General features: G+C 41.3%; 2 protein-coding genes across 5 annotated transcripts; both read right to left on the reverse strand.

The window, feature by feature from the left end:
* Positions 1 to 1,726: 1,726 nt before the first annotated feature.
* LOC110546075 (murinoglobulin-1-like) lies at positions 1,727 to 43,586 on the reverse strand. Of its 3 annotated transcripts, none has more exons than XM_060384146.1 (37): positions 43,429 to 43,586; positions 42,100 to 42,283; positions 41,222 to 41,381; positions 41,058 to 41,110; positions 33,837 to 33,857; positions 33,402 to 33,570; positions 32,936 to 33,020; positions 32,094 to 32,202; positions 27,856 to 27,973; positions 27,589 to 27,698; positions 26,734 to 26,895; positions 23,752 to 23,979; positions 23,510 to 23,573; positions 22,957 to 23,004; positions 22,721 to 22,878; positions 21,443 to 21,592; positions 20,211 to 20,354; positions 19,488 to 19,569; positions 16,969 to 17,113; positions 16,165 to 16,393; positions 14,636 to 14,762; positions 14,257 to 14,378; positions 13,698 to 13,749; positions 11,704 to 11,787; positions 11,266 to 11,442; positions 10,977 to 11,064; positions 10,010 to 10,166; positions 9,693 to 9,767; positions 9,077 to 9,257; positions 8,150 to 8,373; positions 6,560 to 6,778; positions 6,273 to 6,400; positions 5,306 to 5,396; positions 4,486 to 4,554; positions 3,567 to 3,669; positions 2,193 to 2,234; positions 1,727 to 1,880 (listed from the first exon to the last, which is right to left on the reverse strand). In XM_060384146.1, the coding sequence occupies exons 1-37, from the start codon at positions 43,512 to 43,514 to the stop codon at positions 1,864 to 1,866; spliced, it is 4,461 nt and encodes a 1,486-aa protein (XP_060240129.1). In that variant the 5' UTR covers positions 43,515 to 43,586; the 3' UTR covers positions 1,727 to 1,863. The 3 variants fall into 3 exon arrangements, with proteins under 3 accessions (XP_060240129.1, XP_060240128.1, XP_060240130.1); XM_060384145.1 differs by having other exon boundaries at positions 22,957 to 23,058; XM_060384147.1 differs by lacking the exon at positions 22,957 to 23,004.
* A 13,415-nt stretch (positions 43,587 to 57,001) lies between these two features.
* LOC132654284 (murinoglobulin-1-like) lies at positions 57,002 to 98,839 on the reverse strand. Of its 2 annotated transcripts, XM_060384143.1 has the most exons (37): positions 98,683 to 98,839; positions 97,355 to 97,538; positions 96,477 to 96,636; positions 96,313 to 96,365; positions 89,090 to 89,110; positions 88,655 to 88,823; positions 88,189 to 88,273; positions 87,361 to 87,469; positions 83,123 to 83,240; positions 82,856 to 82,965; positions 82,001 to 82,162; positions 79,021 to 79,248; positions 78,779 to 78,842; positions 78,226 to 78,273; positions 77,990 to 78,147; positions 76,713 to 76,862; positions 75,482 to 75,625; positions 74,759 to 74,840; positions 72,242 to 72,386; positions 71,438 to 71,666; positions 69,909 to 70,035; positions 69,530 to 69,651; positions 68,974 to 69,025; positions 66,980 to 67,063; positions 66,542 to 66,718; positions 66,253 to 66,340; positions 65,286 to 65,442; positions 64,969 to 65,043; positions 64,353 to 64,533; positions 63,426 to 63,649; positions 61,836 to 62,054; positions 61,549 to 61,676; positions 60,582 to 60,672; positions 59,762 to 59,830; positions 58,843 to 58,945; positions 57,468 to 57,509; positions 57,002 to 57,155 (listed from the first exon to the last, which is right to left on the reverse strand). In XM_060384143.1, exons 1-37 carry the CDS (start codon positions 98,766 to 98,768, stop codon positions 57,139 to 57,141), a joined length of 4,461 nt encoding a protein of 1,486 aa, XP_060240126.1. In that variant the 5' UTR covers positions 98,769 to 98,839; the 3' UTR covers positions 57,002 to 57,138. The 2 variants fall into 2 exon arrangements, with proteins under 2 accessions (XP_060240126.1, XP_060240127.1); XM_060384144.1 differs by lacking the exon at positions 78,226 to 78,273.
* Between the last annotated feature and the right edge of the window lie 6,083 nt (positions 98,840 to 104,922).

Below are 104,922 nucleotides of genomic sequence, written 5' to 3' on the forward strand. Positions count from 1 at the left end.
GAGTCTTAGCATCTGCTTTGATACCCTACTGGGTGGAGTCTTTCAGAGGCCCTCTATGGTTTGCTCCTGTCCTGTTCCTTGTTTTCTTTCTCTTCTGATGTCTGTCCCATTTACCTTTCTGTGTGACTATTGATCATCTTATCCAGGGTGTCCTTCTTCCTTAGCTTCTTTAGGCGAACAGATTTTAGTATGAATATCCTATATTACATGTCTAATGTCCACTTATGAGTATATACCATGTGTGCCTTTCTGCTTCTGGAATACCTCACTCAGGATGATCTTTTCTAGTTCCCACCATTTGACCTCCACAAGGAGAGCAACAGAGACAAAAAATCTGGGCCCAGGGGTCTTTTCTGAGACTGGTACTCCAACCAAGGGCCATGCATGGAGATAACCTAGAATCTCTGCATAGATGTAGCCCATGGCAGCTCAGTATCAAAGTGGATTTCCTAGCAATGGGAACAGGGACTGTCTCTGACATGAACTCAGTGGCTGGCTCTTTGATCATCTCCCCACAAGGGGGTGGGCCAGAGAGGAAGACAATGCAGCCAGTCCTGATGAGACCTGATAGGCTTGAGTCAGAGGGAAGGGGAGGAGGACCTCCCTTATCAGTGGACTTGGGAAGGGACATGGCAGAAGGTGAGGGAGGAAGGGTAGGATTGGGATGGGACAAAGGAGGGGGCTACAGCTGGGATACAAAGCGAATAAACAGTAACTAATAATAAATAAATAAATTTTATAAAGAAAAGTAATTTTTAATCTGATAATAAACAGTATTTATTACCAAAAACCACGATCCCTCAGATATATAAAAGGGACCATTTGTGGTCAGCTGCAGCAAGGTGGGGACTTCAGATCTACATGTCAAGGGGATGCAGTGGTGAGTAAAGCATTGTGGTTAGGGATGTTTACATCCAAGTATGCAAAATCTTGTGAAAGGAATTCCTCATCCTCCATGGCTCAAGAGGTTCTCTCTGGGCTAGAATTCTCAAACTTCATCCCTACTGCCAGCTAGGGCCCATATTCCAAAGATTTCAATACCTCACAGAACAACACCAGCTTTGGACAGACCAATTGCTCTAACAGCCTGATGGGACATTTTGCATTCAGACCACAGTGGAACTCCAGTCCATCAGATAGCCATTTTCCTGGCACTAAGGGCCTCTCTTTTCCTTTGAAAAAGCTGTTTCTACCTGAATGCTTTATATCCCCCCTTTCCTGCTGTGTTAGAAACTGAAACCACAGACTTGAAAATGGTCAAATATTTTACCATCAAGCTGCGATCCCTGCCTCTTGTTATTATTATTATTATTATTATTATTATTATTATTATTATTATTATTTTGACAGGGTTTTGCTGTGAAGCTCAGGTTCACATGGTACTTGCAGAGTAGCCTAGGTTGGTCTTGACTTTGCAACTCTCCTGCCTCATCCTCCAGAAATGCTCTGCCTGCAGGCCTGAATCACCATTTCTTGCTTGCACTATGGTCCTGTTTCACTGAGGCACCCATCGTGTTTCTCTTATGGAGGTAAGTTTGCCTTTGTGTCACCTTCATGCTCTGAGGTGTGTATTATTAAAGCAGCTGGAAAGTGCTCACATTTTTACAGTACGTGTTCTTCTGCTGGAAGGTCATTTCTGTTCATTGCAAATGTGGGGAATAGTGCAAGGCACTGAAGGAGCATGGAGGAAATTTGGATCAAGTGAAGAAAGAATCAAAGACAGAGACATTTTGAACTACATGTTTATTTACCAAGCTTGTTCAGTATTTATATCGCAGAGACAAAGGAAAATCACCATCTTGAAGGTTCCTGGGTTTGGAGATTCCAGCAATGCCTTGTCCAAGTTTCAATGAGTGACAAGTTTCAAAAATTTGGTTTCTCTGTGTATGCGGAGAGAGGAAAGAAACACATAGGATGAATATACTGTAAGTGGGTGTAGACAGCACGATTTTCAGCAGGAAGGCAAACTGTCCATGGGGGACATGGGATCCATCAGATTTTTTCCCATAAGCTACGATATACTTGGTAAGGGAGTTACAAGGATCTTCCAGGGTCAGCTTGCTGATCCAAAGGTGTACATCTCTGTGTTTTCACACAGTGGTGGGGTCTGAGCACACCTAACCAAAGTTCTGGGTAGTTGTGAAGGGAAGGAGGTCAGAGGCGGGCTGTGGCAAGGAGTGCCAGGTGCTCACCTGTGCCGCAGGGCATGCTGTATTCAGCGAAGGCTGCTTCATCTGGAAGACAGGGGAGAAAAACGAGAGAAAGAGAGTTAGAAGAGAGAGGATTCTGTGGAGGGCAGCTGATAGGCTAGGACTGAGGACTTTTCTCATTCAGGACATGGATGATTGCTGAAAAGTCATCTCTCTGTGGACATCAGACAAACCAAGCAAAGGAGGTTTTCCTCTCAAAACTACCATTTTATCCTGGGACAAACATGGCTCAGTGCGGAAAGGTGCTTGAGCCATATCTGCTGACTGTATTGAGTTCACTCTTCAGGATCCAGATTGCAGAAGGAGAGAACCCTTTCCCCAAATTGTCCTCTAACCTCCACAGGTGCTGTGCCTGCCTCCCTTGAAATAAGTGAACAATAGTGCAACACAAGAATCATTTACCCTGTGGAGAAAATCAAAGTGTGCTTATCTATAGGGTTTGAGCAGAGGAGTAGCAGTGATCCTTGTAGAGCTGTACCCGTCCAAATCCCTTTCTCTCTCTCTCTCTCTCTCTCTCTCTCTCTCTCTCTCTCTCCCTTTCTTGAGACCTGGTTTCTCTGTGTAACCCTGGCTGACCTAGGACTCGCTCTGTATACCAGGCTGTTCTTGAACTCACAGAGATTCATGTGCCTCTGCCCCCAATTGCTGGGATTGAAGGTGTGTGCTACTATCACCCGGCTCTTCAATATTTCTTGAATTCTGCTAGTCTGAATCATTTGGCATATACCTCTTACCTCAACAGAAAAAACAAAACAAAACAAAACAAAAAACCCACAACACTTAATTTTCTATCTCTGTCTTCTCACTTTCTTTGAGCATCATCAACCCCTCAGGCTACAACTCTCTCTCATCTTTTTATTCCTACCATAATTATTTGTGTAATTGTTCATCTTTGCATTGCTATACTCATGAGAATATTTGTGTGTCTTTCAGCCCACAGACACTTTTGGGTAAAACATTTGGTCCTTGGTTTATTTGGACATGTTTGGTCCCACATGACTGTTTGGACAAACAGGTAGGAATCAGTGGCTGAATAATTTGAAGTTTTGTAAACATTTATTATACTCATATTCTTTTATCAAGAACTGACTTAGCTAGTCTGGTCTACATGTATGTCACTGTCTGAGAAACACTTGTTTTTAATATTGGGTGTGATGGTATGTGCCCCTAATATCAACATTTGAGGGGGCTGAGTCAGGACATTTAAGAGTTTGGGGCCACACTTGGCTGCATAGTGAGAAACCATGAAAACAAACAAACAAACAAACAAACACCCCCAATGAAAAACCAACCAACTAAACAAACAAGAAAACAAAGGAATAAAAAGGAAAAAGAAAAACCAATCAAATTGCTCACCTGTCTCATAGTAGTCATAGACTTTCACAACGGCAGGCTGTAGGTTTTTCACTGGGATGTCTTGTTGAATGATGAAGGAGAAGGCCAGGGTCTGATTGGTGACCTGGGAAAGAGAGACTAATGATCCAGACTCACGGAGGTGGACACTGTTTTTCCACAGCAGGACTCAGTCCTTGGTGTTTAAAACACAGTTATGGGTTGGATCCATTTAACCTCACAGTCACCGTGTTCCCTGATGCCACATACATGGATGGTGATACAGATTTTAGAGCAGGGACCGGAGGAACTGAAGTGCAAGGCTCCAGGGAGAATATGAAACTTTCCTAGTCTATTAAACTTTTCCAAAAGTCCATATTCCTCCTTAATATGTGATAGTTCAGTTTCTCCATTGTGAGAGTTAAGCACTTTGACTTGATGACTTGGGACATTATGGCAAGTTCCAGGAAAGCCAGCAATCAGGAATGAGAATTTAAACGTTTGTATTACTATTATTATTAATTATAATGACGATGATGATGATGATGTGAGGGGTGTATAGGGTGTCCATACTGGTGGAGACCAGAAGAGGGCATCAGATTCCCTGGATCTAGAGTCCCAAGCAGTTGTGAGTTGACTGGGTCCTGGGAACTAAACTCTGGCCTTCTGCAAGAGCAGTAAGTGCTCCTAACTGCTGAGTCATGTCTCCAAGCCAAAGAAAAAGAATTCCAAACATCATCCAGTATGAACAGAGGGAGGTTGGCTTTCCAGAAGACTTCCTTTAGAATTGCTTTGTTCCTGCCATATGTTACCCATACATAGATGCACCAAGAAAGACTGTCCACTCAGGCATGTCTAGGGAGGCAGGAAGGACCCTCCTCTGACCTACACAGACCAAGGACTTAAACCCAGATGTGTCTAGGGAGGCAGGAAGGATCCTCACCTGATCCAGATATAACAGGACATCGGTGTTGCTCACTTCTGTTCTGCTAACGTGCTGGGACCGTTCAAGCTGAAGATGAGAGAAAACATCAGTGTTATCAAAGGCCTTGGGGCAAAGAGGTGCATGAACGGTGGGATTGAGGGTGATAAAAAGGAGATGTCACAAATTCATTTAAATGAATTGCAAAAATTTCTTTTCCAGTAAGAATGAAAATATACTTAGAAAATTGTGAGTGCCCTCTACTGAAGGCCTGACTCAATATTGTCTGAATCATTAGTAGGTAAAAATGCTCCTATACTTTTAGTACCTATCCCACATTCTCTGTGAAAGCATTTTTTGTCTATTTGAGAAAGGGTTTCTATGTGCAGCCTTGGCTGTCCTGAACTCACTTTGTAGACCAGGATGGCCTAAAACTCACTGTGGTCCTCTTCCTCTGCCTCCCTGAGTGCTAGCATTAAAGGCATGTGCCACCATGCCCGGCTGCCTGCAAACATCTTTCTCTGTACTCTCCTATCGATCTTCGGTTGTTGTTAATTTTCATACTTCTTAGAACCTCTGAAACTACATCTACAATTTTGGCATGTACTAATGTTTCCCCTGAATAATTATTGACCAGATCATTATTACACTTTAAAGGTTGTTGTTAGCCAGATTGTGGACTCAGTGAACTCAGCACCTTTTGTTTCTACTGCTGGCTGCTGTCACACCCATACCTGTATTAGTACTTACAGTGCTGTGACACAGGTTGACATTATTGTGATGACGTGGTAAGCTCCTAGTCTGAGGACACAGAGTATCCAAACATGTGGTGTCTGCTCACCTTCTTCACTGTGGGCTTCAATGGAATGAAACCAGATATCATCTTCACATCAGCAATCACCATGTTGGAGGCTGGACGGCTCCCGGTGTAACTGCAGACCAAAGAGTTACAGAAGGAGCAATTTTAATAGGTTGAATCTTGCCCTTTTTTGAGGTCTAGCAGTAATCCTGAACCAGCCTGCATGGCTTTTCCATACCTTAAAACACGTGGCCTTTACTGTCATAGAAATAGTTGTGAAAATAGACTGCATGACAGTATCATCTGGAGAGTGCATTAAAAAGAGGTGGACCCTAAGGCTTGCTGGCCAGCCAGCAGAGTCTGGGTAGCAGGCCCCAGGCCAATAAGAGAGCTAATCTCAAAACAAGTAGTTATGGAACCTGAGGACTCTCCTGTGTCATATACATATGTGTGTGCACACGCACAGACCACATGCACAGGGACACATGCACACATGTATACACACATGCACAGGGACACACGCACACACTGAGGTGAAACGAGGTGATAGGGTACACTCAGGATGTCTTCTTTGCATCCAAGATCCCTTTGGTTTTTGCAGTTGGACCCTATTGCTTGTTATATTTGAAACAAAGATTGTGATGAATGCCAGAAGAACTGAATATCTTTTTTAAAAACTTATTCTTGTAGAAAAATAAAATTTTAGAAGACCAGAAAGGCTTTTACTTTGTTTGAAGAAGAATAACCTGTGTGAAGGCTTCATGAAAAATAATAACGTATATTTTATTATGAGAGGGGCAAGAAAGGAATCCTAAAGCAGGCTAACTAGAAATTATAATTCTACAATTCTTCATTGATCACTTTGCTGAAGTCAAGTATTTTTGTTTGTTTTACAGACAAAGCAAACTCTTGATGAAGAGACTCATTTCAGGTACCTCTGAACCCACTCTGTGAAGTGTTCTAGGAAGACAGCGCTGAAGGAGACATAAACAGAGACAGAGGCTCATACCTGATTTCCAGTGAGATCTGGAAGCTGTTGTGGCCTTCGGGGTTATCACAAGTTAGAGGTACTGTCTGCACCCGGAGAGCAAATGCAGACTGCTGCTTCTCCCAGTGCACGTTGTATTTCAGCGTCGTCTGGGAGGTAGTGAGCAGAAATCCTTTACCTCCATGGCACTGGGCCCTTGGATACATTTCTCCCGATTTGAGCCTCACATGTGCAGGTAGACTATGCGAGACTTCCCCTTCTGGGGAGGAGGCTCACACCGCACACCCACAACTTGCCCAGAACCTTACCTGAGCATACACACATCCTTCTCCTGTCACACTGATTTCATAGTCCCCAGGAAGGTCAGGTAAAGGGACCTGCTGCAGTAACAGGCGGTTACTGTCCTCTACTTGGAACTTTTGGGAAAACGTCCCTGAAGATTGGATGGTCACCAAAGGAGTTTTCTGACTTCTGGAGAAAGTAATTGCTCCATACTTGGACAAAGCATGGAGGGCCACCACAGTGTCCTGAGAGGGATGAAGACAACATTCAGTTTAGCATCAGTTGGGAAGGGCTTGAGCTCTTCCCAATGTTCATTTCAGCTGTGAAAAAGTGTCATGATGTTTTGACTCTAATTATTTGATCTCTAGTCTTTATTTCAGGCTTTAATCCAGGATATATTGGAAAATCAAAACATTCACATGAATTGTCTCCCACACAGAGTGCCCTGGCTTATGCAAACTCCCCCCAGCCAGTGGAAAATAGAAACACAAATTAGATTTTCCTCCCAGCATTTACTGTTTCTTTCCCTTTGTCCCTGATTCCCATGGTGGTGCCACCATCTTCTCACAAAATCACATTCCTGCTCTCATCCCCAAACTTTCCTCTGCACTTGGGGAGGAATCAAGAGACACCAAGACCATGGCTGAGTGCTGGTCATGACTCTCTTATCAAATAGAAAACGCTGTGAGCTAGTGTTGTCCTTGGCTGCCTTGCTCCTTGGTGGCATACTCCAGAGAGGCTCTTTCCCCCAGGATCCTTCCTCATTCAAAACAGCTCCAGATGCTGCCTGACTACAGACCCCAAAGAGGGAGCAGAAACAGGCAGTGAGGGCTTTAGGATCACAATGTGGACAGTAAAGGAAATTAGACTGAAAGGATTGGATTGCAATTTCAGGGATCCTAGTGTCATGGATGGTTTCCCTTTGAACATTTTATGTCTCCTTTAGAGAGAAATAAACATGTCTCTAAACTTCTCTGGAGATCAGTTCTGCATTATATGCCAGAATTTCCAGAGCATTAATTACTGATATTGTGGTAACATTTTTTTGTAGAGAGGGAATATTGACCAGTTATATTGACCAGATGATAAAACAAATGGTTTACAGTCTTGATTGTTTCTAGTATCAAGAAGAAATCAGGGGAGCTTGGACTTGGAGTAAACCTGAGGGCAATGTATCCATACATAAGATTAGGAGAGTCTGCCAGGAGAAGGAAACAACTGTACGTAAGGGCACCAGGGCAATAAATTTGTGATTTTGGACAAAGAACATCTCCTAGGTACTCCACGTGCTATTCTAGGGGGAGAGAATTGTGTCTAGGATTCTGGAACCTCCAGGACTTTCGCTGTTGCTTTATATTGAGTCTTGAGTCTGCGTTGGAAGTTCAGAGGAACCTAGGCCTATTTCACTATGGCATGAAGAGAACTCCTGTGGCTGGGCACCAGACCTAGGACCATTTATTATAGAATGTATGATCCTTCACTTCCTACAGAGTCAGCATACCCAAGAGTAACACTTCCTTGTTTTCTTCTCCTCTTCCTGTTTCATTTTTTCACTGTTCCAGCATCTCTTGTCAAATCCTCTAACTGCAAGGGAACTCTGAAGGAAAGTTACTGACCTGAGTGGAGGAGAAGCCGCCATAGGCATTCTGCTGCTTTGTGAGCCACTTCACGATTCTCACTGCCACAGCCAGGTCCTGAGGGGTTGGTGCTGGCTGAGCAGAGAGGAGAGCGAGGAGGACATAGGCGTTCATCTCCACTTCAGCAGAGGGAGCCTGGGGTTCGTACAGAGACATCCCTGCTTTCCTGGGTTTCTTGGGTCTTTCCCAGTGGACAGAGTTACCTTGGGGTGAAAATAGAGAAATAATTAAAAGTATGAGTAGTCAGTACATGAATATGTCTACATTAGAGAGAAGGAAATGAAAAAGGTTGTAGTAGGTTTTAAATATTTTCATTACAAAATCCCCAGAATTTGTACTTCTCAGTAAAAGTCTGCAGTTGGTCAGATGGGTTGTGACTGAGAAAGACCATGAACAGAAATTTAAAGGATCTTAACTAAATTACATCCTCAAAGGTGTGGTCTCAGAGTTGGTGAGGAGACAATAGCAGACATTAACTCCTTCACACCCAACAAAACATGGCTTGTTCAGTGTTCAGTCCAAAAGGCTTAGAAAAGTTTCCTGTTGGTTTCAAAGTTGCAAATGAAGTAGCAAAATCCTGAAGCCTATTTTCTTTTTGTGTTCTTCCTAGCCTTTGCTCTCCTCTTCCTGGTATATGTGCATCAGAGAGAAAAAGTTAAGTCTCCACTATGTTTACCTTTGCTGCAGCTGTGTCCATTGTTGATTTTGGTCCCACTCTTAGAAAACACTAAAGAGAAGGCTTTTGTACAGAAGAAAGGCTGATTTCTTAATGGGTCAGTCCAAGGAGAGCTGTCAGTGTGCCATTGGGATGGGACTAACCTGTAATACTATTTCCACACTCTGTATATTCCCCCCTTCCTTTCACTAGAACAGGATGGAGACAAACATGACAACACACATTCTTACCTTCCTTTATAGCTTCCTTATCAAGTGATCCCAGGATTTCATTTCTCTTCTGCTGGTTCCCTGCCAGAGTGAAAGCATAGGCCAGCAGGGCCTTGGTGTACACAGAGTTATTCCTTCCATTTTGTTCTGTTGTCTTCCAGGATGACTCTAAGCAGCTCAGGGCTTTGGAGACAACAGGATGCTGTTGGCAGAACAATGAAACCCAAACTACGTGAAAAGGGTTCTAGCAGGTCCTGGGACATACACAGAGCTTATAGGCATTTGTGTTTTTCAAATCAATCCTTCCTCTTCCCTCCCTTGTCCTCTCTTCCTCCCTCTCTTCTATATTCTACTTGTCATTGATTATCAATCAATCTATTCTGTCTTTGGGGAGCCATTCCTTTCATAAACTACGTTCCATTTAAAATACAGACTAATAGAGACAGTATCAGAGCCTGTGTTTTCGAGTTGAATTTTGAAAAATATCCAGGTTTCATTGAGTACCAGGACGCTCACTAATGGAATATGACAAATACAAAGCATTGTGAAAACAGAGAACTGCCATGTGGTCCAGAGAGGGTAGCAAGCCACAGCTTTGCAGCAGTTTGGGAAGCTGGGGAAGCAGCTTGGCACCTACTGTAGCTGGGAATGTGCCCTCCAGAAGGGCAATGGTTATGTAGGCAGCGAGGGTCACTTCATCGTCTACTCCCCCCTGCAAACAAAATGGAGGGAAAAAGGCCAAATATTCAGCCAGCAGTCCACCAAATGCCCCCCACCCCCCACTCATGGCCAGTCCACTTTATTCAAAGGAAGTTCTCATTCATTATTTCTCATTCATATCCCCTTATTAAAAAGTACTTTCCAAATCTAGAGACACATTCCTGTGGTAATTATTACGAGCTGACTCTCAGGTGCTAGTAGGTCAACATGTTTATCATGTTCAGAATGGATCACCTTCATGGCATTGTTGAACAGTGATCCGGAGCTCCTGAAACAGCCATTGTCCTGCTGCTGCTGGGAGAGCCAGGTGAAGGTGTGGGTTAAGTGTGCTGCATCGATGTAGATGAAGGCTCGAGCTTGGGCAAAAGACTTGAGCACAAAGGCTGTGAGCCTGGTGGGGGAGGGAGAGTGGGGAGATGAAGCTTTTGCTGGGAGGCAGTACTCTCAAATGTGGGTTTGCAGGTGTCCACACATGTGCTAATCGGTCTAAGGGTCTCTGAGTGCATGACCCTGGGCAATGTCTCAGGTACGGCAAAGCAGTCTTCCATTGCTGGTTCCCTTGAATGTGCACACAGCACAGTGTGGTTCCTGGGGCTTCCTGGTTTCTTCCCATTTTTCTGTCTTGCTCCCTCTCGTGTTTTCCTAATATGCCTGGACCCTCATCTCAAGTGGGTTTTTCCACTTGCCAATGATTTTCTTTTCTTGAGAAGAAAGTTCTCCTCTCCTACAACCGCAGCTACACATTATCTGCCTCAAAAATGATGTCCATCTCCTTGGCTTACTTCCTGTTTCCACCAGTCTGTATTCCCTTTGTCACCGGTTTGCTTTCTGTCTGTGTGTCCCTTCTCAATAATGCATTACTTTGTAATGCAAGGTCACATAAAGAATGTCAACAGCTTTTCAAGGCTCAGTTATGAGCATCTTTTGAAGCTCAGCAATATGTAGCCAGGCATTTACTGATGAAAGATCTTTGTGAGAAATGAAAACACCAGTGGATTGAATTCACTAAAACACAAGATTCAGAGTCAAAGCAGATGAGGCTTGAGACAGTCTCAGTTCTGCAATACATGATTTGTGTTACGTCAAACATTTCCCTCTCAGGCCAAGGTATCAGTTATGCTTCCATGAAATAAGTTGCATGTATAGCTGCCATGAGGGCCAAGGATTGAACAAGGCCTGGCACACAGTGGACTCTTCTTACCAAGTGTTCCCTTGACTCCGGCCATTTTGATCCCCGAAGGCACTGTAGGAGCCATCCTTGTGTTTGTAGTTCAGCTCCCTCTGATAACCTGGAATAGAAGGATTTGGGTGTGTTTTAAAGAAATAAATGCATCAGAGAACAGCAGGATTGAAGTCTAAAGCCAGAGACCCTCATACCTGTGGCTTAAAGGATTTCCCGGAAACCCTGCTCAGCTTCCCCCTCCAATGCTAAGCCCAATTCTAGAGAGAACATTTACAAGAAAGAACTGTTGTTTGTTAGCCTTACTGACCAGCATTGAGGTAGTCAATGGCTTTTTCCTTGATTTTCTGAGTCAGCTGCTGAGTTTCAATCAGATATTTCAGTACGTAGATATTAGGAGCAAAAAGGACCATGTTCTGCTCCCCACAGCCATAGGGCATGTGGAGAAGATTCTGGGTGTTTTTAATGGCTGAACTCAGGATATCACCTGGAGGTGAGAGAAGTGACATCAGAATAGCCATTATCTTCAGGAAAAAAATAACACCTTCAATAGAATTGCTTCTATGATGTGAAAGAGTTTCAAGGGTGAGGGGTCCTGGGGGAAAGCAGTGGATATTGAGGGGATAGAGACCAAAGAAGCATGGTAGAGGTCAAGGGTAATAGTTCAGAAGCTGCATTTGGAATCACGGTGGGGCAGGACAGTGGTAGTGACTGCTGTCCCAAGTCCTCCAGGGACGGACTGACTCACCCAGCACAGAGAAATGGGCTCTGGCTGAATCGTTCACTACTGTTGGTGGGAGCACCAGGGACAATTTTTCAGATAGCCCAGCATCTGAATAAGCAAGAAAAAAGGGGAGATAATCATTTCTGTTCTCTGCATTTCCAGAGTCCCCTATGGCCATTTGAATTAGAACCTTGCCTTAAGCTTTCAATACTCGCCTCCCTAGACAAATGATCTTGATGTAAATATCACATATCCACATTTCCTGGAACTGCCAGCTTGTCAGGGTCAATTTTCTCCCCTTTATCACCCATTGTTTTGAAGCAAAGCATCTGTCCAAAATAAAAGTCTGAGTCTCTGTGATCTGTGTGCCTCTGCTTCTATCAACGTCTATTCAGTTAATTTAACAAACACACGAAAATGTGCTTATTCATTGAATTTTGGTTTAGGTAAATTCTGCTTGTGTGTGTATGTGTGTGTGTGAACTTTGACAAATATTAGTGTTTTCAGGGAATCAGGGACCCCCAGCTGCGAAAATGCCCCCATAACCTTGGCCTGCAGGTAAGTCTTGGGGCATTTTCCTTTAGTAATGATTGATGTGGCAGGGCCTGGCCCAGGGTGGGTGGTGCCTCATCTGAGCTGGTGGTCCTGTGGTATATAAGAAAGCAAACTGAGCAAGTCAGGGAGAGCAAGCCAGAAAGCTGCTTTCCTCCACGGCGTCTGCTTCAGTTCCTACCCTGAGATTCCTGTCATGTCTTCCCTTCGTGATGGATTGTGATCAGGAGAGCTGAAATAAACCTCTCCTCACCAAGCTGCTTTGGTGTTTTATCACACCCATGGAGACCTGAAATGACGCACTCGGTGCATGAACTCCAGTATGTCAGATTGAGGGGTGGATAAATCCCAAGCCAGCTTTTGTTCTTCCTGAGTACCCTGAGTGGCTTTGGAGGTTTCACTGATCATGGCTACACTGCTGTCATGGATGGCTTTTCTGTGGCAGGGTGATGGATGGAGTACTTTGTGGAAGTGTAAGTATCAGGAGAACCAGAACTGACCCGTGGGAAGAACAGTGCATTTTTATCTTATCCTGGCCACTTTTCCCCAAGAATCTCCAGTGACCCCCTTCTTGCTCTCTCTTTCGTGGAAAACGTTTAATGAATTTTAGTAGTGTATGATAATTTTCTCCTACCCAGTGTGTTATATTAATTTATACCTTTTACAGAGAAATATCCTCATTTCATCTTTTGTTAACTTTCATATCATAATGGATTTTATTTTAACTTATCTATTATTCCATTTAAAAAGTCCTTTTGACCAATATGTTTTGAGCAGGCACTATGTCCACACACTAATAGAGGTCCTGGCAACACAGCCATTATTTTGAGTGGACAGCCTCTGCTCTTATGCATGTCCTTCACAGGGGACAGTGAGCTTTCCCTTGTATGACATGTTGCTGTATTTCCTTTGCGATAGTCAGCTTCCAGTGAGGAGCAGGGATACAAGAGCTGGTCATAAAAACAACCATTACAGAAAAGTGTATGCTAAGTGTACATCACAATGAACTAGGTTTATATATGGAATTTAATTCAGCCATAAAAATCTTTGTTTTCATTTATGATCTAAAACAAAATAAAGATGGGCCTTCCAAAGATATCCTTTATATTTCCACCCTGACTCCCTCTGCCATTTTTTTTTTTTTTTTTAGAAATTTTAGATTGTGACTTCTTCTTAGCTATTCCCTGCCTATAAGTTTCTAAGTACTGAGATGGGATAGATGAAAAGATTTCTGTGTTCTAAAGAAAAAGGCTACAATGAACTCTGAAGTCCCAGGTGGAACTATGACTATACTCTTGATAGCTACATCAAGCAGGTGTCAATCTTGATAATTTCTAAGACTCAGTTTTGTTAATTTTATTGTGGTTACAAGGTAGATAGGATCTTGGTTTTCTCACAAGAATATTGCAGGAGACCTAAGTAGACGACTCAGTTACTCTCTCACTGCCGTCTTGAGGGCTCCTCACCTGATGCACAGAGCAGGGAACTGAAGGTGTGCTCCTCCTGAATTCCTTCAGGCTTGGATGGAAAGACACAAAGTTCAGACATGGGAAATTACTGAGTGTGAAAACACAAAAATTCTGAAGACTTTTTTTTTTTTTTTTTTTGAGTGACAGTTTCTTTACCTGTGTGGTCATGGGCTGGAATTAGATGATTAATTTTCCACCTTTCAGGAATGGCGTAAATATTAAATTTGGACACGCCAGGTGAAAAAGAAAGTAATAAGGAAAGATAGCAATGAAAAGAGAGGGTGCACAATAAGATTGAAAGAAGGAGGTATAGCTCTAAGAAGATAACCTGGCATAGACCATCCCCCAAGCTTCAGCTCAGAGACTAGGAAGTGAATAAAAAACCAACCAACCAAACAAACAAACAGAACACGTGCTGATGGCAAAGCATGGGCTTGCCAGGTGCCATGAAATATCTCTAGGTCACATGTTATCATCTTTTATTTTTCACCTAGATATCGTCAACATTGCTTCATTTTCTGGACTCAGCACACTGCCAGTCGAGGAGGTTACTCACCTCAACAAGCAGGACTTTGACAACTGTGTCCTTTCTCCCAGTATCAGGGACTGTGGCCACCTCAGAACCACAGGGCTCTGGGGACTGCAGTGCCTCTGCAGTCACAGAGAAATTCACATTTCCTGAAACAATGGTCCATAGAGCTGAGCTCAGATGTGCCAGGAACTTGGCATTTGCCAAATCCCCAAGATCTGCAAGGAATCCTCAGTCCTGAGCAGCTCAAGGGCTTGTCCTGTGTTGATGAAGGGGGTAAGCACGGGCCAGAAGCAGCAGTGACTGACAGCTTCCCCTTGGGGACCCAATGAGAAGGATGCAATCTAGGAGACCTGCCTACACCCACCCTTTCTGGGTAGAGTCCCCTTGCAAACTTTTCACTCACCTAGAGACTTGGGAGTCACCAACCAGGACGTGGTGTGCCTTCCGTTGGCACAGAGGCAGTAAGAATCTTGGGCTTTCTCCACCGGGACAGCTGTGAAATCTGGAGAGGCTGCCAGCTGCACACCCAGCTGTGGTCCCACAGGGGAAAAGAAATAGCAAAGATGTTACTATGCAAGGGCAGCATGCATGGAGGAGGTAGGCGAAAGAGTGTGAGGGGGATTTATGTTAGAAAGAGAGCAGGAGGGGCTGGTGGAAAACATGTGCCTAAAGTGTCATATAAGCTGACACAGAAGGCTTGCATGGATTTCATATGCACATGCATGCCTAGAATGTTATTTAGCTGTCATCTGTGTATTATCTACCCAAACAATTATGGAGACAATTATATATTTCTGTATTGATCTTGGTTTTCTTTTGATGGCAGAAAGATAGTCACTGTACTAGATTTTTAACTACTGAAGTCTACACCTACTTCTTCTTTTTCTTCTGTTTTTAAATTATTTTATTTTATTTTTAATTACACTTTATTTACTTTGTATCTCTCCCTCCATTTCCCTCCCTCCTCCCCTCTCAATCGCTCCCTTCTTCCCCATTCTTCACACATGCCCCTCCCCAAGTCCACTGGTAGGGGAGGGTTTCTTTTTCTTCCTTCTGATCCTAGTCTATCAGGTCTCATCAGGAGTGGCTGCATTGTCTTCCTCTGTGTCTTGGTTATGCTGCTCCCCCCTCAGGGGAGGTGATCAAAGAGCAGGCCAATCAGTTCATGTCAGAGACAGTCCCTGTTCCCATTTGTATGGAACCCACTTGGACACTGAACTGCCATGGGCTACATCTGTACAGGGGTTCCAGGGAGGTCTCTGGCTAAAATGCTCAATCCCCATTGCAAAAGGCAAAGAGGTTGGACATCAGAAGAGAAGAAAACAGGAAACAAGTTAGGAGCCTCCCACATAGGGCCTCTGAAAGACTATGCCCTGCAGTCTATCAAAGCAGATGTTGGGACATATGGCCAAATTTTGGGCAGAATGCAGAGAATCTTATGAAAGAAGTGGGAAATAGTAATATGGAGAAGACAGGAGCTCTACAAGGAGAGAAACAAAACCAAAAAATTTGAACACAGGGGTCTTTCCTGAGACTCATAATCCCACCAAGTACCATGCATGGAGATTACCTACACCTACTTCTAATAAAAACAAAATCTATTGTAAAAGAGCCTTGTTGATCTATGTGTGGACTGTGTCTTATGACTGTATACAGAGGCCACATGGAATGTCCTGTCTCTGTCAGTACAGTATGTACTGTGTAAACATTGGAAAAATCACCTAATACATCTTATGTAGAGTCCATATTAGTAAACTCTGCTGTGTGTGTTTAGCTAGAGTCTGGAGATTAAGTGTTTGGAACCAGGGCTGCTGGCTCCAGTACAGTCCCTTTCTCCCTTTCTTCCTTCTTTTCATGTAATTCCTTGTTACAGTTTACATACACCAATTGCCTCTTCCCCTCTAGACATGCTTAATTCAGAAAGGTGTTCACCCGGATGCAGGTAGGAAGGTAGTTCAGCACATTGGCCTTGAGCGTGAAGGCTTCTCCTCGGATCACAGAGTAGGGCATCGTGAGCTCCACGAAGAAGGGCTGGAAGGCTTGGAGAGAAACCACAGGAGAGAGCCCAAGTCCAGTGGCATTGGACAGGCAGAAGGCCCCGGCCTTCCACTCAGTGATGGTGTCAGGGACTGTCACTTCCATTTCAGCCAGTCCTGAGGAGCTGGAGAGTGAGAATGTGGAGCACAGAAAGGGAGCCCGTGTATTAGTTATTTCTCAGATGGTATCAGATGGTCGTGACGAAATGCCATCCCTTGAGTCCTTCAAAGTAGTGATAGGAAGTGAACAGTGCAAACAGGACTCCAGATGGAAAATAAAAGGTCTTGCTGTAGTCTTGTTTTTTCAATTCAGATCTTAGCCTCACATCACCTTAAAATCTGTGTGGTAGTGGAAATCTGAACTTAGAGTTGAAGTTGCCTCTGAACTCGCATCTCTGAAATACCATACAACAACTTCATGGCTTCCATGGTCTACTCTATGTTTGAGTCTAGTAGCCTACTCCATGAAGGACTGCCTCACTTCCTACTCAACACGGTGTTCCTGAACGGTTTTAAGCATCAAAAAGGTACATGATAATTTTCATGTGCATTTTCTAGGCGTGATGTAAATACGTAAATCTCATCTGTGTTTTTTAAGTTAGTTATTTCCTTTGTTTATGATAGAAATTAATTAGAGAAATACTAGAAAACAAAGAAAAGTTTCATTCCCAGCCCAATAATACAAAAGGAAATTACTTACTTTACTGTGACTAAATCCCAGACCCAAGTTTCAGGAAAATATTTTCGAAAGGTCTCAATAGTTGGATCTCCATGGTAAAGGTTTTTATTTGCCACCGTGACTTCAGGTTCAAGTCTGGCATCGGCAAGATCATATTTTGTAGACCCTATGAAGGTGTAATGGACAAAATGAACATTGTACTTTAATACAATGGGATCCAATGTGCAGTGTGAATGTAGGTTAATTTTCAGTTTCTTCTCGGCTGCTAAGTACTATTACAATTATACTGGAAATAATGTATTGAACTGCTCATTTTGGGAAGAGTAGGTAACATCTTTGTCAAAAGCAGAAATTATGAAATCCTGAAGGGAAAAAAAAATCAGCAAGTGTAGTTGGAGTTGGAAGGAAGGATGATGCATCTTATCTTGGGTTGCATAGTCAGGGAATGTTTACAAATATGATGTTCCCCCTAGGAGTAATGAAGAGCCATACTACTATCTCCCAGGAAACAGGTCCTGTGGCTATAATGAGAATCACTCTGGGCAAGAGCTGAATGGTGTCTACATTATCAGCAGAGATATTCTTGCAGTGGTTTTTCTTTCTCTGGATCTGCAGGATTAACCCACTATTTTAATAGGTTTTCAATTCATATAAAAACTTAAAGAGATACAAGTACAAAGTCTTGGATCAGAACGAGGAAGTTTATTACTCAAAGCATTGGTTTGTGTCTATTGACAAGAAATCTAAGATTCAAAGCTTGCAACAGAGGGTCTGTCGTCTGCTTTTTCTAAGATCAAATATGCATGTAGATCAGGTTAGAGCTTTACCTAACTATTTCCCAACTGACTTCTCAGCACTGAAGCTCTCTCCCAAAATTTTAGTATGTATACACATGGAGAGCTTAATTTCTGCCTGTCCTTCTCTGTGATGGCCACAGCCTCTAGCCTGGCCTCTGTCTTTCTCTTTGTCGTTACTTCCTAGGTGTTTCCTAGGGTCTAGATTCTTCACTCATTACTGTAAGCATCTATGGGGCAGTTGCCCAGTTTATTCACTGTCTAGAGAAGTCACAGTGTCTCAGGTCCTATCGCTTTTAGAAACTTGTGAAGATATTTCAGTTTCTTTTCAAATCACTATGAGGTAAATTCATAAAGTCCAGTCAGAATCATGTTTTATGTTAACACATTTATGTTAAAGTACATTTTAGTATGTAGAGTATAAATAATAATGAAGACAGGGATCCATGATTTTAAGTTATATTACAGAGGTAGAGTGATAAAACCAGCCTGTTACTGGCACAACTATAGATACATAGATCACTGGAACAAAATACAAGCCCCAAACATACATGCATGTAGTTATAGCCATCTGATAGTTGGCTTAGATGCCAAAGCACAGACTTACAGCATCTTCAGCAAATGGTGCTGGGAAAACTGGATGCTCACACATAGAAGAAAGAAAGCAGACCTATATCTGTGACTCTGCACAAAAATCCACTCCAAATGGATCAAGTATCTCAACATGAAACCTTAAACTGCAGGAACCCTACAAAATACACGTGCAGGAAAGCACTTTCTGAATGAGACCTTTTCCTTAGAAATTAAGGACAAGTAACCAGTGGGACCTCAGAAAACTAAAATGCTTTTGCACAACTAAGGAAACAATCAAGGGGTTGAAGCTGAAGCCACAGAGCAGGAGAAAATCTTTGCTAGCCAAACACCTAAGTGAGGATAAATATCCAGAGTATATAAAGAACTAAAAAACAAAGAGTCAGGAAAACAAACAGCCCAATCTAAAGATGGGATGTGGATCTAAATGGTTTTTTCAAAAAAAAAAAAAATGAAAAAGGTTAAGAAATGAATACTTTTTTTCATCATGCTAGCAACCAGGGAAATGCATATTAAAACAAGTTTGAGATTTCATTTCATCCCGGTTGGAACAGCAAAGGGCAGCCAAAAAACTGTCAGCTAGTGCTGGGTAGGAAGCAGAGAGGAGGGAGGAGGGTAGGGGAAGGTAAGGAGGTTCAGACAGGTGTGTGGGGGGGACCCACATTTGCTGGTGTGGGAATGCAAATGGTGTGGCCACCCTGGAAGTGATTCCTATGAGGGAAGAGGGAAAGACTTGAAATGGTTAGTTGGTTGAAGATTGGAGCGAAAATGTGCCTTTGACTCAGGTGCTTTTTAAATTTTTTTTTTTTTTTACTATCCTCCTCACCTTTATTTGCAATGCCTGCTTTTTCCCTCTCTTCTTCATCCCTAACACTTAGGGAATTCTCCTCACCTCTCATGACAGTCCTACGAAAGTTCTTTGGACACAAGGATTCTCTGTTACAGCAACTACTGCACTTTGTCTTTTTTTCACACTGGAGGAACTTTAACTTCTTTATAGTACCAGCAAACAAATGGGCACATTTTTCTGAAGTAAGTTTGTGTTCTTTCTCTCTTATTTGGATGCTATACATGCTCAACAATTTTATTTTACCATCTTTGATATATAATTCACATTTACTTTTTCTTAAGATACAAGCTGATTCATTATTTTACCTGTTCTTAGGCCAGAGCTGAAGTAAGTAGTAAATTTAAGATGTTTGATCTTCAAGTTGGTGAAGGCCTGTAAACCCATGTCCTAAAAGGAAATTGTTAATCAAGCAAAATATCTCAAAATTCTGAACAAAAAAGTCATTATAAAACTACAGTAACTAAACCAGATATAGTTTTACGTGTTCACGTAGAATTTCTATTCCAATTGTGCTTTTCTTGCTCTTTAGAGAGCGCATCGAGGAACACAGAATTCACAGTGCCGCCTGAATGTGGACCTTCTTTCTGATACAATGGTGTTACTTTAAAAAGTCACTCAGTCAAGCATGGTGGTGCATGTCTTCAATTCCACCATTTGGGAGGCAGAAGCAGAGGCATAGGAAAGCGGATCTCTGTCATTTGAGGTCAGCCTGGTCAACAAAGTCAATTCTAGGACAGCTAGAGCCACAAGTGAGAGCTTGTCTCAAAAAACCAGAGTAACAAAAAGAAAAACTCACTCACCCACTCTGTGCCACTTTTGTCAATAGAGAGAAAGAGTTAGCCTCGAACGGGCACTTTCCAAATGCAGTTTTTGGAATGCTTGGGATTGAACCCGTGGCCCACAGGTAAGGTGGGTGGCCTGACAGTGACTTAGATCCCAACCTGACTCTAAATTTTTTTTTACCAATAAAGCGTTTCATTAAACCTGAATAATTCACAGACAGCATGTTAATGGATCACATGGCTTACCTCTATGTATTCATAGACATCCTTGTCATATTCGTCTGGTCCTAAGTATGTGACTGTATCTCCCATATTATAATGATCTTCTTCAGAGAGCTGGTGGGATCTTGGAGTAAGGTCCTTGTGCTGCATCTCTGGCAGATTGTAGATCTGAAAGACACAGGAGACAAGGGGGCCGCTTTCTTGAAAGATGCAAAAAGAACGCGATTAGTGTGCTCACTGTAAATCACTTGACTGCTCAAGAAATGGCTGTAATCATCGAAAGGACAGGCGCCCAAAGTATGGATAGGGCAGAGTGCAGAGAGGAAGGGACCGCCATCTTGTTTTTTTGTCATAACCCTTCAGGCAGTATACACATTTTTTAACTAACTGCTCATGTTTGTCAGCTGAAACAATTTGCTCCAGCATCCTCTTATTTAATAGATTTGGGGAGAGTCAGAATCAAAAAGAAAAACATTTAAGCAGTATTCTTTCTAAAGTATTTTCTGCATGTGAGTCATAAAATCGCAAAGTAAATAATATTAGATTCCAGTTTAACTTACACATTAGTTCCCAGAACTATTTGGACTAAAGATTTCTCTTTTTAAATTCACATGTCCCTTAGTTTTGAAAACATGCTATTAGGTAGAGTCAATCAAAATTTAAAGCTATTACAGTGATCATGTAACTATTCCTAATAAATCCTATTCTTAGTTCAATATAAAGAAAAGCTTTACTAGCATTAACTTGGCAAGACTCCTGGACATAGTTTACGGTTTCAGTTGTGCTTCTGAGAATTTTCAAAGCAAGTTGAGAACCTTGTATTACAAAATTTAAAACTTAAGTCATTATATTTTTTTTTATTGGTAAACTCTTGAGATGTACAAGATTCCATGTGTATACACTTTCATTCAGCTCCCACCGGCAGCGTCACATCATCATGATCTTGTGAATGGCACAAGCCACTCCTAGGGTAGGAGGATACAATCATGACACAGAGGGCCTGGGTCACACACAAGCTTTGCAACTCACTCTGACAGCATTACTTTCTGGTTTGTCTGGAGTTTACTGGCTCATGTTTTCTGAGGTGTTCCTCTGGTTGTACAATGAAGGGCTCCCTAGAGACTCCCTTAGAATCAAACACAGTGTATTTACATAAAGAGCCCTGGTGGCTGATGGCTGCTTTATCAGCACCAGGACCTCCTCCTGCTCAGAGCCTCTTGTTGGCCTCCTTTGGGCAGAGGCTGATGGGGACTCACCCAGGAAGGGGAGAGCTCAGCTTCAGGCCTCAGGAGCAACACGCTTTGGTCCACGGCTCTCAGGCCACAGAGGGACTGAGGAGAAGCTGTGACACGCAGATGGGCCTGTGAGGCAGGGAGACTTCGGGCTGGGTTGAAGCTCAGGTCCACCTGTGGGAAGGGAAATCAAGCTTAGCTTATCTTCCAGCTCTTGCAGCCCTGAAGCGTGCCTTGTGGAACCGCTGTGTAACTCTGCACACACATCTGTGTTTCCAGGTTGTGAGAACTATGGGAAGCTGAACTGAGGCTCTCTGCTTCCCCTTTCTCCCCTGGAATTGATGTAGGAAAACAGGAGATGTGTCAGTCAAAGTCTGAGGCAAACAAGTGACCATTTCAGGTTAAAAAAATGTTGTGCAAATTGCTCATATTTGGTATGTGTGCACATGTACATGAGTGTGGTATACACACGTGTGTGCAGGTGCTTGCACCCATGCACCCAGCCTAGGCCAGTGAGGGTGTGCTCATTCTCCTTATTCTCTTGAGACCTCCTGAGGTAATCTGGCAACCCCAAATCCCAGCAGTCTTCTGCCTCTGACCTCCACACACTGGGGTTGTAGGAGCCTCCAGTCATTCCTCACTGTCACATGAGTGCTGGGAGCTGAAGTCAGCACAGCAGGTGCCCTCACCCACTGAGCCATCTCTGCAGCCTGGAAGTTGCCCAAATTTAAGGGCCTTTCCATGTTAGGTCTAACGCCTGGGGTGGAAAAATCAGTATTCTAATTGGAGGTATGTCTATATTTCTCTCTCCATCTCATCTCTCTCCGTCTGGCTATCATCTATCATTCATCTCTCCACACCTCCAGGGGAGTGAAGCAAATAGCTGTGGGCTGGGCTGTATTGAAAGGGGATGGGTTACTGTTCTTGCACTGGGACATTAAGATGGCTCAGTGGGTAAAGGCAGCTGCTGTCAAGCCTGGTGACCTGAGCTTGATCTTCTGGACTCATGTGCAAAGAGAAAACAGACTTCTCAAAATTGCTGTTTATGTTCATACGCACATGTGCACATGTAGATAAATACAATAAATATTTTAAGTCCAACGACTTTGAATTAGTAAGTTATTAAGGATTAGGTTCCCTTTCTTGCTCCCCACTTCCTTGTTTCTTTTCAGGATTTGTGAATTGAAATCTGGTCCTCTGGTGCTGTTCACATCTTTGCCACTGGGGCACAAATATGAAATCTGTGTCCTCAAAACGATTTGCACCCTTTTGAATAGAAATTTCAGAAAATAAACTCCTCACTTTGTTGAGAAGACACTTTTCAATTTCAAATTTTGCAGAATCTGCAATCACTTCTCCATCAGGCAAGATGGCATAGATGAGCATTTTAGCGACGGGGGCCATGCTGAACTCCACGGGGATCTCCAAGGTGAAGTGGCCTTTCACAGGAGCTGCAGGGACTGGGAAGAAAGAGATGGTGATGGGTCAGAATCCTGACAGGAAAAGACAAATGAGTACACACAGTTCCAGAGGACTACCTGCATTTGGAAGACATTCCTGCTGCTCTGTGGTCAATTGTTGGCATGCTAATGATCTCAGGAGGGCACCACACATGCACATATGTACCCACAAGCACCACACATGTAATTAAAAAAAAATAAAAAAGAGTCAGTTACTTGAAAATTGGGTGTAGCTAGGATGATTTAAGGACCAGGCTGACATTCTCCATATATTTTTGGACAGACACCAAGATAACACGTTTTGCCTTGTTGTGGTTAATCTGCATGTGAATGCATAGGTTCCTCTCTTGGGGTGTATCTTGGAGTACTGTGTGTTTTCACGTGTTACATCTTGAGAATAGATATTTTACCATGTAGAATGACACTCAGTTTGCGAATCTGAAACTTTTTCCTGAAGGTCATGGTATGAGTGATAACCTTCATTAGATGGCAGAACCTTGAGTTCCTATTGAGGAGAGAGTTATGGAGACATACAAACACCATGGCAGCCTTAGCTACTCAGTGGTGAGATCCCACTGGTGAGGATGTGGGAACTCAGTTGGAGACATGGTTCTGGATGAGAAACACTTACATTCACTGGGTTCCATGTGGTGAGTGTGGCTTCCTGTATGGACGATTTTGCCCTGCGCCATGACCTAAAACAAAAAGGATTTTCCAAGCTTACATCTATATTTACCAGGATCTCTTGTAACTGATGAATCTACTGTTTGAGACCCAGGCAGAAACACCCAGCCCAGAACCCAGAGTGTCAGGGGGACATGGTCAGGAGATAAGAGAATTCTTTGCGTTTCTCAGCTTGGAGTGAAAACTCACCAGGTAGTAAAAATTGAGCTCTCTCAGCAGCAACAAAACTGGCCCATTCAGAATAAAATGTGCCTGAACTGTGTGAATCTGGCTGCAGGGCAAGATGCCAGGCTCTATCTCAAGGTAGACATAGCTCCTGCTCTCAGTATAAACTCTGTAGGCCTCATGCTGTGCTTCTGCGTATTGTTCTTCCATGCAAGGAAAAAAAAGACACAAATTTTCTTTCTTGTGGTAGACCTGGAGAAACAACAAATACTGTGCTATAGATCGCCTGCTAGGCAGAGTCTCTCTTCTGAGAATCAGCATACTTTCAGTGATAGAATATTTTGCACATCTTAGTAAAACTGGAAGGGAGGTTCATAAAATGAATTGTCTCACATCCCAAATTTTCAAACCTGAGGCAAATATTTATACCAATGAAAAGAGAAAAGACAAGAATATTATATTTTGAGACAAAGAAAGCATTTATTGAGCACCTAATACATATGAAAGAATGTTTACAGATGGGAATTTTAGTGCATGATAAATTTGCAAAGTGATGGGCTGACTGAAACATTTTCACATATTAATAAAATGTACCCTGCTCACATTCATCCACCTTACTACCCAGTCCTGTTTCCTCCCGACTCTCTTCCTTCTTGCTAGATCCTCTCTGTTTTCATTTCTGTCCTTTCCCTAGATGCCACAAATGAGGGACAACATGAAAAGCTTTTTTCTCCCAGTGTTCTCATTTCCTCTTGGCTGACACTTTCTAAATCCACCCATTTCTCCATAGACAAGACGAGTCTCTTCTAAATATCTGAGTAAAAGTCCGTGTGCACATATTTCCACTCTTCTTTTCTCACTCCTCCACTGCTGGGCATGATGCCGGCTCCACAGATGGCTGTGTTGAGTACTGCTGAGGTCAGCATGGTGATGTAGGCGAGTCTATCATATGTCAGAATTGATGTCATGGGCACGTACAGGGACGTGGTACCCCTGGCCTGTGTACTGGTTTCATTTCAGATTTTTATAGAAGCTCTGAACATAATAGTCATACTCATTTTCCCTCACAGCAGCTGTGTATATAAGTCCCTTAGCCTTGCAAACATCTGTTTTCCTGATGATTGTCATTTTGATTGATGAGATGGAATTTCAACACAGTGTTAAACTACATTTTCTCAATAGTCAATTGTCTTGAGCATCTTCGCATGCGTTCCTTGACCAATTGTAGCTGGTGTCTTGTAAATGGAGTATTTGTTGCATCTACTGAGATTATCATGTGATTTTTAACTCTTGATTCTATTTATAGACGTTTTACAGTTATCAGCTTTCAATTGTGAAGCCATCCCTGTATTCTTAGTGTGAAATCAGTTTGATCATGGTACATGATTTGTTTAATATGTTACTGATTCTGACATGGAAGTATTTCAGTACGGACTTTCTTTTTATGCCAGTTGGGTGAATTACTCTGAGGTTTCTAGATACCTTATCCTCATCTAGTTTTGGTATTAGAGTAATTCCAAACTCAGAGAAGGACCTAAAAAAGCATTCCGTCTTCTGAAGTTTTACACAATAATATTTCTTTTTGAAGTTTTGTTCAATTCAGTAATGGGTTCTTCCCAGTCTCAGTTCTTTATTGTTGAGGGCCCCTTTAAAATTATTTCTTCAGTTCTATATTTCATTGCTGATCTGTTTAATTGTTTTTTTTAAATACCCTTGTAGCTCACCTTTGGTAGAATATAAATGTTCAGAAATTCATTTGTTTCTTCTAGATTTTCTAATTTATTGGAATGAGAGTTTTCAAAGTATTCTCTAAGCATCCCGTGGGTTTCATAGTATGTGCTGTTATATCTGCCTCTACTTTGCTAATTTGGGTTTAGATAAGAACTAATCAATTTATCTTTGAAAAGAATCAACTTTGGTTTCATTGTACTTTTTACTGTTCTTTCTGTCTTCATCATCACTTTCAGCTATAGTTATTATTTCTTCCCTTCATTAATTTTTGTATTTGTCTTGTCTTATTATGTCAATAATTTGGGGTATGGCATAAGGTCTTTTATTTGATTGATACCTGTGTAGGTAGAATAGGGATTCATAGCTTTTAGAATTGCATGCATGATAGTCCATAGAAATTCTGATGTGTTTTTATTGAACTCAGAAATTAAAAAATTACCTTTCTGATATTGCTGTTTGCAAAGGGACATGCTTTCAACTTCTTCTAGAAAGTAGGTTACAATTTCCACCATTTAAATTTTTAGCCATAAATGTGTGTAAGACACCATTGGAATTCTTATACCCACAGTGGTTCTCAGAGAGGGGAATGCTGAGTCAGGGAAAAGACTGAAGGGCCTCAGATACCTCTGGTAGGAAGTCATGTAGTTGGGTTCTCTTCAAATGGTTCCCCCTGCTCACATATCTGACTAAGCTGTGATACACAGAGGGAATCATTGTCTAGTCCCTGTTGACTTCAGATTGCAGTCTCCTATGTTTTTGTATTTCCTCATTGCATTTCTAGTATTTGGTGAATCATGTCTCTCTGTCCCTCTGTCTCCCTCTCTCTCCCTCTTTGTGTGTGTGTGTATGTGTGTGTGTGTGTGTGTGTGTGTGTGTGTGTAAAGCAAGAACTAGTGTAATGTCAATTATATTCAGTTACACAATAAATAAATGTCTCATGTTTTAGAAAATGGGCACAATATATTTAGATAATGAATCTGAGGAAACACAACACCAGTCCTTGCTTGAATTGATAAAAACAGAGTTTTAATCATTTTGGCTTAAAGGTCCTGATTTGTAATATATAAAAATGAAATAAAGTAAAAAAGACTATGGAAAATATTGTGTTAAGAAGTATGTGTGCTCATAAATTCATTAATGATCAGAAACCTATTCTATTTTGCTCTAAAATAAGAAAGTTTGGCCTGGAATTGTTTTTTCATTAAAGGACAGATTACTGAGTCCAAGCTGTTACACAACCTCTCCTTGTGTCTTATGCCCTCACCTGTGACTTACTTTGATAGTGAGGTAAGAACCTGCAATGCTTGTGGTGTTGATGGAGAATTCTGCCAGGCCGTCTTGATCAGTGATAGCAGCAATGGTGTTCCCAGCTTCATGTAGTTTGATGAAGACTTGCTCATTTGGGAGAGGAATGTCGTTGACATCCACTAGGCGAACCTAAATTGAACAAGGAAGAAAAGTATAGCCCAGGAATGGTAATACTATACAGATTATAAGAGAAAAACCCGTTTCAGTATTCTATAAATATCCCAAAAGCTGCACCAACTGATTCAGGATGCAAGACATTGCTTTACACAAATCTAACACTTTGAGATCTACACCAGTAGAACTGGCTGTGCTGTGAAAGCACAGGGGCCGAAGGTATCATATTCTTAGCTCCATAATAAATGCTTTGTAGGTGCTTTGTAGATACCTGTTAGTCATAAGAAACCATTGACAGATCCAGAATGGACTAAGGGAAGTAGATGCTTTGACACAGTCACAAGATACAGTTGTTGGGGCCCCATGGCAAATGGAGACCATGGATTTATCACAAATATGTAGCACATGTGGCTTCGTTGAAACACAGTGACATCTTGGGGTTTACAGTTGTCAAGTCCATAGTTTTTATAAATAAAATTATGCTACCTATATTTTAGATTCTGGGCTTCTAGGTAGCCTTTCTAAGTCTTCAGCTTAGTTCTGGGAATTGAAGTCATGCACTTAAGTGTGTGAAGTACAAGCTCTCCCACTAAGTTACACATCTTGCTTTGCAACCAGTGATGTCAGACAAGTTTAACATTGAGCAGAATGCCCTTGGTTGAGGAACCCCCATACAGCTCAAGCATCTGTGAACCAAAAGCACTCTACTTTCATACGGAATGGAATCCCAGGTCTAAAGTCTGAGTCCGCTTTCACAAATACTAGTTTGGTTGTGGTTCTTTCAATTTTAGTTGTTCCAGATCCACTGAACTCGAATCCTGAAAAAGAAATCAGCAAGAACATTGGAAGTTCAATGCAGTTAGGTTATTGCTTGCTTTCTACATCTTTTTTCTACATCCTTTAAATCACATCTTGGTGTGAACAGACATCAATTTTCACAGCTTCCTTTTTTATATTCTGAGTTTACTTATATACCTGTCCCTTCTTCTTTGACATTTGCATTCACACGAAGATACTTGTAGTCATCATAACTTTTCTTTACTTGGAACATAGTGATGTTTTCTTCTTGTGTGATACAGCCATTTTTTTCTAGCTGATATGCAAGATAAAAAAAGGTAATGTGATGGTCAACTCAAACCCACATGTGAGGACTTCTTTCAGAAAAACGAGTCCTTACTGCTGTACAGAATGGCATTCTGACTATAAGCATGGGACTAAGCTTATATTATTAGCGTCTTTAGTTAGTACTAGTATTAATCTATTCCTACTACAAAGATAGTAAGATAAATAGCATCTGAACATGCAATAAAATCATAGGAATAAGAAAATAATTAACAATAACCCTAAATATAAATGACTTTAACTCTTTAAGAAGCATGTCTAGCTAATAAGAATAAACAATGTCAACAAACACACACACACACACACACAAATGAAAGGATAGAAAGGGATTGATTAGAAATATTCAAGCTGAGAAGAGGAAGGAGTATCAATACTAATATTTGATAAAATAGACCAGTGCAAAATTATGACAAGAAATAAAAACCTCACTACCAATGAGTGAAAGGAATAAAAAACAAACAAACAAACAAAAAAGAATGTGGAGTAAACATGTTAGTACATCCAATTTCATAAAAAACAAAAAACAAAACAAAACAAAAACCTAAAAACTACAAAATAAAAGACAGACAGATCCAGACGCAATAATAATGGGTGACTTTAGTACTACAAACTCATTAATTGATCATCTGGGCAAAAATAATAACTTTCAGAGTGTTGTATAGAAATTTCATCTGAATTAAATATTCAATTTATGAGGAGGTTCACTAAGACTCAGGAAATATAAAAACTCCTAAAGCTCAAGATGTAAACAACTCACAAGGCTCAAGAAGTTCCTAAAACTGACAAAATTATAAGGCTATAAGCAGAGTAAAAGAATTCATATCCAACAAACCAGCCCTATAGAGAATACTAGAAACAATACTTTGAATTGAAGACAGGAATAAGCATAGCTAAGAGGCTCTAGAAAAAAATCAAATGAAGCTACAATTACTGAAATATAAAATAGGATTAAATATAAACAGCAACAACAACAACAAAATGACAGCAATCAACATACACGTTTCAATGATAATCTGCAATATTAACGGCCTCAATTCAAAGCACATAGCATAATTGAGTGGCTCAGAAACAAAATCAGTCTTTTTGCTTACAAGAAACTCATTTTGTCTTCAAAAATAGGCACCACCTTAGAGGGAAAGGATAGAAAAAGTATTCAAAGAAAATGACCAGAAAGCAAGCAGACATTCCTGTTCTAACATCTGACAAAACTGATTTCAATCAAAAGTCAATCAGATGAGTTAAAGAACACTTTATTCTGATCAGGGGAACAATTTACTGAGAAGACACCACAATTATAAACATATACGAACAAAACTTTAGCACCCACACTTTCATAAAAAGCATACCACTGGACTTCAAGATGCAAATGAAACCCAAGTCAGTAACTCTAGTTGATTTCTATACCCTAATTTCTCCAATAAAGCATCTGACCAAAAAAATAAAAATAATCACAGAATGTCATCAGAATTCAATATCATACACCAAATGGACCTAACCAGTATCTATAAAATAACACCTAAGCACCAAAAATATTAGTCTTTGAAGTAGTGAGTGGAAGTTTCTCTAAAGTAGACCACATAATGGGAAATAAAACAAATCTGAACAAATACAGAAAAACTTAAACAACCTAATGTGTCCTATATGACCACAAAGCAATCAAGCTTAAAATCAACAGCAAAAGAATTTCCAAAATTACATAAATTCATAGAAATTCAACAACACACGGTCGAGTAGGAAAACAAATCAAAGAAGAACTCAATAAAGAAAAATTTTAAAAATCTTGAAGTAAACAAAAATGAAAACCCAATACAACAAAAGTGCTGGAATACATTCAAAGCTGTCCCAAGTAGGACTTTTACATTCGGGGTGCTGGTAATGAAAGAAATGAAAAGAAAAGAAATGTCTTAATATCACAAGTCAAGGAGTTAGAAAAAAGAAAGGTCAAACCAAACTCAAAACTCAATTACTGAAACAGAAATAAAGAATACAAAGAATCAATGAGTCTAAGAGATGGTTATTTGAGAAGATAAGCTCAAGAGGCCTTTCGTACAAAAAACCAAGAGAAAGAAAAAAAGAAAGAGAAGGAAATAAAGAAAAAGAAAGAAGGAAGGAAGGAAGACCCTAAAATTAACAGACTCAAAAATTACAGGGAAACATTACACAGACATTAAAGAAATTTGGAATCCTGTAGGGGAATACTTCAAAAACCTGTACTGAATTAATTTAGAAAACCTAGAAGAAAATGGACGGATTTCTACATCCACCCAAACCACAAATGTTAAACCAAGAAGAAATGGACAATGTTGACTGTCACGGAGACCTTAGAGGACAACCAACAGCTCCCACCATTCTCCTGAAACAATATATCTTCTTACTACATTGCAGAGACATGTCGTTACCCTTACAGGTATGTGTAGGTCTCACCTCATCAAAGACTCATTTTTCAATAGATAGAAACTGTTATAGAGATCCACACTCATCAGAATGCAGAGCATTGCCTATGATATGTGCAGTCCCAACGGATACACCTCCACCATAACCCCCACCTCGAAGGATCAGGGAAAAATCATGAAACAAGGATCAGAACGATTGTAAAAGACCAAAAAGCCTTTTGAAAAAATAGTGTCTTTCAGACACAACAGGAAAAACACCCATAAAATTCTCAACAATGTGGTTGCCTGAACAAGACTTACACAATGGTAGAACAAGTTAACCTGCCAATGTGGTGAAATGGGGAAATTGCTCAGAGCCCCACTCCTAGAACAAGAGCTACAGCTACAGGTGATCATTGGCTGCTGAGAATGACTGAGATGGATATAAAGGTCTGTGGGAGTCAGGAGTAGCCTGGTCCTGCAGGTAGCACAGAAGTCTCCCAGGCTGTTGCAAAGTACAAGTGCCATCTCCCATAAGGAAGGGTTGTACTGACTGAGAAACAGTGCTTAGGATGAAGGTCTAGAGGGTGAGTCTGGGTAGATTCGGGTGTGGTCTGAACCTACAGATGCAGATGACCAGGGTGTTACCTACATCCATCCCCAGCCTTTTGGGTGGTAAACAGGTCTACATCTCCTCTGTTGAGGAGAACTCCCGGAGTGTTTGACATTCCTGGTTTCTCTAATGCTTATCTGTGAGCTCAGCACCAATGCTCTGCACACCTCACGTGCTGTGGGTAAGACTACAACCTAGTATAGAAGCTCCTCAGAAAAGGAGAGGTCAAAGTACCACAAGGTCAGCGGTGGGGAATACGGAAACGAAACCTGGGTCAGCATCCCCACACCTGTTCACAGGCAAACCTGTCATCTCTGTGATTCACAAACAAGCGAGCCCATCAGCTGATGGATGGGTAATCAGAACTGAAGAGGAGAATTTATGGGCACAGAGATGATCACCTTTCACCAGATTTACCAGACTCAGACACTCGATGGCACATGTTTTCTGTCATATGTAAGGGAAAAACAAAACAATATGACAGCAACATGGAAGTTGTTCCCTTTGAGAAGAGGAAGAGTCTGGCAGGAGGAGGGATGGAGAGCATACGGTAGGTAATGAATGAGGTGATCAAGTGTATGATACACATGATTGAATATATTGCAAGGAAGCCCATTGTTTTTCACAATTTACTTACATTTCATACATGCTAATTAAAAATATACTTTCAAAGAACAGTCTATAAGGCATGAAAGTAGAGGGTGCTATATAGGAAGAGGAGAAGTACATATGGGAGTGAGGACACAGAGAGCAGAGGTGGCAAGGGGACAGGGGAATGTGGTTAAAATACATGATTCTCATGTATGAAAATGCCAAACCTCCCATTTTGTACAATGATTTACACAAAAATAAAGTTGGTGGTCAGCTCAAGTTGTTGAAACATCCCTTTAATTATAGTGGGTCCTAAGACTATCACTCTTGTCAGTTAGGGGCTCCTGGGAACTGCACATATGCCTGGCTGGTGCTCCATCACTGAGCTACACCCCAAGGTCCAGAATATCCTCTTTCAATGCCTGGTTATGCATTTCCTCTCAGCTGTGCTGTATGCATTGCTGTGTCAGTTAACCTGGATATTAAAAATAGGCCTGTGAACAGTTTTCACTCACCTGGTAACTGACTTCTTTGCATTCAGGCTTTAACCCAAGGCTGAAGTACAGATATTTAAGGCATATACTTATCTTTGCTTGTCCTGGGACAGGCTTCCCGTAGGTGTATCTGTCACAAGATAAATGCACACACACCAAGAGTGTTTCTGAAGCAGAGACTCACTGTTTTCCCACCCATAGTCCACACTGCCAACTTGAAGCTGCCAACTTGAAACTGATTCTATCCAGTTTTGTGATGACAGCAAATACGGCCCATTATTACCACTTGACACTTTATTTTAATGACAAGCAATGTGAACTAAGGTATGCCTTTTCTGTCAGATTTGGGCATATCTGCAAATTTCTCCAGTGGGCTTTGAATACCTGTGATTAACATTGAAATAGCAGTTTTACTTGCTGTAGAATAATATCTTTATTTTTGAGGTACAGAAATGCAAGTAAAAACCCCTCATGCTTTACAGTTAAACTTGGGCGGGAGTGGCTAGAGCTGGAGCCAGACTGGGAGCCATAATTTAGTGTCTGTATTCTCTTTACATGGGTCACTGTTTCTTCTTAGGTACCTTTCTGTCTCCAAAAACCAGGACTCTTTACTGCCTCATACAATTGATTTTATTATTGGTGTCATGAGAATTACCATCAGCAACACAGGCAGTGAGTGACTGAGCAGGAAGTGATGCAGAGTAGAAAGGAACACAATGGAGAAAGGAACACCACAGGGGCCATTCCAGGTGGGAAGGACACGGCCTTCACATTTCTACATATTCTACAATGAGACATTGTCCCAGGTGATTCCGTGCCCAAGTACATCCTTCAAGTTAGAAGAATTGAAAGATATAACTCACACTGCACATGCCGTCACATTTATTTTTTCTTCTTGCATATAGATGGCCTTTGGGACCTTTACTTGAACTTCAAATCTAGGAAGCACTGTTGGGAAAGAGAGGATAAATTCCAGGTGAAAAATGACTTTTCTAGTTGCCTAAATGATCAGTCTCTGTCTCAAAATGGTGATTTCACATTGTGAAGGTGAGTCCACCCTCTAAATAAAGTTAGAACATTGAGTGGTTATAGATTATATCATTTCTTGAAAATCACTGAGGTATCTACTTAAATGAGAAAAACCTAGTAATTTGCTCCTAAAATCCCAGAATTTGTTGGAAGTTCCATGTTGCTAGGTGGATAGCCTAGCTTCAGTCAGATGAACCCCAGCCTTGCACATTTGGACCTCAGTTTGTTCAAAAGAATTCATCCTGTGATCAGTAGAAACTTATAACATCCGATATCCCTATCCAGTCTTCCCAAGCATACCGAATTCCTCTACGGTGAAGGAGTGCTCTTTCTTCTCTCCCGATTGTTTTTGTATCACTATCTTGTAGGATCCCAGAATGGGCTCCAGAGACAGGCTGAAGGACAGTTGCTTAAGCCCGTTCTCTGTGCTGATATTCTGCCACTGCATAATTCGGTTCGTTTTTGGATCCTGTGAAACAGGTTGCAAGTTTTCTAATTCAGTAAAGTATGAAGAACAACAAAACATCTTAGACCACTGTGCTCATGGTGGAAGCATTTGGGAGCCTGCTAATATTCTTCTGGGGGAGAGGGAAATAAAGGAAAGGTGGGACTTAACCAACCAGTTATCTCGAATGGCAGAAGGCTGCTGACCCACAGTAGTTCTATAATACCCCAGCATCAAGGTACTTTCAGTGGATTGAGTTCTCTCTGAATATGAACACTGAAGCTTCTTACCTCAATGTAAACCACAGGAAACTGAAACAAAAGGGAAAGCACTGTTAGTTCAGAACAGAGGGCGGTAACCCCTTTGGCAAACCTGTCTCCAAAACATTATGCTTAAATCAGTAACTAAATTACAGTTATGAAGTAGCAATGAAAATAATTTTATGGTTGTGGGTCACCACAACATGAGGAAGTGTATTAAAGAATCGCAGCATTAAGAAGTTTGGGAACCAATGGTCTAGAAATTTCACACAGACAGCAGATTCCATACATTTATAGACTGGTTCTTAGGACAGTAGTTTCAGTTAGAATTGGATGGACTTAATCTCCATTACAAATCACTTGCAAGCCAACTAACCACCACAGAGAAAATTTAAGTATATATTATAGAACTACCTGAGTTGTTCCACTCACTCAATTGATAGGGACTCAGAAATGGAACTGTGGGACATTATCTGTAAGATTTCTCTGATGTGCTGTGAGTCACACCCTGAGCCTTTACAGTCTGGAGATTATAGAGTTTAGTGTTTAAATCAGGTATATTTGCAGTGTGAAATGGAGTTATTAGTTTTACGTATATCTGTTGGCATATTTTTCATGTGTCCAGTTTACCCTTGTTCACTCAAATGCTGTTTTCTCTACCCCACTATCTGCTTTAAATCCAGACATAGCATTGTGACATTAACTCTATGCACCTCCTGTCTCAAGTTGCGTAAACATGTCACTGTTTGTTTTCTGTATTGCCAATAAAAGTCAACTTGCCAATGCTGAGCAGTTCAGAGAATAGGGTGGGACATCCTGGTCTGATGAGGGGAAGAGAAAAGACAGGAAGAGAGGATGGATCCAAGGGGAGAGGACCAAGAAACATCAGGAGAAATGAACTAGACCTAGAATGTGATCAAAAAGCAAGTAAAATTTGGAAATCTGAATGGGAGAAAGCTCTACTAGCTTGGAGTTTTAGGATGGGGTAATATTGCAGAGCATATCACATTAGGCTAATAAAATATTTAAATAAATCCTGGTCTCTCTGTGTGGTTATTAGGGTATATACCTCGTTAGGGAGTAACTGCTGCTTTACTAAATTATAAACCAATATTAAATATTAGTAATTTGTACTGTATATACAGTCAAATTGTATAACTTGAGGGTGTCCTGGGCAAGGCACTGGATTCCCATTCTTCATCTAATGGGCTACAAAGGGATTAACATGTGTCCTCAACATGCATCACTTGAAGAACTTTAACAGATGCCTGACTGTTGCCAGAGTAATATAAAGGAAGAAAGGCCTCAATAGCTTCTCTTGCTTCAAAGGAGAATTGCTGCTGACCAAGCCAAGAGGGGCAGTTTCAGAGGTTTTGCAGGAGACATGGTTCTGATTGATTAGATGAAGTCTACAGAGTAAAGACAGACACTGACAAGGTCGTTTAAGATTCTATTGTAACTGAGCTGTCTGCAGAGGCAAACTTATTTGAGGTGACCTCAAACTTAGAGAACACAGCCATTTCTAGCAGCTGATAAGGGAGCAAGCAATGGCAGTAGTAAGGGAGATTTAGTGATATAGGACTCGTTTCTGAAAGTACAGAAAGATAGGTCATGACAAGGGATGATGAAAGTGTGGCACATGTGTACACAATGAAGGTCTATTCAGTTATAAAAAAATGACATCACAAGATTTTCAGGCAAATGGATGAAACTTGAAAAAATTATAATTATAAACAAGGCTCAGAAAGACAACTGCTGTGTGTTCTTTCCTATCTGTGGTTCATCACTGCAGACATGTAGAGTTATGTGTTAGACCTTCAGTATCCGTGGAAACCAGGAAAGAAGAGGGTCACTGAGGTGGGAAATTCCTCAGGGTAGGAGAGATGCTTGATGGAGGTGACGTCAAAGCACAGGTGGACTTAAGCAGGGCTGATGTGTGGGATGGGAGAGAAGAGAGGGGAGGGTCGGGGGGTTAGCAATGAAAAATAAGGAAATCATGAAATTTGCAGGCAAATGGTGGGATCTGGAAAGGATCATCCTGAGTGAGTTGTCCCAGAAGCAAAAAGACACACACGGTATATACTCACTCATATGGACATACAACATAAGACAAACCCACTAAAACCTGTGCATCTAAAGAAACCAAGCAAGAGAGAAGACCCTAACAAAAATGTCCAATCCCCATCTGGAAAGGCAAAGAGGATGGACATCAGAAGAAGAAGAAAACAGGAAACAACCTAGGAACCTGCCACAGAGGGCCTCTGAAAGCCTCTGCCATGCAGACTGTGAAAGCAGATGCTGAGCCTGATGGCCAACTTTTGGGCAGAGTGAATGGAATTTTATATAAAAAGTGGGAAATAGGAAGAGATGGAGAGGACAGGAACTCCACAAGGAGAGCAACAGAACAAGAAAATTTGAACATAGGGAACTTCCCAGAGACTCATACTCCAACCAAGGACTATTCATGGAGATAGCCTAGAACCCTGACAATACAGCCATTTCTGACGAGAACTGATAGACTAAGATCAGAAAGGAGAGGAGGACCTCCACTATCAGTGGACTTGGGGAGGGGCATGCAAGCAGAAAGGGGGTGGTGGGACTGGGACGGGAGGAGAGAGGGGCTTATGGGGGGATACAAAATGAATAAAGTTTAATTAATAAAAGTTAAATAAAAAATTAATTAATTAAAAAAAGTCACTCTACATTTCAAAGTAAGCAAATCTGTGAAGTAAGAAATTTTCACTTGGCTACTGAGCTGCCATGGGCTACATCTGAGCAGGAGTTCTAGGCTATATCAATGAACCGTCTTTGGTTGGTGTATCAGTCTCAGAAAAGTCCCCTGTGCTCAGATATTTTGGTTCTGTTGTTCTCCTTCTGGAGTTCCTGTCCTCTCCAGGTCTTAATATCTCCCTCCACAGTGTCATAAGATTCCCTGCACTCTACCCTAAGTTTGGTTTTGAGTCTCAGCATCTGCTTTGATACACTGCTGAGTAGAGTCTTTCAGAGGCCTTCGGTGGTAGGTTCCTGTCCTGTTTTCTGATTTTTCCTGTCCATCTGAGCTGAATGGCTGGCTCTTTGACCAATCCCTGTTCTTCTGAGTGGGAAGCAGCCTTACCAGGCCACAAAGGAGGACAATGCAGCCAGTGATGATGAGACCTGATAAGCTAGGGAAAGGTGGAAGGGGAGGAGGACCTCCCCTATCCGTGGAATTGGAGAGGGGTATGGGAGGAGATGAGGGAGGAAGGGCAGATGAGGGAGAAGGAATGAGGGAGGGGTCTACAGCTGGGATACAAAGTGAATAAACTGTAATTAATATAAAAAAATTAAGTTCATACATGGAACACAAAAAACAATAAAAATTTAATTAAAAAATAAACAAATAAAATGTACATTCAAAGTTTTCTCATAAGCAGAGTGCTGGTTATATATGAGATCTGATGATTACAAGTAACATTTTCATATGTCTATTTTATAGTATGTGTTAATGACTGCATAAGAGATATATTAATAAAAATATGACATACATAAAAAAGCAATTTTCACAAATCTCCTACATATGATATCTTTTAATATTATCCTGGATGCCCTGGCCTATCTGGAAAACAAAGAAAACTATTATGAAAACTGTGAGTGAAGAAGTAAAATTGTTACTATTAGACTAAAGAATGAAAATGTTCTACCAGTTCCTAGTAGGTAGATAGAAAGAGGCAGCACAAACAGATAATAAAAATGGTGGAATTCTCCCTTCCTCCACACACTCCTGGTATGAGACAAAAATCTAAAGGCCCAGCACAGGGCTCTACCTCCTAATGCTAAGGCACCTCTGCAGCGACCAGTCTGACACACATGGTTCTAAGCCAAGACCAGGATAGACTAACCCTAAAGTCTCTGTCTTTGTTCAAATGGATCACTCCTAAATGAGGGAAGGAAGACATCTCAAAGATGCTTCAGAACCCAGCCTTCAGAGAAAGAGAGGCAGGGCTTCCCAGGCCCCTCTGCAGAGGGCCCTCCCACCCATGTGCCTGCTGTGTGCTTGTTTCTTCACCTCTGAAAAAATCCTTTCTCCACTGACTGCTTCTGCCTGCTGTGTTAAAGGTCTTTCCTCTCTTTAATTCTTTAACTGGAAGAGAAATGAACCCTACACATTATTAGCAAGATCACTTTATAACCGGCACACAAAACCTTTTGGAATCCAAGATAAGTCAGTTTGACTAAAGAATTCAGCAAGATCAACATGGAAAATGAGTAATCATATACATAGAAAAATCTTAATTGCATTAAAAATGAAGGCAACAAATTATAAATTCTATAAACTCCATTCATCAATGAAAACTCTGACTTGGGAAATAAGTCAATTAAGAAGTTGAATAGGACTAAGAAGAACATTGCAAACTACTAAGGAATCTGTAAAAGGAATCTAAAATAATGGTTAGATATATGTGTACTAGCAGACACATGTGCTATTAAATGATTCCTACTGTTCCAAGGCAATATATATACTATTAAAATACACATCAAATTTCTAGTCTGATTGTACAACTGCAATCTGATAGTAAAATCTATATCAACATCTCAGAGTAGTTGATGAAATTCTGAAGAAAGGATTAATTCCTGGAAGTGAATTTACCCATCATAAAAATGAAAGTGCTGTAACTATGATGAATCCGGGAGGTGAAAGACGGGAGAGAGAGGCAGTTGGTCACATGTGAGCTGCTGTGGAATAAGTACCTGGTCTTCATCGAAGAATCTACGTAACAAGCAGGTACAATCGCCTGCTGTAGTCCTAGCTGGAGAAGCAGAGACAGACAGCTCTAGAGGGGTCATTGGCCAGGCAGCCTAGCCAGACCATCAAGGCTAGGATCATCAACCCAGGCTAGGGGGAAACTCTGACTTAGAACTCAAGGTGTATGACACCCCAAACTGACACCCAAGATTGTCTCCTGGCTAGCATACACATGTGTATACACACACATGTGCAGACAAGTGAACATGTGTTACACAGAGACACACAAAGAACTAGGAAGTGATCAACAACTGTGGTGGTTTGAATGGGTTTGGCCTCCATAGACTCATGTGTTTGACTGGTTGGCCATAGGGAGTGGCATGATTAGGAGGTGTGGCTGTGTTGGAGTAGGTATCCTCTTGGTGGAGGAAATGTGTCACTGTGGGGGTGGGGCTTTGAGGTCTCAAATGCTCAAGCTACACCCAGTGTGGCACACAGTCTTTTCCTGCTGCCTTCAGATCAAGATGTAGAACTCTCAGCTCCTTCTCCAGAACCATGTCTGCCTGCATGCCACCATGCTTTGTGCCATGAGGATAATGGACGAAACCTCTGAAACTGTAAGCCAGCACCAAGTAATTATTTTTTGTTTTTGTTTTTAATATATAAGAGTGACCATAGTCATGGTGTCTTTTCACAGTAAACAATAAAACCTTAACTAAGACAACAACCTACACTGGAACTTTCAGTGTCAGAGCCTACAGAGATAGGTAAAGGGATTAAGGATTGTCCAGAAGAACTATATACATGTGTATACAATGAAGGATCAAAATAGAAAAAACACTATGAGTGAGGCAACCCAGACCCAGAAAGACAAACATGATATGTACTCACTTAAAGTGGATATTAAGTATAAAATAAATCACAATCACACTGTCGTCCACAGACCCACAGAGTCTGTGTAACAAGGAGGGCTTTACGGGGATGTAGAGATCTTCCTAGGAAGGGAAAATAGAATGGATCTTTTGAGTGGGGTAAGAGTGGAGGCAGAAAGGTTCAAGCAGGGGAGGGATGAATGAAGAGAGAGTTTGGGGAGAGATGGAGAGATGATCGGAACAGGAGGCATTTAAGGTGCAGTATGGAAATCTATTGTGGTGTAAACTCCCTTGAACCTATGAAAGTGACCTCACTGAGGACTCCTAGCAATGGAGGATTTGACACCTGAAAGGCCATCTTTTGTGACCAGTCAAGGCTCTCAGAAGTGGGACTGGGCCCAAGCCACAAGAGGCAGCTTATGCCCCATACTGCCTGTGTGGCCAGGAATGAGATGCTGGATGACTGGATGGCTCTTTTGCCTGCTCTTGGGAGCCCTTTCCTTTTACAGGGTTGTCTTACTCAGCTTTCATATGAGGGCATGGGCCTATTCTTATCGCATCTTGTTGTGATGTGTTCAGCTGATATCAGTAGATGGGCTGCTCTTTTCTGAAGTGAAACAGATCTGGAGAAGGAAGTTTAGGGGAGAGACTAGGGAGAGTGGAGGAAGAGGAGGCTGCACTTGTGACAGAAGAATAATAGTAGAAAATAGAAAAAATTATCCTTGGTAGAATTACACAGAAGACTATTGGTTAAATACAATGTTTAGACTTGCCAACAAATGGTGTCTATAGTAATTTCTTATTTTCAAAGAACTAATTAAGTAAAAGTGGATTATGATTTTGTTTACTTTTTAACTAGTTCTTTGAGATTTTGTACAGTGTTTTAAGATGATAGTCAACCCTCCCTCCATTTATACTAGATCTACCACCCTTCCCTACTCATATGACTTAGGGTTCTCTATTTTTTTTCACCCATTAATTTGTTTTGAACTGCCCATTTATTCTTGGATGTGTGGACTTCCATTGGAATATGGTTGACTTACCAGTGTCTGCCCTCTTAAAGACAACCGACTTTTTCCCAGTAGCTGTCAGTTAACAAGAGCTCCTCAGCTAGGAGTGGGGCTTCATGTACATCTCCCCTCTCCATGCTAGGCTTTGGTCGGGCTTGATAGTGTATGTGCTTGTGCCTGCTAACACAAGTGTAAGTACAAACGTGCAGCTGCCATATTGTGTTTAGAGGACTGTTCCCTGGTATTTATTCTGGCTCTGACAGTATTCACCTCTGCTTCTTACAGTTTTTCCTCCTTCTCTGACACAATTATCTCTGTGCCTTTGGAGGAGAGGATGTGATTTTGATGTCCAATTTAGGCTTTCACATTCTACAGTCAAGCTGGTAGTGACTGGAATCATCATCCCTACTAGCCACCTTTCATAGTGTGGCAAGAAGATACTTAATCAGGAATCGACTGAAAAATAAGGACTTTCACATAAGGAAGACATAAAATGGCCAAATGTAACTGAGAAAGGGCATAAATAGGCAAAAGATCAGAATCAAAACCAGATCAACTCATACTTTAGAAAGGGGCTGGAAATTAGAATATTAAGGTGGCATTTTGTCTTGATGAACTCACCAATACCCACCAGTGAAAGACTCACCAACTCATTCAGAGGGTGTAGATTTTTATCCATAGAGACAACCCTAAAGTTGACTGGAAAGAGAGAGAGAGAGAGAATTTTCTAGTGAGGTCCAGAGACTCAGTCTTCTCTTGCCATGCTCAGGACGGCATCTTAATTCCTTTGCCCACTCTGTAGCTTCATACCTGACTGTCCTGGCTTGTACACTGGTTTGTCTGTCTGGAGAAAGACAACGCTTTCTTTGTTCTTCACCAGCACCACCGTCTTTTTGCTGAATTCATGTGTTGGCCCTTTGATGTGGACAGAGAGGGACACCTTCTCCTCAGAAAGGAAAAGTCTGGGGAGCTGAGAAAGAGAGGAATACAAGACCCTTAACTGTCTGACCCTCTGCAGCTTTTAGATTTCCTTTTTCACTTCATCTGCTTCCACATCACAGGAAGGAGATGGGTCACGTCAATTTTTGTTTAAATGTTATGTAGAGGATAAAAGTGTCAGAATAAAAACTAGAAAACACAATTGTATGTGATTCAATGGAAGCACCAAACAGTCATTTTTATGGAGTAAATATGGTCTTGATTGAAAATTAGCTCTAACTCTGAAACTGATGTAGAGGGAAAGACAATACGTTAATGGTGGTAGAAATTAGGAGATAATATATTAGTGGTGGTAGATACTGTGTCTTGAGGATAGGCCCTGAACAAGAAACCAATACTTATTCAGAAGAGTTGTGGACCTTATTAGCTCAGTGTTACTTGAAAGTTCGTGACTCACTAGCAAAATGTACTACGCATTGGAAAAACGTCTGTTTCTCTGGGTGGTTAAACTTTTGAGAAAATTCATTGGGAAAGCAGCATAAGTACAAGAATTGGCTCTTCCCATTTTAGGTGTGAAAATCCATGGTATTTTTTAATTCGGTAAATTTCTAAGTTTCTCCTGTCTTGAAGTCAAAGATATGTTTCTAGAGTGATCTTTTTTAGAAATCTGTATGTGTATTATAGATGCATATCAACACACATATGTACATGTATGTATAAACAAATCAGAACAGGTTTCTGGTACTCACAGTAAAGGACACACAGCGGAACAAGTCCTTGTCGACCACAAGCTCATTGAACAGGCTTCTGTTTCCCCAGCCATACTGCAAGGTGGCTGTGACTGTCACCGTCTCATTCAGATGGTATAGATGGAGGCAGATTTTCTCAGGGGTCTCAGTGAGGAGCTGGGAAGGGACCAGCACCATATACTTCCTGGAAAGGAAGGAGTTTGGGCCAGCCCAGGACAGATATCAGTGTTTAAGAGTGTAGTTTCATCACAGTAACCCCTGCCATCCATATTTCCACAGTCTGAGATGGCAGTTGACAGCATGATACAGCAGAGTGGCAGGACGATTATCGATTTTTGTAGTGGTGATAACTCAACTTCTGCTGTGTAACCCACCAAGGCAGGTTCAATTGACAGGTGGTCCCTGCACTAAGCAGCCAGCATTCAAGTTCTTGCAGGTTTTTCTTTTCTTTAAATGAAGATATGGAGGGAAAATTTATATTTTCCAGAAACATTCATCAGAACTGTTCTTCATTACCATTTTTAATTCTTGGGAAAGAACTTAGTACTTGTTTTTATTTTTGGGTACTCTCCATCCTCAATTTATAATATGACTGTGAAATTCAGAGTTGCATAATTCACTTATGTTACACTTGAGCATGAGTGAAAAGCTCTCTGTAGAAACCATTCTTTCTTTTCCTAGCATTAGAGATTTTGTTTCAAAATAGCTAAAAATCTATGTGATCACTGCTGTACCACAGTATCACCAGGTTCATAAATGTATTTTTCTGATCTCAAAAGAGCAAAAAAAAAAATTTCGCTAACAATGTAATTCTAATAATGTGGATACTTTGGACACCAAACAAGTTCTACTGGTAGTTTAATCCAAGCCCTTGATCCTAACAGGAGTGTTGTTATAGGACACAAACATCCACAGAGTTCTGGTGTGCTCAAAGTCTCACCTGTACCAAGGTTAGACTGTAGCCTATTCATTTCCAACCAAGAGTCCCAACAGTTTAAATGGTCATTTTCCAAGTGAGTAAGTTTCAACAAATAAGAATTTCTCTGACCACTGGGATTTTAGATATTCCTGGTATCTAGGAGGAATGCTGTTCTAAATCACATAATACCTCAGTTTAGCCACACTGATCCCTTTAGAGTTCTAAAAACAAAAAGATTATACATAATCATGTAATGCTAGAGTTGGGAAACACACACACATATAATTACTGTTTGTTAATTTTATAGCAAAAAGACTTTGGGAAGGTTTTCCGGAGAAGGGACTGTGAAAGGAAAGGAATGGTTTTGATTGGAGGAGGAAAGATATAGGAGAGTCCTTGGTGGTACTCACGGATCTGAATGGATCGAGGAAGCAGAAGGCAGAAAGACAAGAAGAACTGAAATGAGACATGGCAGAGCCTGTCTGTTCTTCCACATGGTGTAGGAAGAAAGGACAGGAGGACAGGGCTTATGGTGTCCTCTTTCTTAACCCTGTTTCTAGAGATTTCCCCAATCCACCCTGGCTATTTATGAGTACTCTGTGCAAACAGGAAGCTTTGCCAAAGGTGTCTAAATAGAAGAGTGGAATTTCTGTAAGAGTTCTTTGTTAGTGTCACTGCATTCAGTGATGGCCTCTGGACAACTCAAATAAGTTACAACAGTCTCAGGAAAGGTGCCAGATGGTGGATGGTGCTGGTAAAGGGTCAAGGCCATGCAAACCCATAATGCACATAGACTTGCTTGGTTTGAATTAGAGAAGGCTTTCTCAGCCTTAATGACCAATAAACCTTTGCAGTACATGACTGTGCTGTGATTGTGTGACATTTGTCACCTCACTGCTTCTACTCACCTAGAATCTCTTAGCACTACTTTGAATGAGACCTCTCCATTTCTCTCTTTCCTCATTTAAGAGTAAACAGGAGAAGTCCAGGTTGGAGATTTTCAGTGTTCTTTTATCTGATTATTCAATAATCTGTTTTTATTGGTCTTTTGTGTAAAAAGGAAAACTGTGGATACTAAGATAAAAATATCACCTATTACAAGTCACTGTACCTAAATCTTGTTAGAACAGAAGTCCCCAAAGCTCATATAGAGACACACTTGCAAAGTCTTATGGCTATGGGTTGCTAGGAAGCCAAATATAATCTGAGCAACTAAGGTAGTTGCTTCAATTCTGAAGTGATTATTATTCAGGATGCAACTCAGTTCCTTTGGAAGGACATTAAGGTATGAGTTGGGAAGCACATTAACATTTCTATTCTAGATCATAGGGATGTTGATTTTTGCAAAGATCATACCACACTGATTTTTTAAGAAGGTTAGTATAAATGAAAACAATTATAATCTTGAGACATTAAGGAAAAGGAATAAACCTGCTAGAAGGGGATTCGGGTAAGCATGTGAAGGATGAAAAAGAAATACAACTTCTGAATTTCATTGATTGAACTCTGAACCCTAGTTAATCATCAATAGGAAGTCTCACCAACTCCTGAACTGGCCCCTTTTGTCCAAATTCCACTGAAATAATAATTACATTTTTCCTCTTAACTTCCTATTTATTATTATTATTCTTTTTTGAGCATGACAATGCATAGCTTTAACTTCCTGATAGGTGATGGTAGAAATGATAGACACAGAAACATTAAGAGGTTCTAACACTGCAGGATAGTATCAAATGGCAGGGCATGTCATCTGAGATAGTGCATAATCCAGGCTCAGAACTCACAGAGATCTTCTTGTTAGAGAGCAGACATGCTATCCTAGTTACTTGAAGTTTTAAAGTAGACAGAGAAAGTAGGGTACAGATCTGAGTCTTGAGAAAGCTTATGCAATGGGTAACATAGGCATGTCTGAAATAGAAAGACTTTGTTGGAATAACAGTGCTGAGGTAAGCCCAAGCTTTAAGAGGTCCCATAGGAAATAAGACAAACAAAAACTTGGAGTATAACATGAAATGGTTGAAATAATGAAAGCATATAAAAATACTGTTTAGAATAATAGTTCATGTGTTGGCATGAGAGAATGACCAAGGGCCTAGAAACCCTAATGGATGGCTGGTGTAGTTATCTGAACATGCTGTCATGGTGTTACAAGATGAGAGAGGAGGAGTCAGACAGACTTCCTGGCGGCAGACAGATAGGGACAGGAACAATGCCTAAGCAAAAAAGGTGGCAAACCCCTAGGGTGACTGTCTTCTTCCTTAATGGGGTTGTTGGCTAAGATTGGCTCCTATGGCCTTTTATTTGAGTGCCAAGTCAGCAGGGATTGGTACTGTTTGAAAGAAGGAGAAAGCCTGGGAAGTGTGACCTTGTTGGAGGAAGTGTGGTGCTGTGGGTGAGCTTAGAGGTTTCAAAAGCCCATGTTAGTCACTTCCTCTCTGTCTCTTACTCTTCTTTCCCTTCTCTCTCTGCCAAGGAGGATGTAGCTTCATTTCCTTCTTCTACACCATGTCTTAATGCATATGGCCAAATTCTCTGCCATGTTGTCAATGGCCTAAATCTCTGGAACCGTAAGTCAGCTACCAATTAAATGCTTTCTTTTATAAGAGTTCCCTTGGTTGTGGTATCTCTTATATTTTTGGTTGTGAGCCTAGCCTTTAATGGCTGAGCCATCTCTCTAGTTCTGGTTGTGGTATCTCTTTACAGCAATAGAGCAGTGACTAAGACAGAAGTTGGTACCAGGGCCTGGGGTACTGCTGGAACAGGCCTGACCATGCTGCTTGTTGGCAGAATGTGGACTTCTGTACTCTGGATTGAGAAAGCAGTTGAACATTTCAGGCAGGGCTGGCTGGGCCATCCTAGGAACAGGGAGACCCATGCTGAGGGCTGTGTAACTATGACTGCCCAGCTCAAGAAGTGTCAGAGGGGAAGAACATTAGTAGGCAGCCTTGAGACCATTCTTGTCAAATTTTGGAAAAGAATAAGGCTGGGTGTTGCCCTCGTTTTAAATATGCTTGGGGCTAAATTGGAGAGTTTTGAATTAATGGCCGAGGAGCTTTGAAGACAGCCAAGTACTGACTCTGCCATGTGGTCACGGTGGCCACTCTTCTGCAGCTCTATCAGGAAAAGGAGCGACCTGGACAAAGAGAAATACAAAATGTGCACTTTGAGGAGAGGAGGAGTACCAGGAAAGGTAATGGAACTAAGTCCAGTGCTCAAAGAGATAAAAAGTTTAAAGAAGAGCCTGATGCTAAATGGTAAAAGAAGAGTAGGGACCTCAGGGCAATATTCCACCAACTAAACTTCCAATTGGTGAAAAGAAATGAAAGAAAACCTTAAGTCCTGATAGAAAACATTTACAACAGGAAGCCAATGCATGTGTAAGTGAACGAGGAGAACCCAGTCCATCTCCATCAGGGAGCAGAATTTGGTAGTGTTAATCACATGGTCCTGTCTTTAGAGTCAAGGACACAAGAAAGGGAGCGTGGAATCTTCCTTCATAGTTGGGCAGAGTTATTAAAGGCCAGAGGTGTGTCAGGGATGACCCATCTTGGAGGCCCAGAGAGGCCAGTATGTGAAGTTGTGAAAGTCAAGCCTGGATTTCCTTGGAAACACTTGTTATGGAGTCCAAGGCAACAAGTGAAGACAGACTGGACTTAGAATATCATCAAACGAAGGTATTAATCACTACTAGCAGGCTGACAGACTTAATCCCAAAGAGAAGATGTGTTATGCAGCACCGGCTAGAGGAAAGTTTTCAAAGGTGGGTGCCACAGTTACCTGATTTGAGTGACATGTGAAGATCAGTAAGAAACTGCTTTTACTCCTCTGAGCTGTGAGGAGCTGTCTCTCTCTCTCTCTCCCAGTATTCACTGAGAAAGGAGCTGTTGCACTCCCCACTTCACAGTGATAAGTGGGTTTTAGAAAGTCAAAGCAATCTTTTACTTATATTAGTTTTACAAGTTTGAGGAATGGGCAAGGAGTCAGATTTGCAGTGAGCTCACATTTTAGAAAATTAGAAGCTCAGAATAGCTTCCTAGCACACAATGGAGTTTTTCTCAGCCATCACAAACCCAGAGGTTGGAGATGTTGGTGTAATGAATTCAGCCACATAATTCTCTCCCTCTCTGCAGTGCAGTCTGCAGTATTTCCATGCAGACATGAGTATCTCGTCTTTTCCTTAGCTTTCTGCAATCATACAGTTACTCCACAGTTGTGTGACCACGAAAGTCAGAAACAGAAGTCAGATATGCTTTAAGATTCATTTAAGATTTATAATTCAAAGTATGTGTGAGTATCTTAAACAAAAACAGTAGAAGAATACACGAGGTATTTTCTGATTTTAACATAAAAATATTGGTTATTTCTGAGGTATATAGTTCAAGAAAAACATATTTCCTAGACATACTGAAAACAAACAATCAGGAAAAAACAGAATATTGTGGTCATGACGGGAACTTTATGTTTAAAGCTTAATAATTAATGTGCTTAAAAGAAATAGTAAACAAAAATGCCTCTAACCTGTAAGCCCCATGTGCCCAAGGACAGATTGCTTCCAGGAATTCTGGAGCAGTTCTTGTAACGGCCTGATTTGTTTATGTAAGATAAAAAGCCACGTGTTTTCACTCCTGTGAACAAGTTTACTTGCCCCTGCCAGCACGTGGGATGTGTGCTTTCCTGTAGGTAGGCAGGATGTGTGTCTGATTGCACATAGACAGAAAGTATGCCGCTCTGTGATTTTAACCCAGATTGCAGGAAGGCAGGAAGCACAGAGCCTTGTGAGGTTTGCTCTTAGGAACCCTCTTAGGAATTGATGTAATTCGGAGCTGCATCTTGAGAGTGCTCCCAGGGCAGTCCTGGCTCCATGAGGACCTGGTGCTATATCCTAATAAAGTCTCTTCTTTGTTAGTTTTTATTCATGCAAATTTCATCATTTCCTTGTTTTTTTTTTTCATTTCCTTGTTTTTTATTGCTGAGTAATATTCCATTGTGTAGATGTACCACAATTTCTGTATCCATTCTTCAACTGAGGGACATCTGGGCTCTTTACACTTTCTGGCTATTACAGATAAAGGTGTGACAAACATGGTTGAGCAAATGTCCTTGTTGTGTACTGGAGCATGTTTGGATATATGCCTAGGAGTAGTATAGCTGGATCTTGAGGTAGCACTATTCCTAATTGTCTGTAGAAGGGCCAGATTTATTTCCAAAGTGGTTGTACAATTTTACCTTCCCACCAGCAGTGGAGGATGGTTCCCCTTTCTCCACCTCCTCTCCAGCATATGTTGTTACTTGAGTTTTTGATCTTAGCCACTTTGGTGGGTGTAAGGTGAACTCTCAGGGTCATTTTGATTTGCCTTTCCCTGAAGACTAAGGACGTTGAACCTTTCTTTAAATATTTCTCTGTCATTCAATGTTCCTCTATTGAGAATTCTCTGTTTAGCTCTGTACCCCATTTTTCAATTGGATTGCTTGATTTGTTGTTGTTTAACTTTTTGAGTTCTTTCTATATTCTGGCTATTAGCCCTCTGTCAGATATAGGCCTGGTGAAGATCATTTCCCAATCTTTAGGCAGTCATTTTGTTTAATGACAGTGTCCTTTGCTTTACAGAAGCTTTTCAGCTTCATTAGGTCCCATTTGTTGATTGTTGCTCTTAGAGCCTTTGCTGTTGGTGGTCTGTTCAGGAACTTGTATCCTGTGCCAATGAGTTCAAGGCTCTTCCCCTCTTGTTCTTCTAACAGGTTTAGTGTGTCTGGTTTTATACTGAGGTCTTTGATCCACTTGGACTTTAGTTTTGTGCAGGGTGATAAGTATGGATCTATTTGCATTTTTCTACATGTAGACATCCAGTTAGACCAGCACTATTCGTTGAAGATGCTGTCTTTTTTTCCATTGAATGGTTTTGGCATCCTTGTCAAAAATTAGGTGACCAAAGCGTGTGGGTTCATTTCAGGGTCTTCTATTTGAGTCCATTGATCCACCAGTCTGTTTCTAGGCCAGTAAGTACCATGCAGTTTTTAGTATTGTTGCTTTATAGTACAGCTTGTGATCAGGGATGGAGATACCTCCAGAAGATCTTTTATTGTAGAGGATTGTTTTAGCAATTCTGGATTTCTTGTTATTCTATATGAAGTTGCAATTTTTCTTTCATTGTCTGCAAGAATTGTGTTGGTGTTTTGATGGGAATTGCATTGAATCTCCAGATGATCGGTTGTTGTACAGGATCCTTTAGGAAATTCTGGTATATAGGAGGGCTTCTGATTTTTTTGAGTTGATTTTGTATCCTGCCACTTTGCTGAAGGTGTTTATCAGCTGAAGGAGTTCTCTCATTGAATTTTTGGGGTTGCTCATGTATACTATCATATCATCTGCAAATAGTGACACTTTGACCTCTTCCTTTCTGATTTGTATCCCCTTGATCTCCTTTAGTTGTCTTATTGCTCTGGCTAGGACTTCAAGTACTATGTTGAAGAAACATGGAGAGAATGGGCAGCCTTGCCTTGTCCTTGACTTCAGTGGGATTGATTTAAGTTTCTTTCCATTGAGTTTGATGTTGGCTATAGGCTTGCTGTATATTGCCTTTACTATGTTTAGGTATGTGCCTTGTATCCCTGATCTCTGCAAGACTTTAAACCTGAATAGGTGTTGGATTTTGTCAAATGCTTTTTAGGCATCTAAGGAGATGATCATGTGGTTTTTCTCCTTCAGTTTGTTTATATGGTGCATTTCATTGATGGATTTCCATATATTGAACCACCCTTGCATGCCTGGGATGAAGCCTACTTGGTCATGGTGGATGATATCTTTTATGTGTTCTTGGATTCGGTTTGCCAGTATTTTATTGAGTATTTTTGCATCAATGTTCATAAGAGAGATCGGTCTGAAGTTTTCATTTTTTGTTGGGTCTTTGTGTGGTTTAGGTATCAAGGTGACTGTGGCTTCATAGAATGAGTTTGGTAATGTTCCTTCTGTTTCTATTTTTTGGAATACTTTGAAGAGAATTATAGTTAACACTTCTTGGAAAGTCTGGCAGAATCCTGCACTGAAACTATCTCGCTCAGGCCTTGTTTTGGAAGTGAGACTGTTGATGACTGCTTCAATTCCTTCGGAAATATAGGACTATTCAATCCTTCTACCTGATTTGGCCTTAATTTTGGTAGATGGAATTTATCAAGAAAATTGTCCATTTCCTTTAGATTTTCAAATTTTGTGGCATGTAGGCTTTTGTAGTATGACCTAATAATTGTTTGGATTTCCTCTGTAAGTGGAAAGTGTCTGTAGGTGTGTCTCCCTTTTTATTTATGATTTTGCTGATTTGCATAGTTTCTCTCTGCCTTTAGTTTGTCTAGCTTGTTGATGATTTCAAAGAACCAGCTCTTGGTTTCCTTGATTCTTTGAATAGTTTTATTTGTTTTGAATTGATTGATTTCAGCCCTGAGTTTGATTATTTCCAGCCATCTGTTTCTCTAGAGTGCTTCTTTTTTTTTCTCCCCTTGGGCTTTCCGTTGGGCCATTAAGTAGCTTGTATGAGATTTTTCAAACTTCTTCTTGAAGGCCCTTAGTGCTATGGATTTTCCTCTGAGCACTGCTTTCATTCTGTCCCATAAATTTGGGTATGTTGTACCTTCATTTTCATTGAATTCTAGGAAGTCTTTAATTTTTTTCTTTATTTCTTTCTTGACCCAGCTGTCATTGAGTAGCAAGTTGTTCAGTTTCCATGTGTGTGTAGGCTTTTTGCTATTTCTGTTGTTATTGTGGTCCAGGTTTAGTCCATGGTGGTCAGATAGAATACAGGGTATTATTTCAATTTTTTTGTATCTGTTTAGGCTTGCTTTGTGGCCAAGTATATGGTCTATTTTGGAGAAGGTTCCATGAGGTGCTGAAAAGAAGGTATACTCTTGAGTTTGGGTGAAAAGTTCTGTAGACATCTATTAGGTCCATTTGATTTAGGACCTCTGTAAGTGCCTTTATTTCCCTATTTTGCTTCTGTCTAGATTATCTGTCCCTTGGTGAGAGTGGGGTGTTGAAGTGTCCCACTGTTAAGGTGTTGGGATCGATGTGTGATTTCAGCTTCAATAATGTTTCTTTTACAAGTGTAGGCGGTCTTGTACTTGGGGCATAGATGTTCAGAATTGTGATGTCCTCCTGGTGGAATTTTCCTTTGATGAGAACGAAGTGTCCCTCCTCAACTTTTGTTGATTAATTTTCATGGAAAGTCTATTTTATTAGATATTAGGATAGCTACCATAACTTGTTTTCTGGGTCCATTTGCTGGAAACACTTTTTTTTCCAGCCCTTTACTCTGAGGTAGTGTTTATCTTTGTTGCAGAGGTGTTTTTCTTGGATGTAGCAGAATGTTGAATCCTGTTTCTGCAACCATTCTGTTAGTCTGCATCTTTTTATTGGAGAGTTGAGTCCATTGATGTTGATAGGTACTAGTGATCAATGAATATTTCTTTTGTTCACTCCTATTATTCTTAGATTTTGTCTTTTCATAGTGTCCCTGATTTCTTGGATGTTTTCTCTTTGGGAGTTTTCTGATTCTCCCTTTTCTTTCTTTTTTTTTTTAAAGGAAGAACTAGTAGGTTCATTAAAATATTTTGGGAAGTACAATAATGTTGAGACTGATTGATATCTCAAGAGTAAATACTTTGTGAGTAAGTTAAATATCCTTTTAATTAATTAATTAATCAGGCAATTTGGTTTTTTAAAAGATTCTTTATTAATTACACTTTATTCACTCTGTATCCCCCCTGTGGTTCCCTCCTTCCTCCACTTCCAATCCCTCCCTTCCTCCCCCCTCTGCACTCATGCCCCTCTCCAAGTCCACTGATAGGGGAGGTTTTCTTTTCCTTCCTTTTGATCCTAGTCAATTAGGTCTCATTAGGAGTGGCTGCATTGTCTTCTTCTGTGGCCTGGTAATGCTGCTCCCCCCTCAGGGGGAAGTAATTAAAGAGCAGGCCAATCAGTTCATGTCAGAGACAGTCCCTGTCCTATTACTATGGAACCCACTTGGAGACTGAACTGCTTAGAAGAAAAAGTGATTTTCCTTTTTCTCTGATAGACGTGTCAATTTCTGCAGGTGTATCTTCAGCACCTGAGATTTTCTCTTCCATCTCTTGTATTCTTTTGGTTATGTGTACCTTTGTGATTCCTGATCTTTTCTCTAAGTTCTCCATCTCCAAGGTTTTCTCTGCTTGTATTTTCTTTATTGATTCTAATTCTGCTTATATGTCTTTCACCATTTCCTTCATCTGTTTTAATGTGTAGTCCTGTTTTTCGATGATGGCTTCTACTTTTTTTGTTTATTTCCTTTCTATGTGCCACTAATTGTGCCTCTACTTGTTTGGCTGTATTTCTCTGAGAGCTTTGTCCGTTTCCTCTCTATTTGCCTCTACTTGTGTGGTTATTTCTTTGAGAGAGTTGTTCATTTCCTCTTTATGTGCTTCTATTTCTATGGCTATTTCTCTGAGAGATCTGTTTATTTCTTCTTTATGTGCCTCTAATAACTGGATAAACCTAGTTTTAAAGTCATTTTCTTGTGTTTCCGATGGATCGAAATGTTCATTGATTTTGGTGGTTGCTGGTGAAGCCATAATGTCCTGATTTTTGTTGGGTGTGTTTTTACACAGGCCTCTGGCCATCTGTAACCCTCACTGTTTGTTTGTCTGTACTTCAGACTGCCTTTTTCTGGTTTCTGGAATGTTTTTCAAGAAGATGAGAGAGGTCCACTGTTTGTGTTGGTGTTTCATCAGCACCTAAGTGAGGAATGTGACTCTGGTACTATTCCCAGGTGTTGTTTATGGGGCAGTGCACAGGCGCAGATCCCTGACTGCTTCAGTGGCTTACAGGCCACTGGTATGCAGATCTGTCTGGGCTCCAGCAATTGTTTGCCTGGAATTCACTGGTAGACCCACAGAGCAGGGGTTTCAGTGTTGAGAACGCTGTCCCAGGAATCCCTATGTTGCCCACAATAGGGGTGTGGATGGTAGGGATCTTTTGTCTGGCTGCGTGCTTAGAGAGACCCTGGATCTGGGCCTCTGCAATCACTCCCTTGAAGGTGTGCTCACACTCCAGCAGGACCACTTGGAAAGCACAGGGGTTCCCCTTGTTCTCTACTCTCCAGTTTTATCCTGCTGGGGCAAATGCAGGTGTAGGCTAACAGTCAGCTCAGTGGTGCTAGAACAGCAGGTCTTGGTGTCCACTGGCATTGTGCCCTGTGTTGGGAGTTGCTGGCACTAGGGCCTGGCACAGTGCTCTGTGGTGGATTCTGCAGGTCCCCTCAGTAGCCTTCACCTCTGCCAGGGAAAGATTATGGCGCCTTTCCCTGGGGATGTGCCAGAGGGTGTGGGGGCAGGGAGGACTGAGTATTCTGTGTCCTAGATTCCAACCAGGGTTTCTTTGCTAGGAGCCACTGGCACTTGGGGACAGGCACAGTGCTCTGTGGAGGAATCTGTAGGCCTCCTCTGCTGCCTCTAAAAAGAGGGAGTAGGGAGGTAGATATGAGGAAGTGCCTGGGGATTGAGCCCGCAGGGGAATTCCACAGAAGAGTCTGCTGCTTACCTGAATCTAAATGGTCTCAGCTCACAGTTAGTCCCCTTTCTCCCTGGAAGCCAAGATGTCACTGTTCTTGGTTCAGCAGCCCCTCCACTCACCAAGTTCGTGGTTTCAGAATCTTTGCCCCTCAGATATGGTGCTCCCTGGTCGCCACTGCTTGGATCCTCCTCTCCTCACATTTTTGCCTGTGGCCACATTTAAGTTCATGTCTGTGGGTAACATTTCCTCCCCAACTGCTCAACTTACCCTCATGGGTACAGAGATTAATAACTGTAACAAGTTTGATTGCACAACACATTTTATCTCATGCCTGTCCACAAATGCACACAGAGCACACATTGCTTCCTCATGTTGAACAGGCATATATACAATCACTGCCTGGTTCTTCATTGTGGATATCATGTGACCAGCTGCTTCGACCTCCTGCTGCCTTGATCTCCCAACCATGATGGACTACACCCATGAACTATGAACAAGCAGAAACCACGTTTCCCTTAAGCTGCTCTTGTCTGGCTTGTTCTTTTAAATCACAGCAATAGAACTTGCATTATGTGACTAGCAAGTCCATGACAAGTTCCAGGGCAGGAAGAATAGAGATGACTTTTGGTCCATACTGGAGACTCTTGAAGCCTAGAAGCAATGTTACAGGCACAGAAACTTCAAGAAGAATTTGTGTCTAGTCAAAATATCAGACACAGGGAATCTTGGTGATATGGACTAATTTGCCTGACTTGCAAGGTGCCCTGGAAGAGCAAAACTAACTGTTTTACCATGAAAAAACAAACAACAACAACAAAAGTCACAGTTCAATGCACTTGATATTGTCTACTCTGTGGAATCTGCACTTAAAACGGGGATGTTTTTACCTTTGCTTAAATGAAGTGGGAAGACTCACACTAATGTGATATGGCACCATCCCATGATCAGAATTCCTGGACTGAATAAAAAAGAGAACACCAACTGAGCACCAGTATTCATTGTACTTAGCCTTCTGGTGACAGACAGGAAGTGATAAGCCACCTGACGCTCTGCCAAGATGCCTCCCCCATTGTCGTAAACTGTGAAAGGTCTCAGATGCAGACTCAAGGGGTTCACTGAAATGGATTGCTAAGACAGGAAGAAGTTTAGTAGAAGAGTCATTGACTCCATGGATAGACAGATAGACAGACAGACAGCCAATAGTATAGTGGAGGTTCTGAGGAGAGTTGAAGCCTAGCAACAATGGACCACAGCATGGTGAGAGTACCAAAGAGAGGAATCTGGGCCTACATGGCAGAGCCAGGGTCCCTTCTTATCTTTGACTCCAAGAAGGATTCAGGGAAGGGGTTGGGAGAAGGCCTGTGGCCAGCAACATCTTCTCTGACATGAACCTCACATCCCCAGGTAAAAGCCAGGGCTCTTGATATCCATTAGCTAGGGATCATAGACAGTGTTAACACCACTTGTCACACCACTTGTCTGATGTGTGTGACAAGAGAAGGTCAACTGCAGGACCTAAGCATTAGCAGCAGTCGGGGTCTCTTCTGAGTTTACAGACAGTGTCCTCGGGGTGAGTCAAAATGAATTCTGCTTATGTTGCTTTTGTCAAGTACTTTGTCATTAAGAAAAGTAGTTTTTCGTTCTGTTGCTCTCCTTGTGGCACTTCTGTCTCCTCCGGGTCTTTCTATCTCCCCCTTCTTTCATAAGTTTCCCTGCACTCTACTCAAAGTTTGGCTATGAGTCTTAGCATCTGCTTTGATACCCTACTGGGTGGAGTCTTTCAGAGGCCCTCTATGGTTTGCTCCTGTCCTGTTCCTTGTTTTCTTTCTCTTCTGATGTCTGTCCCATTTACCTTTCTGTGTGACTATTGATCATCTTATCCAGGGTGTCCTTCTTCCTTAGCTTCTTTAGGCGAACAGATTTTAGTATGAATATCCTATATTACATGTCTAATGTCCACTTATGAGTATATACCATGTGTGCCTTTCTGCTTCTGGAATACCTCACTCAGGATGATCTTTTCTAGTTCCCACCATTTGACCTCCACAAGGAGAGCAACAGAGACAAAAAATCTGGGCCCAGGGGTCTTTTCTGAGACTGGTACTCCAACCAAGGGCCATGCATGGAGATAACCTAGAATCTCTGCATAGATGTAGCCCATGGCAGCTCAGTATCAAAGTGGATTTCCTAGCAATGGGAACAGGGACTGTCTCTGACATGAACTCAGTGGCTGGCTCTTTGATCATCTCCCCACAAGGGGGTGGGCCAGAGAGGAAGACAATGCAGCCAGTCCTGATGAGACCTGATAGGCTTGAGTCAGAGGGAAGGGGAGGAGGACCTCCCTTATCAGTGGACTTGGGAAGGGACATGGCAGAAGGTGAGGGAGGAAGGGTAGGATTGGGATGGGACAAAGGAGGGGGCTACAGCTGGGATACAAAGCGAATAAACAGTAACTAATAATAAATAAATAAATTTTATAAAGAAAAGTAATTTTTAATCTGATAATAAACAGTATTTATTACCAAAAACCACGATCCCTCAGATATATAAAAGGGACCATTTGTGGTCAGCTGCAGCAAGGTGGGGACTTCAGATCTACATGTCAAGGGGATGCAGTGGTGAGTAAAGCATTGTGGTTAGGGATGTTTACATCCAAGTATGCAAAATCTTGTGAAAGGAATTCCTCATCCTCCATGGCTCAAGAGGTTCTCTCTGGGCTAGAATTCTCAAACTTCATCCCTACTGCCAGCTAGGGCCCATATTCCAAAGATTTCAATACCTCACAGAACAACACCAGCTTTGGACAGACCAATTGCTCTAACAGCCTGATGGGACATTTTGCATTCAGACCACAGTGGAACTCCAGTCCATCAGATAGCCATTTTCCTGGCACTAAGGGCCTCTCTTTTCCTTTGAAAAAGCTGTTTCTACCTGAATGCTTTATATCCCCCCTTTCCTGCTGTGTTAGAAACTGAAACCACAGACTTGAAAATGGTCAAATATTTTACCATCAAGCTGCGATCCCTGCCTCTTGTTATTATTATTATTATTATTATTATTATTATTTTGACAGGGTTTTGCTGTGAAGCTCAGGTTCACATGGTACTTGCAGAGTAGCCTAGGTTGGTCTTGACTTTGCAACTCTCCTGCCTCATCCTCCAGAAATGCTCTGCCTGCAGGCCTGAATCACCATTTCTTGCTTGCACTATGGTCCTGTTTCACTGAGGCACCCATCGTGTTTCTCTTATGGAGGTAAGTTTGCCTTTGTGTCACCTTCATGCTCTGAGGTGTGTATTATTAAAGCAGCTGGAAAGTGCTCACATTTTTACAGTACGTGTTCTTCTGCTGGAAGGTCATTTCTGTTCATTGCAAATGTGGGGAATAGTGCAAGGCACTGAAGGAGCATGGAGGAAATTTGGATCAAGTGAAGAAAGAATCAAAGACAGAGACATTTTGAACTACATGTTTATTTACCAAGCTTGTTCAGTATTTATATCGCAGAGACAAAGGAAAATCACCATCTTGAAGGTTCCTGGGTTTGGAGATTCCAGCAATGCCTTGTCCAAGTTTCAATGAGTGACAAGTTTCAAAAATTTGGTTTCTCTGTGTATGCGGAGAGAGGAAAGAAACACATAGGATGAATATACTGTAAGTGGGTGTAGACAGCACGATTTTCAGCAGGAAGGCAAACTGTCCATGGGGGACATGGGATCCATCAGATTTTTTCCCATAAGCTACGATATACTTGGTAAGGGAGTTACAAGGATCTTCCAGGGTCAGCTTGCTGATCCAAAGGTGTACATCTCTGTGTTTTCACACAGTGGTGGGGTCTGAGCACACCTAACCAAAGTTCTGGGTAGTTGTGAAGGGAAGGAGGTCAGAGGCGGGCTGTGGCAAGGAGTGCCAGGTGCTCACCTGTGCCGCAGGGCATGCTGTATTCAGCGAAGGCTGCTTCATCTGGAAGACAGGGGAGAAAAACGAGAGAAAGAGAGTTAGAAGAGAGAGGATTCTGTGGAGGGCAGCTGATAGGCTAGGACTGAGGACTTTTCTCATTCAGGACATGGATGATTGCTGAAAAGTCATCTCTCTGTGGACATCAGACAAACCAAGCAAAGGAGGTTTTCCTCTCAAAACTACCATTTTATCCTGGGACAAACATGGCTCAGTGCGGAAAGGTGCTTGAGCCATATCTGCTGACTGTATTGAGTTCACTCTTCAGGATCCAGATTGCAGAAGGAGAGAACCCTTTCCCCAAATTGTCCTCTAACCTCCACAGGTGCTGTGCCTGCCTCCCTTGAAATAAGTGAACAATAGTGCAACACAAGAATCATTTACCCTGTGGAGAAAATCAAAGTGTGCTTATCTATAGGGTTTGAGCAGAGGAGTAGCAGTGATCCTTGTAGAGCTGTACCCGTCCAAATCCCTTTCTCTCTCTCTCTCTCTCTCTCTCTCTCTCTCTCTCTCTCTCTCCTTTCTTGAGACCTGGTTTCTCTGTGTAACCCTGGCTGACCTAGGACTCGCTCTGTATACCAGGCTGTTCTTGAACTCACAGAGATTCATGTGCCTCTGCCCCCAATTGCTGGGATTGAAGGTGTGTGCTACTATCACCCGGCTCTTCAATATTTCTTGAATTCTGCTAGTCTGAATCATTTGGCATATACCTCTTACCTCAACAGAAAAAACAAAACAAAACAAAACAAAAAACCCACAACACTTAATTTTCTATCTCTGTCTTCTCACTTTCTTTGAGCATCATCAACCCCTCAGGCTACAACTCTCTCTCATCTTTTTATTCCTACCATAATTATTTGTGTAATTGTTCATCTTTGCATTGCTATACTCATGAGAATATTTGTGTGTCTTTCAGCCCACAGACACTTTTGGGTAAAACATTTGGTCCTTGGTTTATTTGGACATGTTTGGTCCCACATGACTGTTTGGACAAACAGGTAGGAATCAGTGGCTGAATAATTTGAAGTTTTGTAAACATTTATTATACTCATATTCTTTTATCAAGAACTGACTTAGCTAGTCTGGTCTACATGTATGTCACTGTCTGAGAAACACTTGTTTTTAATATTGGGTGTGATGGTATGTGCCCCTAATATCAACATTTGAGGGGGCTGAGTCAGGACATTTAAGAGTTTGGGGCCACACTTGGCTGCATAGTGAGAAACCATGAAAACAAACAAACAAACAAACAAACACCCCCAATGAAAAACCAACCAACTAAACAAACAAGAAAACAAAGGAATAAAAAGGAAAAAGAAAAACCAATCAAATTGCTCACCTGTCTCATAGTAGTCATAGACTTTCACAACGGCAGGCTGTAGGTTTTTCACTGGGATGTCTTGTTGAATGATGAAGGAGAAGGCCAGGGTCTGATTGGTGACCTGGGAAAGAGAGACTAATGATCCAGACTCACGGAGGTGGACACTGTTTTTCCACAGCAGGACTCAGTCCTTGGTGTTTAAAACACAGTTATGGGTTGGATCCATTTAACCTCACAGTCACCGTGTTCCCTGATGCCACATACATGGATGGTGATACAGATTTTAGAGCAGGGACCGGAGGAACTGAAGTGCAAGGCTCCAGGGAGAATATGAAACTTTCCTAGTCTATTAAACTTTTCCAAAAGTCCATATTCCTCCTTAATATGTGATAGTTCAGTTTCTCCATTGTGAGAGTTAAGCACTTTGACTTGATGACTTGGGACATTATGGCAAGTTCCAGGAAAGCCAGCAATGAGGAATGAGAATTTAAACGTTTGTATTACTATTATTATTAATTATAATGACGATGATGATGATTATGTGAGGGGTGTATAGGGTGTCCATACTGGTTGAGACCAGAAGAGGGCATCAGATTCCCTGGATCTAGAGTCCCAAGCAGTTGTGAGTTGACTGGGTCCTGGGAACTAAACTCTGGCCTTCTGCAAGAGCAGTAAGTGCTCCTAACTGCTGAGTCATGTCTCCAAGCCAAAGAAAAAGAATTCCAAACATCATCCAGTATGAACAGAGGGAGGTTGGCTTTCCAGAAGACTTCCTTTAGAATTGCTTTGTTCCTGCCATATGTTACCCATACATAGATGCACCAAGAAAGACTGTCCACTCAGGCATGTCTAGGGAGGCAGGAAGGACCCTCCTCTGACCTACACAGACCAAGGACTTAAACCCAGATGTGTCTAGGGAGGCAGGAAGGATCCTCACCTGATCCAGATATAACAGGACATCGGTGTTGCTCACTTCTGTTCTGCTAACGTGCTGGGACCGTTCAAGCTGAAGATGAGAGAAAACATCAGTGTTATCAAAGGCCTTGGGGCAAAGAGGTGCATGAACGGTGGGATTGAGGGTGATAAAAAGGAGATGTCACAAATTCATTTAAATGAATTGCAAAAATTTCTTTTCCAGTAAGAATGAAAATATACTTAGAAAATTGTGAGTGCCCTCTACTGAAGGCCTGACTCAATATTGTCTGAATCATTAGTAGGTAAAAATGCTCCTATACTTTTAGTACCTATCCCACATTCTCTGTGAAAGCATTTTTTGTCTATTTGAGAAAGGGTTTCTATGTGCAGCCTTGGCTGTCCTGAACTCACTTTGTAGACCAGGATGGCCTAAAACTCACTGTGGTCCTCTTCCTCTGCCTCCCTGAGTGCTAGCATTAAAGGCATGTGCCACCATGCCCGGCTGCCTGCAAACATCTTTCTCTGTACTCTCCTATCGATCTTCGGTTGTTGTTAATTTTCATACTTCTTAGAACCTCTGAAACTACATCTACAATTTTGGCATGTACTAATGTTTCCCCTGAATAATTATTGACCAGATCATTATTACACTTTAAAGGTTGTTGTTAGCCAGATTGTGGACTCAGTGAACTCAGCACCTTTTGTTTCTACTGCTGGCTGCTGTCACACCCATACCTGTATTAGTACTTACAGTGCTGTGACACAGGTTGACATTATTGTGATGACGTGGTAAGCTCCTAGTCTGAGGACACAGAGTATCCAAACATGTGGTGTCTGCTCACCTTCTTCACTGTGGGCTTCAATGGAATGAAACCAGATATCATCTTCACATCAGCAATCACCATGTTGGAGGCTGGACGGCTCCCGGTGTAACTGCAGACCAAAGAGTTACAGAAGGAGCAATTTTAATAGGTTGAATCTTGCCCTTTTTTGAGGTCTAGCAGTAATCCTGAACCAGCCTGCATGGCTTTTCCATACCTTAAAACACGTGGCCTTTACTGTCATAGAAATAGTTGTGAAAATAGACTGCATGACAGTATCATCTGGAGAGTGCATTAAAAAGAGGTGGACCCTAAGGCTTGCTGGCCAGCCAGCAGAGTCTGGGTAGCAGGCCCCAGGCCAATAAGAGAGCTAATCTCAAAACAAGTAGTTATGGAACCTGAGGACTCTCCTGTGTCATATACATATGTGTGTGCACACGCACAGACCACATGCACAGGGACACATGCACACATGTATACACACATGCACAGGGACACACGCACACACTGAGGTGAAACGAGGTGATAGGGTACACTCAGGATGTCTTCTTTGCATCCAAGATCCCTTTGGTTTTTGCAGTTGGACCCTATTGCTTGTTATATTTGAAACAAAGATTGTGATGAATGCCAGAAGAACTGAATATCTTTTTTAAAAACTTATTCTTGTAGAAAAATAAAATTTTAGAAGACCAGAAAGGCTTTTACTTTGTTTGAAGAAGAATAACCTGTGTGAAGGCTTCATGAAAAATAATAACGTATATTTTATTATGAGAGGGGCAAGAAAGGAATCCTAAAGCAGGCTAACTAGAAATTATAATTCTACAATTCTTCATTGATCACTTTGCTGAAGTCAAGTATTTTTGTTTGTTTTACAGACAAAGCAAACTCTTGATGAAGAGACTCATTTCAGGTACCTCTGAACCCACTCTGTGAAGTGTTCTAGGAAGACAGCGCTGAAGGAGACATAAACAGAGACAGAGGCTCATACCTGATTTCCAGTGAGATCTGGAAGCTGTTGTGGCCTTCGGGGTTATCACAAGTTAGAGGTACTGTCTGCACCCGGAGAGCAAATGCAGACTGCTGCTTCTCCCAGTGCACGTTGTATTTCAGCGTCGTCTGGGAGGTAGTGAGCAGAAATCCTTTACCTCCATGGCACTGGGCCCTTGGATACATTTCTCCCGATTTGAGCCTCACATGTGCAGGTAGACTATGCGAGACTTCCCCTTCTGGGGAGGAGGCTCACACCGCACACCCACAACTTGCCCAGAACCTTACCTGAGCATACACACATCCTTCTCCTGTCACACTGATTTCATAGTCCCCAGGAAGGTCAGGTAAAGGGACCTGCTGCAGTAACAGGCGGTTACTGTCCTCTACTTGGAACTTTTGGGAAAACGTCCCTGAAGATTGGATGGTCACCAAAGGAGTTTTCTGACTTCTGGAGAAAGTAATTGCTCCATACTTGGACAAAGCATGGAGGGCCACCACAGTGTCCTGAGAGGGATGAAGACAACATTCAGTTTAGCATCAGTTGGGAAGGGCTTGAGCTCTTCCCAATGTTCATTTCAGCTGTGAAAAAGTGTCATGATGTTTTGACTCTAATTATTTGATCTCTAGTCTTTATTTCAGGCTTTAATCCAGGATATATTGGAAAATCAAAACATTCACATGAATTGTCTCCCACACAGAGTGCCCTGGCTTATGCAAACTCCCCCCAGCCAGTGGAAAATAGAAACACAAATTAGATTTTCCTCCCAGCATTTACTGTTTCTTTCCCTTTGTCCCTGATTCCCATGGTGGTGCCACCATCTTCTCACAAAATCACATTCCTGCTCTCATCCCCAAACTTTCCTCTGCACTTGGGGAGGAATCAAGAGACACCAAGACCATGGCTGAGTGCTGGTCATGACTCTCTTATCAAATAGAAAACGCTGTGAGCTAGTGTTGTCCTTGGCTGCCTTGCTCCTTGGTGGCATACTCCAGAGAGGCTCTTTCCCCCAGGATCCTTCCTCATTCAAAACAGCTCCAGATGCTGCCTGACTACAGACCCCAAAGAGGGAGCAGAAACAGGCAGTGAGGGCTTTAGGATCACAATGTGGACAGTAAAGGAAATTAGACTGAAAGGATTGGATTGCAATTTCAGGGATCCTAGTGTCATGGATGGTTTCCCTTTGAACATTTTATGTCTCCTTTAGAGAGAAATAAACATGTCTCTAAACTTCTCTGGAGATCAGTTCTGCATTATATGCCAGAATTTCCAGAGCATTAATTACTGATATTGTGGTAACATTTTTTTGTAGAGAGGGAATATTGACCAGTTATATTGACCAGATGATAAAACAAATGGTTTACAGTCTTGATTGTTTCTAGTATCAAGAAGAAATCAGGGGAGCTTGGACTTGGAGTAAACCTGAGGGCAATGTATCCATACATAAGATTAGGAGAGTCTGCCAGGAGAAGGAAACAACTGTACGTAAGGGCACCAGGGCAATAAATTTGTGATTTTGGACAAAGAACATCTCCTAGGTACTCCACGTGCTATTCTAGGGGGAGAGAATTGTGTCTAGGATTCTGGAACCTCCAGGACTTTCGCTGTTGCTTTATATTGAGTCTTGAGTCTGCGTTGGAAGTTCAGAGGAACCTAGGCCTATTTCACTATGGCATGAAGAGAACTCCTGTGGCTGGGCACCAGACCTAGGACCATTTATTATAGAATGTATGATCCTTCACTTCCTACAGAGTCAGCATACCCAAGAGTAACACTTCCTTGTTTTCTTCTCCTCTTCCTGTTTCATTTTTTCACTGTTCCAGCATCTCTTGTCAAATCCTCTAACTGCAAGGGAACTCTGAAGGAAAGTTACTGACCTGAGTGGAGGAGAAGCCGCCATAGGCATTCTGCTGCTTTGTGAGCCACTTCACGATTCTCACTGCCACAGCCAGGTCCTGAGGGGTTGGTGCTGGCTGAGCAGAGAGGAGAGCGAGGAGGACATAGGCGTTCATCTCCACTTCAGCAGAGGGAGCCTGGGGTTCGTACAGAGACATCCCTGCTTTCCTGGGTTTCTTGGGTCTTTCCCAGTGGACAGAGTTACCTTGGGGTGAAAATAGAGAAATAATTAAAAGTATGAGTAGTCAGTACATGAATATGTCTACATTAGAGAGAAGGAAATGAAAAAGGTTGTAGTAGGTTTTAAATATTTTCATTACAAAATCCCCAGAATTTGTACTTCTCAGTAAAAGTCTGCAGTTGGTCAGATGGGTTGTGACTGAGAAAGACCATGAACAGAAATTTAAAGGATCTTAACTAAATTACATCCTCAAAGGTGTGGTCTCAGAGTTGGTGAGGAGACAATAGCAGACATTAACTCCTTCACACCCAACAAAACATGGCTTGTTCAGTGTTCAGTCCAAAAGGCTTAGAAAAGTTTCCTGTTGGTTTCAAAGTTGCAAATGAAGTAGCAAAATCCTGAAGCCTATTTTCTTTTTGTGTTCTTCCTAGCCTTTGCTCTCCTCTTCCTGGTATATGTGCATCAGAGAGAAAAAGTTAAGTCTCCACTATGTTTACCTTTGCTGCAGCTGTGTCCATTGTTGATTTTGGTCCCACTCTTAGAAAACACTAAAGAGAAGGCTTTTGTACAGAAGAAAGGCTGATTTCTTAATGGGTCAGTCCAAGGAGAGCTGTCAGTGTGCCATTGGGATGGGACTAACCTGTAATACTATTTCCACACTCTGTATATTCCCCCCTTCCTTTCACTAGAACAGGATGGAGACAAACATGACAACACACATTCTTACCTTCCTTTATAGCTTCCTTATCAAGTGATCCCAGGATTTCATTTCTCTTCTGCTGGTTCCCTGCCAGAGTGAAAGCATAGGCCAGCAGGGCCTTGGTGTACACAGAGTTATTCCTTCCATTTTGTTCTGCTGTCTTCCAGGATGACTCTAAGCAGCTCAGGGCTTTGGAGACAACAGGATGCTGTTGGCAGAACAATGAAACCCAAACTACGTGAAAAGGGTTCTAGCAGGTCCTGGGACATACACAGAGCTTATAGGCATTTGTGTTTTTCAAATCAATCCTTCCTCTTCCCTCCCTTGTCCTCTCTTCCTCCCTCTCTTCTATATTCTACTTGTCATTGATTATCAATCAATCTATTCTGTCTTTGGGGAGCCATTCCTTTCATAAACTACATTCCATTTAAAATACAGACTAATAGAGACAGTATCAGAGCCTGTGTTTTCGAGTTGAATTTTGAAAAATATCCAGGTTTCATTGAGTACCAGGACGCTCACTAATGGAATATGACAAATACAAAGCATTGTGAAAACAGAGAGCTGCCATGTGGTCCAGAGAGGGTAGCAAGCCACAGCTTTGCAGCAGTTTGGGAAGCTGGGGAAGCAGCTTGGCACCTACTGTAGCTGGGAATGTGCTCTCCAGAAGGGCAATGGTTATGTAGGCAGCGAGGGTCACTTCATCGTCTACTCCCCCCTGCAAACAAAATGGAGGGAAAAAGGCCAAATATTCAGCCAGCAGTCCACCAAATGCCCCCCACCAACCACTCATGGCCAGTCCACTTTATTCAAAGGAAGTTCTCATTCATTATTTCTCATTCATATCCCCTTATTAAAAAGTACTTTCCAAATCTAGAGACGCATTCCTGTGGTAATTATTACGAGCTGACTCTCAGGTGCTAGTAGGTCAACATGTTTATCATGTTCAGAATGGATCACCTTCATGGCATTGTTGAACAGTGATCCGGAGCTCCTGAAACAGCCATTGTCCTGCTGCTGCTGGGAGAGCCAGGTGAAGGTGTGGGTTAAGTGTGCTGCATCGATGTAGATGAAGGCTCGAGCTTGGGCAAAAGACTTGAGCACAAAGGCTGTGAGCCTGGTGGGGGAGGGAGAGTGGGGAGATGAAGCTTTTGCTGGGAGGCAGTACTCTCAAATGTGGGTTTGCAGGTGTCCACACATGTGCTAATCGGTCTAAGGGTCTCTGAGTGCATGACCCTGGGCAATGTCTCAGGTACGGCAAAGCAGTCTTCCATTGCTGGTTCCCTTGAATGTGCACACAGCACAGTGTGGTTCCTGGGGCTTCCTGGTTTCTTCCCATTTTTCTGTCTTGCTCCCTCTCGTGTTTTCCTAATATGCCTGGACCCTCATCTCAAGTGGGTTTTTCCACTTGCCAATGATTTTCTTTTCTTGAGAAGAAAGTTCTCCTCTCCTACAACCGCAGCTACACATTATCTGCCTCAAAAATGATGTCCATCTCCTTGGCTTACTTCCTGTTTCCACCAGTCTGTATTCCCTTTGTCACCGGTTTGCTTTCTGTCTGTGTGTCCCTTCTCAATAATGCATTACTTTGTAATGCAAGGTCACATAAAGAATGTCAACAGCTTTTCAAGGCTCAGTTATGAGCATCTTTTGAAGCTCAGCAATATGTAGCCAGGCATTTAATGATGAAAGATCTTTGTGAGAAATGAAAACACCAGTGGATTGAATTCACTAAAACACAAGATTCAGAGTCAAAGCAGATGAGGCTTGAGACAGTCTCAGTTCTGCAATACATGATTTGTGTTATGTCAAACATTTCCCTCTCAGGCCAAGGTATCAGTTATGCTTCCATGAAATAAGTTGCATGTATAGCTGCCATGAGGGCCAAGGATTGAACAAGGCCTGGCACACAGTGGACTCTTCTTACCAAGTGTTCCCTTGACTCCGGCCATTTTGATCCCCGAAGGCACTGTAGGAGCCATCCTTGTGTTTGTAGTTCAGCTCCCTCTGATAACCTGGAATAGAAGGATTTGGGTGTGTTTTAAAGAAATAAATGCATCAGAGAACAGCAGGATTGAAGTCTAAAGCCAGAGACCCTCATACCTGTGGCTTAAAGGATTTCCCGGAAACCCTGCTCAGCTTCCCCCTCCAATGCTAAGCCCAATTCTAGAGAGAACATTTACAAGAAAGAACTGTTGTTTGTTAGCCTTACTGACCAGCATTGAGGTAGTCAATGGCTTTTTCCTTGATTTTCTGAGTCAGCTGCTGAGTTTCAATCAGATATTTCAGTACGTAGATATTAGGAGCAAAAAGGACCATGTTCTGCTCCCCACAGCCATAGGGCATGTGGAGAAGATTCTGGGTGTTTTTAATGGCTGAACTCAGGATATCACCTGGAGGTGAGAGAAGTGACATCAGAATAGCCATTATCTTCAGGAAAAAAATAACACCTTCAATAGAATTGCTTCTATGATGTGAAAGAGTTTCAAGGGTGAGGGGTCCTGGGGGAAAGCAGTGGATATTGAGGGGATAGAGACCAAAGAAGCATGGTAGAGGTCAAGGGTAATAGTTCAGAAGCTGCATTTGGAATCATGGTGGGGCAGGACAGTGGTAGTGACTGCTGTCCCAAGTCCTCCAGGGACGGACTGACTCACCCAGCACAGAGAAATGGGCTCTGGCTGAATCGTTCACTACTGTTGGTGGGAGCACCAGGGACAATTTTTCAGATAGCCCAGCATCTGAATAAGCAAGAAAAAAGGGGAGATAATCATTTCTGTTCTCTGCATTTCCAGAGTCCCCTATGGCCATTTGAATTAGAACCTTGCCTTAAGCTTTCAATACTCGCCTCCCTAGACAAATGATCTTGATGTAAATATCACAAATCCACATTTCCTGGAACTGCCAGCTTGTCAGGGTCAATTTTCTCCCCTTTATCACCCATTGTTTTGAAGCAAAGCATCTGTCCAAAATGAAAGTCTGAGTCTCTGTGATCTGTGTGCCTCTGCTTCTATCAACGTCTATTCAGTTAATTTAACAAACACATGAAAATGTGCTTATTCATTGAATTTTGGTTTAGGTAAATTCTGCTTGTGTGTGTATGTGTGTGTGTGAACTTTGACAAATATTAGTGTTTTCAGGGAATCAGGGACCCCCAGCTGCGAAAATGCCCCCATAACCTTGGCCTGCAGGTAAGTCTTGGGGCATTTTCCTTTAGTAATGATTGATGTGGCAGGGCCTGGCCCAGGGTGGGTGGTGCCTCATCTGAGCTGGTGGTCCTGTGGTATATAAGAAAGCAAACTGAGCAAGTCAGGGAGAGCAAGCCAGAAAGCTGCTTTCCTCCACGGCGTCTGCTTCAGTTCCTATCCTGAGATACCTGTCATGTCTTCCCTTCCTGATGAACTGTGATCACTAAAGCTGAAATAAACCTCTCCTCACCACGCTGCTTTGGTGTTTTATCACACCCATGGAGACCTGAAATGACGCACTCGGTGCATGAACTCCAGTATGTCAGATTGAGGGGTGGATAAATCCCAAGCCAGCTTTTGTTCTTCCTGAGTATCCTGAGTGGCTTTGGAGGTTTCACTGATCATGGCTACACTGCTGTCATGGATGGCTTTTCTGTAGCAGGGTGATGGATGGAGTACTTTGTGGAAGTGTAAGTATCAGGAGAACCAGAACTGACCCGTGGGAAGAACAGTGCATTTTTATCTTATCCTGGCCACTTTTCCCCAAGAATCTCCAGTGACCCCCTTCTTGCTCTCTCTTTCATGGAAAACGTTTAATGAATTTTAGTAGTGTATGATAATTTTCTCCTACCCAGTGTGTTATATTAATTTATACCTTTTACAGAGAAATATCCTCATTTCATCTTTTGTTAACTTTCATATCATAATGGATTTTATTTTAACTTATCTATTATTCCATTTAAAAAGTCCTTTTGACCAATATGTTTTGAGCAGGCACTATGTCCACACACTAATAGAGGTCCTGGCAACACAGCCATTATTTTGAGTGGACAGCCTCTGCTCTTATGCATGTCCTTCACAGGGGACAGTGAGCTTTCCCTTGTATGACATGTTGCTGTATTTCCTTTGCGATAGTCAGCTTCCAGTGAGGAGCAGGGATACAAGAGCTGGTCATAAAAACAACCATTACAGAAAAGTGTATGCTAAGTGTACATCACAATGAACTAGGTTTATATATGGAATTTAATTCAGCCATAAAAATCTTTGTTTTCATTTATGATCTAAAACAAAATAAAGATGGGCCTTCCAAAGATATCCTTTATATTTCCACCCTGACTCCCTCTGCCATTTTTTTTTTTTTTTTTAGAAATTTTAGATTGTGACTTCTTCTTAGCTATTCCCTGCCTATAAGTTTCTAAGTACTGAGATGGGATAGATGAAAAGATTTCTGTGTTCTAAAGAAAAAGGCTACAATGAACTCTGAAGTCCCAGGTGGAACTATGACTATACTCTTGATAGCTACATCAAGCAGGTGTCAATCTTGATAATTTCTAAGACTCAGTTTTGTTAATTTTATTGTGGTTACAAGGTAGATAGGATCTTGGTTTTCTCACAAGAATATTGCAGGAGACCTAAGTAGACGACTCAGTTACTCTCTCACTGCCGTCTTGAGGGCTCCTCACCTGATGCACAGAGCAGGGAACTGAAGGTGTGCTCCTCCTGAATTCCTTCAGGCTTGGATGGAAAGACACAAAGTTCAGACATGGGAAATTACTGAGTGTGAAAACACAAAAATTCTGAAGACTTTTTTTTTTTTTTTTGAGTGACAGTTTCTTTACCTGTGTGGTCATGGGCTGGAATTAGATGATTAATTTTCCACCTTTCAGGAATGGCGTAAATATTAAATTTGGACACGCCAGGTGAAAAAGAAAGTAATAAGGAAAGATAGCAATGAAAAGAGAGGGTGCACAATAAGATTGAAAGAAGGAGGTATAGCTCTAAGAAGATAACCTGGCATAGACCATCCCCCAAGCTTCAGCTCAGAGACTAGGAAGTGAATAAAAAACCAACCAACCAAACAAACAAACAGAACACGTGCTGATGGCAAAGCATGGGCTTGCCAGGTGCCATGAAATATCTCTAGGTCACATGTTATCATCTTTTATTTTTCACCTAGACATCGTCAACATTGCTTCATTTTCTGGACTCAGCACACTGCCAGTCGAGGAGGTTACTCACCTCAACAAGCAGGACTTTGACAACTGTGTCCTTTCTCCCAGTATCAGGGACTGTGGCCACCTCAGAACCACAGGGCTCTGGGGACTGCAGTGCCTCTGCAGTCACAGAGAAATTCACATTTCCTGAAACAATGGTCCATAGAGCTGAGCTCAGATGTGCCAGGAACTTGGCATTTGCCAAATCCCCAAGATCTGCAAGGAATCCTCAGTCCTGAGCAGCTCAAGGGCTTGTCCTGTGTTGATGAAGGGGGTAAGCACGGGCCAGAAGCAGCAGTGACTGACAGCTTCCCCTTGGGGACCCAATGAGAAGGATGCAATCTAGGAGACCTGCCTACACCCACCCTTTCTGGGTAGAGTCCCCTTGCAAACTTTTCACTCACCTAGAGACTTGGGAGTCACCAACCAGGACGTGGTGTGCCTTCCGTTGGCACAGACGCAGTAAGAATCTTGGGCTTTCTCCACCGGGACAGCTGTGAAATCTGGAGAGGCTGCCAGCTGCACACCCAGCTGTGGTCCCACAGGGGAAAAGAAATAGCAAAGATGTTACTATGCAAGGACAGCATGCATGGAGGAGGTAGGCGAAAGAGTGTGAGGGGGATTTATGTTAGAAAGAGAGCAGGAGGGGCTGGTGGAAAACATGTGCCTAAAGTGTCATATAAGCTGACACAGAAGGCTTGCATGGATTTCATATGCACATGCATGCCTAGAATGTTATTTAGCTGTCATCTGTGTATTATCTACCCAAACAATTATGGAGACAATTATATATTTCTGTATTGATCTTGGTTTTCTTTTGATGGCAGAAAGATAGTCACTGTACTAGATTTTTAACTACTGAAGTCTACACCTACTTCTTCTTTTTCTTCTGTTTTTAAATTATTTTATTTTATTTTTAATTACACTTTATTTACTTTGTATCTCTCCCTCCATTTCCCTCCCTCCTCCCCTCTCAATCGCTCCCTTCTTCCCCATTCTTCACACATGCCCCTCCCCAAGTCCACTGGTAGGGGAGGGTTTCTTTTTCTTCCTTCTGATCCTAGTCTATCAGGTCTCATCAGGAGTGGCTGCATTGTCTTCCTCTGTGTCTTGGTTATGCTGCTCCCCCCTCAGGGGAGGTGATCAAAGAGCAGGCCAATCAGTTCATGTCAGAGACAGTCCCTGTTCCCATTTGTATGGAACCCACTTGGACACTGAACTGCCATGGGCTACATCTGTACAGGGGTTCTAGGGAGGTCTCTGGCTAAAATGCTCAATCCCCATTGCAAAAGGCAAAGAGGTTGGACATCAGAAGAGAAGAAAACAGGAAACAAGTTAGGAGCCTCTCACATAGGGCCTCTGAAAGACTATGCCCTGCAGTCTATCAAAGCAGATGTTGGGACATATGGCCAAATTTTGGGCAGAATGCAGAGAATCTTATGAAAGAAGTGGGAAATAGTAATATGGAGAAGACAGGAGCTCTACAAGGAGAGAAACAAAACCAAAAAATTTGAACACAGGGGTCTTTCCTGAGACTCATAATCCCACCAAGTACCATGCATGGAGATTACCTACACCTACTTCTAATAAAAACAAAATCTATTGTAAAAGAGCCTTGTTGATCTATGTGTGGACTGTGTCTTATGACTGTATACAGAGGCCACATGGAATGTCCTGTCTCTGTCAGTACAGTATGTACTGTGTAAACATTGGAAAAATCACCTAATACATCTTATGTAGAGTCCATATTAGTAAACTCTGCTGTGTGTGTTTAGCTAGAGTCTGGAGATTAAGTGTTTGGAACCAGGGCTGCTGGCTCCAGTACAGTCCCTTTCTCCCTTTCTTCCTTCTTTTCATGTAATTCCTTGTTACAGTTTACATACACCAATTGCCTCTTCCCCTCTAGACATGCTTAATTCAGAAAGGTGTTCACCCGGATGCAGGTAGGAAGGTAGTTCAGCACATTGGCCTTGAGCGTGAAGGCTTCTCCTCGGATCACAGAGTAGGGCATCGTGAGCTCCACGAAGAAGGGCTGGAAGGCTTGGAGAGAAACCACAGGAGAGAGCCCAAGTCCAGTGTCATTGGACAGGCAGAAGGCCCCGGCCTTCCACTCAGTGATGGTGTCAGGGACTGTCACTTCCATTTCAGCCAGTCCTGAGGAGCTGGAGAGTGAGAATGTGGAGCACAGAAAGGGAGCCCGTGTATTAGTTATTTCTCAGATGGTATCAGATGGTCGTGACGAAATGCCATCCCTTGAGTCCTTCAAAGTAGTGATAGGAAGTGAACAGTGCAAACAGGACTCCAGATGGAAAATAAAAGGTCTTGCTGTAGTCTTGTTTTTTCAATACAGATCTTAGCCTCACATCACCTTAAAATCTGTGTGGTAGTGGAAATCTGAACTTAGAGTTGAAGTTGCCTCTGAACTCCCATCTCTGAAATACCATACAACAACTTCATGGCTTCCATGGTCTACTCTATGTTTGAGTCTAGTAGCCTACTCCATGAAGGACTGCCTCACTTCCTACTCAACACGGTGTTCCTGAACGGTTTTAAGCATCAAAAAGGTACATGATAATTTTCATGTGCATTTTCTAGGCGTGATGTAAATACGTAAATCTCATCTGTGTTTTTTAAGTTAGTTATTTCCTTTGTTTATGATAGAAATTAATTAGAGAAATACTAGAAAACAAAGAAAAGTTTCATTCCCAGCCCAATAATACAAAAGGAAATTACTTACTTTACTGTGACTAAATCCCAGACCCAAGTTTCAGGAAAATATTTTCGAAAGGTCTCAATAGTTGGATCTCCATGGTAAAGGTTTTTATTTGCCACCGTGACTTCAGGTTCAAGTCTGGCATCGGCAAGATCATATTTTGTAGACCCTATGAAGGTGTAATGGACAAAATGAACATTGTACTTTAATACAATGGGATCCAATGTGCAGTGTGAATGTAGGTTAATTTTCAGTTTCTTCTCGGCTGCTAAGTACTATTACAATTATACTGGAAATAATGTATTGAACTGCTCATTTTGGGAAGAGTAGGTAACATCTTTGTCAAAAGCAGAAATTATGAAATCCTGAAGGGAAAAAAAAAATCAGCAAGTGTAGTTGGAGTTGGAAGGAAGGATGATGCATCTTATCTTGGGTTGCATAGTCAGGGAATGTTTACAAATATGATGTTCCCCCTAGGAGTAATGAAGAGCCATACTACTATCTCCCAGGAAACAGGTCCTGTGGCTATAATGAGAATCACTCTGGGCAAGAGCTGAATGGTGTCTACATTATCAGCAGAGATATTCTTGCAGTGGTTTTTCTTTCTCTGGATCTGCAGGATTAACCCACTATTTTAATAGGTTTTCAATTCATATAAAAACTTAAAGAGATACAAGTACAAAGTCTTGGATCAGAACTAGGAAGTTTATTACTCAAAGCATTGGTTTGTGTCTATTGACAAGAAATCTAAGATTCAAAGCTTGCAACAGAGGGTCTGTCGTCTGCTTTTTCTAAGATCAAATATGCATGTAGATCAGGTTAGAGCTTTACCTAACTATTTCCCAACTGACTTCTCAGCACTGAAGCTCTCTCCCAAAATTTTAGTATGTATACACATGGAGAGCTTAATTTCTGCCTGTCCTTCTCTGTGATGGCCACAGCCTTTAGCCTGGCCTCTGTCTTTCTCTTTGTCGTTACTTCCTAGGTGTTTCCTAGGGTCTAGATTCTTCACTCATTACTGTAAGCATCTATGGGGCAGTTGCCCAGTTTATTCACTGTCTAGAGAAGTCACAGTGTCTCAGGTCCTATCGCTTTTAGAAACTTGTGAAGATATTTCAGTTTCTTTTCAAATCACTATGAGGTAAATTCATAAAGTCCAGTCAGAATCATGTTTTATGTTAACACATTTATGTTAAAGTACATTTTAGTATGTAGAGTATAAATAATAATGAAGACAGGGATCCATGATTTTAAGTTATATTACAGAGGTAGAGTGATAAAACCAGCCTGTTACTGGCACAACTATAGATACATAGATCACTGGAACAAAATACAAGCCCCAAACATACACGCATGTAGTTATAGCCATCTGATAGTTGGCTTAGATGCCAAAGCACAGACTTACAGCATCTTCAGCAAATGGTGCTGGGAAAACTGGATGCTCACACATAGAAGAAAGAAAGCAGACCTATATCTGTGACTCTGCACAAAAATCCACTCCAAATGGATCAAGTATCTCAACATGAAACCTTAAACTGCAGGAACCCTACAAAATACACGTGCAGGAAAGCACTTTCTGAATGAGACCTTTTCCTTAGAAATTAAGGACAAGTAACCAGTGGGACCTCAGAAAACTAAAATGCTTTTGCACAACTAAGGAAACAATCAAGGGGTTGAAGCTGAAGCCACAGAGCAGGAGAAAATCTTTGCTAGCCAAACACCTAAGTGAGGATAAATATCCAGAGTATATAAAGAACTAAAAAACAAAGAGTCAGGAAAACAAACAGCCCAATCTAAAGATGGGATGTGGATCTAAATGGTTTTTTCAAAAAAAAAAAATGAAAAAGGTTAAGAAATGAATACTTTTTTTCATCATGCTAGCAACCAGGGAAATGCATATTAAAACAAGTTTGAGATTTCATTTCATCCCGGTTGGAACAGCAAAGGGCAGCCAAAAAACTGTCAGCTAGTGCTGGGTAGGAAGCAGAGAGAAGGGAGGAGGGTAGGGGAAGGTAAGGAGGTTCAGACAGGTGTGGGGGGGGGACCCACATTTGCTGGTGTGGGAATGCAAATGGTGTGGCCACCCTGGAAGTGATTCCTATGAGGGAAGAGGGAAAGACTTGAAATGGTTAGTTGGTTGAAGATTGGAGCGAGAATGTGCCTTTGACTCAGGTGCTTTTTAAATTTTTTTTTTTTTTACTATCCTCCTCACCTTTATTTGCAATGCCTGCTTTTTCCCTCTCTTCTTCATCCCTAACACTTAGGGAATTCTCCTCACCTCTCATGACAGTCCTACGAAAGTTCTTTGGACACAAGGATTCTCTGTTACAGCAACTACTGCACTTTGTCTTTTTTTCACACTGGAGGAACTTTAACTTCTTTATAGTACCAGCAAACAAATGGGCACATTTTTCTGAAGTAAGTTTGTGTTCTTTCTCTCTTATTTGGATGCTATTCATGCTCAACAATTTTATTTTACCATCTTTGATATATAATTCACATTTACTTTTTCTTAAGATACAAGCTGATTCATTATTTTACCTGTTCTTAGGCCAGAGCTGAAGTAAGTAGTAAATTTAAGATGTTTGATCTTCAAGTTGGTGAAGGCCTGTAAACCCATGTCCTAAAAGGAAATTGTTAATCAAGCAAAATATCTCAAAATTCTGAACAAAAAAGTCATTATAAAACTACAGTAACTAAACCAGATATAGTTTTACGTGTTCACGTAGAATTTCTATTCCAATTGTGCTTTTCTTGCTCTTTAGAGAGCGCATCGAGGAACACAGAATTCACAGTGCCGCCTGAATGTGGACCTTCTTTCTGATACAATGGTGTTACTTTAAAAAGTCACTCAGTCAAGCATGGTGGTGCATGTCTTCAATTCCACCATTTGGGAGGCAGAAGCAGAGGCATAGGAAGGCGGATCTCTGTCATTTGAGGTCAGCCTGGTCAACAAAGTCAATTCTAGGACAGCTAGAGCCACAAGTGAGAGCTTGTCTCAAAAAACCAGAGTAACAAAAAGAAAAACTCACTCACCCACTCTGTGCCACTTTTGTCAATAGAGAGAAAGAGTTAGCCTCGAACGGGCACTTTCCAAATGCAGTTTTTGGAATGCTTGGGATTGAACCCGTGGCCCACAGGTAAGGTGGGTGGCCTGACAGTGACTTAGATCCCAGCCTGACTCTAAATTTTTTTTTACCAATAAAGCGTTTCATTAAACCTAAATAATTCACAGACAGCATGTTAATGGATCACATGGCTTACCTCTATGTATTCATAGACATCCTTGTCATATTCGTCTGGTCCTAAGTATGTGACTGTATCTCCCATATTATAATGATCTTCTTCAGAGAGCTGGTGGGATCTTGGAGTAAGGTCCTTGTGCTGCATCTCTGGCAGATTGTAGATCTGAAAGACACAGGAGACAAGGGGGCCGCTTTCTTGAAAGATGCAAAAAGAACGCGATTAGTGTGCTCACTGTAAATCACTTGACTGCTCAAGAAATGGCTGTAATCATCGAAAGGACAGGCGCCCAAAGTATGGATAGGGCAGAGTGCATAGAGGAAGGACCCACCATCTTGTTTTTTTGTCATAACCCTTCAGGCAGTATACACATTTTTTAACTAACTGCTCATGTTTGTCAGCTGAAACAATTTGCTCCAGAATCCTCTTATTTAATAGATTTGGGGAGAGTCAGAATCAAAAAGAAAAACATTTAAGCAGTATTCTTTCTAAAGTATTTTCTGCATGTGAGTCATAAAATCGCAAAGTAAATAATATTAGATTCCAGTTTAACTTACACATTAGTTCCCAGAACTATTTGGACTAAAGATTTCTCTTTTTAAATTCACATGTCCCTTAGTTTTGAAAACATGCTATTAGGTAGAGTCAATCAAAATTTAAAGCTATTACAGTGATCATGTAACTATTCCTAATAAATCCTATTCTTAGTTCAATATAAAGAAAAGCTTTACTAGCATTAACTTGGCAAGACTCCTGGACATAGTTTACGGTTTCAGTTGTGCTTCTGAGAATTTTCAAAGCAAGTTGAGAACCTTGTATTACAAAATTTAAAACTTAAGTCATTATATTTTTTTTATTGGTAAACTCTTGAGATGTACAAGATTCCATGTGTATACACTTTCATTCAGCTCCCACCGGCAGCGTCACATCATCATGGTCTTGTGAATGGCACAAGCCACTCCTAGGGTAGGAGGATACAATCATGACACAGAGGGCCTGGGTCACACACAAGCTTTGCAACTCACTCTGACAGCATTACTTTCTGGTTTGTCTGGAGTTTACTGGCTCATGTTTTCTGAGGTGTTCCTCTGGTTGTACAATGAAGGGCTCCCTAGAGACTCCCTTAGAATCAAACACAGTGTATTTACATAAAGAGCCCTGGTGGCTGATGGCTGCTTTATCAGCACCAGGACCTCCTCCTGCTCAGAGCCTCTTGTTGGCCTCCTTTGGGCAGAGGCTGATGGGGACTCACCCAGGAAGGGGAGAGCTCAGCTTCAGGCCTCAGGAGCAACACGCTTTGGTCCACTGCTCTCAGGCCACAGAGGGACTGAGGAGAAGCTGTGACACGCAGATGGGCCTGTGAGGCAGGGAGACTTCGGGCTGGGTTGAAGCTCAGGTCCACCTGTGGGAAGGGAAATCAAGCTTAGCTTATCTTCCAGCTCTTGCAGCCCTGAAGCGTGCCTTGTGGAACCGCTGTGTAACTCTGCACACACATCTGTGTTTCCAGATTGTGAGAACTATGGGAAGCTGAACTGAGGCTCTCTGCTTCCCCTTTCTCCCCTGGAATTGATGTAGGAAAACAGGAGATGTGTCAGTCAAAGTCTGAGACAAACAAGTGACCATTTCAGGTTAAAAAAATGTTGTGCAAATTGCTCATATTTGGTATGTGTGCACATGTACATGAGTGTGGTATACACACGTGTGTGCAGGTGCTTGCACCCATGCACCCAGCCTAGGCCAGTGAGGGTGTGCTCATTCTCCTTATTCTCTTGAGACCTCCTGAGGTAATCTGGCAACCCCAAATCCCAGCAGTCTTCTGCCTCTGACCTCCACACACTGGGGTTGTAGGAGCCTCCAGTCATTCCTCACTGTCACATGAGTGCTGGGAGCTGAAGTCAGCACAGCAGGTGCCCTCACCCACTGAGCCATCTCTGCAGCCTGGAAGTTGCCCAAATTTAAGGGCCTTTCCATGTTAGGTCTAACGCCTGGGGTGGAAAAATCAGTATTCTAATTGGAGGTATGTCTATATTTCTCTCTCCATCTCATCTCTCTCCGTCTGGCTATCATCTATCATTCATCTCTCCACACCTCCAGGGGAGTGAAGCAAATAGCTGTGGGCTGGGCTGTATTGAAAGGGGATGGGTTACTGTTCTTGCACTGGGACATTAAGATGGCTCAGTGGGTAAAGGCAGCTGCTGTCAAGCCTGGTGACCTGAGCTTGATCTTCTGGACTCATGTGAAAGAGAAAACAGACTTCTCAAAATTGCTGTTTATGTTCATACGCACATGTGCACATGTAGATAAATACAATAAATATTTTATGTCCAACGACTTTGAATTAGTAAGTTATTAAGGATTAGGTTCCCTTTCTTGCTCCCCACTTCCTTGTTTCTTTTCAGGATTTGTGAATTGAAATCTGGTCCTCTGGTGCTGTTCACATATTTGCCACTGGAGCACACACCTGAAATCTGTATCCTGAAAATAATTTGCACCCTTTTGAATAGAAATTTCAGAAAATAAACTCCTCACTTTGTTGAGAAGACACTTTTCAATTTCAAATTTTGCAGAATCTGCAATCACTTCTCCATCAGGCAAGATGGCATAGATGAGCATTTTAGCGACGGGGGCCATGCTGAACTCCACGGGGATCTCCAAGGTGAAGTGGCCTTTCACTGGACCTGGAGGGACTGGGAAGAAAGAGATGGTGATGGGTCAGAATCCTGACAGGAAAAGACAAATGATTGGACACAGATCCAGAGGACTACCTGCATTTGGAAGACATTCCTGCTGCTCTGTGGTCAATTGTTGGCATGCTAATGATCTCAGGAGGGCACCACACATGCACATATGTACCCACAAGCACCACACATGTAATTAAAAAAAAATAAAAAAGAGTCAGTTACTTGAAAATTGGGTGTAGCTAGGATGATTTAAGGACCAGGCTGACATTCTCCATATATTTTTGGACAGACACCAAGATAACACGTTTTGCCTTGTTGTGGTTAATCTGCATGTGAATGCATAGGTTCCTCACTTGGGGTGTATCTTGGAGTACTGTGTGTTTTCACGTGTTACATCTTGAGAATAGATATTTTACCATGTAGAATGACACTCAGTTTGCGAATCTGAAACTTTTTCCTGAAGGTCATGGTATGAGTGATAACCTTCATTAGATGGCAGAACCTTGAGTTCCTATTGAGGAGAGAGTTATGGAGACATACAAACACCATGGCAGCCTTAGCTACTCAGTGGTGAGATCCCACTGGTGAGGATGTGGGAACTCAGTTGGAGACATGGTTCTGGATGAGAAACACTTACATTCACTGGGTTCCATGTGGTGAGTGTGGCTTCCTGTATGGACGATTTTGCCCTGCGCCATGACCTAAAACAAAAAGGATTTTCCAAGCTTACATCTATATTTACCAGGATCTCTTGTAACTGATGAATCTACTGTTTGAGACCCAGGCAGAAACACCCAGCCCAGAACCCAGAGTGTCAGGGGGACATGGTCAGGAGATAAGAGAATTCTTTGCGTTTCTCAGCTTGGAGTGAAAACTCACCAGGTAGTAAAAATTGAGCTCTCTCAGCAGCAACAAAACTGGCCCATTCAGAATAAAATGTGCCTGAACTGTGTGAATCTGGCTGCAGGGCAAGATGCCAGGCTCTATCTCAAGGTAGACATAGCTCCTGCTCTCAGTATAAACTCTGTAGGCCTCATGCTGTGCTTCTGCGTATTGTTCTTCCATGCAAGGAAAAAAAAGACACAAATTTTCTTTCTTGTGGTAGACCTGGAGAAACAACAAATACTGTGCTATAGATCGCCTGCTAGGCAGAGTCTCTCTTCTGAGAATCAGCATACTTTCAGTGATAGAATATTTTGCACATCTTAGTAAAACTGGAAGGGAGGTTCATAAAATGAATTGTCTCACATCCCAAATTTTCAAACCTGAGGCAAATATTTATACCAATGAAAAGAGAAAAGACAAGAATATTATATTTTGAGACAAAGAAAGCATTTATTGAGCACCTAATACATATGAAAGAATGTTTACAGATGGGAATTTTAGTGCATGATAAATTTGCAAAGTGATGGGCTGACTGAAACATTTTCACATATTAATAAAATGTACCCTGCTCACATTCATCCACCTTACTACCCAGTCCTGTTTCCTCCCGACTCTCTTCCTTCTTGCTAGATCCTCTCTGTTTTCATTTCTGTCCTTTCCCTAGATGCCACAAATGAGGGACAACATGAAAAGCTTTTTTCTCCCAGTGTTCTCATTTCCTCTTGGCTGACACTTTCTAAATCCACCCATTTCTCCATAGACAAGACGAGTCTCTTCTAAATATCTGAGTAAAAGTCCGTGTGCACATATTTCCACTCTTCTTTTCTCACTCCTCCACTGCTGGGCATGATGCCGGCTCCACAGATGGCTGTGTTGAGTACTGCTGAGGTCAGCATGGTGATGTAGGCGAGTCTATCATATGTCAGAATTGATGTCATGGGCACGTACAGGGACGTGGTACCCCTGGCCTGTGTACTGGTTTCATTTCAGATTTTTATAGAAGCTCTGAACATAATAGTCATACTCATTTTCCCTCACAGCAGCTGTGTATATAAGTCCCTTAGCCTTGCAAACATCTGTTTTCCTGATGATTGTCATTTTGATTGATGAGATGGAATTTCAACACAGTGTTAAACTACATTTTCTCAATAGTCAATTGTCTTGAGCATCTTCGCATGCGTTCCTTGACCAATTGTAGCTGGTGTCTTGTAAATGGAGTATTTGTTGCATCTACTGAGATTATCATGTGATTTTTAACTCTTGATTCTATTTATAGACGTTTTACAGTTATCAGCTTTCAATTGTGAAGCCATCCCTGTATTCTTAGTGTGAAATCAGTTTGATCATGGTACATGATTTGTTTAATATGTTACTGATTCTGACATGGAAGTATTTCAGTACGGACTTTCTTTTTATGCCAGTTGGGTGAATTACTCTGAGGTTTCTAGATACCTTATCCTCATCTAGTTTTGGTATTAGAGTAATTCCAAACTCAGAGAAGGACCTAAAAAAGCATTCCATCTTCTGAAGTTTTACACAATAATATTTCTTTTTGAAGTTTTGTTCAATTCAGTAATGGGTTCTTCCCAGTCTCAGTTCTTTATTGTTGAGGGCCCCTTTAAAATTATTTCTTCAGTTCTATATTTCATTGCTGATCTGTTTAATTGTTTTTTTTAAATACCCTTGTAGCTCACCTTTGGTAGAATATAAATGTTCAGAAATTCATTTGTTTCTTCTAGATTTTCTAATTTATTGGAATGAGAGTTTTCAAAGTATTCTCTAAGCATCCCGTGGGTTTCATAGTATGTGCTGTTATATCTGCCTCTACTTTGCTAATTTGGGTTTAGATAAGAACTAATCAATTTATCTTTGAAAAGAATCAACTTTGGTTTCATTGTACTTTTTACTGTTCTTTCTGTCTTCATCATCACTTTCAGCTATAGTTATTATTTCTTCCCTTCATTAATTTTTGTATTTGTCTTGTCTTATTATGTCAATAATTTGGGGTATGGCATAAGGTCTTTTATTTGATTGATACCTGTGTAGGTAGAATAGGGATTCATAGCTTTTAGAATTGCATGCATGATAGTCCATAGAAATTCTGATGTGTTTTTATTGAACTCAGAAATTAAAAAATTACCTTTCTGATATTGCTGTTTGCAAAGGGACATGCTTTCAACTTCTTCTAGAAAGTAGGTTACAATTTCCACCATTTAAATTTTTAGCCATAAATGTGTGTAAGACACCATTGGAATTCTTATACCCACAGTGGTTCTCAGAGAGGGGAATGCTGAGTCAGGGAAAAGACTGAAGGGCCTCAGATACCTCTGGTAGGAAGTCATGTAGTTGGGTTCTCTTCAAATGGTTCCCCCTGCTCACATATCTGACTAAGCTGTGATACACAGAGGGAATCATTGTCTAGTCCCTGTTGACTTCAGATTGCAGTCTCCTATGTTTTTGTATTTCCTCATTGCATTTCTAGTATTTGGTGAATCATGTCTCTCTGTCCCTCTGTCTCCCTCTCTCTCCCTCTTTGTGTGTGTGTGTATGTGTGTGTGTGTGTGTGTGTGTGTGTGTGTAAAGCAAGAACTAGTGTAATGTCAATTATATTCAGTTACACAATAAATAAATGTCTCATGTTTTAGAAAATGGGCACAATATATTTAGATAATGAATCTGAGGAAACACAACACCAGTCCTTGCTTGAATTGATAAAAACAGAGTTTTAATCATTTTGGCTTAAAGGTCCTGATTTGTAATATATAAAAATGAAATAAAGTAAAAAAGACTATGGAAAATATTGTGTTAAGAAGTATGTGTGCTCATAAATTCATTAATGATCAGAAACCTATTCTATTTTGCTCTAAAATAAGAAAGTTTGGCCTGGAATTGTTTTTTCATTAAAGGACAGATTACTGAGTCCAAGCTGTTACACAACCTCTCCTTGTGTCTTATGCCCTCACCTGTGACTTACTTTGATAGTGAGGTAAGAACCTGCAATGCTTGTGGTGTTGATGGAGAATTCTGCCAGGCCGTCTTGATCAGTGATAGCAGCAATGGTGTTCCCAGCTTCATGTAGTTTGATGAAGACTTGCTCATTTGGGAGAGGAATGTCGTTGACATCCACTAGGCGAACCTAAATTGAACAAGGAAGAAAAGTATAGCCCAGGAATGGTAATACTATACAGATTATAAGAGAAAAACCCGTTTCAGTATTCTATAAATATCCCAAAAGCTGCACCAACTGATTCAGGATGCAAGACATTGCTTTACACAAATCTAACACTTTGAGATCTACACCAGTAGAACTGGCTGTGCTGTGAAAGCACAGGGGCCGAAGGTATCATATTCTTAGCTCCATAATAAATGCTTTGTAGGTGCTTTGTAGATACCTGTTAGTCATAAGAAACCATTGACAGATCCAGAATGGACTAAGGGAAGTAGATGCTTTGACACAGTCACAAGATACAGTTGTTGGGGCCCCATGGCAAATGGAGACCATGGATTTATCACAAATATGTAGCACATGTGGCTTCGTTGAAACACAGTGACATCTTGGGGTTTACAGTTGTCAAGTCCATAGTTTTTATAAATAAAATTATGCTACCTATATTTTAGATTCTGGGCTTCTAGGTAGCCTTTCTAAGTCTTCAGCTTAGTTCTGGGAATTGAAGTCATGCACTTAAGTGTGTGAAGTACAAGCTCTCCCACTAAGTTACACATCTTGCTTTGCAACCAGTGATGTCAGACAAGTTTAACATTGAGCAGAATGCCCTTGGTTGAGGAACCCCCATACAGCTCAAGCATCTGTGAACCAAAAGCACTCTACTTTCATACGGAATGGAATCCCAGGTCTAAAGTCTGAGTCCGCTTTCACAAATACTAGTTTGGTTGTGGTTCTTTCAATTTTAGTTGTTCCAGATCCACTGAACTCGAATCCTGAAAAAGAAATCAGCAAGAACATTGGAAGTTCAATGCAGTTAGGTTATTGCTTGCTTTCTACATCTTTTTTCTACATCCTTTAAATCACATCTTGGTGTGAACAGACATCAATTTTCACAGCTTCCTTTTTTATATTCTGAGTTTACTTATATACCTGTCCCTTCTTCTTTGACATTTGCATTCACACGAAGATACTTGTAGTCATCATAACTTTTCTTTACTTGGAACATAGTGATGTTTTCTTCTTGTGTGATACAGCCATTTTTTTCTAGCTGATATGCAAGATAAAAAAAGGTAATGTGATGGTCAACTCAAACCCACATGTGAGGACTTCTTTCAGAAAAACGAGTCCTTACTGCTGTACAGAATGGCATTCTGACTATAAGCATGGGACTAAGCTTATATTATTAGCGTCTTTAGTTAGTACTAGTATTAATCTATTCCTACTACAAAGATAGTAAGATAAATAGCATCTGAACATGCAATAAAATCATAGGAATAAGAAAATAATTAACAATAACCCTAAATATAAATGACTTTAACTCTTTAAGAAGCATGTCTAGCTAATAAGAATAAACAATGTCAACAAACACACACACACACACACACAAATGAAAGGATAGAAAGGGATTGATTAGAAATATTCAAGCTGAGAAGAGGAAGGAGTATCAATACTAATATTTGATAAAATAGACCAGTGCAAAATTATGACAAGAAATAAAAACCTCACTACCAATGAGTGAAAGGAATAAAAAACAAACAAACAAACAAAAAAGAATGTGGAGTAAACATGTTAGTACATCCAATTTCATAAAAAACAAAAAACAAAACAAAACAAAAACCTAAAAACTACAAAATAAAAGACAGACAGATCCAGACGCAATAATAATGGGTGACTTTAGTACTACAAACTCATTAATTGATCATCTGGGCAAAAATAATAACTTTCAGAGTGTTGTATAGAAATTTCATCTGAATTAAATATTCAATTTATGAGGAGGTTCACTAAGACTCAGGAAATATAAAAACTCCTAAAGCTCAAGATGTAAACAACTCACAAGGCTCAAGAAGTTCCTAAAACTGACAAAATTATAAGGCTATAAGCAGAGTAAAAGAATTCATATCCAACAAACCAGCCCTATAGAGAATACTAGAAACAATACTTTGAATTGAAGACAGGAATAAGCATAGCTAAGAGGCTCTAGAAAAAAATCAAATGAAGCTACAATTACTGAAATATAAAATAGGATTAAATATAAACAGCAACAACAACAACAAAATGACAGCAATCAACATACACGTTTCAATGATAATCTGCAATATTAACGGCCTCAATTCAAAGCACATAGCATAATTGAGTGGCTCAGAAACAAAATCAGTCTTTTTGCTTACAAGAAACTCATTTTGTCTTCAAAAATAGGCACCACCTTAGAGGGAAAGGATAGAAAAAGTATTCAAAGAAAATGACCAGAAAGCAAGCAGACATTCCTGTTCTAACATCTGACAAAACTGATTTCAATCAAAAGTCAATCAGATGAGTTAAAGAACACTTTATTCTGATCAGGGGAACAATTTACTGAGAAGACACCACAATTATAAACATATACGAACAAAACTTTAGCACCCACACTTTCATAAAAAGCATACCACTGGACTTCAAGATGCAAATGAAATCCAAGTCAGTAACTCTAGTTGATTTCTGTACCCTAATTTCTCCAATAAAGCATCTGACCAAAAAAATAAAAATAATCACAGAATGTCATCAGAATTCAATATCATACACCAAATGGACCTAACCAGTATCTATAAAATAACACCTAAGCACCAAAAATATTAGTCTTTGAAGTAGTGAGTGGAAGTTTCTCTAAAGTAGACCACATAATGGGAAATAAAACAAATCTGAACAAATACAGAAAAACTTAAACAACCTAATGTGTCCTATATGACCACAAAGCAATCAAGCTTAAAATCAACAGCAAAAGAATTTCCAAAATTACATAAATTCATAGAAATTCAACAACACACGGTCGAGTAGGAAAACAAATCAAAGAAGAACTCAATAAAGAAAAATTTTAAAAATCTTGAAGTAAACAAAAATGAAAACCCAATACAACAAAAGTGCTGGAATACATTCAAAGCTGTCCCAAGTAGGACTTTTACATTCGGGGTGCTGGTAATGAAAGAAATGAAAAGAAAAGAAATGTCTTAATATCACAAGTCAAGGAGTTAGAAAAAAGAAAGGTCAAACCAAACTCAAAACTCAATTACTGAAACAGAAATAAAGAATACAAAGAATCAATGAGTCTAAGAGATGGTTATTTGAGAAGATAAGCTCAAGAGGCCTTTCGTACAAAAAACCAAGAGAAAGAAAAAAAGAAAGAGAAGGAAATAAAGAAAAAGAAAGAAGGAAGGAAGGAAGACCCTAAAATTAACAGACTCAAAAATTACAGGGAAACATTACACAGACATTAAAGAAATTTGGAATCCTGTAGGGGAATACTTCAAAAACCTGTACTGAATTAATTTAGAAAACCTAGAAGAAAATGGACGGATTTCTACATCCACCCAAACCACAAATGTTAAACCAAGAAGAAATGGACAGTGTTGACTGTCACGGAGACCTTAGAGGACAACCAACAGCTCCCACCATTCTCCTGAAACAATATATCTTCTTACTACATTGCAGAGACATGTCGTTACCCTTACAGGTATGTGTAGGTCTCACCTCATCAAAGACTCATTTTTCAATAGATAGAAACTGTTATAGAGATCCACACTCATCAGAATGCAGAGCATTGCCTATGATATGTGCAGTCCCAACGGATACACCTCCACCATAACCCCCACCTCGAAGGATCAGGGAAAAATCATGAAACAAGGATCAGAAAGATTGTAAAAGACCAAAAAGCCTTTTGAAAAAATAGTGTCTTTCAGACACAACAGGAAAAACACCCATAAAATTCTCAACAATGTGGTTGCCTGAACAAGACTTACACAATGGTAGAACAAGTTAACCTGCCAATGTGGTGAAATGGGGAAATTGCTCAGAGCCCCACTCCTAGAACAAGAGCTACAGCTACAGGTGATCATTGGCTGCTGAGAATGACTGAGATGGATATAAAGGTCTGTGGGAGTCAGGAGTAGCCTGGTCCTGCAGGTAGCACAGAAGTCTCCCAGGCTGTTGCAAAGTACAAGTGCCATCTCCCATAAGGAAGGATTGTACTGACTGAGAAACAGTGCTTAGGATGAAGGTCTAGAGGGTGAGTCTGGGTAGATTCGGGTGTGGTCTGAACCTACAGATGCAGATGACCAGGGTGTTACCTACATCCATCCCCAGCCTTTTGGGTGGTAAACAGGTCTACATCTCCTCTGTTGAGGAGAACTCCCGGAGTGTTTGACATTCCTGGTTTCTCTAATGCTTATCTGTGAGCTCAGCACCAATGCTCTGCACACCTCACGTGCTGTGGGTAAGACTACAACCTAGTATAGAAGCTCCTCAGAAAAGGAGAGGTCAAAGTACCACAAGGTCAGCGGTGGGGAATACGGAAACGAAACCTGGGTCAGCATCCCCACACCTGTTCACAGGCAAACCTGTCATCTCTGTGATTCACAAACAAGCGAGCCCATCAGCTGATGGATGGGTAATCAGAACTGAAGAGGAGAATTTATGGGCACAGAGATGATCACCTTTCACCAGATTTACCAGACTCAGACACTCGATGGCACATGTTTTCTGTCATATGTAAGGGAAAAACAAAACAATATGACAGCAACATGGAAGTTGTTCCCTTTGAGAAGAGGAAGAGTCTGGCAGGAGGAGGGATGGAGAGCATACGGTAGGTAATGAATGAGGTGATCAAGTGTATGATACACATGATTGAATATATTGCAAGGAAGCCCATTGTTTTTCACAATTTACTTACATTTCATACATGCTAATTAAAAATATACTTTCAAAGAACAGTCTATAAGGCATGAAAGTAGAGGGTGCTATGTAGGAAGAGGAGAAGTACATATGGGAGTGAGGACACAGAGAGCAGAGGTGGCAAGGGGACAGGGGAATGTGGTTAAAATACATGATTCTCATGTATGAAAATGCCAAACCTCCCATTTTGTACAATGATTTACACAAAAATAAAGTTGGTGGTCAGCTCAAGTTGTTGAAACATCCCTTTAATTATAGTGGGTCCTAAGACTATCACTCTTGTCAGTTAGGGGCTCCTGGGAACTGCACATATGCCTGGCTGGTGCTCCATCACTGAGCTACACCCCAAGGTCCAGAATATCCTCTTTCAATGCCTGGTTATGCATTTCCTCTCAGCTGTGCTGTATGCATTGCTGTGTCAGTTAACCTGGATATTAAAAATAGGCCTGTGAACAGTTTTCACTCACCTGGTAACTGACTTCTTTGCATTCAGGCTTTTCCCCAAGGCTGAAGTACAGATATTTAAGGCATATACTTATCTTTGCTTGTCCTGGGACAGGCTTCCCGTAGGTGTATCTGTCACAAGATAAATGCACACACACCAAGAGTGTTTCTGAAGCAGAGACTCACTGTTTTCCCACCCATAGTCCACACTGCCAACTTGAAACTGATTCTATCCAGTTTTGTGATGACAGCAAATACGGCCCATTATTACCACTTGACACTTTATTTTAATGACAAGCAATGTGAACTAAGGTATGCCTTTTCTGTCAGATTTGGGCATATCTGCAAATTTCTCCAGTGGGCTTTGAATACCTGTGATTAACATTGAAATAGCAGTTTTACTTGCTGTAGAATAATATCTTTATTTTTGAGGTACAGAAATGCAAGTAAAAACCCCTCATGCTTTACAGTTAAACTTGGGCGGGAGTGGCTAGAGCTGGAGCCAGACTGGGAGCCATAATTTAGTGTCTGTGTTCTCTTTACATGGGTCACTGTTTCTTCTTAGGTACCTTTCTGTCTCCAAAAACCAGGACTCTTTACTGCCTCATACAATTGATTTTATTATTGGTGTCATGAGAATTACCATCAGCAACACAGGCAGTGAGTGACTGAGCAGGAAGTGATGCAGAGTAGAAAGGAACACAATGGAGAAAGGAACACCACAGGGGCCATTCCAGGTGGGAAGGACACGGCCTTCACATTTCTACATATTCTACAATGAGACATTGTCCCAGGTGATTCCGTGCCCAAGTACATCCTTCAAGTTAGAAGAATTGAAAGATATAACTCACACTGCACATGCCGTCACATTTATTTTTTCTTCTTGCATATAGATGGCCTTTGGGACCTTTACTTGAACTTCAAATCTAGGAAGCACTGTTGGGAAAGAGAGGATAAATTCCAGGTGAAAAATGACTTTTCTAGTTGCCTAAATGATCAGTCTCTGTCTCAAAATGGTGATTTCACATTGTGAAGGTGAGTCCACCCTCTAAATAAAGTTAGAACATTGAGTGGTTATAGATTATATCATTTCTTGAAAATCACTGAGGTATCTACTTAAATGAGAAAAACCTAGTAATTTGCTCCTAAAATCCCAGAATTTGTTGGAAGTTCCATGTTGCTAGGTGGATAGCCTAGCTTCAGTCAGATGAACCCCAGCCTTGCACATTTGGACCTCAGTTTGTTCAAAAGAATTCATCCTGTGATCAGTAGAAACTTATAACATCCGATATCCCTATCCAGTCTTCCCAAGCATACCGAATTCCTCTACGGTGAAGGAGTGCTCTTTCTTCACTCCCGATTGTTTTTGTATCACTATCTTGTAGGAGCCCAGAATGGGCTCCAGTGACAGGCTGAAGGACAGTTGCTTAAGCCCGTTCTCTGTGCTGATATTCTGCCACTGCATAATTCGGTTCGTTTTTGGATCCTGTGAAACAGGTTGCAAGTTTTCTAATTCAGTAAAGTATGAAGAACAACAAAACATCTAAGACCACTGTGCTCATGGTGGAAGCATTTGGGAGCCTGCTAATATTCTTCTGGGGGAGAGGGAAATAAAGGAAAGGTGGGACTTAACCAACCAGTTATCTCGAATGGCAGAAGGCTGCTGACCCACAGTAGTTCTATAATACCCCAGCATCAAGGTACTTTCAGTGGATTGAGTTCTCTCTGAATATGAACACTGAAGCTTCTTACCTCAATGTAAACCACAGGAAACTGAAACAAAAGGGAAAGCACTGTTAGTTCAGAACAGAGGGCGGTAACCCCTTTGGCAAACCTGTCTCCAAAACATTATGCTTAAATCAGTAACTAAATTACAGTTATGAAGTAGCAATGAAAATAATTTTATGGTTGTGGGTCACCACAACATGAGGAAGTGTATTAAAGAATCGCAGCATTAAGAAGTTTGGGAACCAATGGTCTAGAAATTTCACACAGACAGCAGATTCCATACATTTATAGACTGGTTCTTAGGACAGTAGTTTCAGTTAGAATTGGATGGACTTAATCTCCATTACAAAGCCACTTGCAAGCCAACTAACCACCACAGAGAAAATTTAAGTATATATTATAGAACTACCTGAGTTGTTCCACTCACTCAATTGATAGGGACTCAGAAATGGAACTGTGGGACATTATCTGTAAGATTTCTCTGATGTGCTGTGAGTCACACCCTGAGCCTTTACAGTCTGGAGATTATAGAGTTTAGTGTTTAAATCAGGTATATTTGCAGTGTGAAATGGAGTTATTAGTTTTACGTATATCTGTTGGCATATTTTTCATGTGTCCAGTTTACCCTTGTTCACTCAAATGCTGACTTCTCTACCCCACTATCTGCTTTAAATCCAGACATAGCATTGTGACATTAACTCTATGCACCTCCTGTCTCAAGTTGCGTAAACATGTCACTGTTTGTTTTCTGTATTGCCAATAAAAGTCAACTTGCCAATGCTGAGCAGTTCAGAGAATAGGGTGGGACATCCTGGTCTGATGAGGGGAAGAGAAAAGACAGGAAGAGAGGATGGATCCAAGGGGAGAGGACCAAGAAACATCAGGAGAAATGAACTAGACCTAGAATGTGATCAAAAAGCAAGTAAAATTTGGAAATCTGAATGGGAGAAAGCTCTACTAGCTTGGAGTTTTAGGATGGGGTAATATTGCAGAGCATATCACATTAGGCTAATAAAATATTTAAATAAATCCTGGTCTCTCTGTGTGGTTATTAGGGTATATACCTCGTTAGGGAGTAACTGCTGCTTTACTAAAATATAAACCAATATTAAATATTAGTAATTTGTACTGTATATACAGTCAAATTGTATAACTTGAGGGTGTCCTGGGCAAGGCACTGGATTCCCATTCTTCATCTAATGGGCTACAAAGGGATTAACATGTGTCCTCAACATGCATCACTTGAAGAACTTTAACAGATGCCTGACTGTTGCCAGAGTAATATAAAGGAAGAAAGGCCTCAATAGCTTCTCTTGCTTCAAAGGAGAATTGCTGCTGACCAAGCCAAGAGGGGCAGTTTCAGAGGTTTTGCAGGAGACATGGTTCTGATTGATTAGATGAAGTCTACAGAGTAAAGACAGACACTGACAAGGTCGTTTAAGATTCTATTGTAACTGAGCTGTCTGCAGAGGCAAACTTATTTGAGGTGACCTCAAACTTAGAGAACACAGCCATTTCTAGCAGCTGATAAGGGAGCAAGCAATGGCAGTAGTAAGGGAGATTTAGTGATATAGGACTCGTTTCTGAAAGTACAGAAAGATAGGTCATGACAAGGGATGATGAAAGTGTGGCACATGTGTACACAATGAAGGTCTATTCAGTTATAAAAAAATGACATCACAAGATTTTCAGGCAAATGGATGAAACTTGAAAAAATTATAATTATAAACAAGGCTCAGAAAGACAACTGCTGTGTGTTCTTTCCTATCTGTGGTTCATCACTGCAGACATGTAGAGTTATGTGTTAGACCTTCAGTATCCGTGGAAACCAGGAAAGAAGAGGGTCACTGAGGTGGGAAATTCCTCAGGGTAGGAGAGATGCTTGATGGAGGTGACGTCAAAGCACAGGTGGACTTAAGCAGGGCTGATGTGTGGGATGGGAGAGAAGAGAGGGGAGGGTCGGGGGGTTAGCAATGAAAAATAAGGAAATCATGAAATTTGCAGGCAAATGGTGGGATCTGGAAAGGATCATCCTGAGTGAGTTGTCCCAGAAGCAAAAAGACACACACGGTATATACTCACTCATATGGACATACAACATAAGACAAACCCACTAAAACCTGTGCATCTAAAGAAACCAAACAAGAGAGAAGACCCTAACAAAAATGTCCAATCCCCATCCGGAAAGGCAAAGAGGATGGACATCAGAAGAAGAAGAAAACAGGAAACAACCTAGGAACCTGCCACAGAGGGCCTCTGAAAGCCTCTGCCATGCAGACTGTGAAAGCAGATGCTGAGCCTGATGGCCAACTTTTGGACAGAGTGAATGGAATTTTATATAAAAAGTGGGAAATAGGAAGAGATGGAGAGGACAGGAACTCCACAAGGAGAGCAACAGAACAAGAAAATTTGAACATAGGGAACTTCCCAGAGACTCATACTCCAACCAAGGACTATTCATGGAGATAGCCTAGAACCCTGACAATACAGCCATTTCTGACGAGAACTGATAGACTAAGATCAGAAAGGAGAGGAGGACCTCCCCTATCAGTGGACTTGGGGAGGGGCATGCAAGCAGAAAGGGGGTGGTGGGACTGGGACGGGAGGAGAGAGGGGCTTATGGGGGGATACAAAATGAATAAAGTTTAATTAATAAAAGTTAAATAAAAAATTAATTAATTAAAAAAAGTCACTCTACATTTCAAAGTAAGCAAATCTGTGAAGTAAGAAATTTTCACTTGGCTACTGAGCTGCCATGGGCTACATCTGAGCAGGAGTTCTAGGCTATATCAATGAACCGTCTTTGGTTGGTGTATCAGTCTCAGAAAAGTCCTCTGTGCTCAGATATTTTGGTTCTGTTGTTCTCCTTCTGGAGTTCCTGTCCTCTCCAGGTCTTAATATCTCCCTCCACAGTGTCATAAGATTCCCTGCACTCTACCCTAAGTTTGGTTTTGAGTCTCAGCATCTGCTTTGATACACTGCTGAGTAGAGTCTTTCACAGGCCTTCGGTGGTAGGTTCCTGTCCTGTTTCCTGATTTTTCCTGTCCATCTGAGCTGAATGGCTGGCTCTTTGACCAATCCCTGTTCTTCTGAGTGGGAAGCAACCTTACCAGGCCACAAAGGAGGACAATGCAGCCAGTGATGATGAGACCTGATAAGCTAGGGAAAGGTGGAAGGGGAGGAGGACCTCCCCTATCCGTGGAATTGGAGAGGGGTATGGGAGGAGATGAGGGAGGAAGGGCAGATGAGGGAGAAGGAATGAGGGAGGGGTCTACAGCTGGGATACAAAGTGAATAAACTGTAATTAATATAAAAAAATTAAGTTCATACATGGAACACAAAAAACAATAAAAATTTAATTAAAAAATAAACAAATAAAATGTACATTCAAAGTTTTCTCATAAGCAGAGTGCTGGTTATATATGAGATCTGATGATTACAAGTAACATTTTCATATGTCTATTTTATAGTATGTGTTAATGACTGCATAAGAGATATATTAATAAAAATATGACATACATAAAAAAGCAATTTTCACAAATCTCCTACATATGATATCTTTTAATATTTATCCTGGATGCCCTGGCCTATCTGGACAACAAAGAAAACTATTATGAAAACTGTGAGTGAAGAAGTAAAATTGTTACTATTAGACTAAAGAATGAAAATATTCTACCAGTTCCTAGTAGGTAGATAGAAAGAGGCAGCACAAACAGATAATAAAAATGGTGGAATTCTCCCTTCCTCCACACACTCCTGGTATGAGACAAAAATCTAAAGGCCCAGCACAGGGCTCTACCTCCTAATGCTAAGGCACCTCTGCAGCGACCAGTCTGACACACATGGTTCTAAGCCAAGACCAGGATAGACTAACCCTAAAGTCTCTGTCTTTGTTCAAATGGATCACTCCTAAATGAGGGAAGGAAGACATCTCAAAGATGCTTCAGAACCCAGCCTTCAGAGAAAGAGAGGCAGGGCTTCCCAGGCCCCTCTGCAGAGGGCCCTCCCACCCATGTGCCTGCTGTGTGCTTGTTTCTTCACCTCTGAAAAAATCCTTTCTCCACTGACTGCTTCTGCCTGCTGTGTTAAAGGTCTTTCCTCTCTTTAATTCTTTAACTGGAAGAGAAATGAACCCTACACATTATTAGCAAGATCACTTTATAACCGGCACACAAAACCTTTTGGAATCCAAGATAAGTCAGTTTGACTAAAGAATTCAGCAAGATCAACATGGAAAATGAGTAATCATATACATAGAAAAATCTTAATTGCATTAAAAATGAAGGCAACAAATTATAAATTCTATAAACTCCATTCATCAATGAAAACTCTGACTTGGGAAATAAGTCAATTAAGAAGTTGAATAGGACTAAGAAGAACATTGCAAACTACTAAGGAATCTGTAAAAGGAATCTAAAATAATGGTTAGATATATGTGTACTAGCAGACACATGTGCTATTAAATGATTCCTACTGTTCCAAGGCAATATATATACTATTAAAATACACATCAAATTTCTAGTCTGATTGTACAACTGCAACCTGATAGTAAAATCTATATCAACATCTCAGAGTAGTTGATGAAATTCTGAAGAAAGGATTAATTCCTGGAAGTGAATTTACCCATCATAAAAATGAAAGTGTTGTAACTATGATGAATCCGGGAGGTGAAAGACGGGAGAGAGAGGCAGTTGGTCACATGTGAGCTGCTGTGGAATAAGTACCTGGTCTTCATCGAAGAATCTACGTAACAAGCAGGTACAATCGCCTGCTGTAGTCCTAGCTGGAGAAGCAGAGACAGAGAGCTCTAGAGGGGTCATTGGCCAGGCAGCCTAGCCAGACCATCAAGGCTAGGATCATCAACCCAGGCTAGGGGGAAACTCTGACTTAGAACTCAAGGTGTATGACACCCCAAACTGACACCCAAGATTGTCTCCTGGCTAGCATACACATGTGTATACACACACATGTGCAGACAAGTGAACATGTGTTACACAGAGACACACAAAGAACTAGGAAGTGATCAACAACTGTGGTGGTTTGAATGGGTTTGGCCTCCATAGACTCATGTGTTTGACTGGTTGGCCATAGGGAGTGGCATGATTAGGAGGTGTGGCCTTGTTTGAGTAGGGATGGTCTTGGTGGAGGAAATGTGTCACTGTGGGGGTGGGGCTTTGAGGTCTCAAATGGTCAAGCTACACCCAGTGTGGCACACAGTCTTTTCCTGCTGCCTTCAGATCAAGATGTAGAACTCTCAGCTCCTTCTCCAGAACCATGTCTGCCTGCATGCCACCATGCTTTGTGCCATGAGGATAATGGACGAAACCTCTGAAACTGTAAGCCAGCACCAAGTAATTATTTTTTGTTTTTGTTTTTAATATATAAGAGTGACCATAGTCATGGTGTCTTTTCACAGTAAACAATAAAACCTTAACTAAGACAACAACCTACACTGGAACTTTCAGTGTCAGAGCCTACAGAGATAGGTAAAGGGATTAAGGATTGTCCAGAAGAACTATATACATGTGTATACAATGAAGGATCAAAATAGAAAAAACACTATGAGTGAGGCAACCCAGACCCAGAAAGACAAACATGATATGTACTCACTTAAAGTGGATATTAAGTATAAAATAAATCACAATCACACTGTCGTCCACAGACCCACAGAGTCTGTGTAACAAGGAGGGCTTTACGGGGATGTAGAGATCTTCCTAGGAAGGGAAAATAGAATGGATCTTTTGAGTGGGGTAAGAGTGGAGGCAGAAAGGTTCAAGCAGGGGAGGGATGAATGAAGAGAGAGTTTGGGGAGAGATGGAGAGATGATCGGAACAGGAGGCATTTAAGGTGCAGTATGGAAATCTATTGTGGTGTAAACTCCCTTGAACCTATGAAAGTGACCTCACTGAGGACTCCTAGCAATGGAGGATTTGACACCTGAAAGGCCATCTTTTGTGACCAGTCAAGGCTCTCAGAGGTGGGACTGGGCCCAAGCCACAAGAGGCAGCTTATGCCCCATACTGCCTGTGTGGCCAGGAATGAGATGCTGGATGACTGGATGGCTCTTTTGCCTGCTCTTGGGAGCCCTTTCCTTTTACAGGGTTGTCTTACTCAGCTTTCATATGAGGGCATGGGCCTATTCTTATCGTATCTTGTTGTGATGTGTTCAGCTGATATCAGTAGATGGGCTGCTCTTTTCTGAAGTGAAACAGATCTGGAGAAGGAAGTTTAGGGGAGAGACTAGGGAGAGTGGAGGAAGAGGAGGCTGCACTTGTGACAGAAGAATAATAGTAGAAAATAGAAAAAATTATCCTTGGTAGAATTACACAGAAGACTATTGGTTAAATACAATGTTTAGACTTGCCAACAAATGGTGTCTATAGTAATTTCTTATTTTCAAAGAACTAATTAAGTAAAAGTGGATTATGATTTTGTTTACTTTTTAACTAGTTCTTTGAGATTTTGTACAGTGTTTTAAGATGATAGTCAACCCTCCCTCCATTTATACTAGATCTACCACCCTTCCCTACTCATATGACTTAGGGTTCTCTATTTTTTTTCACCCATTAATTTGTTTTGAACTGCCCATTTATTCTTGGATGTGTGGACTTCCATTGGAATATGGTTGACTTACCAGTGTCTGCCCTCTTAAAGACAACCGACTTTTTCCCAGTAGCTGTCAGTTAACAAGAGCTCCTCAGCTAGGAGTGGGGCTTCATGTACATCTCCCCTCTCCATGCTAGGCTTTGGTCGGGCTTGATAGTGTATGTGCTTGTGCCTGCTAACACAAGTGTAAGTACAAACGTGCAGCTGCCATATTGTGTTTAGAGGACTGTTCCCTGGTATTTATTCTGGCTCTGACAGTATTCACCTCTGCTTCTTACAGTTTTTCCTCCTTCTCTGACACAATTATCTCTGTGCCTTTGGAGGAGAGGATGTGATTTTGATGTCCAATTTAGGCTTTCACATTCTACAGTCAAGCTGGTAGTGACTGGAATCATCATCCCTACTAGCCACCTTTCATAGTGTGGCAAGAAGATACTTAATCAGGAATCGACTGAAAAATAAGGACTTTCACATAAGGAAGACATAAAATGGCCAAATGTAACTGAGAAAGGGCATAAATAGGCAAAAGATCAGAATCAAAACCAGATCAACTCATACTTTAGAAAGGGGCTGGAAATTAGAATATTAAGGTGGCATTTTGTCTTGATGAACTCACCAATACCCACTAGTGAAAGACTCACCAACTCATTCAGAGGGTGTAGATTTTTATCCATAGAGACAACCCTAAAGTTGACTGGAAAGAGAGAGAGAGAGAGAATTTTCTAGTGAGGTCCAGAGACTCAGTCTTCTCTTGCCATGCTCAGGACGGCATCTTAATTCCTTTGCCCACTCTGTAGCTTCATACCTGACTGTCCTGGCTTGTACACTGGTTTGTCTGTCTGGAGAAAGACAACGCTTTCTTTGTTCTTCACCAGCACCACCGTCTTTTTGCTGAATTCATGTGCTGGCCCTTTGATGTGGACAGAGAGGGACACCTTCTCCTCAGAAAGGAAAAGTCTGGGGAGCTGAGAAAGAGAGGAATACAAGACCCTTAACTGTCTGACCCTCTGCAGCTTTTAGATTTCCTTTTTCACTTCATCTGCTTCCACATCACAGGAAGGAGATGGGTCACGTCAATTTTTGTTTAAATGTTATGTAGAGGATAAAAGTGTCAGAATAAAAACTAGAAAACACAATTGTATGTGATTCAATGGAAGCACCAAACAGTCATTTTTATGGAGTAAATATGGTCTTGATTGAAAATTAACTCTAACTCTGAAACTGATGTAGAGGGAAAGACAATACATTAATGGTGGTAGAAATTAGGAGATAATATATTAGTGGTGGTAGATACTGTGTCTTGAGGATAGGCCCTGAACAAGAAACCAATACTTATTCAGAAGAGTTGTGGACCTTATTAGCTCAGTGTTACTTGAAAGTTCGTGACTCACTAGCAAAATGTACTACGCATTGGAAAAACGTCTGTTTCTCTGGGTGGTTAAACTTTTGAGAAAATTCATTGGGAAAGCAGCATAAGTACAAGAATTGGCTCTTCCCATTTTAGGTGTGAAAATCCATGGTATTTTTTAATTCGGTAAATTTCTAAGTTTCTCCTGTCTTGAAGTCAAAGATATGTTTCTAGAGTGATCTTTTTTAGAAATCTGTATGTGTATTATAGATGCATATCAACACACATATGTACATGTATGTATAAACAAATCAGAACAGGTTTCTGGTACTCACAGTAAAGGACACACAGCGGAACAAGTCCTTGTCGACCACAAGCTCATTGAACAGGCTTCTGTTTCCCCAGCCATACAGCAAGGTGGCTGTGACTGTCACCGTCTCATTCAGATGGTATAGATGGAGGCAGATTTTCTCAGGGGTCTCAGTGAGGAGCTGGGAAGGGACCAGCACCATATACTTCCTGGAAAGGAAGGAGTTTGGGCCAGCCCAGGACAGATATCAGTGTTTAAGAGTGTAGTTTCATCACAGTAACCCCTGCCATCCATATTTCCACAGTCTGAGATGGCAGTTGACAGCATGATACAGCAGAGTGGCAGGACGATTATCGATTTTTGTAGTGGTGATAACTCAACTTCTGCTGTGTAACCCACCAAGGCAGGTTCAAGTGACAGGTGGTCCCTGCACTAAGCAGCCAGCATTCAAGTTCTTGCAGGTTTTTCTTTTCTTTAAATGAAGATATGGAGGGAAAATTTATATTTTCCAGAAACATTCATCAGAACTGTTCTTCATTACCATTTTTAATTCTTGGGAAAGAACTTAGTACTTGTTTTTATTTTTGGGTACTCTCCATCCTCAATTTATAATATGACTGTGAAATTCAGAGTTGCATAATTCACTTATATTACACTTGAGCATGAGTGAAAAGCTCTCTGTAGAAACCATTCTTTCTTTTCCTAGCATTACAGATTTTGTTTCAAAATAGCTAAAAATCTATGTGATCACTGCTGTACCACAGTATCACCAGGTTCATAAATGTATTTTTCTGATCTCAAAAGAGCAAAAAAAAAATTTCGCTAACAATGTAATTCTAATAATGTGGATACTTTGGACACCAAACAAGTTCTACTGGTAGTTTAATCCAAGCCCTTGATCCTAACAGGAGTGTTGTTATAGACAAACATCCACCGAGTTCTGGTGTGCCCAAAGTCTCACCTGTACCAAGGTTAGACTGTAGCCTATTCATTTCCAACCAAGAGTCCCAACAGTTTAAATGGTCATTTTCCAAGTGAGTAAGAAGGTTCAACAAATAAGAATTTCTCTGACCACTGGGATTTTAGATATTCCTGGTATCTAGGAGGAATGCTGTTCTAAATCACATAATACCTCAGTTTAGCCACACTGATCCCTTTAGAGTTCTAAAAACAAAAAGATTATACATAATCATGTAATGCTAGAGTTGGGAAACACACACACATATAATTACTGTTTGTTAATTTTATAGCAAAAAGACTTTGGGAAGGTTTTCCGGAGAAGGGACTGTGAAAGGAAAGGAATGGTTTTGATTGGAGGAGGAAAGATATAGGAGAGTCCTTCGTGGTACTCACGGATCTGAATGGATCGAGGAAGCAGAAGGCAGAAAGACAAGAAGAACTGAAATGAGACATGGCAGAGCCTGTCTGTTCTTCCACATGGTGTAGGAAGAAAGGACAGGAGGACAGGGCTTATGGTGTCCTCTTTCTTAACCCTGTTTCTAGAGATTTCCCCAATCCACCCTGGCTATTTATGAGTACTCTGTGCAAACAGGAAGCTTTGCCAAAGGTGTCTAAATAGAAGAGTGGAATTTCTGTAAGAGTTCTTTGTTAGTGTCACTGCATTCAGTGATGGCCTCTGGACAACTCAAATAAGTTACAACAGTCTCAGGAAAGGTGCCAGATGGTGGATGGTGCTGGTAAAGGGTCAAGGCCATGCAAACCCATAATGCACATAGACTTGCCTGGTTTGAATTAGAGAAGGCTTTCTCAGCCTTAATGACCAATAAACCTTTGCAGTACATGACTGTGCTGTGATTGTGTGACATTTGTCACCTCACTGCTTCTACTCACCTAGAATCTCTTAGCACTACTTTGAATGAGACCTCTCCATTTCTCTCTTTCCTCATTTAAGAGTAAACAGGAGAAGTCCAGGTTGGAGATTTTCAGTGTTCTTTTATCTGATTATTCAATAATCTGTTTTTATTGGTCTTTTGTGTAAAAAGGAAAACTGTGGATACTAAGATAAAAATATCACCTATTACAAGTCACTGTACCTAAATCTTCTTGTTAGAACAGAAGTCCCCAAAGCTCATATAGAGACACACTTGCAAAGTCTTATGGCTATGGGTTGCTAGGAAGCCAAATATAATCTGAGCAACTAAGGTAGTTGCTTCAATTCTGAAGTGATTATTATTCAGGATGCAACTCAGTTCCTTTGGAAGGACATTAAGGTATGAGTTGGGAAGCACATTAACATTTCTATTCTAGATCATAGGGATGTTGATTTTTGCAAAGATCATACCACACTGATTTTTTAAGAAGGTTAGTATAAATGAAAACAATTATAATCTTGAGACATTAAGGAAAAGGAATAAACCTGCTAGAAGGGGATTCGGGTAAGCATGTGAAGGATGAAAAGGAAATACAACTTCTGAATTTCATTGATTGAACTCTGAACCCTAGTTAATCATCAATAGGAAGTCTCACCAACTCCTGAACTGGCCCCTTTTGTCCAAATTCCACTGAAATAATAATTACATTTTTTCCTCTTAACTTCCTATTTATTATTATTATTCTTTTTTGAGCATGACAATGCATAGCTTTAACTTCCTGATAGGTGATGGTAGAAATGATAGACACAGAAACATTAAGAAGTTCTAACACTGCAGGATAGTATCAAATGGCAGGGCATGTCATCTGAGATAGTGCATAATCCAGGCTCAGAACTCACAGAGATCTTCTTGTTAGAGAGTAGACATGCTATCCTAGTTACTTGAAGTTTTAAAGTAGACAGAGAAAGTAGGGTACAGATCTGAGTCTTGAGAAAGCTTATGCAATGGGTAACATAGGCATGTCTGAAATAGAAAGACTTTGTTGGAATAACAGTGCTGAGGTAAGCCCAAGCTTTAAGAGGTCCCATAGGAAATAAGACAAACAAAAACTTGGAGTATAACATGAAATGGTTGAAATAATGAAAGCATATAAAAATACTGTTTAGAATAATAGTTCATGTGTTGGCATGAGAGAATGACCAAGGGCCTAGAAACCCTAATGGATGGCTGGTGTAGTTATCTGAACATGCTGTCATGGTGTTACAAGATGAGAGAGGAGGAGTCAGACAGACTTCCTGGTGGCAGACAGATAGGGACAGGAACAATGCCTAAGCAAAAAAGGTGGCAAACCCCTAGGGTGACTGTCTTCTTCCTTAATGGGGTTGTTGGCTAAGATTGGCTCCTATGGCCTTTTATTTGAGTGCCAAGTCAGCAGGGATTGGTACTGTTTGAAAGAAGGAGAAAGCCTGGGAAGTGTGACCTTGTTGGAGGAAGTGTGGTGCTGTGGGTGAGCTTAGAGGTTTCAAAAGCCCATGTTAGTCACTTCCTCTCTGTCTCTTACTCTTCTTTCCCTTCTCTCTCTGCCAAGGAGGATGTAGCTTCATTTCCTTCTTCTACACCATGTCTTAATGCATATGGCCAAATTCTCTGCCATGTTGTCAATGGCCTAAATCTCTGGAACCGTAAGTCAGCTACCAATTAAATGCTTTCTTTTATAAGAGTTCCCTTGGTTGTGGTATCTCTTATATTTTTGGTTGTGAGCCTAGCCTTTAATGGCTGAGCCATCTCTCTAGTTCTGGTTGTGGTATCTCTTTACAGCAATAGAGCAGTGACTAAGACAGAAGTTGGTACCAGGGCCTGGGGTACTGCTGGAACAGGCCTGACCATGCTGCTTGTTGGCAGAATGTGGACTTCTGTACTCTGGATTGAGAAAGCAGTTGAACATTTCAGGCAGGGCTGGCTGGGCCATCCTAGGAACAGGGAGAGCCATGCTGAGGGCTGTGTAACTATGACTGCCCAGCTCAAGAAGTGTCAGAGGGGAAGAACATTAGTAGGCAGCCTTGAGACCATTCTTGTCAAATTTTGGAAAAGAATAAGGCTGGGTGTTGCCCTCGTTTTAAATATGCCTGGGGCTAAATTGGAGAGTTTTGAATTAATGACCGAGGAGCTTTGAAGACAGCCAAGTACTGACTCTGCCATGTGGTCACGGTGGCCACTCTTCTGCAGCTCTATCAGGAAAAGGAGCGACCTGGACAAAGAGAAATACAAAATGTGCACTTTGAGGAGAGGAGGAGTACCAGGAAAGGTAATGGAACTAAGTCCAGCACTCAAAGAGATAAAAAGTTTAAAGAAGAGCCTGATGCTAAATGGTAAAAGAAGAGTAGGGACCTCAGGGCAATATTCCACCAACTAAACTTCCAATTGGTGAAAAGAAATGAAAGAAAACCTTAAGTCCTGATAGAAAACATTTACAACAGGAAGCCAATGCATGTGTAAGTGAACGAGGAGAACCCAGTCCATCTCCATCAGGGAGCAGTATTTGGTAGTGTTAGTCACATGGTCCTGTCTCTAGAGTCAAGGACACAAGAAAGGGAGCGTGGAATCTTCCTTCATAGTTGGGCAGAGTTATTAAAGGCCAGAGGTGTGTCAGGGATGACCCATCTTGGAGGCCCAGAGAGGCCAGTATGTGAAGTTGTGAAAGTCAAGCCTGGATTTCCTTGGAGACACTTGTTATGGAGTCCAAGGCAACAAGTGAAGACAGACTGGACTTAGAATATCATCAAACGAAGGTATTAATCACTACTAGCAGGCTGACAGACTTAATCCCAAAGAGAAGATGTGTTATGCAGCACCGGCTAGAGGAAAGTTTTCAAAGGTGGGTGCCACAGTTACCTGATTTGAGTGACATGTGAAGCTCAGTAAGAAACTGCTTTTACTCCTCTGAGCTGTGAGGAGCTGTCTCTCTCTCTCTCCCAGTATTCACTGAGAAAGGAGCTGTTGCACTCCCCACTTCACAGTGATAAGTGGGTTTTAGAAAGTCGAAGCAATCTTTTACTTATATCAGTTTTACAAGTTTGAGGAAGGGGCAAGGAGTCAGAGTTGCTGTGAGCCCATCTTTTAGAAAATTAGAAGCTCAGAATAGCTTCCTAGCACACAATGGAGTTTTTCTCAGCCATCACAAACCCAGAGGTTGGAGATGTTGGTGTAATGAATTCACCCACATAATTCTCTCCCTCTCTGTAGTGCAGTCTGCAGTATTTCCATGCAGACATGAGTATCGCGTCTTTTCCTTAGCTTTCTGCAACTCATACAGTTACTCCACAGTTCTGTGACCACGAAAGTCAAAAACACAAGTCAGATATGCTTTAAGATTTATTTAAGATTTATAATTCAAAGTATGTGTGAGTATCTTAAACAAAAACAGTAGAAGAATACACGAGGTATTTTCTCATTTTAACATAAAAATATTGGTTATTTCTGAGGTATATAGTTCAAGAAAAACATATTTCCTAGACATACTGAAAACAAACAAACTATCAGGATAAAACAGAATATTGTGGTCATGACGGGAACTTTATGTTTAAAGCTTAATAATTAATGTGCTTAAAAGAAATAGTAAACAAAAATGCCTCTAACCTGTAAGCCCCATGTGCCCAAGGACAGATTGCTTCCAGGAATCCTGGAGCAGTTCTTGTAACGGCCTGATTTGTTTATGTAAGATAAAAAGCCTCGTGTTTTCACTCCTGTGAACAAGTTTACTTGCCCCTGCCAGCACGTGGGATGTGTGCTTTCCTGTAGGTAGGCAGGATGTGTGCCTGATTGCACATAGACAGAAAGTATGCTGCTCTGTGATTTTAACCCGGATTGCAGGAAGGCAGGAAGCACAGAGCCTTGTGAGGTTTGCTCTTAGGAACCCTCTTAGGAATTGATGTAATTCGGAGCTGCATCCTGAGAGTGCTCCCAGGGCAGTCCTGGCTCCATGAGGACCTGGTGCTGTATCCTAATAAAGTCTCTTCTTTGTTAGTTTTTATTCATGCAAATTTCATCATTTCCTTGTTTTTTTTTTTTCATTTCCTTGTGTTTTATTGCTGAGTAATATTCCATTGTGTAGATGTACCACAATTTCTGTATCCATTCTTCAACTGAGGGACATCTGGGCTCTTTACACTTTCTGGCTATTACAGATAAAGGTGTGACAAACATGGTTGAGCAAATGTCCTTGTTGTGTACTTGAGCATGTTTGGATATATGCCTAGGAGTAGTATAGCTGGATCTTGAGGTAGCACTATTCCTAATTGTCTGTAGAAGGGCCAGATTTATTTCCAAAGTGGTTGTACAATTTTACCTTCCCACCAGCAGTGGAGGATGGTTCCCCTTTCTCCACCTCCTCTCCAGCATATGTTGTTACTTGAGTTTTTGATCTTAGCCACTTTGGTGGGTGTAAGGTGAACTCTCAGGGTCATTTTGATTTGCCTTTCCCTGAAGACTAAGGACGTTGAACCTTTCTTTAAATATTTCTCTGTCATTCAATGTTCCTCTATTGAGAATTCTCTGTTTAGCTCTGTACCCCATTTTTCAATTGGATTGCTTGATTTGTTGTTGTTTAACTTTTTGAGTTCTTTCTATATTCTGGCTATTAGCCCTCTGTCAGATATAGGCCTGGTGAAGATCATTTCCCAATCTTTAGGCAGTTGTTTTGTTTAATGACAGTGTCCTTTGCTTTACAGAAGCTTTTCAGCTTCATTAGGTCCCATTTGTTGATTGTTGCTCTTAGAGCCTTTGCTGTTGGTGGTCTGTTCAGGAACTTGTATCCTGTGCCAATGAGTTCAAGGCTCTTCCCCTCTTGTTCTTCTAACAGGTTTAGTGTGTCTGGTTTTATACTGAGGTCTTTGATCCACTTGGACTTTAGTTTTGTGCAGGGTGATAAGTATGGATCTATTTGCATTTTTCTACATGTAGACATCCAGTTAGACCAGCACTATTCGTTGAAGATGCTGTCTTTTTTTCCATTGAATGGTTTTGGCATCCTTGTCAAAAATTAGGTGACCAAAGCGTGTGGGTTCATTTCAGGGTCTTCTATTTGAGTCCATTGATCCACCAGTCTGTTTCTAGGCCAGTAAGTACCATGCAGTTTTTAGTATTGTTGCTTTATAGTACAGCTTGTGATCAGGGATGGAGATACCTCCAGAAGATCTTTTATTGTAGAGGATTGTTTTAGCAATTCTGGATTTCTTGTTATTCTATATGAAGTTGCAATTTTTCTTTCATTGTCTGCAAGAATTGTGTTGGTGTTTTGATGGGAATTGCATTGAATCTCCAGATGATCGGTTGTTGTACAGGATCCTTTAGGAAATTCTGGTATATAGGAGGGCTTCTGATTTTTTTGAGTTGATTTTGTATCCTGCCACTTTGCTGAAGGTGTTTATCAGCTGAAGGAGTTCTCTGGTTGAATTTTTGGGGTCGCTCATGTATACTATCATATCATCTGCAAATAGTGACACTTTGACCTCTTCCTTTCTGATTTGTATCCCCTTGATCTCCTTTAGTTGTCTTATTGCTCTGGCTAGGACTTCAAGTACTATGTTGAAGAAACATGGAGAGAATGGGCAGACTTGCCTTGTCCTTGACTTCAGTGGGATTGATTTAAGTTTCTTTCCATTGAGTTTGATGTTGGCTATAGGCTTGCTGTATATTTCCTTTACTATGTTTAGGTATGTGCCTTGTATCCCTGATCTCTGCAAGACTTTAAACCTGAATAGGT

This window comes from Meriones unguiculatus, chromosome 5 (genome assembly GCF_030254825.1).
Source record: "Meriones unguiculatus strain TT.TT164.6M chromosome 5, Bangor_MerUng_6.1, whole genome shotgun sequence".
Taxonomy (NCBI): domain Eukaryota; kingdom Metazoa; phylum Chordata; class Mammalia; order Rodentia; family Muridae; genus Meriones; species Meriones unguiculatus.

Bases quoted from the DNA above. Each gene is read 5' to 3' on its own strand.
- LOC110546075 (XM_060384145.1), bottom strand. From the start codon at position 43,514: ATGTGGAAGAACAGACAGGCTCTGCCATGTCTCATTTCAGTTCTTCTT. The intron at 22,879-22,956 runs GTAGTCCTCTGG...CTTTCTTCCCAG, and splicing joins GGAATGTCTTCCAAATGCAG to TCCCTGCAGCTCCTGTGAAA. The intron at 8,374-9,076 runs GTAAGAATGTGT...TTTCACCCCAAG, and splicing joins TAAGGAAGCTATAAAGGAAG to GTAACTCTGTCCACTGGGAA.
- LOC132654284 (XM_060384143.1), bottom strand. From the start codon at position 98,768: ATGTGGAAGAACAGACAGGCTCTGCCATGTCTCATTTCAGTTCTTCTT. The intron at 78,148-78,225 runs GTAGTCCTCTGG...CTTTCTTCCCAG, and splicing joins GGAATGTCTTCCAAATGCAG to TCCCTCCAGGTCCAGTGAAA. The intron at 69,026-69,529 runs GTGAGTAACCTC...TTTCCATCCAAG, and splicing joins TCAAAGTCCTGCTTGTTGAG to CCTGAAGGAATTCAGGAGGA.